This window comes from Phacochoerus africanus, chromosome 8 (assembly GCF_016906955.1).
Source record: "Phacochoerus africanus isolate WHEZ1 chromosome 8, ROS_Pafr_v1, whole genome shotgun sequence".
Classification (NCBI taxonomy): Eukaryota; Metazoa; Chordata; class Mammalia; order Artiodactyla; family Suidae; genus Phacochoerus; species Phacochoerus africanus.
Window position 1 is genome coordinate 19,342,133 of NC_062551.1, and position 121,896 is coordinate 19,464,028.

Here is a 121,896-nt window from a genome sequence, read left to right on the forward strand (position 1 = left end):
GGGCTGTAGTTTCAATACACTTTTGCAATATTGTCAGTAATTTTGATTATAGCCATTCCACGGAGTGTGGGAGGTATTTTATTGTGGTTTTGAAACTGTACATCTCAGATTGGGACTCGAACCTATGGGCCAAGGCTCAAGCCCGGCCAAAGCCCAGATTGGGCTACTGTTTTTTTATTTAAAATCACACCCCTGGTCCCAGGACTCACTGAAGTTCAGGTTCTTTATGTTTTGGGGGCAGAAGAAATTCAGCAAGAGGCAAGGTGATAGGTCAGAAGTAGATTTATTGAGAGATGGACAAAGTGTAGGCTGTCTCAAAAGGCAAGAGAGCAGCCGTGGAAGAAACACACTCCACAGGCAGAGTATGGACCATCTCGGAAGGCAAGACGCAAGTCTCCCACATATGGGGGTGGTGGTAAATTTTTATGGGCTGGGCAATTTCACAGGTAAATGAGAGGGAGGATTATTCCAGTTATTTCTAAGAAAGGGTAAGAGTTTCCAGAATTGGGCCACCCCCGCTTTTTGGCATTTTGTCATTGGCCCAGGCCTGTGGGCGTGTCATTCTGCATCCTAATGTGTTAAGGAAGCTCAAGGTCTACTGGAGGTCAAACAGCCCACCCTCTTGGACCTAGTTTTTTCTAACCAGTTTTGTCATATCCTCATGGACCATGTCATTCTTTGAAGGGTTGTGTCCTGCCCCCTTTCCACCTATTCAGTTTTAATTTGCATTTCACAAAAGGCTAATGATTTGAGCACATTTTCATGTGTTTAGTAACCATTTATATATTTTCTTTGGAGAAATGACCATTCAAATCTTCTCCTCTTTCTTTGTTTAGATTTTTTAAAGATATAGAAAAGCTAGTATCAATTGGTGTAACTCAATCAGTGGATCTGGATAACCTCATCCCACTGTTTCTGACTAGATGTTCTAATTGCCTGATCCATCCAAGCTCATTTGCACATATTTGCATGGTTTACTCTTTATATTGTGCACTATGTTTTCTATGGTTTCCTTGGAGTTTTTTTCCTTGGTAAATGTGACTGTTCAAAAATAGTTTCCCTTTTTTTCTCATCCTGCACATCTATGCCTTTCTAACAGCCTGCATCTGGCTTTATCTGCTCCTAGTCCCCTTCTCTGCCATTGCTGCCTTAGCCCTCACCTGCTTAAAATTGCTTCTGAAGGGTGAGCAGCACATCTCAGGACCCCAGGCTTAGGAAAAGGGGCTGGCTATGGAGAGGTTTCAGTACCATGGAGAGCACCAAGTCAGGGATGGGGTGGGCTGAGGGACTTGCCTCCCTCAAACTCTTCAGCGGATGGTAAAGGAACTACAGTAAAATAAATGGCAATTAAATTTGTATTCTGTGTGTTTCTAACACCAGCTCAGTTTCCATAAGTCAGTTCCCCTTCAGCTTCGTCTGAGGCTGAATTCCCAGTATTCAGTTCACATGCAATAAATGTGATTCAGTCTTCACACCACACAATGATCGTCCCAGAGTGTAGCATACTCAGAAGAATTTCTCCAAAGAAGATTTGCACAGACCAACAAGCACATGAAAAGATGCTTAACATCATTAGTCTCTGGAGAAGTGCAAATTAAAACCACAATGAGATACCTCTTCACACCCACTAGGATGGTTATAATTGCAAACAAAACAGAACGAAGTGAAAACTATCAAGAGTTGGCAAGGATCTAGAGAAATGAAAGCCCTCCTGCACTGGTGGGAATATAAAATGGGACAGCTGCTGTGGAAACGGCTGAACAGTTTTTCTTCAAGAAGTTGAACACAGAATTACTGTATGAGCCAGCAATTCTACTCCCGGGTATCCACCCAAAAGAACTGCAAAAAAGTTTCCAAACAAAAGCTTCTATGTGAAAAATTGTCTCTATTCACAATATCCAAAAAGTGGAAACAACCCAAATGCTCATCAATGGATAAATGTGTAAACAAACGGTGCTACATGCATACAAAGGAATATTAGTCATCTATAGAAAGGGATGAGAAGTTCCTGTTGTGGTGCAGAGAAATGAGTGACTGGTAACCATGAGGACACAGGTGCAATCCCTGGCCTCACTCAGTGGGTTAAGGAGCGCTGCCGTGAGCTGTGGTGTAGGTCGCAGACGTGGCTCAGATGTGGCGTTGCTATGGCTGTGGCGTAGGCTGGCAGCTACAGCTCCGGCTCAGCCCCTAGCCTGGAAATTTCCATATGCTAAGGGTGTGGCCCTAAAAAAGCAAAAAAATAAAAAAATTTTAAAAATTAAAAATAAAAAGGGATGAAATACTTATTCATGCTACAATGTAGATAAAGCTGGAAAATATGCTTAGTGAAAGAAGCCAGACACAGAAGACCAGATGTTATGTATTGCCATTTATATGAAATATCCAGAATGGACAAAACCATACATTAGTGGTTGCCAGGGGCTGGGGGAAGGGTAACTGCTTAATGGGTTCAGGATTTCCTTTTGGGGTGATGCAGATGTTCTGGAACTTGATGGCAAGGATGGTTACCCCCATTGGGGATATATTTAATGCCACTGAACTGCACACTTTAAAGTGGCGAATTTTACAGTGTATGTATTTTGTTACAAAAAAAGATAAACCCATAAAATACTCTGAAGGCTGCTGGCTGGAATCCCTCAGAACCAGCATCGGTCACTCCCCTGCCAGCCCTCTTCTCCTGCACTGAACCCAGGGTCTTTCCTTTGATATTCTGGGTCACCCCTCATACACTGAGAGCCTGATGATCACTGCCTATGGCCTCTCTTCCTGTCAATCAGGCTGGGGACCAGGTGAGGGTGACTTAGCCTGCAAGACCTTGTCTTCCCCTCATCCCGGCCCCTTTTATAGATACTGGCTGAACTATGAGGTCCATCTGGTGGAGACAAGTCCAAAGGATACGGTGAACATGTCTTTTTTGAAAGCTCTTGTTCTGAACATCAGCACCAACATCTCGAAAGACCTGCACTTCTCCCTGGCCGCCTCTCAGGTGAGGGTCCCCATCCCTGCGGGCCGGCTCTGACCCTTCTTTCCTCAGGCACCCTTTGCAGAGAGAGTCAGGGTCTGTGCTTGGTGCCCATTGCCCCTGTCCATTTGGTAGTTCACTGCCCCCTGGCTCATGGGTGCTAGTGGGTTCACCGGATGAAAGCATCCTGGTAGCAGGGTGAGACATTTGGAAGATCACTGAATAATTGAGACTCTGTAGCTTGGATTCTAGCCCTGTGCCTCGCGCCACCTGACTAGGTATCTTCTGGGAAACTCCCCTCCCCTCTCTGCGCCCCGAGTTCTCATCTGTACAATGAGCTCAAAGGCTCCTCCAAGGTCTGGAGTTCCCACGAGCACGTGCACTCAGGGGACACGTTAGAAAGCAGGTAAAGCCACGCTCAGAGGGGCTACAGAGGGCTCACAGGTAGACTTTGGGTTAACACTTGTCTGGATTCCAATCCTGGCTCTGTCCCTTACCAGCTCCGGTGATCTTGGGCAAAATTACCTAACTCCTCCAAGCCTCGGTTTCCCTATATGTAAAATGGGGGTGGTATCACCCACATTCTGAGTTATCAGGATGCTTTTGAGGCAGAACTAGATAGGACCAGGCTGAAGCCCCAGGGGCGCAGTGAGGTCAGAGAATGACCAAAGTATGGTTGGTAAATGCCAGTAAAATTTATTTTAATATTTTGACCATTCTCAGCTTTTACAACATCTGTTGTTGTCGGGCAGGGGTGGATGTCACATTCGGTGTGAACTTTTGTCTCTGTTCTCTCTCTGCCTTCACTGTCTCCCTTCCTGACGGCCTTATGCTTTCTATGTATTCCTGAGTGAGAAGCCAGGCACCGTCACCACAGCCCTACGTGAACGCAGTGGGGGTCAGGACCCTGGCACTAAGCACGTCACAACTGACCTCCATCCTTGCAAACCAAGCTTGTCTGGGTGTTGTCCTTTCACAGCCCACTTTCGACCTGGCAGGTGGTCATGCGGCACCTCGCTGGCTCCATTCGACATACGGGCAAACCGAGTCTCCACCAGGGCTGTGACTTAGCCAGGGGATGACAGCCTGGACAGAGCAGAGCTTAGACTGCGCCCCGCGGTGTCCTGCCTCTCAGAGCTCGTGTCCTCGGGTGCTGCCCCTCCACCTGGCCTGCCTTGGTTTCCCCTCCCAACTGGGGGAGTGGCAGGACCTGTGTCGGGGGCTGGGATCCTTGGGGAAAGACGAGAGTGGCTGGGTCTGTGGTTGCAGATTCCAAGGCAGGCGACGGAGGACGAGCACCAGCACCCCGACCGGGTCCGGCTGCCCAGGAGCCTTTTTGAATCCCTGCAGGGCAGCAAGCCGACCGTCCGCTTGGCCATAACCATCTTGGACATTGGTCCGGGGACGCTCTTCAAGGTGAGGAGAGGCCTGATGGGGACTCAGGGTGGCTCTGAGGTTCGAAGCTCAGTTCGCCAGGCCATGCTTGCCCTCTCCAGGATCGTCACTGTGGGACCCGATGGGGAGGGAGGAGATGATAAACCTCTGGACAACGTCTCTGCGGCAGCCCGCAGTCATCCCACACCCCGGGGTCTAGGGTCTGTGGACCGCAGGCTCACGCTGGTTATACACGTTCCTCTGTTTGGACCCCCCCCCCCAATCAATGCCTTTGGACTTGTATGCGTATCCCAAGTGAGTTATGTCCCCCGTGTGTCCTTGCGCATGCGCAAACGTGCCTCTCCTTTCTTATGCCTGGTACACATGTGATCATGTGTGTGCTGGTGTGACCATGTGATATTTCCCCTTGCAAATGTGTACCAGGTGTGTCCCCAGAGGTGTGTGTCCACTCACACGGGGACATGTGCTTCCCTGAGTGCTGGTGTGTGCAGGTGCTCACCTACCTGTAGGCACCCATTGCCCCCTCTCTCCCGGCTGATCTTCTTTCCAACCCTGTGCTCCTCCAGTTGAGGGGCCAGCAGTGGAGCACCACCAGGTACGTGGCTTTGTGGCCACTGTCAGACCCTCCCTGGTCCAGCCCAAGCAGGGGACTGTGGGGAGCAGCAGGAGGAAAGTCGCCCACAACCTCTTACCCTCTGGCCCCAGACTTGGCCCCAAGGCAAGGGCCACAAACCCTAGAGGCTCCCAGGAAGCCTCCCCAGGGTTGTGCAGCCTGGCCTCCGCCACCCTTCCCCTGTCCCTCCCCAGGGCCCCCAGCTCAGCACGGCTGATGGCAGCAGCGTGTTGAACAACCGCCTGGTGGGCCTCAGTTTGGGTCGCATCCCTGTCACCCAGCTGGCCGAGCCTTTGGAGATCACCTTCTCCCACCAGCACCAGCCTCCTGTGAGTTCCTCACCCAGGCCTGGCACTTCCTGGGGGCAGACAGCGGGGTGGGCACCCTGGGCATGTGGACAGACACGCAGGGGCTCTGCACCCCCTCCTTCCCACCTCCACTCCAGGGGAGGCCTTTAGGACCAGACACCCAATCGTGCCCAGGGACACGTGCCCCCCAGGGACTGCCTTCCCTGCGCTCACAGAGGTGCGCAGGGGACCTGGCAAACTCACATGCACGCACATGCTTTGCACATCCTCCCACAGGACGCTCCCCTCAAGTCACGTGCCCTCAGCCATGTGACCCTTCCCCGACACCCCCACACGCTGACCCAGGACGCATCACATGCGTCCCGTTGCTGTGTGACCACAGGCTGAGCCCCGCGTGTGCGGAGACATGCTGTCCCCTCCCGGTCCTCGCTCGGCTCTCCCTCCCCTCTCCCAACCCCCCCTGCCTCGCCCCTGACGCCCCATCTCTGCTTTTAGAACATGACCCTCAGCTGTGTGTTCTGGGATGTGAACAAAGGTAGGGCCGGGAGGACCTTCCTGGGTAAGATGGGGGCGGGGGCGGGGGAGTGGGGCTCCTCGGGGACAGGACTCCACCTGCAGGCCCCTCCCGCTTTCTTTCCCCCCACCTCCCTTTCCCTGCCCTCCGCTCCCCTCCCCTCCTCCCCAGGGTCCTCAGGAGACTGGTCATCCAAGGGCTGCTCCACAAACCTCGGCGTCAACAGGACCGTCTGCCGCTGTGACCACCTGACCTTCTTCGCCCTGCTGCTGGTAACAGCCCCCTGCCCCGATCCCGGCAATGCCCCCGGGGTCAAGGCTCCTGGCTTGGGGCCCGGGAGGGGCGGTTCTGCTGCTTGGCAGGGGTTGGTGCCTTTGGGGAATGTGGACCTGGCCTCCAACGGATGGGGTCCTCGCTGCGGGCATCACCCACAGAAGCCGATCTTGGACAAGGTCACCGTGAGGGCCCTCACGCGCATCTCCCAGGCTGGCTGTGGTACCTCCATGATCTTCTTGGCCTTCTCCATTGTCCTCTATGCTGTCCTGAGGTCAGTCACTCTCATCCTCACCCCACATCTCTCCCTTGCCCTCAAGGGTGGCATCGGGGCAGGGTAGAAACCAGCAGGATAGTGTGAGTTGTACAGCATTATACGGATACTGTCTCCAAACCTGAGTTTGGTCATCCACGAAATGGGATTGGAGGTTGAACGGTGTCTGGGCTATTTCAGCTGCAAGTGATAGAAACTCAGCTCAAATGGGCTTAAACATAGTCAGGAATGGGCGGTTCTTGTAATGGAAAAACCCAAGATGATCTCACGTCAGGTGTGGTTGGATCCAGGGGCTCAAAAGCTGTCCCCAGGGCTTGGTATCCTCTGCTTCTCCCATCTTCGCTTTCTCCTTTGTCTGTCACATCAGTTAATTTCTCCACACTCAGGGGCCTTGGGGAGCCCCAGCCTTGCTTCATAGCTTCTTAGCCACCTGGACAGCTAACATGCTAAGATAAACCCCAGAAATGAAATCTCTTAAAAAAAAAAAAACTATTTTGAAACAATTATAGACTAATAGGAAGTTGCAAAAATAGTACCTAGTGTCCCATGGTTCCTTCATCCAGCTTTCTCAGTGACATCTTTCTACAACTGTAGCACAATCTAAAATTAGGAAATTGACATTGCTACAGTGCTACTAACAAGAATACAACTTTCACCATTTTTCACATGCATTCATTTGTGTGTGTGTGTGTGTGTGTGTCTACGTGCGTACATACACACAGGACTGGCTAAGTCATTTGTAGGGCCTAGTCCACAATGAAAATATATGGCCCCGTGTTCACAAATTATTAAGAATTTCAAGATGATGACAACAGAGCATTAAAACAAGCATAGGGCCTTCTGAGTGCAGGGCCCTGCAGAGGTCACACACTCGGGAGGCTGAACCTTTGTGTGTGTGTGTGTGTGTGTGTGCACTTTTATCACATGTATACCAAAGTCGACTTTTACCGGCCTTAGACCACGTGCCCATGACTGAACTGGCCACCGTGGTTAAGGGATGGATGACACTGATTGGCCAGGTCAGGTCACGTGCCTGTTTGTGGGTCTGAGCTAAGCCACGGGCCAACCCCTGACCCCAGACTTCACAGCTGAGAGTGAGGAAGTGGTCCCCTCAGGGACACCTGGGGCTGCTCCTGCAGAAGGAAGGTGGCTGCTCCAGAAACAGCAGAGGCTGCTGCAGTCTGGGCCGAGGCCCTCCGGGGCCCTGGTCATGGCTCGCTCCCTGTCTGGGCCCAGCCCCCCTCCTCCACATGCTGGTGCCATTTGGCCCTGGGCTGCAGCCCCCACCAGCCCCACCACCCCGTCTCAGACCCAACCGTGAGTGTGCGTGGTGCCTCCCCGCCCCCATCCCCCAAGCCCCGCCTCCATCCCTAACAAGCTGAGAGTTGGGGTGCCAGGATGAATTGTCACCTGCTCCCAAGAGTGGGGCCTGGCCTCTCAGGTGAGGGGGACATCATCCCTCCTCTCTCCCACCCCACCCCGAGGCAGCCCTGAGCTTCCACCTCTCCAGGAAGGGTCCTCTGGGAACTGATTTGCTAGGAATCCACAGTGGAAACTCCGCAGAGGGAAGTGAGTCCTGGGAAGAAGCCCTGGGCTGGGAGCCTGGAGCCCCTGCCCTGCTCTGTGACTCTGAGTCCCTGTCCCTCTCTGAGCCTCCCCCTCCCCTCACCCCTCATGTTCTAGGCCTCGTGCTTTGGTGCCCTGTCCATTGGACCAATGCCTCCAGGGCCTCCTCCTGCTCCTTGGGCTCAGCCCGAGGGCACAGCCTGGGGAGAGATGGCAATAACTGGAGGATGGAAGTCCCGCCCCACTGCTGGGAAACTTCCAAATAAGCTCGGGGATGAGTGCATTCAGAGACAGCCTTCCCAGAGGGAACACCCAGGGGGATTTTGAAGGTGGAGCAGGGACAAGCATTGAGAGCAGAGGGAAGAGCATAGACAAAGTCTGAGAGGTGCAGAGTGGCAGAAGGCATTCACTCAATTGCAATTTCTGCCATTTGGCTATAGCCCTGAGTCTAGGGGGTGAAGCCAGCCGGATCCAGAACCCCCAGGGCTCAGCGGGTCGTGAAAGGGCTCCTGACTTGAACCGGAGGGTGCTCACACTCTGGCTTCCAGCAGGGGTGGAACAGAGGAGGTTGGATGGAAAAGCCTGGGTGCCCCTTGCAGCCTCTTACTGGCCCTTCTTGCCCCAGGTTCTCTTGGCAGAGGTTCAAGTCTGAAGATGCCCCCAAGATCCACGTGGCCCTGAGCATCAGCTTGTTTCTCCTGAATCTGGCCTTCTTCATCAACGTGGGGCATGGCCTGATGGGGTCCGATGCCGCCTGTTGGGTCCGGGGGGCCATCTTCCACTACTTCCTGCTCTGTGCCTTCACCTGGATGGCCCTGGAAGCCTTCCACCTCTACCTGCTCATCATCAAGGTCTTCAACACCTACTTCGGGCACTACTTCCTGAAGCTGAGCCTCGTGGGCTGGGGTATGTGGCTCTGAAGGGGCAGGAAGGGCACCAGCCTGTAGCAGAGGGGCAGCCCCCCTCTCTGATAGGCTCAGGGGCTGGGGGCTCAGCAGCTGGAGGGGGACTTGAAGGAAGATGTGCCAAGGACGCCGTGCCAAACCTCCTCCCTTTCTCGCCCCCAGGTCTGCCTGCCCTAATCGTCATAGGCACTGGCAGTGCCAACAGCTATGGCCGCTATGCCATCCTCAACAAGGAGAACATCACTGTGCTGGAGCTGTGAGTGGTGGCTGTGGGAGCCTAGGGGATACCAGGGCCCTGGGGGCACAAACCGGGGCCGGAAGGAAGTGGGGGAGCAGAGGGAATCCTGGGAAGACAGATGAGTAGGTCAAGGCTCAGGGTCCTCAGATCCAGCTAGCTCGTGGCCTGGAGGGGAAAACCGAGGCCTGGAGAGAGGAGCTGAGAAGGAGAGAGAACTGGACCAGGAGGCAGGAGGCCTTGCTCCAGCCTGCGTCACCCCCAGCCCATATGGCATCCTTGGGCAAATTTTAAAAGGCATCCCCCCATTCCTCTGACCTATCATGCCAGGTACTCAGCCTGATGCACAGAGAGCGAGCTGAATTTCAGGCCCCGCCTGCCCCCCAGCCAGGGGCCCTTGCGCAGGGCACAACCTGCCCTATATTTTGCAGCAATTCTGGCTCTATGCAGACTCTGCCTCTGAGTTGCTGTCTGACCTTGGGCAAGCTCATCCTCTCTCTGAGCCTCAGTCTCCTCATCTATGCAATGGGGGGGGCCAATCCACATGCTCTTTGGGGTCTTTCACTCCTGCAGTGCAGGGGACAGTGGGGGCTGAGCTGAGCTTGTCCCAGGGCGCCCACCTGAAGCCCATGGCTGTGTGCTAAGAAGATCTAGTGGGCCCTTGGTCCTGTCCCCAGGACCCCAAATGTAGGGGCCCCTGGGGCTGGGCAGGTAACATGAGGGTGTGCAGAGGTCTGGATGGGGACAGCAGCAGACCAGCAATCCCACGCCAGCCTAAGGGCAGCTGATCGCTGTCCCTCAGGAGGGTGTACACAGAACTGCCAGGTGTGTATGACTTTATGAGAAGCAACAATCTGAGTGTTTATGCCAAACCTTCCACTTTTATTTTATTTTATTGCCTTTTTTTTTTTTTTAAAGTGGCCCCATCCATGGCATATGGCAGTTCCCAGGCTAGGGGTTGAATCAGAGCTGCAACTGCCAGCCTACACCACAGCCACAGCAACGCTGGATCCAAGCCATGTCGGCGACCTACACCACAGCTCACGGTAGGGCCAGATCCTTTAACTCACTGAGTGAAGTCAGGGATCAAACCTGCATCCTCACAGGTCCTAGTCAGGTTCTGATCCATGGAGCCATAACAGGAACGCCCAAACGTTCCACTTTTAAAAGTGTGGTCATTAATTCAGTTTTTTTTTTTTTTTTGGTCTTTTTGCCTTTTCTTGAGCCGCTCCCATGACATATGGAGGTTCCTAGGCTAGGGGTCTAATCAGAGCTGTAGGCACAGGCCTACGCCAGAGCCACAGCAACGAAGGATCTGAGCTGTGTCTGTGACCCACACCGCAGCTCACGGCAACGCCAGATCCTTAACACACTGAGAGAGGCCAGGGATCGAACCCGCAACCTCATGGGTCCTAGTCGGATTCGTTAACCACTGTGCCACGATGGGAACTCCATTAATTCAGTTTTTTTACAACATAACGTGGGACAAATGAAACCTGTCTTTGGGATGAAAATGGCGCTTTTGCCCTCATTGGTCTAAAGAGACAGTCGCCTGGAGTCTCGTGGCAGCACTTCCCCCAAGAGAGCGGTGGGTGGGTGGGTGGGGTGGGAGGGGAGATGGCAGGAGCCTGCCCCGGGCTTGCCCTCATGGTACTTCTTCCAGTCCCCATGGCCATCCATGTCCTCCAGGTGCTGGTTCCGTAAGGAGACCGCCCTCTACGTCACCGTCCATGGCTATTTCCTCTTCATCTTCCTCGTCAGCGCCGTGGTCCTGGCCCTGTTGGCCTGGAAGATCTTCACTCTGCCCAGTGGCGTGGTGGGCAAGGAGCGCAGGACGAACTGGAAGAGGGTGCTCACTGTCCTGGGCCTCTCTAGCCTGGTGGGCATGACGTGGGGGCTGGCCATCTTCACGCCCCTCGGCGTGTCCACCATCTATATCTTTGCACTGTTCACCTCTCTGCAAGGTGAGGCTCCTGGGCCGGGGAGGTGATGGGCTGCCTCGGCTGCACCAGAGGGTGTTGGGGGCTTTCAGGAAGCTGGTGGGTGGCAAGAAACAGACGTCTCCTCAGGCTAGCTCAAATCAAGGATGCTGATTTTAAATATCCAGGGCTCCCCCCCAGGAGCCCAGAGCAGGAAGCCCAGCTGAGCTCCTGGGAGCGGGTACCAGGGTCAGGGAAAGCCACTAAGAATGAAGCAGGTACATTCTCCATCTTTTCCTTTGGCATTTCAGGTAGTCTCTCACCTTCTCTTGGTGGAAGTGTCTTCATTCTTCTCTCTCCTGGCCCATTCCTACCCATGACCCCTGACTGGCTGCCCAGTAGTGGCCACCTTATGCCTATGTGCCCTTCCAAGCCCAGGGACCACAGCCTGGTTCAGTCTCTTCCACCTTCTTAGGAGAGTCAAGGATCCGACTGGGCCATCTTGGGTCAGGTGTCCAATCAGCTGTGACTAGGAGGGCAGGGTCATGTGATGTGGTGACCCCGTGATAGAAACAGAGTCTAAGGAGCTGTGAAGGTGGGGAGGAAGTGGTTGGGGAAGGAAATAATTGATAGGTCTGCTCCCTGCCCCCACAGGGTCCTTCCTCTGACACCCAGCAAAGGGACAGCTGCCCAGGGTGCAAGTGGGACACGGTTTCCCTGCCTGTTCCTGTCCTCTTTGCTCCTCACAGTCCCATTTCATAGACACAACTTAAAGAGGCATCACAGCCTGAGTGTGAGGGAAACAGCGGAGAGAGCAATGAAGAGGGTGCACCTTGACTCCCAGTCCTGTCCTGTTCGGAGGAGGCACTAGGAGTCCAGGGGTCCTAGATCCAGCAGGTGCAAGCCCACAAGAACACAGCTGGCTCCCAGTGGCTCAGGAGACATGGCTTCATGGTTGGTAGCACGGGGAATGAGCAGACCTGGCTTCAAATCCCACCTCCATTCACCACCCCAGAGTATCTCTCCGCTCCTCTGAGCCAGTCATCGTGCAGCTCGGATAATTCTCACCCAATGTCATGATAAGTGACTGAGATAATGTGTGCGTATGACACAGCAGGCCCTCCAGAGATGGGATCTGGGTAAACAACAGAAGTCATGATTATTAGGCCATCAGACACTGTCCCCCGATGAAGAATCACGCGTCCACATCTGAAAAGTCCCAGGAGTTAAGGCCTGGGGAAAGATGCCCTTTGAAGTTGGGGATTGTGTCATTATGTTTTCTGAGGTTACCCTGAGAGTTAAGTCTGAACATTTTACTGCACTGAGTTTTTTCAACAGAGTTATTTGGGATTCCTCTCTTCCTCTCAAACAGAGCCCGGTCCACTTCACCTGCCCTTGAACTCTTCTCAGTATTTTTATTGCCGTGCAGGGTTTGGGTTGTGAATTTCTTTTTAAAGACACACAAGCTATTTCGCTTTTCTATCAGTGTCTGTCCTTACTATTCTTTGCACACCTTCCCTCTTCTTCTTGCTGAAGCGCATCCTGGCATAATCCTTTGTAAGAGGCGCAGTGGTGTTTTTTTTGTAGGTCTGAAAATTCCTTCATTTCTGTCTTCTCTTTCTTTTAAGTGACAGATGTGTGTATAGACTTTACTTCAAGGACTCATGTTTGCATTCCCAAAATATCTGTTTGCTTCTTTTTCAGGAGTAGGTTTCATCTTTTTGGCCTGTTTTATTTTATTCCTTCCTGAGCTGCAGTGGAGCTGTTTCTCCTCTGTGCGGCTGGCAGCCCCGGCTCACTGAGGCCCTCTTCTCCCTGGCAGGTGTCTTCATTTTCTGCTGGTTTGTGGTTCTCTACCTCCCAAGCTGGAGCACCATGACCTCATCCTCTGGGACTGCCCGCAACGACCAGGCCCCCATCGTGTCTCAGGAATAGGGGGCTGCTGTGTGGCCGGGCCGGGCAGGCCCCATGCGCTGGACTTGGTTCTGATTCCCTGTGTGACCTCAGGGGCTGGCAGCCTCCCTGCCTCCTTCGGGGCCCTGCACATCGTGACTGGGGAGCAAGGCGATGGGATCCAGGTTGGATGTGGCCTCAGAGGTCCTGTCCAGATACACCTATGGGTCAGAGCGTTCACACATCCATGATGGCAGGAGGCTGAAGTCCCTATAATCCTGAGACTCCTGCCAGCACAGACCAACACCCACCCCCAGTCTTCAGAGCAAAGCGTCCTGTCGCCTTCTGGTCTCAGGAAGGGGCTGAGCCCAAATAAGGAAATCCATCACTGGCCTCTTGAAGGAGCACCCCCCACTGCCACTCCCCTTCCTTCCTCCCCCTTGTCACTGCCCTCCCCCAATTCCACCCCTTGGCTGCCTGTACCTGGTGGGGGGGGTGGACACTCAGCAGGCCGTCATTCCCTCAGCCTGGGGGTAGCTGTGGACTGGAGGTTTCTTCGTGGTGGGGGAGGGGGTCTGGTCCTCCCATCCAGCCCGCTCCTGGTCTTAGCCCCTCTCACCAGGGCCCCCTACCCCTAAGGGGGCTGCCAGCCCTCTGAGCTTTGGGGACACTGCATTTCAAAGGGTACCACTTACTCAGCAGGTAGGATACCTCCAGCAGATGCCCCCAGGCCCTACTCTGACTGTGCTGAAGGTGTCCTGACCTCTGACCTCCTGACTCCCTGGGGTGGAGGGCAAGCGGTCCAGGACGCTGCCTAGCTGAGGGCTCGAGCCAGCACAGGGGGGCTGGGCAGGGCAGACAGAGCATGGGCCTTTCTTCTGGCATCAGCTACTATAGAGCAGGCGGGCCCTTTGACGGCTTCACTCGCTCACCCGTTCAGCCCAGCCCAAGCCTGGCATGTTTCAGGCCCTGAATAAATATGTGTTGATGACCAGATGGATGTGTGACTTTGGCACCAGCCTGATGAGGCCCTGAGCCAGGGGGATGCCTCAGGCCAGACCCAGCTGGGTTTGTCACTTCTAGTGGCTGGCCTGGTAAAGAGACAGAAGGAGTTCCCGCTGTGGCTCAGTGGTAACGAACCGGACTAGTATCCATGAGGTTGCGGGTTCGATCCCTGGCTTCGCTCAGTGGGTTAAGGATCCAGCGTTGCCTTGAGCTGGGGTGTAGGTTGCAGACACAGCTCGGATCTCGTGTTGCTGTGGCTGTGGCGTAGGCCAACAGCTGCAGCTCCGATTTGACCCCTGGCCTGGGAACTTCCATATGCCGCGGGTGTGGCCCTAAAAAATAAAAATAAAAGAGAGAGATAGTAGAGAGAGAGGTAGAGATGTGGGGGTGGGGGTGGGGGAGAGAATTAACAGGTAAATTGACACAAAGAAAACAAAAGGACAGAGAGGAACAGATGCAGGGAGACACCGGCCCCCTGGCCTGGCCCAACAAGAAGGGCAGACACTGGTATCCATGCCCTCGTCCCCTCCTGGGACACCCGCCCTGCGCTCCAGCCCGAACTTCCTACCAGCCCCCACCCCCGGCCCCTTGCCGGGTGCTTTGCAGCCCGTCAAGCACCTTCTGTAGGTGCGAAGTTCCTGTCGTTAGACCCTCCCACAGCCCCTGGCACCAGCCGGCCTCCTCCCCCAGGTTGCCTCGCACTGAATTTCCCCTTCTCCCTCCTCCCACCCATGAAAGGAAGGAAGCTTGGGCCCTTGCACGACCTGCAAGTTGCTTGCAAGTCGCAGTGTTACTGGAAGAGAAATCTTCAAGTGTGCGTGTTACAGCAGTTGAGCCATGTGATCCCTTTTTTGTGGACAACCTTGGTGGTTTGGGGGCTTATCTTCATAGACGTCTGTTTCTCACACTGAAAGACTCAGGGTGAGGAACCTGTCCTCAGAGAGAACGGGGGCTCAAGTGTCTGTAGGGCCTGGGTTCAAACCCTTACTCTGCTGTTTAGGGGCTGTGTGACCCTGGGCCTCTCCCTGCATCTCTCTGAGCCTCCGTCTCTGTCTCAAATGGGGCTGATTGAGTTCTTGCCTCATCCTGAGAGCGCTACGTGAGGCGTTATTTGCTTCCTGAGCAAGTGCCTTGGCTGAAAGGAAACCCGGGTGTCAGGCAAATTGTGAGCCTCTTCAGCCTGTTTATAAATTAGGAGGGTGTGAAACAAAATCTCCCTTTCAGACGTTTTGCACAGCTCAGCTAAGTGGACCAGCCCTTGCAAGGGAGGAGGAAGTGGAGGCCCACAGGGGCCAGAATCACACCTGAGATCACCCTGTAAGCTGGGCCAACAGCAGAGCTGGGGCCTCCCTGGGTTCAAGAATCATCACCTCACCCCTGACCCCCAAGTCTCACGGGAAACGCTGGGTGGTGGCTTTTTCTTGTTTTCCCCCTGCTTTCTCACTAACACATGCTCGGTGGGATATGAGACCCACAAAACCGCAAGCTCCTTATAGCACAGGGAACTCTGTCCAGTCTCTTAGATTAGAACATGATAGTATGGGGAAAAAAAAAAAAAAGAAGAAGGTACAAAGTTCCCTTTGTGGCACAGCGGGTTAAGAATCCGACTAGTGGAGTTCCTGTTGTGGTGCAGCAGAAACGAATCCGACTAGGAACCGTGAGCTTGTGGGTTCGATCCCTGACCTCGCTCAGTGGGTTAAGGATCTGGTGTTGCCGTGAACTGTGGTGTAGGTCGCAGACGTGGCTCAGATCTGGCGTTGCTGGGGCTGTGGTGTAGGCCAGCAGCTATAACTCTGATTCGACCCCTAGCCTGGGAACTTCCACATGCCGTGGAGGCAGCCCTAAAAAGCAAAAAATAAAATTAAAATAAGAAAATAAAGAATCCGACTAGTATCCATGAGGGTGTGGGTTTGACCACTGGCCTCAATCATATAGGTTAAGGACACGGCATTTTTGCAAGCTGCAGCACGGGCCACAGATGCGGCTCAGATCCCACATTGCTGTGGCTGTGGCGTAGGTCGGCAGCGGCAGCTCTTATTTGATGCCTCGCCTGGGAACTTCCATATGCCGAGGGTGCGGCCCTAATAAGAAAATTTAAAAAAGAATATACATATATGTATAACTGGATCACTTTGCCGTATAACAGAAATTGAAGGAACATTGTAAATAAATTATATTTTAATAACAATATTAAAAGAACCACAAGACCCAGATGGGCTGTGTTTCCAGGTGCAGAAGGGGAGAGCACACGGGGGTTGTCCCTGATGGCCAGGATGTCTTTTCCACCTGGTTCTCCACCCCAGGGCCACGCAGGGGCAAAGGGATGGGGTCCCTCATTGCCTGGAGTCACTTCCTAAGTGGCTCCAATTGCCAAGTTGAGCACATACTGAGGCCGGGGGGAAACCGCGACAAAAATACACCCCAAGGTCCAGTATGGATAGATGGGGTTCCCCTGTCACTGAAGAATCACAGCAGCAACCTGGGAGGTGGACAACACCATTGCCAAGACCCCTGAGGTCAGCCTGCCTGGGCCACATGCTTTGCTTTGGACCAATTTCTCACCTACTGAACCTGTAAATCAGGGAAAGGTGGTAGCGGTCCGATCGGGCTGATGATTCAATGAGATACTGGCTAAGAGGGCTGCCCAGTGGCTGGCCCACCCAGGCCAGCATGAATGCGATGAAGTCAGAGCTTGGCCTTGCCTGATATCTTCTCACCTCCTGGGCCGCAATGGTCAGCTGCGTGCTGCAGGAAGGGTGCCCCCACCCCACCCGATGTGGTTCCCTGCCTGGTTCTCTCTGTCCTGCCTCCATGGCTTCAGTCCCAGTAATTTTTTCATTGCAACAAATAGGAAATAGGAAGACCAACTTGTGTGCTTGCACAGAAGTAACTTCATAGCAAAAGATAAAAATCCTTCCCCAAGTGATCTATGAATACAATGTGATTCTAATAAAGATGCTACATGATTTTTTAAAGACTTTCTAAAACTTACTCTAAAATTTATATGAAGGCGTATAGGCCTCAAATAGCTAAGTCATCCTTCATGAAAGAGGGCATAGAAGGAAGAACTGACCTGCAGATATAAAAATATTACGAGGCCATCATGGTCAATTCAACATAGAGTCTGTGCAGGGATAGGCATGGAGACCAGTGGAATAGAACAGAGGGCTCAGTGGCAGGCTCCTGTACACCTGCGGGTCTTGGGGCACAATAAGAGTGACATGGCCAGGAACAAATGGTCTGATGACAGTTTTGGAAAATTAGCTCCTTGTATGGGGAAAAATAGAACAAATCCCTACTTAACTCCTCATACAAATGTGGGCTCCAGGCAGAGTAGAGGTCTAAATGGAACGGTAAAATTATGAAGTTAACATAGGAAAATATTTTCATGGCTTAGGTGCAAGGAAGCACAAACTATCAGACCAAAACTTGATAACTTTAATTATATCAAAATTAAGGTTTTCTGTTTAAGGACGGTCACCACGGGCAACATTAGCCGACCTGTGACAGAACTGGGGGGCTGTATTTGCAGCCTCTGAAACCAGGATTAACCTCTGGAAGTCCTGCAAATCGAAGCAAGACACTTCCTCAATAAAGAAAAATGGACTGAGGTTTTCAAAGATGGAACAAGATGCAGAGTAGCTCACTATTATATAACATTTTTGTTGTTACAGATATGATAGGCATAAATAACCACAAGAGTTTAGATAGTAGTAAAATGCGGTAAAAATAATTAGGAAGGGATGAGTTTTGAGTATTTATTGCCTTTGTTTTTAATATAATCTATTATACATTTTCATAATTTTAATGTTAATAATGGTTGTGTTTGTCAATGGGCTCACAAACAATCCTGAAGTTTCAACAATCAGCTCTCTCAAGCTAGCACAAGCTGGCTCCAGCCCACCACTGGTCAGGGATGTGCCACACTGGGTCTCCTCTTGCCCAGACCTGGGTGGTGATAAAAGACTACATTTCCCAGAAGCCTCCTCTCCCAGGACCTGCCTTGAGCCTGGAAAGCTGTTACCACGGAGACGGCTAACAGACTGGACAGGCTTTCCTCCGAGGGGTGAGACTGGGGGCCAGGGACGGGGGTGGCTGTACCCTGCCTGGCAGGGGGAGGGCGAGGGTGCTGGTGGTAAGGGGGCTTCTTCCACCTGGGGGCTTTCAGCCCCAAAATTTCTGGGGAAGTTTTCAGCATGTGCCCCTGTGTGTGTGTGCGCGCGCGGTAAGGAGGGGGAGATTGCTGCTGAGGAGGGGGATGCAGGGAAGGCCCTGTGGGGTGGGGAGGACCTCTGGGCACAGAGTTGGGGGAACTTTAAGGTAGGACGACCCTCCCCAAACTGCACCATAGCTGACTGATGAGGCAGCCGGGTGGGAGGAGTGAGTATTGTGGGTTCTGGCCCAGGTCCACCTCTGATTACTGTGAACTTGGGCGCGGGGCCCATCTTAGTAGGCACCCCGGTTGCAACCCCCTGCTGCCCACTGACACCTTGAACGTCTCCCCATCCTACTTCTTTCCTTAGCCCACCTCTAACAAACCAGCCCTTCCAGGATTTCCCTCATTTCATTAGGCCCTTAAGTGCATGGGTTTCAGAGCCAGAAATATACAGGTTCAAATCCAGGTCTGCTCCTTCCTAGCTCTGTGACCTTGGGTAGAGCGCTTGCCCTCTCTAGGCCTCACTTTTCTCATCTGCAAAGTGGGAATCTTAGTGTCTGCCCTTGTGACTACGTCTGTCATGGAAAAACTCAGGTTGGTCTCCCACCCGCTGTTGCATCTCCTTCACAACTCACCCAGAACCCTTCCCTGCGGACGCTTCTGCTCACCAAGTGTGTGGAGTTTCCCCCACCAAGTCATCCTCCACCACACCAGCTGGGTGCCTTACGACCCAACTCAGTTCTGCCCCTACTTATGGAGAAAGCGGCAGCTCCCACAGGTTAAGGGCTCGGTCCCGCAAAGGCACGTCCCACCCCAGCTCAGAGGCCAGTTGCAAGCAGTCAGCCCCCGGGTTCCCCACACCTTCTGTCCCTCTTGGCCACAAATAGGAGGCTCCCATGACCCCCTCCTCAGCTTCTATTAATTTGCTAGAGAGGCACACAGAACTCAGAGAAAACCGGTGTTACATTTACCAGTTTATTAAAGGACATGGTAGAGGACACAGATGGACAGCCAGACGAAGAGATAGACGGGGCGGGGTCTCGGAGGGTCCTGAGCTCAGGAGCTTCTGTCCCTGTAGAGTTGGGGTGCATCACCCTCCCGGTACATGGGTGTGTTCACCAAGCTGGATGCCCTCTGAAGCCCGTACTATTGGGTTAGGCCCTTAAGTGCATGGGTTTCAGAGCCAGAAATATACAGGTTCAAACCCAAGAAATGAGACAGGTTTGATCAATTCTTAACTCCATTTCCACTCCTCTCTCCTCTCTGGAAGATGGGGGAAGGGCTGAAAAGTCCAAGCTGCTCATCGTGACGTGGACTTTCTGGTGCTCAGTCCCCAAACAGGAGCCGTCCAGGGGGGCGCCCTGCGTTGCCTCCATAGAAAACAATATATGCCTGGTGTTCTTACCACTTCGGAAACTGCAAGGATTTCCTCTGTGCCAGGAACTGGGGGCAGAAACCAATATATAGCTATTGTCTCACAGGGTCATTGGAGGATAAACGAGATTATCTCTGTAAAACCCTTAGCCTGGTGCCTGGCACACAGTAGGTGTTCAGTAAACTGTAAGTCTTGTAATGGTTAACACCGCCCTTCCGGTTGAAGGCATCTCCTCTGGGCCCAAGAGGCCGACAAATTGATGTGATCACTGGGCTGTGCCACGGGGATGGGGGGCGTGGGAAGGGGTTTGCCCGGAAAGAATCAGGGTCCTGAACAGGCCTGTTAGACACAAGGCCTCAGCTGTGATGTTGCCCGCTTGGAACTTGGGTGGGCCGACCTCCAGCAACAGGGGAGTTTAGCCCCTCCTGAGTCGTAGTCAGCATTGGACAGGAAACATCTGTACCTCCATTGCAGAAGGGGAAAGTAAGGCGTTCCCGTGTGGCTCAGCAGGTTAAGAACCCTACTGGTATCCATGTGGGTGAAGGTTTGACACCTGGTCTCACTCAGTGGGTTAAGGATCCAGCATTGCCGCAAGCTGCACTGAAGTTGGCAGATGTGGCCTGGATCCTGCGTTGCTGTGACTGGGCCATAGGCTGGCAGCTGCGGCTCTGATTCGTCCCCTAGCCTGGGAACTTCCACATGCTGCAGGCATGGCCCTAAAAACACAAACAAAAACCGAAAGGGGCAAGGAGTAGCCCAGGGGCCCAGCAGGAGCTGCTGGAAGAACCAGGTTCCCCATTAGCCACGGCGGCGGTCAGTGACTGGCTTCCCCAAGAGGCCCAGGTGGCCCACGTCGGGGTTGGAGCCCGGTGGTGGGGCCCAGCCTTTTCCTCCTGGTCCTCTGTGCCCTCTCGGTCTTGATTCCACCCCAGGTGGTGATGACAAATCTGGGGAGACCCTGCTCCCCGCCCCCCAGTTCTTACTCCCTCTGCACTTCATCCTCTAGGTTGGCTGGGTTTTCCTCCTCCCCGCCCTGTGTGCTGAGAAGGAATGAGATATTTGAGGCAGGGTCACGGGACAACCTGAGCTGGGGGGCAGAAGGCCGATAGGTCAGCCGGGCTGGAATAAAAGGAACCTGACATTGGCCACTTAGATATGCAGAGGCCGAGTTATCTCACAGAGTGGGGGCAGGGGGGCGGGGCGTCTACAGGTGGCACTCAAGGCCTCCACCGAGCCTCGTGGGACTCGGCTCCCCTATCTCTCCACTCTGCTGCCCTTGGCAGGCAGCCTTGGGTCTCATGTGTGCTCATCCCAGGGTCGCATAAAGCCCTACCTCCTGCTCTATGTCCCAGTCCCCCGGGCAGCAGGGCCCTGCCCTTTAACATGCATCTACGGCCAGAAATGGGTTCACGTCCCAGGGCCACCTCTGGCTGCAAGGGAGGCTGGGACGTTGACCATTTCAAACCAGACACATTGCTGCTCCCAGTAAAATCGGGGTTCTGCTGTATGGCATGGGGGCGACTGGACCTTTGATCCAACTGAGTGACGCTGAGCTCTGTGACTGCAGACAAAACCTCACATAGGCACACATGGCATCTCAGGGTGCCCCCACCCCCCCGCAACAAAGGACCTCCCTCCTGAGAGTCGACACAAGACTTGGCCAGGCTGTGTCACTCCCACCCCACCTTCCCCTTCTGCAGGTGCCTTAGGGGCAGCCCTGTTCCTCCCCTCTCTGTGCTCCAAGTTTGGTGAAATTACCTCTTGTTTTTCTTCCTTTCTATTACAATGATTTTCTTTAAGTCAAGGCACTTACTGGACTTGCATTAAATAGGGGAAGTCATAGTACTACAGAAACCCCTACAGCGTTAGCATCACCTGCCCGAAAGAGAAGGTAACTTTCAATAAACATACGGAAGCAGAGCGATGTTAGTCAGTTTGGGTGACCTGCTCCCACCCTGACAACTGTTCTGTCTGTGACCTACATTGTCTTTGTCTTCAAGGGAAAGTTGTAAATGTCAGAAAGCTCTTACAGGAGTTCCCATCACGGCTCAGTGGTTAACGAATCCGACTAAGAACCATGAGGTTGCGGGTTCGATCCCTGGCCTTGCTCAGTGGGTTAAGGATCTGGCGTTGCTGTGAGCTGTGGTGTAGGTCACAGATGCAGCTCGGATCCTGCATTGCTGTGAGCTGTGGTGTAGGTCACAGATGCAGCTCGGATCCTGCATTGCTGTGAGCTGTGGTGCAGGTTGCAGACGTGGCTCGGATCCCACATTGCTGTGGCTGTGGCGAAGGCCGGCAACTACAGCTCCCATTGGACCCCTAGCCTGGGAACCTCCATATGCCATGGGAGCGGTCCTAGAAAAGGCAAAAAAAAAAAAAAAAAAGGAAAACTCTGACAGATGCGCTGGCACCAAGTGGAGACATTCTCCTTGATGGAAAGAAAGTTCAGAGGACTTGTTTCTTCCCTTCATGATCTAGGCCATCTAAAGCTACAGCCCAGGGACACGGTGGCACTGGTGGCTCCCTCCTAGTCTGAAGTCGGCCATTCCGAGTGCATTTATTCCTCCTGCAGAGACCCCGCCTCCGGCCAGTCAGAGACACCCCAGAATGGAGGTCCTGAAGGAGAAAGTGGAGGAGGAAGAGGCAGCCGAGCGGGAGGAGGCGGCCGAGAGGGCTGAGAGAGGGGAGAAGGCGATGTGGCCGATGGAGGTGCAGAAGGAGGAGAGCACCGTGACGCAGGAGATGCTCAGAGACCTGGAGAGGAAGCTCTCGGAGATCGAGGTCTCCATCCCAGAGAAGCCCTCGTGAGTGCTGGTGGGGGGTGGGGGGCGGGGGGCTTTGGCCCAGCAGCCCTGGCGAGGGTCAGACCAGGGCTGGGCAGAGAGAGAACCAGGCAGAATGGTGGTGCCTGGGTTGGGAGGCAGGACCAGGATGTTGAGGGAGGCGGTTCAGAGTGAGGGCTGTGTTTTCAGACTGTCTGGTCCCAGGCCCTGCTCTGCCCCACCCTAGCTGTGTGACCCTGGGCAAGTCACTCGACCTCTCTGGGCCTCATTTCTCTCATCTGTTTAAATGAGCAGCTGCAAAGAATGACCCTGCCTTCCTCGGTAGCTGTGAGGATTCAGTGAGGAAGGGATAGAGCCAAGGGCAGCTAAGGCGGGTGGGGGGCTCCCTGTGAGCCAGGCCTAGCCTCTCTCGGGCTGACGCTGCCCCTCTTGCTGACACAGGACCTTTACCAAGGACCCTATCGACGTCTCCAAGCTGCCCCTTTCCTACCAAAGCAACACGCTCAAGGAGGAGCACCTGCTGCAGGTGGCAGACAACTTCTCCCGCCAGTACAGCCACCTGTGCCCGGACCGCGTGCCCCTCTTCCTGCACCCCCTGAACGAGTGCAAAGTGCCAGTAAGATGGGGTGGGGAGGCTGGGGGCAGACAGCAGAGGGTGGAGAGAGGTGGGCCAAGCACAGACTACTTCTGGGTTGGAGCTCATCGTTCCAGGGCAGCCTATAAACTCAAATGCCCAGGAGTTCCCACCGTGGCTCAGCGGTAATGAACCTGACTAGTATCCATGAGGATGCGGGTTCAATCCCTGACCTCAATCAGTGGCTTAAGGATCCAGCGTTGCTGTGAGCTGTGGTGTAGTTTGCAGACGTGGCTCAGATCCCGAGTTGCTGTGGCTGTGGTGCAGTCTTCTGGTTGCAGCTCCAATTAGACCCCTAGCCTGGGAATCTCCATATGCCAAGGACGTGGCCCTAAAAAGCAAAAAAAAAAAAAAAAAAAAAAAAAATCCCCCAACAAAACCCTCAAATGTCCAGACGCCACAGCAGGCTCAGTGTGAGTCACCCATGGGGCCTGAGGTGGCTTGGAGCCTCTGTGCCCCACCCAGATGCCCAGTGCAGTCTCCAGCCCCTGAGACCAACTCTGTCCAGGGAAAGGCAGAGAAACAAGGCAAAATGGACCCGGACCTGAGCACGGGCCTCCCTCCTTCCTGCCCCAGGGCCCTGAGTCTCTCTGGGCCTCCGTTTCCCCACCTGTAGCTGGAATGGCAGGGGATGAGTCCAGAGGTTTCTAAACAGTAGCCGGAGGCTGATAAGGACTCACAGGCTGTTTTATTTGGGCCATTGAGTGATATTTTTTTCCTGCACCTGAGGCATATGGAAGTTCCTGGGCCAGGGACCAATTTTGAGCCACAGCTGCAGCAATGCCGGATACTTAACCCACTGTGCAGCAATCAGCTTTCCCCTGTAGCAATCAGCTGGGGCTGCCCCGGGGCTGCCCCTTAGGTGGGGCCATCCTCAAGTCCACAGGAAGACCCCAGAGGCCTTGCCTACTAGCTCCAGGGTGGCAAAGCAAGGGCCCTAGAAGCCCTAGGCCCCCCACACTGGGTGGTGGTCTAGAGCCGGTCAGACCCAGCTCTGCCACTGAGTGGGAACCTGAGCAGGTCAGCTTACCTGGCAGAGCCTCAGTGTCCTCATCTGTCAGTGGGACCTGCCTCCCAGGGTTACTGGGGCACCAGGGAGGCGATGCCGGGATCGGGGGGCGCTCAGCGGGCCCCGATCACATCACCAACACCCGGACCAGCACGGACGGGCTTACTCTAGGTCTGGGCTAGAAGGGCCTTGCCTGAGGCCCAGACAGGCCCAGAGAGCTGACCACCCCCATCCCCCCACCCCACCTCCACCCCCGCTAACCCCCCCGACCCTGGCTCCCTGAGGGTCTCCTCCCAGTTGGAATTCTGCCCTCAGGGCCTGCGGTCTCTTCCTTTGCAGAAGTTTGTGAGCACAACCATCCGGCCCACGCTGATGCCCTACCCAGAGCTCTACAACTGGGACACCTGCGCCCAGTTCGTCTCAGACTTCCTGTCCATGGTGCCCCTGCCCGACCCCCTCAAGCCGGCAAGTGCCCCCTGGGGCTGCGTCCTTAGGCCATGATGCCTGAGATGGGAAGTCAGGCAGGTTGGGAAGAGGATGGGCCAGTCTCAGGTCACAGCCCACGAGTCTGTCTGGGCAGAGTCCCTCGCAGACCCCTGGCTGGGAGGGAGGGTGGGAACGGTTCTAGAGAGAGACAGCCATGTGCCTGAGGTCACACAGCAAGCCTGGTCTCTGGGCCCCTTTGCTTCCTTTGCCTCTTTGTACCATCAAAGTCTTCCTTGAACTTCAGGAGGTGGGGGAGGGGAGAGAAGAGCGGGCCCTGCTGCTCATGGTCCCCGGTCAAGTCTTTGGGCTTCTGACCAGCTCAGTCTCATTAAGAATGGAGGCTGGGGGAGTTCCCGTCATGGCTCAGTGGTTAACGAATCCGACTAGGAACCATGAGGTTGCGGGTTCGACCCCTGCCCTTGCTCAGTGGGTTAAGGATCTGGCGTTGCCGTGAGCTGTGGTGCAGATTGCAGACGAGGCTCGGATACCGCGTTGCTGTGGCTCTGGCGTAGGCCAGCGGCTACAGCTCCGATTCGACCCCTAGCCTGGGAACCTCCATATGCCGCGGGAGTGGCCCAAGAAATGGCAAAAACAAAACAAGACAAACAAACAAAAAGCAATGGAGGCTGGGGACTTCCCACTGTGGCACAGTGGGCTCAGTGACTGCATCTCGGGAGTGCTGGGACGCAGGTTCGATCTCCGGCCTGGCACAGTGGGTTAAGGATCTGGCTTAGGTCACAAGTGTGGCCCAGATCTGACCCCTGGCCTGGGAACTCCATGTGCCAAAGAAGAACAATGACAACAAAAGAATGGAGGGTGGGAGGGAGGAAGGGAGATGGGGACAGTGGAGAACTGAGGAAGAAGAGAAGGATGGAGGTAGAAGGTGAGGGGACATTTGGACTAAAACCCCGATGTTACCAATCGCCATCATCAGACTTGGCCCCTTGGAATTAGGCAAACGTGGGTGGCACTTTCTGGACACAGGTCTGTGGTTTTCACGCCATTCTTAGCAGGCTCCCTAACCTGACAAAGCTGGGGAGCCCTGCTGGGGCCCAGCCCCGCGCTGGCCCTAGTGCCCAGCCCCTGCGGAGGGGGAGGACAGTGGGGGTGGCGGAGTGGCCGTGCTGACCAGCCTGCTCTGGCCAGCCCCCATACCTCTACTCCTCGGCCACGGTGCTCAAGCTCCAGAAGGGAAACTGCTTCGACTTCAGCACACTGCTCTGTTCCATGCTCATCGGCGCGGGCTACGATGCCTACTGCGTCAACGGCTATGGCTCCCAGGACCTGTGCCTCATGGACCTGACTCGGGAGGTGTGCCCGCTCACCATGAAGCCCAAGGAGGTAAGGCTGGGCTCGTGCTGCCCTCGCAAGAAACACCATCCTTGAAGCAGCCTGTCCCTGCGGCTTCGGCCCCGGGTCCATCACCAGGCAGCCCTTCAGCCTCTGTAGAGTTCATATTTCAAACCACTGGTGATTCCTCTGCCCTTGGCATTTTTTTTTTTTCCTTTTAAGGCCACACCTGCAGCATATGGAGGTTCCCAGGCTAGGCAGGGGCTGAATCAGAGCTATAGCTGCCACCTACGCCTACACCACAGGAACGCAGGGTCTGAGCCACATCTGTGACCTATGCAACAGCTTGTAAAAATGCCGGATCCTTAACCCCCTGGGGGAGGCCAGGGATCAAATCTGCATCCTCACAGAGGAAATGTCAGGTCCTTAACCTGCTGAGCCAAAGTAGGAGCTCCTGTCCTTGGCATCTTAACATACACAGACCCAGTCCTCCAAATCGGCTGCCCCTCGCCCCTTGTCGTCAATCACTTCCCCAAACACTTCTGTGTTCCCCACCAGGTACATTTTGTGAATACCACATGGCTGGTATCTTAAGTCAAACGCTCCCAAATGTACCCGATGTGTTTGAGAAAAATCCATCCAGTCATTTTCATATAAGGAAAAAGCAGGCAAATGGGCCAACATTTAGTTCTGCTTTTTTTTTTCTCTCCCAGATAAAAAAGGTCCCTTTAAACAGCACAACAGGTCGCCAACCCTCTAGCGGGCTGTGGTTGTGTTTTATGTAGTTGGCTGAGAGTGCCATAAAGATCCGAAGCTACTGTGGACACAAACACTCCTATTTTTTTTTTTTTTTTGGTCTTTGTGCAATTTCTTGGGCCACTCCTGCAGCATATGGAGGTTCCCAGGCTAGGGGTCGAATCAGAGCTGTAGCCACCGGCCTACGCCAGAGCCACAGCAACGCGGAATCCGAGCCTCGTCTGCAATCTGCACCACAGCTCACGGCAACGCCAGATCCTTAACCCACTGAGCAAGGGCAGGGATTGAACCTGCAACCTCATGGTTCCTAGTCGGATTCGTTAACCACTGAGCCACGACGGGAACTCCCACAAACACTCTTAACTGAATTTAATTGTAGGAATCATAAAAGCATTTCTTGCATTTGGAAAATAGCCATATTATAGGCAGAAAATGTTTTTCCCGAACTGAATTAATTCTAGGACTCTGTGATCAGGCTCCAGCCCCCGTGGGTGTCTGCAGCTCAGGGCAGAAGACCCCGCGGGGACCTGGGGCATCCAGCACAAGGCACATACCTGTGTTACACCTGCCTGAGCACCTGGGGCCCCAGGGAGGGGTGGGGGAGAGCACTCTGGTGGAGAAGGAGGGGGAGGCACCAGGGGAGAGCCCTGTTTTCTCAGGCCCGCCTCGCCAGAAAGATGAAATAAAAGCTTCCTCACTGCTTTTGGCTCCAAAGGCCTGTGAGCTCACACTGGGGCCTCTTACTGCAGCCAAAATTTTAATTATGAAAATGGCATCAATAGCTAACGGATGCTGAGAACCTTCTGGTTTATAAACCACTTTCATGTCCTCCACTTTCCTGGTTCCTCCTCTCAATAGTGCTGTGTGGTGGGGTAATCAGTTCTCTTTTACAGACAACTATGTTAGGATGAAATAGATTTTGTGGCCAAAGTCCAAAAACTAGGGACCAGGGACTGAGACCATCTCTCTGACTCTCCGGGGAGACGTGCTATTTCTCCCTCCTAACTCACAGGCTCCCTTCTGCAGCCTCTGCAGGGTTCTCTCCTGGACATTTTTCCAGCACACATTTGTACGCGCTCGCATGCACGCATGCACACACACGCGTGCGCGCACACACACATGCACATGCAGACGCTGCTCTCCTTCCTTGCTCAGCAAACTCTCACTTCAAGTCACATGTGAAACCCTGCGGTGACAAAATCTGGAAAATCCGACTCCTGAGAATTTGCCCCACTCTCTAGGTCAGATCTGGATGACAGCTAGTCTGGGCCCTGGGGAACGGAGACGGGAAAGGCACATCTCCTGAGCACCTGCCTGAATGGGCGTCTCACGCAGGCATTTTCCTGTCTTCACGTCTCAGGTCAAGTGGGGCAAGGCTCTTCTTCTCCTCACATTTTACAGAAGAGCCCGAAGTTAGGGAAGTGGAAGGGCTTGCCCAGGTTTCAGGTCTGGGGCCGAGGCTCTCCCTGCACTCAGGGCGGGAAGCAGGCTCCAGGGGCCGCTGGCGATTCAGGGCTGCTGATGCTTTTTCTCTGTCTGGTGATAGGCGGTCCAGAAGGAGGAAAAGGCACCACCTAAGAAGTACGCCATCAGACCGCCCAGGGACCTGAGCAGCAGGTTTGAGCAGGAGCAGGAGACGAAGAGGCAGAAGGCGATCCAGGATGAGAAGGAGCAGCGGCTGAGGCAGGAGGAGGAGCGCCTCATGGTGGGTCCCCCGTCCTCAGCCCTCAGCCCTTGAGCTCAGCTCTGGAGGAGGGGCTGCTAGGAATGGGAAACAGACACGGGTCACCGAGGGACGTGCTGGTGGGCCCCCAGGTTCAAATCCCCTCCTCCATCCCTCAACCACCCCCCACCTCTGCTGGGCCACGTGGGAATCCCCAGCTGTGGTCAGCAAGCTGCTCGTGACAGATTTTTAAAGGCAGAGAGCTCAGCTGTCTGGGCAGTTCGTTTTATGCTGCGCAGTTCTGGGGTCCTCCTCATTCCAGCCGCTCAGTGAAGAAACTTACGTACGCTCTGCATCCATCCTCCCAGCCATCCTCCCATCTCCCTTCCATCCATCAGTCCTCCCATCGCTCTTTCCATCCATCCATGTTCCCATCTTTCCTCTGTCCACCCGCACATGCATCATCCCTCTTACCTTCTTTTCCCTCCTCCCTCTTTCCTTCCATATACTATTTATCGAGGGTCTACCAGGGTCCAGGTCGCGGAATGCAACAGTGAACATGGCAGAGTGACCCTTTCCCAGAGGGATGGGGATAAAGAAACCACAGGGTACCTCTATCTTTCTTTGGGTGAAATCTCACCCAGAATCACAGCACAGAAAGCCAGTACACCCCAGATACCCTCGAGCTCCAAAAGGCAAGTTTGTAAACCGCAGCTGGAGCCAGATCCTTGCATTCTATCGGCAAGAAAACAGGCTCAGGAGTTCCCGTCGTGGCGCAGTGGTTAACGAATCCGACTAGGAACCATGAGGTTGGGGTTCGATCCCTGCCGTTGCTCAGTGGGTTAAGGATCGGGCGTTGCTGTGAGCTGTGGTGCAGGTTGCAGACGCGGCTCGGATCCTGCGTTGCTGTGGCTCTGGCGTAGGCCGGGGGCTACAGCTCTGATTAGATTCCCTAGCCTGGGAACCTCCATATGCCGTGAGAGTGGCCCAAGAATGCCAAAAAGACGAGGAAAAAAAAAAAAAGCAAACAGGCTCAGAGGTGGAGGGATGGCCTCAAGGTCACGAAGCCAGCCAGTGGAGCAGTCTGGATCAGAACTCAGCTTTCTGGCCAGTTCCCCAGCCCCAGGGAGACGTCGGGGTCCCTGATGGCCCCCGTCCCATCTATCTGGCTCATGGTCACCCACCTTTCACAGGAGGAGGAGAGTGCAAAGACCGATCCCCTGTATGGCCTGCGGGTGCACTCCTGGGTGCTGGTGCTCTCGGGGAAACGCGAGGTGCCTGAGAGCTTCTTCATTGACCCGTTCACTGCACGCAGCTACGGCAAGGACGATGACCACTTCCTGGGGATCGAGAGCCTCTGGAACCACAAGAACTACTGGGTCAACATGCAGGACTGTTGGAACTGCTGCAAGGTGCTGGACAGGGGCCTGGGCGGGTGTGGCGGGCACAGTCTGTGGGGAGAGCTGGCTACTAGGCCAGGAGGGCTTCAGACTTTCCCTGTAGCTGAGTGCCCAGGGCCCACTCCTTCCCCCATGTGTGACCACTCCAATGGGGTTATCGTCGCTCCTTTGAATTGTATGTACTTAGGAGTTCCCGTCGTGGCGTGGTGGAAATGAATCCGACTAGGAACCTTGAGGTTGCAGGTTTGATCCCTGGCCTCACTCAGTGGGTGAAGGATCTGGTGTTGCCATGAGCTGTAGGTTGAGTGTAGTTTGCAGATGCGGATCAGACCCGCTGTTGCTGTGGCTGTGGTGTAGACTGCCAGATGTAGCTCCAATTCGACCCCTAGCCTGGGAACCTCCATATGCCGAGGGTGCGTCCATAAACTAACCAACAAAACAGCCAAATATTTAAATGGCTGCTTACGACCTAGAGAAGTGGCAGAACGGAGGACCTGATTTAAAGAAATTTAGACATCTGTGCATTTTGTTGAAGCCTAGACCATCAGCTATTAAATCTACAAGCAATTCTTTCCCTCCCTCCCTCTCCTCCATGCTGTCCCCTCCTCTCTCCCCTCACCTCCAGGACTCAGGACGGGGAGGCCAAAACCAGGGCCAGGGGTCACGCTGACATGCCCTGGGGGCAGCTGTTCTTAAGCCTTTGATTTCCCTCTGGGTCTCTGACTCTGGGAGGTTGGAGGGGGGCCACACCACCCAGGAGGTAGATGGGGACTGATACTCCACCTGCTGGGAGTTATCTGGAAGGTGAGCCGAGGCCCAGGCCGGCTGGGATGGAAAGAACAGAGGATCCGGATCACGGAGGAGATTCCTACGTCCCTCTCTTGTGAGCCTGCCCACTTCCCTTCTCACTGGCAAGGGGGTGAATGCTGTGAGAAGGGGCGTTCCCGGGGGGCCTCGTGGTCAGGCTCAGCACTTTCACCGCTGCGGCCGGGGTTCAACCCTGTGTCTAGGAACTGAGATCCCACATCAAGCCACTGCCTGCCGCGGCCGAAACAAAACACCAAAAACCTGTGAGGAGGCCTTTTTTTTTTTCTCAAACCTGCTACTTCCCCTCCTGCAAAATCTCTCTAGCTTATGTTCGCTCTAAGCACTGCCCAGGACACCGCTGCCTCCCTCCACCGCCCAGCCGAGCCCAGGCCAGAGAGTGTCCCAGCCTCGCAGGGACGGACAGGGGAGGGAGTTCCAGCTCCATCCCTGGGGAATGAGGAGGCGGGGTGGCTGGGGCCACATGCTGCACGCCCGCCCCCACCAGGCCCGTCTTGCCCTGGGCATGGCTGCGGGGGGCTGGTGGTGGCCTTGGGGTGCGCTCAACCACCCCCTCCTCCTCAGGACCTAGTCTTTGACCTGGGAGACCCCGTGAAGTGGGAGTACATGCTGTTAGACACCAGCAAGCCTCTCCTGTCCCTGACCGAGGGGGACGACAGCGAGATGAGCGAGATGAACGATGAGGACGACGTGGAAAATCTGGTGAGTCTCTGCCGTGCGGGGGCTGGGGAGGGAGAGGGAGGGGACCCGACCCCCGGTCTCACTTCGGGCCAGCCTGACACGTGCCCCCAGCACGTGTATGTGTGTGGCGCAGATAGACTGCTTCCAGATTCTTCAAAGCAGGAAGGGCCCGGAGCGTGTCCTCACTGTACAGATGGGCAGACGGAGGCCTGGGCCGGTCCCGGGACCTGTCCAGCAACCCCTCCCCAGGTGGGAGGGGAGGGGAGGGCTGGGACCCTGTCCACAAGCCCGGGCGGTCCCAGGGCCAGCCCTCCCTCCCTTCTAGGCCCTTCCTCGTGACCCTCCACACACACTCACAGGCCTCTCCTGTCTGTCCTGTCAGACCTTCCAAAGCTCACGGGCTGGGGCCTCCCCACGTCATCCACAGCCCTTCTCTGCCTTCCTAGTCAGGGGCCGTCCAGGCAGGTCTGCGTAAGGCCCGGCGCACGGAGGTCAGGGGCCCAGAGGCCTTCGCTATGGACTGTGACATCTTGGGCCAACTTCCTCATTGTCGGAAGCTTCAGTTTCATCGTGTGTGTGTGTGTGTGTGTGTGTGTGTGTGTGTGTGTGTGTGTAAAATGGGGGAGGGGGGTCAGCTATATTGGCTCGTAGGTGGCGCCCTCTCCCTGTGTCCTCTCGCTCTTCCCTCTGTGCGTGTGTGTCCTCTTCTTGTAAAGACACGTCATACTGGATTAGCACCCACCCTAATGACCTCTTATTTTTTTTTTTTGCTTTTTAGGGCCGCACCCACAGCATATGGAGGTTCCCAGGCTAGGGGTCCAATCAGAGCTGTAGCTGCCGGCCTATGCCACAGCTCACAGCAACACCGGATCCTTAACCCATTGAGAGAGGCCAGGGATTGAACCTGCGTCCTCATGGATGCTCGTCAGATTCATTTCCACTGCTCCATGACAGGAACTCCTCTAATGACCTCATTTTAACTCAACTACCTCTTTGAAGATCATATCTCCACATACAGTCCCATTTCGGGATACTAGGTATTAGGACACGTCAGCTTTGGGGGAACAGAATTCAGTCCATAGATAGGTAACACTCACAGGGCCCTTTCTAAGTGCCAGTAGGTGCCTAACTTATTTAACTTAGATAAATCTTCACAACTGCCTGCTGAGATGGGTACTAGTATTATGGGCCATGATTAGTACTGTCTCATTTTAGTGATAGGAAGACTAACACACAGGAGGTGAAGGAACTCACCAAGTTACACAGCCAGTAAATGATGGAGCTGGTATTGGAAGCTGGGATTTGAGAGCCTGGCTCCCAAGTCGGGGTTCTCAAAGGCCACTCTGTTCTACGTCCTGGGACTGCTTAAGAGCAAAATGAGCTCACTGGGGAGACGTGCTTGGCCCAGCACAGCAGACCCACCTGAAAATGCTATTGAGTGTTCTCAGCGCCTCCGCCTCAGGAGACCAGAAAGCCTCCTCCCTTGTGCCTAAATTCTGGGCACTAGCGCCCTCTGCTGGCCTCAGAATGTGAGCAGGTTAGAGCTTGGGTGTCAGATTTGAGAGGCGTCTGAGCACTCGGGGCGGGTGGGGGTTGGGGGGGAACTTTTCAACTGGGAAAAATCTTGTCCGTGTTTCTGTGGTTACCTCACTTCAAGACCATTTTTCTAGCCCAGGCCTTATTTTCCATATGGGGAAACTAGGCTCAAACAGAAAAAAAAATCCCCATAAGGGCAGCAAGACAGTCTCAAACCCTGACAGACGGGCATCAATTCATCTTCCCAAGAGATTCGGTTTACAGTTAGAAAACTGAGGCTCCAGTTGAGGGCCTTGCCCGGGAGCCCTAAGCTTGGCATTGGATGGAGGGTGGGGCTTGGGTCCTCCTGACTCCTCTGTGGCTTTGCCTCGTGCCTCTGCTGGTGGCGGGAAGGTGGGGCGTGCAGGGCAGGGGCGTGGCTGTCCTCGCCAGGCACCAGGTGAGTCCAGAAGCTCTTCCCCTTCCTCCGTCTTGGGTCACAGCCGTCAGAACGCTGGCTCCACCCTGGCTTGGCCCTGGGGGTGAGACAGAGGCTCTGACTGTAACTTCTGCTCCAAGACCCAGCCCTGATGGGAGCCTCCCCCCTCCCCGTCCCCCACCTCTCCCAACAGGGCAAAGAGGATGAGGATGAGAGCTTCGACATGCCGCCGGCGTGGGTGGAGCGGATTGAGATCTCCCCCGAAGGTACTGCACCTTCGTGTTCACTGGTTCCTGGTCCTCCGAGGACATCTGCGGCTATAGCCTGGCAGGGGGACACCAGCAGAGGCTGCCTGGGTCCCTCCTTTCCACCCACTACCTCCTGCGGCACCCTCTTCCTTTCTTCCTTCCCAATACGCACACTCGGCCTGCCGCCACCGAGGGCCTGGCCCCAGTCCCAGTCAGCAGGGGGCTCAGTTAACAGGGCCAGGAGGAGGCCCTGTGGCAGGTGACGGAGGACCTAGGTCCAGGCCACGGCTGTCCCCCTCCCTCACCCTACCCTGCCAGGAGGAGGCCATGCCCAGAACCCAGAGGGCACAGGGTAATCGGGACCAAAAAGGGGGCAGGCAAGGAGAGCAGGAGGACGGCCATGCTTGTGCCCCTTGCCCACCTCTGCTGATGCTGAGGCTCCCATCTGAGGGTGCCTGGGCCCACGGGGAAGGCCTAGGCCATCCCAACAGGGTGGGAAGGGCTAGAGAGGGTGTCGTGGAACACCAAGGGGTTGGAGGCTGGGGGCTGGGGGGTGGGGGGTGGGCAGAAAGAGCTTCTGAGCTAAGTCTTTGGGATCAGAAGTCGGCCTAGTAAAGGGGGGGGGGTTTCCGGCCAAGGCCTGGCAATGAGCGTGCCGTGTGGTAGGGCACGGATCCTCTGGTCAGGCTCAAACTGAGATCCCTTCCAGGGCAGGGCCACCCCTGGTGACTCTTCTCTGCCTCCCTGGAGTGGGCTTGGGGGCTGGCAGAGCTGAGCAGACAGCACAGTGGTCAGGGGCTGACGCAGGGGCTGAGCAAGGCCCCCAGTCACTCTGTGTCTGCAGCGTTCGAGACCCGCTGCCCCAACGGGAAGAAGGTGATACAGTACAAGAGGGCGAAGCTGGAGAAGTGGGCCCCGTACGTCAACACCAATGGCCTCGTGAGCCGCCTGACCTCCTACGAGGATTTAGAGTGTAAGGGGGCAGCCCTGGCTGCAGGGAGCAGGAGCACCACCCCCCCCCCCCACCTGCTCTGTGACCTTGGCCATGTCACTGCCCCTCTCTCGCTGTGACCGAGGGCCCACTGGCCTCCGTGTGCTGAGAGTGGTGGGATGGAGCGGGGGGCTGGCCCGGCTGCGTCCAGCACTGATTGCCTCCCCCTGCCCCCAGGTACCAAGATTTTGGAGGTAAAGGAGTGGTTCCAGAACCGGGAGGACATGCTGGAGCTGAGGCACGTAAACAAGATCACGGGCCTGATTATCGACTCCTTCAAGCCAGGTCACCCCCAGGCTCTGCGGGGTACGTGGACCCCACTGCCAGGCCAGCTATGAGCCCGGGGTGGGGCCTCACATGCTCCTTAGAGCAGCCTCCGCGGCAGCTGGCATGGGCTGGGCGGGACCAGTACCTGTGTGTTCTTGGGTGGCGAGCAGCAGAAGTGGCCCCTGCCTCCCTTAGCAAAGCAGATGGATGCGTGGGAGGTCAGGTGAAGCACAGGACCCCCAGGGAAACGGGAGAAGCACTCCTCCAGGGAAGGCAAAGCAGGCCTGCAGCCTGTGCTGTGGTGGGGCACGCACCCCGCAGGGGTGAGGCAGAGGAGGGCAGAAGCATGGAGGTGCAGACACGCCTGCCTCCCCCACCCCCCGAGTCCAGGAGGCTGGGAAGGCAGGTGGGGACATGCGGATTAGCAACCCTATCCAGGAATTCACAAAAGAACAGCATAGGGTCCATATGCATCTAAACACGTGACTGACCTCACTTGGCAGCTGAGATTTAAAAAGGAAGGGAGGGAGGAGTTCCTGTCTTGGCGCAGCGGAAACAAATACGACTAGGAGCCATGAGGTTGTGGATTCGATCCCCGGCCTCGCCCAGTGGGTTAAGGACCTGGCATTGCCGTGAGCTGTGGTGTAGGTCGCAGACACGGCTCGGATCTGGCGTTGCTGTGGCTGTAACATAGGCCGGCAGCTGCAGCCTGGGAACCTCCATATGCTGTGAGTGCAGCCCTAAAAAGACAAAAGACAAAATAATAATAATAATAATAAAAATAAAAAGGAAGGAAGGAAAGAACATCAGTGAGGGACCATCTTACAACCCTTATGTTGGCAAAGATGAAAAAACTGTCCTATCGGCTGTGAGCTAGTGACTCCCTGTCATTGCTGGTGTAACGGCAAATCAGCACAGCTTTTCTGGAGGTTCTGATGGGCAAAATAATAATAGCTTTAATGTATGAAGGCTTTTTGGCCAGCAGTCCTACTGCTGAGAATGTGTCCCGAGCAAATAATAGGCAAGAACCAACAAAATGCATAATGCGGGATGTTCATCCTGGTGCCGTTTATAATAACAAAAAAGTGAGACGCAGCCTCAATACCCAGCACCAGGGCACCGATTACACACCTAATGCTTCAGCCTCGGGGCTGGGCTGGGGTCATCCCGCCCAGAGCACCCTCTGGCTCACCCAGATGTCCCGGCAGTGCACTCGTACACGTCCATGCAGCCGGAGAGGGACCGTGTCATGGAGTTTTATGAAACGGCCCGCGTGGACGGCCTGATCAAGCGGGAGGAGACGGCGAAGACGATGACAGAGTATTACCAAGGCCGGCCTGACTTCCTCTCCTACCGCCATGTCGATTTCGGGCCCAGAGTCAAGAAGACGGCTCTGAACAGCGCGGAGTCAAACCCCCGGCCTGTGGTGGTGAGTAAGCACTGGGGACAGGGGGCCTCTGGTGGCCCAGCGTTACCCATGGAGGGGCAGAGCCTTCACTCTGGGGCGACTTCCTTACCAAGCAACCTTTCCTGTTTTACAAATACCATCCCGGGGCTGTTCCCATGCCAGATGTGCCCTCAGCCACTGGGCCAGGGAGGTCTCATTTCCTTACTGTTATAAAAAATCACACTTATTACTAAACATGTAGAAAAAAGGTAGAAATATCTCAGAATGGTATCTCTCAGATAGTACCACATATTAATAGGTTTGATTTTGGGGTTCCATTGTGGCTCAGCGGGTTAAGAACTCGACTAGTATCCATGAGGACGCAGGTTTGATCCCTGGCCTCATTCAGCGGGTTAAGGATCTGGCGTTACTGTGAGGTGCGGTGTAGGCCAGCAGCTGCAGCTCTGATTTGACCCCTGGCCTGGGAATTTCCATATGACAATGGTGCGGCCCTAAAGAGACAAAAGACAAAAAAAAAAAAAAAAGATTTGGTTTTGAGAGTTCTTTTGTAACTTAATCAAAATGTGTGTGTATGTAGGTAAGTAGGTAGGTAGAATTCCTGCATCACCTTCTTAACATTAAATTGTGCAACTGTTTTTTCTCCATATCATTATAAATTATTTGGCACATGTATTTAATGTCTGAATACCAAAGAAACTCTTTCTAAAAGTACAGGATGTCTCATGATAGTGCAGGCAGCTTGGAGAGGTGGTGAGCGCACCATCTCTGGAGGTAGGCAAGTGGAGTCTTGTGGAGGGAACAAGAGAAGAAATCCAGCCCCGTATAGGGCTGGAGTGGCCAGGCACTGAGAGCCTGGGGCCTTTGAGAGTCATTGTCTAGCTTAGGGGTGTTCCATATGAACCCCCAAAAGGACCTGAGTGGCCTTTGGTCCTGCCCCCGCCCGGCATGCACAGAGATCCCCCTTCCCACCTCCCATCCTATGCACGTCTGGCCTCCCAGAAAATCACAGAGCGCTTCTTCCGAAACCCCGAGAAACCTGCGGACGAGGATGTGGCAGAGCGCGTGTTCATGATCTTGGACGAGCGCATCCAGCTGCGCTACCACTGCCGCGAGGACCACATCACGGCCTCGAAGCGCGAGTTCCTGCGGCGCACGGAGGTAGACAGCAAGGGCAACAAGATCATCATGACGCCCGACATGTGCATCAGCTTCGAGGTGGGCCCGGAGGCCACGGCGGGCAGGGGCAGCTGCGGGTGGAGCGAGGAGAGCGCCCTGGGGACCTCTGTCCTGTCCCAGCGGCTTGGGAGAACTGGGATGGCAAGTCCTGGTTCCCAGCCTGGCAATTCACCTGTGCCCCTTGGGAAAATCAAGAGCTCCCGTCTGCGGTTACTTCTCTTTGCGCTCCTTGGAAAATCGTCCCCCTTTCCCCTAAGACAGACAGCCCAGCAGACCAAGACTGCTCATTGTCCCCACCCCCAGCCCTGGGCGGAGCAGATTCCAGGACCGAGGCTAGAGTAGGTCTCACCACCACCACCACCACCGGGCTGGCTTTCCTGGTTCAAATCCTGCCAACTCGGGCACATTCCTTAGCCCCTCTGACTCTCCAGGTCCTCATCTGTTATTAGCTGTGTTTTATAGCTGAAGAAGCAGGCCCAGGAATTCCCGTCGTGGCTCAGAGGTTAAAGAATCCGACTAGGAACCGCGAGGTTGTGGGTTCGATCCCCGGCCTTGCTCAGTGGGTTAAGGATCTGGAGTTGCTGTGAGCTGTGGTGTAGGTGACAGACGCGGCTTGGATCCCATGATGCTATGGCTGTGGTGTAGGCCGGCAGCTATAGTTCCCATTAGACCCCTAGCCTGGGAAACTCCACATGCCACAGGAGCGGCCCTGGAAATGGCAAAAAGACCAAAAAAAAAAAAAAAAAAGGAAACAGGCCCAGAGAGCCTAAGCCACTGGCTTGAAGTAACCCAGCTGAAAAACGGCAGGGAAGACTTGAACCCAACCGCAGAATTTGTCCACAACCGCAGCCCTGGCTGCTTCGCCATATCACGTGGTGGCTGTTGCAGGTGGAGCCCACGGAGCACACCAAGAAGCTTCTCTACCAGTATGAGGCCATGATGAAGCTCAAGGACGAGGAGAAGTTGTCCAGACATCAGGCCTGGGAGTCGGAACTGGAGGTCGGGGCCTAGTGGGCGGAAGGGAGGCGGCAGGGATGGACGGTGTCTCAACCAGGTCCTCCCCCACTTCCCACTGCAGGTGCTGGAGATCCTGAAGCTCCGGGAGGAGGAGGAGGCGGCGCATGCGCTGACCATCTCCATCTACGACACCAAGCGCAACGAGAAGAGCAAGGAGTATCGGGAGGCCATGGTGAGCCTCGCTCCCTGGCCCAGGCCGCCACAGTGCTGAGAATTCACAAATTCTGCTGGGAAGCCCTTTATAGGGGATGAGGTTAGAGACACCATGGTGACGGCTGAGCTGCCCATTTCCATGGATCTCCCAGCTGGCCCCCACCTCCAGGTTGCAGCTGAGCCATGACCTCTACTGCACGAGGAGAGAATGAAATTTGTGTGCCCACCTCCACCTGGGGCTCCCCTGGAGGTCCAGCTGCGCACAGGGCATTCACATGTCCCCCTCAGGTTGCAGGACCCAGCTTGGTTTTGGAGGCCAGCTTCTAAATCCTCTTCACCCACCTAGTGGAGATTTCTAAAGATAGTTTGAGGTGGGCAAGACAGAGCAGAGCATGATATGTCAAAAGCTTTTCAGATTCCCAGGGGTGGGCGTTGGCCCCCACATCTCTAACTTCACTGGCCCCTGGCTGCCAATGCAGGACAAAAATAAGGCTCCAGAGTGGACCAGGAAAAAGGACTCACTAGCACTTCTTCATCTTTTTTTGCTTTTAAGGGCCTCACCTGTAGCATATGGAGGTTCCCAGGCTAGAGGGTGAATCGAAGCTACAGGTGATGGCCTATGCCACAGCCACAGCCACGCCAGATCTGAGCTGTTGCTGCCACTTACACGACAGCTCACAGAAACACTGGATCCTTAACCCACTGAGCGAGGCCAGGGTTCGAGCCCTTATCCTCATGGATATGTCAGGCTTGTTACCACTGAGCCACAATGGGAACTCTATTACCAGCAGTTTTTTGGTTTTTTTTTTCTTTTTTTTTAAGGACCGCACCCATGGCACATGGAGGTTCCCAGGCTAGGGGTCGAATCGGAGCTGTAGTCACTGACCTACACCACAGCCACAGCAATGCCAGATCCAAGCCATGTCTGTGACCTACAGCACAGCTCACCGCATGCCGGACCCTTAACCCACTGATAAAGGCCAGGGATTGAAACTGGGTCCTCATGGATGCTAATTTCCACTGAGGTTCATTTCCATGGAGCCATGATGGGAACTCCCATCACCAGCATTTCTTGATTTAACATCATTAAAACCACCATTTACTACCTTTATTGAGCAAGCAGCTACTGAGTGTTGGGTACACGCTGGGGCTCAAGTAGAGGCACGTGAATTCACACGAGATACGAGAGTGGCTGTTACCAATAATCGAAGCTCTATGGGATGGAAATCCTGGGAAAGTGGATTGTTATGATCATTGCAAAACAAAAAACAGACAAAAATAATCGCAGCTACAAGAGACAGCACAGGTCCCTCTGAAGCCTCAGTCCCAGAAGCATCAAGCATTTCTGGAGTTGAGGCCGGGGTCCATGTGGGCACATGTTGAAGAGCTGGTCAAGAGGTGTCTGCAGCCCCTGCTGGTCCAGCTGACCATCCCGCCGCCCACCCCGGCAGGAGCGAGTGATGCACGAGGAGCACTTGCGGCAGATGGAGGCCCAGCTGGATTACCTGGCCCCGTTCCTGGCACAGCTCCCACCGGGAGAGAAGCTGACACGCTGGCAGGCTGTGCGCCTCAAGGACGAGTGCCTCAGTGACTTTAAGCAGCGGCTCATTGACAAGGCCAACCTCATCCAAGCCCGGTTCGAGAAGGTGCAGCCAGGGCCTGGGCAGGGGAGGGGACTTTAAACAGAAAAGGGGTCTGGGGCTGCTTGCTCACCACCTCACAGAATCGTGAGGGACTAACCGAGGGGCCACGGTCAGGGCCTGAGGTGGCAAAGACAGAGTTGTCCTTCCTTGCGCTTGTTCACGGGGTGGAAGGGTGAGTAGAGGGATGGGTGAGGGGCAGGAGAGATGGGTGGATAGGTGGACGGAGCAATAAGCCCATTTCTATTGATCAGGTACACACCGTGTAATTCCCATGCATGGTCTCATTTAATCTTCACAAAGAGCTCCACGGTGGGGGCGGGAGAGGACATGAAAATGACATTTTGGGAGTTCCCGTCATGGCTCAGTAGTTAACGAATCCGACTAGGAACCGTGAGGTTGCGGGTTCGATCCCTGCCCTAGCTCAGTGGGTTAAGGGTCCAGCGTTGCCGTGAGCTGTGGTGTAGGCTGCAGACGTGGCTCGGATCCCGCGTTGCTGTGGCTCTGGTGTAGGCCGGTGGCTACAGCTCTGATTAGACCCCTAGCCTGGGAACCTCCATATGCCTCAGGAGCGGCCCAAGAAATGGCAAAAAAAAAAAAAAAGAAAGAAAATGACATTTTGTCGACAAGAAATTGGAAGCTGTGAAAATGTTCCTTGTCCAGAGCCACATGGCTGCCCTTTATTATTATTATTATTTTTGCTTTTTAGGGTTGCATTCTTGGCATATCGAAGTTCCCAGGCTACGGGTTAAATTGGAGCTGTAGCCACTGGCCTACGCCATAGCCACAGCCACACCAGATCTGAGCCATGTCTGTGACCTACACCACAGCTCACGGCAACACCAGACCCTTAACCCACTGAGCGAGGCCAGGGATCGAACCCGAATCCCCATGGATGCTAGTTGGATTCGTTTCTGCAGAGCCACAACGGGAACTCTCTTCTTTCTTTTTTCTTTCTTTTTCTTCTTTTTTCATATGGCTGTCTGACCCCTGCTCAGACCTCTTGGACAGTATATCCCTCTAAACATGACCCCAGTACTTCTCTCCCAAGACATGTTAGGACCCTTGCTTCTGCTCCTCTGGCTTCTGCTGGTCGGGGTAGCGGGGCCCACCCTTGCAGGGCTGCCTGATGACCACTGGCATTTCAGCCTGCAGTCTGGGTAACAGTCGGCCCTCCTGTTCTCTCTTCCCTGTGCCCACAGGAGACCCAGGAGCTGCAGAAGAAGCAGCAGTGGTATCAGGAGAACCAGGTGACCCTGACGCCAGAGGATGAAGACTTGTACTTGAGTTACTGCTCTCAGGCCATGTTCCGAATCCGCATCCTGGAGCAGCGGCTCAATCGGTGAGGAGGTGGGGAGAGCCGAGAGCACCCACTTGTCGGCTGGAGCAACAGCTTTAAACCCCCTCTCATTCCATCCTCTAATTTCAGCCACAAGGAACTGGCCCCACTGAAGTATTTGGCTCTGGAGGAAAAGCTCTACAAGGACCCACGCCTGGTGGAGATACTGAAAGTCTTTGTTTGATGCTCCCCCCTACACACCCCTCCAGTCCTCTGATGCCTGTCCTGAGGCCTTGGTAAAGCTGCCAGAGGAAAAATCCTACCCTCAAGCCTGGCCCTGTGCTCCCTATACCCAACTGAGGACCATCCACTCAGGTACCTGGCCTCACTGCCACACCCCTTCTGCAGCCCTGTCTGTTCCTGCTTCTCATGATTTTCCTATAAATAAACACACTTGTAATTTGCCATTTGTACATCATTTCACAGGCTTCAGCACCAGCCCTATTCTCCTTCCCTTCTTTATCTATGACCTGGGATGGCCTTTGCACGTCCTGCCTTATTTAATACAACAATGCCATCCCACTTCACACAGGGCTTATTAGTGGCTGATAAGAAGAGGAGCTAGGCTTCAGTCCCTTGCAGTCTAGTGTTAAGACCTCAAGTCGTGGGCTTGCCATTTCCACTGTGTGAGTTGGGCCACCCTCAACATGGGGCATGGGGTGGGGGCGGGGAGGTAATGTGTGTGTGTGTACAGGGACCCTAATTTTGCAGACAACAAATTGGAAATTCTGAAAATGTAATCTGTTCAGAGCTGCTTGGCCGTCTCAGTCTTAACCTCTGCTCAAACCTCATGGGACAGGATATCTTTCAAACACGACCACAGTGGCTCCCCTCCCAAGACATTCTGTGACCCCCGCCTCTGATCCTCTGGCTTCTGCAGATAGCGGCCCTTCCCTAGGCCCACCCCACCTACAAGCCCCAAAGGAGGTCGGCTTTTCTCCGATTCCTGGTTGGTGGTCCCGCTAAGGGTGCAGTCCACTCTTCCATTCGTCGAAGCGGCGGCCGTAGGGACAGCCCTGCCCGGCTCCACGACTGACTCGGAGCCGGAATCAGACTCCGTTTCCCTCTAGGATTCCGGTGGGGGGTCCAAGCCGGCATCAGAGCCAGAGAAGAGTGAAAACCCTCAGACAACAGCAACACCGCCTCCCGAGCAAAGTGAAGCAGTAGGAACTACAGCAAAGTGATGACTGAGACCAGGTCCCCGCTTCGCCCCAACCCGAAATGAAAGGATCCCGGCTTCACGCCGCTCTCGATGTCTCCTTCCCATTGGCTATCCGGGAATTGGTTTTCCAATAATGCGGAAGTTGATTGGTCAATCTAGGGCGGTTGCTAAAGCGATTGGTGCAGCCGCCAATGGAAGGCGTCTCGAAGTTCGAGGAAGAGATGAACAGTGGAGGAAGGGGTAAGCCTGAGGCAGAGGCGGAACCAAGGAAACTGCAGCTCGCATTGGTTCACTGAGGCAGAGGGGCGGCTCCTGAACGCTCCTTCCTCGTGATTAGTCCAAGTCAGGAAAAGAGGGCGGGTACTTAGGGAAAGCGGCAGAAGCGCCTTTTCCTACTGGTCAAGTCTGGAGAGAGGCGGATCGCTCGCGGCTGCTGATTGGTGCGGGAGGTGAGGAAGGCGGGGCTCTGAGCCGGAGGTTTTGTTGTGAGGGTCGGTTGTCAAGCAGCAGCCAATCAGGCTAGGGGATGGAGGTAAGTAGGGGTCGCGCTTGGAGCAGAACCTCGGCCTCCGGACCCGCAGCTGCAGGTGGAGTGGGTGAGCGGATGAGAAAGCGAGGGGAAGATGAGCCCTGGACTAGGCCGAGTCAGGCGGGGCCAGACCAGGCTGCGGCGGAGAGGGCTCCGGGCGGAGGGAGGCTGGAGCCTGCTCCCCGCAAGCGAGAGGAGTGGGAGGATTAGGCGAGGCGGAGGGACCAGCCCCAGTTTCGGGAGGGGCGGGACCAGCGTGGAGGCCACAGACGACAACCGGGGAGGCCGGAAGCAGAGCCGGAGGTCTGCAGGAGGAGGGGTTATGAAGGGGAGAGTCAATGAATGGGGATACTGATAGCCGAGGGGAAAGGGTCTGGCGGGGCAGAGGCCAAAACAGGATGTGCTCGCGTGGGAGACACAGGCGGCAGTGAGGAGGAGTGAACGCTGGGGACCCCAGGAGAAAAGGGACAGGGAGGAGATGGTTCATGAAGAGGTTTGGAGGAAGGAGGTAGGAGGCTCCATGAGGTCGCCTTTTAGAGTTGAGGAGTCACACCGACTCATGCCCACCTGGAAGCCTCGTTCGCAGCACTGCCCTTGAGAAGTGCAGGCACCTGCAGTAGTTACCTTGACACAGATTAGATCCCATGGGCCCTCTTTGAGGGTCTCCCTAGAGAAGACTTCAGTACCTATCTCTAGGGTGCCTCGTGAGCCCCTAAACTTAGCCTGTGACTCCACCCCCTTCCCATACGTCAGATGAAACAGTGACTCCCAGAAATCTATGGGAACTGCAGACATGTGGTCTTCCCCGCCCCACTGCGGCTCCTGCACATTAGGCAGCCAGCCTCCTGGAACAGAGCCTCCACCATCATCTGGCCTCTGGGATAGACCTTTTTCCATGTGTTCCAAATCACCTTGCCTGAGGTGCCCTCCATCCAGATCCTCAAACACAATTTGCAGTCGGGCCTTGGCTTTGGTGGGTGTCTGTCTTTATCAAGTGCCCTTGGTGATCCAGGGAGCTGCAGCTCCAGTTTTCCAAACCTAGGGACCCCCTGAATTCCCATTGAGTGTTTGCTAACAAGCCATCACCTCTGTTTGTGTTCCAGCCTAGTGTTGAGCTGAAATGGCTCAAGCCTGATGTTCCATGAACCAGGATACCAACAGGCACGCACGGGCTGCTGCTGTGGATGCTTTAAAACCACAAGGTGGTACAGGCCTGGAAGACCAGACATTCCCTCTGCCTGGATGTGTGGAAACTCCCTGTCAACTTGACTGGCGGATCTGGGGGGGATCCACCCCCACCCACAAGGAAAGCAGTCTGTTTTGTGGGTGCAGCTTTGGGTGCCTGCAAGCTGAAGGATGGCCACCCCTGTGGTCACCAAGACGGCCTGGAAGCTGCGTGAGTGATGTTCTTGTTTTTTTTCTCCCCCCATCACCCTAGTATTACCCTATTAGCCGTTTGTTTCTGGGTGGCCTGAACCCCCAGCCTTGTCTCCTGTTCTTGACGCAGGGGAGACTCCCAGGCTTTGAAGTAAAATAGACCAAGATGCAAATCATGATTTTGGCACTTCTCAGCTGGGTGCTGTTGGCCGGGTGACCTCACCTCTCTGAGGCTCAGTTTCCTGTCTGTACAATGAGATAATCATACCTCCACTCTAGAGTGAGATTCAAGTGAGAAAATGAACATAAGGAAGCACTTAGCAGAATTTCCAGCTAGGCTGGCAGGCAGGATGGGGCAAGAAATCCTGAAAGGTGTTCTCAGTATCTTCTGACATCTCACAAGTCAGGCTCCCTGATCCTCTTGGGATGGGGGTGGAGATGAGAAGGTAGGCAGAGGGATGCCGATGATAGGCTCTCGAATGTACCTGAGCCCAGGAACCACCCACCCCCACTCCTCTATACTGACAGCTCTGAAGTCTTTCATCTTAGGACCTCTTTATACTCTTTTTTTTTTTTGTCTTTTTGCTATTTCTTGGGCCGCTCCCACGGCATATGGAGATTCCCAGGCTAGGGGTTCAATCGGAGCTGTAGCCACCGGCCTACGCCAGAGCCACAGCAACGTGGGATCCGAGCCACGTCTGCAGCCTACACCACAGCTCACGGCAATGCCGGATCGTTAATCCACTGAGCAAGGGCAGGGATTGAACCCACAACCTCATGGTTCCTAGTCAGATTCAGTAATCACTGCGCCACGACGGGAACTCCCTGCACCTCTTTATACTCTTAAAAATTATTGAGGACCGCAAAGAGTTTTTGTGTATAGGAGTTACATCTATCAATGTTTACCATGGTGGAAATAAAACTGAGACTTTTTTTGGCCACACCTGCAGCTGATGGAAGTTCCTGGGCCAGGGATCAAATCTGAGCCACAGCTGCAGCCTATGCCACAGCGGCAGCAATGCCAGATCCTTAACCTACTGCACCACAGTGAGAAATTCAATACGGAGACATTTTAAAGCACAAGGATGCACAAACGTGCCCCTAGTGATGATGCCATCACGTCATGTATCTTCAGGGAAACTCTGCTATGTTCTTGTGAGCAAATGAGAATGTAAAAATCAAGTTCCACCTTAGTTTTATGATCAAAGTTGTTTTGTTCTCTCAGATCCCCTGAAAGGCTCTTGAGGATCCCAGAATTCCCCAGATCGTATTTTGAGAACTGTAGCTCTGCATGTGGGTGCCTCTGCGGGCTGTACCCCACCTGTAATAACTGGATGGCATAGATCTGGTGTCCAGACAGGTCACCTTTTGCTGTAAGCTGCCCTTGGGCTGTTTTCAGAAGCCAGGACAAGGCTTCTCCACTTATTAACTCTGAGAACCTGGGCCTCGGCATCCTCATTTTAAATGACAAGAGGATTGGGCCATTTGCAAACTGTTCCTGAGCCCCTAGGGTCCTGGGAGAATCCTGTTACGGGCTGCCAAGGAGGGTGCACTTTGGACAGAGCAGCTTTGTATTTATTGGGGTTATGTGTCTATACCTTCAACAGCTGGTTTTTTCTGAGAAACCAGGAAAGAACCTGGCAGAGGGAGGGCAAAATAGCTAAGGTCTCTCTGCTGTGGGGCTCAGAGCCTGGGGAAAGCAATAGGCAGGAATGAGATAATCACACCCAGCCATTTCTCCTTTTCTGATTCTAAGCAGAAACAAATGCTTTGAATCAGTGAACTAGATGTGGGGGTGGGGCATGGGGAAGTGCTGTGCCTGAGCCTCCTGTGCAAAGGCCCTGAGGCAGGAAGCTTGGTGCGAGGGAAGGTCTCAAAGGAGGCCATGGGCAGCGACATAGCAGTGAGGAGAATGTGGTGCCCCATAGGCTGGCAAGGTCTTCAGGGATACATGTCCACAGGACCCTGGCCCTTCTGAGGCTTTGGCTTTATCTGAAAGGCAAGAGCAAGCCATCAAAGCATTCAAGTGGGAGGTGATGTGATCAGGCATATTGAGCATCTGCTGACAGTTTCATGTGCACAGCAGTTTCCACAGGTATAAATTGTCTGAAGAATCCAAGGCGGAATGACCCCTTGCTCCTTGTGACTCTAGAATCTGGGGAGGATCAGAAGGTGTCTGGCCAGCATGAGGCCCTGGTGAAGCCTAGTCTTTCACACTTTCCGTTTGAGCATCTGCCAGTGCTCAGTGTCTCTGGCCAGAATGCCATGTTCCCCCAGCAGTGGCTGGGATGTGGGGCCCAGCTTGTGCCACCTGAGCCCGGGCAGCTGGCGTGAGCCTGTGACACAGGGTAGAGCAGCAGCCGTCAGCCTGGCTTGCCAGTAGATGTGGTGAGGATTTTTTATTTGTTGGCATTTAAATTCAGTACCCGGCCCTGGCCGTTGGTGGGTATGGTCCTTCAGGCCAGAAGGGGTCAGTGCCCTGTGCCAAGGCCTCCTCTGCCTGGTGCCTGAGGTGTGCCCACCTCCGCCCTCCCTAGTCCTTCAAGGAGCTCCTTTCAGTCCCCTGGTCAGGCTGCTTGCAGGGAAGTGGTCTGAGCCCTTCTAGGAAAGGGCCCAGCCTCCAAATTCTGCTCGCCCTCAAGTTTGTGGTTCTTCCAGCTGGGTGCTGTCCCGGGAACCATCTGATCAGGCTGTAGAGTGAAGACAGGAACCTAATCACTCTCCTTCCCCACCGTCTCTCGGCGCCAGGCCTAGAGCGGCACCTGGGAAAATGTACATTATGGACGAATGGCTGTCCCCAGGGGTTAGAAGTCCTGAGGTGCAGAGCGGGGTGGCAGTGCTCCCAGGAGGCCCAGGGTGGTGCGGCCCAGCCAGAATTTTCCTTGGGAAGGGTGTGAGCTGGGGTGGGCAGGCAGTCACGCCTCTAGGCGGGTCATGCACAGAGGGCGGCGCGTGCGGGGAGCATCCAGAGAAGAGGAGGGGGCCCCTGGGGCCGGGCACACAGTGCTCAGGTGGAGGGTGGTTTGTGCTTTCTCTGGGCTGGGCAGCCAGTTTGGCCCAGCAGAAGCCCTTGAACAGACAAGTGTCCGCAGCCCGAGCCCCAGAGCACCTAGGCATCTGTGCCACCGTGTCCAGAGGACAGGGGGCTCTGTGGCTGAGGAGCAGACCAGAGAGAGACCCAGCTTTCTCGCCTCCAGGGGCGGGATCCCTGAGGCCCCAGGTCACATTTGGGCCTGCTGCCAGCTCTCATCCTGCAGGGGCTGGGTGCCTGGGGTGTCGTCAGTGGGGTTGAGCCTGGGGCCTGGTCCCCTGGGCAGTACTGACAGCCCCTGTGAGCCATCCCGCCCGACAAGCAGCCTTCCTGGTCCCTGCCTGCTAACCTCCCTGCAGTCTGAGGCCGGCGCCACAGAGACCCCAGGCTGGGTGGAGGCAGGAGGGGCCTCTGCAGGGCCACCCTCTCCCTTGGAGTCATCCCTCGGAGTCACCCAGTCTGGCCTCTCGGCTGCCTGCCTCGGGGCATCAGCGTGTTGGGGTTTTCCCTCGTCTCTGTGAGGAGACCTGTTTCTTCCCTCCATGTTCTCAGGAGGAGCTGCTCGGGCTGTGGCGAGGCCTGGGCTGCCTCTTGGTTCCTTGCCCGTGGTTTGTTCCCTTGGGGCCCTGGTGATGCCCTCTGAGACTTAGGTCTGCAGCCCCCTAGTCCAGGCCACGGGCCCTCGTGGCTGCCCGTGGTGACCTTGCCTCCCATTCTGTCTCGTTGGCCCTCATATCCAGGCCCCCCAGTCGGCTCCCTCCTGCTCCCCTCTCACAGCCCACCCCCCTGAGCCCAGTGCCCGCTCTATGGCCTCAGCCTGCCTAGCAGCCATGGGCACTCAGCCCCCTCACAGCAGCTCCCAGGCCCGTCCTCACTACACCCTCAGCAGCCTGGTGATCCAGGCACTATTATTATCCCCATTTACCCATCGAGGAGCTCAGTGCCTAGAGAGGGTGAGTGACTTGTTTAAGGCCACACAGCCTGCAGTAGCAGAGCTCAGACTAGAACCCGGTCCATAACTCTGAAGCTGTTCTGGCTGAGCTCACCTTGGACAGTTTGTCTGCAGTTGCCTGGTTCTGAAAGTGTGTCCCCCCAAGAGGAAACAGCGAGCAACAGCTGAGAGGCACTTTGGGGGCACATAGGTCAGTATTTTTTATTTTAATAATTGTTTTCATCTTTCTTTTCGTCTCAGAAAAAAATATAATGAACATATTGAACTTGTAATTATGTGGCTATTATTGCCTAAAAGGCAGAGCTAAGTAGAAAGAGCAAGTCATTTTAAAAAATTGAATGTGGTGACTAGTCAGCAGTAGTACCTGTTGATATGTGGAAACAAGGAAAAAAACCCTGAGGTTTAAGGGTGGGAGGAGAATGATGGAAACTGAGAAATAGTCATTTCTATCTCAGACCCCAGCCCCATCTTGTCCCACAGCTCATGAGGGGTGTCTGGCACCAAAGGAGAGCTGCAGGGACTTCGGATGCCAGGGCTGGTGGTGCCCAGCGGGAGGGCAGCCCTCCTCCATGTGGTCTGTCAGGCCTCTGACTGCCTTTTCCCTCTGCCCTTTCCTGTATAGAGGAGATCGTGGCCCACGCCAGCAATGTGTCCTCGCTGGTGCTGGGCAAAGCCTCAGGCCGGCTGCTGGCCACCGGCGGGGATGACTGCCGGGTCAACCTATGGTCTGTCAACAAGCCCAACTGCATCATGGTGAGGCTGGGCCCATGGGGCGGGACGGGGAGCTGTGGGCGGGGCGGGGCGGGGCGGGGCTTCGGGGCAGCTGTGGGCAGGGTTAGGGCTGGGAGTGGGCTGCTTTTCTGGCACCCAGCACCTCAGTCCCTCCCCCAGCCGTCTGCTTAGGAAAGCCCAGGACAGCGCGGCTGGCTGGGACAGTGGCTGGTCCTCAGAAATCGGGGGGTCACCTGGCCACAGGACAGAACTCTAGGGATCCTGTGTGAGAAAGCGAAAAGAAGCCCACAGGCCCAAGTTTGAGCCTCCCCTGCCCACTGGCCCATCCCCCGCGCTGTCAGATTCCTGTGGGGCTATTTGGATTCATTCCCCACCTCCTCCCACGGAAAAGGATTTGAAGGCCCCTGGTTGGAGCTGGTGAGAGAGCTGGTTCTTTCATAGCACTCTCCGCTGTTACACAACTGCACTCAACGCCCAGAACTGTTTTCCAAAATAGGAGAGCATAAGGAGGAAGAAATACAAAAATGAATTACATATGGGTTGATTATCCAAAGACTGTTACAGGTGGTACTTGGTCTGTGACCTTCTAGGTGCTGATACGGATAGGTGTGTGTTAATGAGTGTGTGGACTCGTGCCCTGTGTGTACATGTGCAAACACTCCTATGTGTACACACAAACATATTTGTACGTTTCTGTATTTCCAGAATCCTGTCTTACTCTTCTGTAACCTGTTTTTTTAAAATAACATCCTCATGGGCATTTTCCTGTGTCAACAAATAGCCTCTTGCTACATGATTTTTAACGGCTTCGCGGTGTCCCATTGTGGGGATGCTGGCTCCCAGCAGGGAGGTCACTGCCCGATTTTCTGCTCTGCTCAGAAGGGAACAGCCTCATCTCCCTAAATCTTTGATCAGGTCCGAGATCGTCACACTCAGTCTGTGGGTGTGCGCTTTTGAAAAAGCTTTCAAAACATATTGCTGAATGGCCCTCCAGAAATCAATCGACATTCCCACCCGAGGCCTAGAAGCCTGCCCTCTTGCCCCACAACCTTGCAGCACAGGGTATTATCATTCTTTCGACTCTTGGCCAAGTACAGATAAAGATAAGAGGGGCGGGAGGTGATATTTATTAGTAGAAACTTAATCAGCTCTGTGTCCTTGCGAGATCCAGCGGGCAGCTGAGATCCGACCCGAACCATGGCCAAGGTGAAGGGCAGAACAGCGATCAGGTTAAGAATAGAATCGAGGAGTTCCCGTCGTGGCGCAGTGGTTGACGAATCCGACTAGGAACCATGAGGTTGCGGGTTCGGTCCCTGCTCTTGCTCAGTGGGTTAACGATCCGGCGTTGCCATGAGCTGTGGTGTAGGTTGCAGACGCAGCTCGGATCCCGTGTTGCTGTGGCTCTGGCGTAGGCCGATGGCTACAGCTCCGATTCGACCCCTAGCCTGGGAACCTCCATATGCCGCGGGAGCGGCCCAAAAAAGACAAAAAAAAAAAAAGAATAGAATCGAAATTGTTTCACTTGATTTTTAGGGCTCAAATGTGGCATTTCCCCCCTCCCTCCCAGATGTCAAAGTAACGTACACTGGTTGAAAAAGAACCAACAGAGGTTGACACAAAATGCCCCTAAAGTCACCCCCCATGCTCTCGCCCCCAAAGGAGCCCAGTGAGCAGCATGGGGTCTGGCCTCTAGACTCAGCCGCTTACACCAGGTGGCACCCACAGGCCCCCAGTGGGCCTCATCCCCTGCCTGTCCCCTCACTCGCCTCAGAGCAGGCCTTTTGGTGCCTCAGCCTCACCAAGTTCTTTCTCGCCTCAGGTTTATGCACCTGTATGTGCATATGCACGTGTATTTTTGTGTGTTTTTCACGTATGCGTGAACTCATTTGGCTCAGCATCCAAATGATCCAGGATAAACTCCGTGACCCCCTGTCCCTACCTGGAGACAGCCATGATTCTCAACGCCTCTGGGTCCTTCCAGAATTGTCTTGTGCATTTGCAGGCGCATGCGTATGCCCTGTCCCCTCCTCCTTACTTTATGCAAATGCTGTCATACAGTATATTACTGTCCTGTGTCTTTCCTCACCTTAGAGTGTCACGGAGATTTGTCTTTGTCACATTCGGAGGGCGCCTCATTCACTTCAGTGGCCGAATGGTATCCGTTGCCCGGGTGGCCGTGGATGGCCGCAGGCTTAGCTCACCAGTTGCCTGTCGTGGGCATTTATATTGTGTCCAGTCTCTTGTCAGAAAGGTTCACCGCGGGGAATGACCTTGGGTCCGTGTTGTTTTGTGTGTGTTGAGTGTGCACAGCGTAAGCCTCCAGGGGCTGGTGTGCGGAAATGTGCCTTTCCAAAATGAGGATAGATTTTTGTCCAGTTGCCTTGTGTGGGGTCTGTACCCACTTATCCTCCTGCTGGTCATGCTGGGGAGTCAGACAAGAGGCTCGTAACTGTCTGCCCACTGGGCAGTTCTGCTGAGGAGCAGTTTTCCTCTAGGGTCCGCAGTCCCATGGGCACATGGCCTTAGCAGGTGCTGATGGGCTCACCCCTGTGCGTTGGGTGGCCAGCGCTGGAGGGGGACTGACAGACACTGGATTTCAGATTCCAGCCTCCTCTCCAGAAAGCTGGAAGTGCCAGCACCTCCCAGCCCTCCTCCCTGGGCTCAGCCCTGCCCTGCTCTGTCTGGTGTGAATTGGGTGGGAGTGTGCATGTTTTCCAGCAGGGTCACTCCCAGGGCCTCTGGCTTCCAGAGTCCCTGCCTGAGAACGTGGCTGTGTCCTCCAGTGGGGGCCGCCCCAGGGATCCAGGCGTTCCAGAGGGGCAGGACGTGTGCTGCTGCCCAGGCCTCGGGTGGGCCGGGGTCTCCCCTCCGGAGGGCGGGGCTGGGCAGGGAGTGGAGGTGGGAGCCCAGCCCAGTCCAGTGGGCGATGGTTGGACTTGGGACCAAAGGATCAGCTGCTCCTCTGCAAGGGCCCAGGGCCACTTCTGCAGGTGCCGGTCCTGGCTGGAGCACAGTGGGTGGGCAGTGGGTAGAGCATGACTGGGGTCTGGCCCACTTTTAGTCCCAGCGGCCAAGAGGCTGAGGGAGACAGCCGCTCAGCCCATCAGCTGGGGGAGGCTCCGGGGAGCACAGCCCCCCCTGCTTGACAGGCTCCCAGGGACCCAGGGTTCAGGGCAGCAGCTGGGGGCCTGTCCACGCAGAGTGCTGAAGCTGCCACCCTCTCTCCACAGAGCCTGACGGGTCACACGTCCCCAGTGGAGAGCGTCCGTCTCAACACCCCCGAGGAGCTCATTGTGGCCGGCTCTCAGTCGGGCTCCATCCGTGTCTGGGACCTGGAAGCTGCCAAAAGTAGGTGTCCGCGCTCGCCTTCCCCACACGCAGGCCTGCGGCAGCGCTTGTCCCCGGCTCTCCTGTCCATCCGCTTCCTTCCTGTCCTGACCAGATCGGGTGCTTCTCTCCTGGGGCACTGACCCCGCCCCACCCCGTCCCCATTAACCTGGCAACAGTAACGTGCGTTGCTGTCTGGATGCTGGCACCGAGGGGGCGTCCAGTAGGTGTCTGAGTGATGGACACTCTGGGTGGTGAGCCTCTCTGGATTCAGAACTGGGAAGGACAGCGAGTGCCGCTGGGGACCGTGCAGGACATAGAAACATGTGAGGTGGCTGTGCAGTGAGCTGGGGCCGTGTGCCCTGACCCCGGGGGTCCCCTCTCAGAACAACATGGTTATGCTGCAGCTTCTTCCTTTTCTTTTTTCTTTTTTTTTTCTTTTTGGGGAAGTTCTCAAGCCAGGCATCAGTTATGCTGCACAGCAGTGACAACACTGGATCCTTAACCGCGAGACCACCAGGGAACTCCACTTTCTTTTCTTTTTAAAAACACTTTATAGGGGTTCCTGCTGTGGTGCAGTGAGTTAGGAATCTGACTGCAGTGGCTCAGGTCTCCATGAAGGCACGGTGGTTTAAAGGACCCCTGGTCCAGGAACTTCCGTGTTCCATGGGTGTGGCCATTTAAAAAAAAGAAAAAATAAATAAGAAATAAAAACGCTTTATGCAATAGCTGTGCCTTCCTCCTGCAGAAGAATTGAGCTGTCTCTGAGCTTCCCCTAACTCTGTCGCTCACGACATTTCCTCTCCATCCTCCCTGAATCACCTTTTATTTATTTTAAATTTTTTTCTTTATAGTCGATTTACAATGTCCTGTCAATTTCTGCTGTATAGCAAAGTGACCCAGTCATATATATATACACATTCTTTTCCCCATATTATCTTCCATTATGTTCTGTCACAAGTGATTGGATGTAGTTCCCTGTGTTATGCAGCAGGACCTCATCAACTATCCATTCTCAGTGGAATAGTTTGCATCTGCTAATCCCAACTCCCTGTCCATCCCACTTCCTGCCTCTCCCCTTGGGGAACCACAAGTCTGCTTTCCATGTCTGTGAGTCTGTTTCTGTTCTATAGATAGGTTCATCTGTGCCATATTTTAGATTCTGCATATCAGTGATATCATATGGTATTTGTCTTTCTCTTTCTGACTTACGTTGCTTAGAATGTGAATCTCTAGCTGCATTCATGTTGCTGCAAGTGGCGTTAATTCATTCTTTTTTATGGCTGAGTAGTATTCCATTGTGTACATGTGTCACATCTTAATCCATTTATCTGTCAGTGGACATTTAGGTTGTTTCCATGTCTTGGTGATTGTGAATAGTGCTGTCGTGAACGTAAGGCTGCATGTGTCTTTTCGAATAACAGTTATGTCCAGATATATGTCCAGAAGTGGGATTGCTGGATCATGTGGTAGGTTTTTTTTTTTTTTTGTCTTTTTGCCATTTCTTGGGCCGCTTCCGCGGCATATGGAGGTTCCCAGGCTAGGGGTTGAATCAGAGCCACAGCCCCTGGCCTACGCCAGAGCCACAGCAACGCAGGATCCGAGCCGAGCCGTGTCTGTGACCTACACCACAGCTCACGGCAACACCGGATCGTTAACGCACTGAGCAAGGGCAGGGATCAAACCTGCAACCTCATGGTTCCTAGTCGGCTTTGTTATCCACTGCGCCATGACGGGAACTCCAATGTGGTAGTTTTATATTTAGTTTTCTGAGGAGTTTCCATACTGTTTTCCATAATGGTTGTACCAATGTACACTCCTACCACCAGTTTAGGAGGGTTCCCTTTTCTCCACACTGTCTCCAGCATTTATTTGTAGACGTACTAATGATAGCCATTCTGACTGGTGTGAGGTGGTACCTCATTGTGGTTTTGATTTGCATTTCCCTAATAATTAGTAGTAGCATTTTTTCAGTGTGCCTCTTGACCATCTGTATGTCGTCTTTGGAGAAATGCCTATTCAGGCCTTCTGTCCATTTTTTTTTTTTTTTGTCTTTTTGCTATTTCTTGGGCCGCTCCCGCAGCATATGGAGGTTCCCAGGCCAGGGGTTGAATCGGAGCTGTAGCCACCGGCCTACGCCAGAGCCACAGCAACGTGGGATCCGAGCCGCGTCTGCAACCTACACCACAGCTCACGGCAACGCCGGATCGTTAACCCACTGAGCAAGGGCGGGGACCGAACCCGAAACCTCATGGTTCCTAGTCGGATTCGTTAACCACTGCGCCACGACGGGAACTCCTTCTGTCCATTTTTTGATTGAGTTGTTTGTTTTTCTTTGCTTGTATATTTTGGAGATTAAGCCCTTGTCTGTTTTTTTTTTGTTTTTTTTTTTTTTTTTGCTTTCTAGGGCCACACCTGCTGCATATGGAAGTTCCCAGTTAGGGGTTGAATCAGAGCTTTGGCTTCCAGCCTATGCCACAGCCACAGCAACCACTGAGCAAGGCCAGGGATTGAACCCTCATCCTAATGGATACTGGTCAGATTCGTTACCACTGTGCCACAACGGGAACTCCCAAGCCGTTGTCTGTTGGATCTCTTGCAACTATTTTCTGCCATTCTGCAGGGTTTTTTTTTTTTTTTTTTTGGGCTTTTTAGGGCTGCATGCTCGGCATATGGAGGTTCCCAGGTTAGGGGTCCATTTGGAGCTGTTGCTGCCAGCCACAGCCACGCCAGATCTGAGCTGCGTCTGCAACCTACACCACAGCTCATGGCAATGCTGGATCCTTAACCCACTGAGCAAGGCCAGAGATCGAACCTGCATCCTCATGGATGCTAGTTAGATTCATTTCTGCTGAGCCACGATGGGAACTCCATCTTTTTGGGTTTTTTTTTTTTAATGGTTTCCTTTGCTGTGCAAAAGCTTGTAAGTTTGATTAGGTCCCATTGGTTTATTTTTGTCCAAATCACCTTTTAAATATTCAGGGTTTTTATTATCAGGACCACACTGATATTTTTCAGAGTGGATTGTATGTATTTCTTTTCTTTTTATAACTTTGTTTTCCTGGAATTAATAGTAGTTCTGTCTTTTTCACATCTGCATGTTTTCTGTGTCTCTTTTCCTAATCCATCCCCAAATTCTCTGCCAGAAGAGTAAGCCTCATCCTTTGGTTCCCCCAAACCCATGCCATCATTGAGGTGTCTCTTCTCAGAGCCTCTGTCACCCAGGTCCTAGTGACCTGGGAGCTCCCAGGCCTGCAGCCTAGCTGTCATCCTGGGCCCCTTGTCTCCTCCCCCGGGAACTCTGCTGCGTCAGACCCCCATGTGTCACTTTCCTTGTCCCCCCCTTTTTAAAAATTCACTGAGGAGTTCCCGTCGTGGCGCAGTGGTTAACGAATCCGACTAGGAACCATGAGGTTGCGGGTTCGGTCCCCGCCCTTGCTCAGTGGGTTAACAATCCGGCGTTGCCGTGAGCTGTGGTGTAGGTTGCAGACGCGGCTCGGATCCCACGTTGCTGTGGCTCTGGCGTAGGCCGGTGGCTGCAACTCCGATTCGACCCCTAGCCTGGGAACCTCCATATGCTGCAGGAGCGGCCCAAGAAATAGCAACAACAACAACAACAAAATAAAAAATAATAAAAATAAAAATATAAAAAAAAATTCACTGAATTTTATTATAGTTGTACAACCATCATAACAACCTAATTTTACAATATTTCTATCCCAACCCCCAGCCCATCCCTCCCACCGCAACATGTTCCCTTTGGAAACCATACGTTTTTCAAAGTTTGAGTCAGTTTCTGTTCTGCAAATAAGTTCATTGTAAACTTTTTTTAGATTCCATATATAAGTGATAGCATATGACGATTGTGTCTCACTGTCTGACTAACTTCACTTAGCATATTTTCTAGGTCCATCCATGTTCCTGCAAATGCCATTATTTCATTCCTTTTTATGGCTTAGTAATATTCTCTTGTCTATATGTACCACATTGTCTTTATCCATTCCTCTGTTGATGTACATTTAGGTTGCTTCCCTGTCTTGGCTATGGTATATAGTGCTGCAGTGAACATTGGGGTACCTGTATCTTTTTGAGCCCTGGTTTTCCCCGGGTAGATGTCGAGGAGTGGGATTGCTGAATCAAATGGTAATTCTGTGTTTAGTTTTTTGAGGAATCTCCATACTCTTTTCCATAGTGGTTGTACCAATTTACATTCACCCCAATAGTGTAAGAGGCTTCCCTTTTCTCCACACCCTCTCTAGCATTTATTGTTTGTAGACTTGTTGACAGTGGCCATTCTGGCTGGTGTAAGGCGGTACCTCGTAGTAGTTTTGATTTGCATTTCTCTAATAGGTAGTGATATTGAACATCTTTTCATTTGCTTTTTGACCATCTCTGTGTCTTTGGAGGTTTCTGTTGAGATCTTCTGCCCGTTTTTTGATGGGGTTGTTTGGTTTTTTTGGTATTGAGGGGTTTATATACTTTGGAGATTAATCCCTTGTCAGTCATTTCATTTGTAAATATTTTCTCCTGCTCTATGGGTTGTCTTTTCATTTTGTTTAGGCTTTGCTTTGCTGTGCAAAAACTTTTTAAGTTTAATTAGGTCCCATTTGTTTATTTATTTATTTTTTTGGTTTGTTTTTATTGTCATTACTATAGGAGGTGGATCCGAGAAGATATTACTGTGGTTTATATCATAGAGTGTCAGCCTGTTTTCCTTTAAGAGTTTTGATAGTACTCAGTCTTATATTTAGGTCCATTTTGAGTTTATTTTTGTGTATGGTGTTGGGAAGTATTGTAATTTCATTCTTTGACATGTAGCTGCCTAGTTTTCCCAGCCCTACTTACTGAAGGAACTGTCTTTTCTCCATTGTGTATTCCTTGCTCCTTTGACATAGATTAGTTGACCATAGGTATGTGGGTTTAATTCTAGGCTTTTCGTTGTGTTCCCCTGATCTATATTTCTGTTTTGTGTCAGTACCATACTGTTCTGATGACTGAAACTTGGTAGTATAGTCTGAAGTCAGGGAACCTGATTCCTCCAGCTCCATTTTTCTTTCTCAGGATGGCTTTGACTATTCTGGGTTTTTTGTGCTTCTAAACTTTAAAATAGTTTGTTCTAGTTCTGTGAAAAATGCCTTTAGTAATTCCATAGGGATTGCATTGAATCTGTAGATTGCCTTGGGTAGTATAGTCATTTTGACGTTATTGATTCTTCCAGTCCAAGAGGATGGTGTATATTTCCATCTGTTTATGTCATCTTTGATTTCTTTCATCAGCGTCATAGTTTTCAGAGTACAGGTCTTTTGTCTCTTTAGGTAGGTTTATTCCTAGTTCATTTATTTATTTATTTTTGGATGTGATGGTAAATGGGATTGTTTCCCTAATTTCTTTCTGATCTTTCATTGTTAGTATATGAAAATGCAGTTGATTTCTGTGTATTAATTTTGTATCCTGCAGCTTTAACAAATTCATCTATGAGCTCTAACAGTTTTCTAGTAGCGTCTTTAGAATTTTCTAGGTATATAGTGTCGTGTCATCTACAAACAGTGATAGTTTTACTTCTTCCTTTCCAATTTGCATTCCTTTTCTTCCTTTTTCTTCTCTTTTTGCTGGGGCTAGAACTTCCAAAGCTATGTTAAATAGTAGTGGGAAGAGTGTTCCTGATCTTAGTGGGAATTCTTTCAGCTTTTTTTAGCTGAGGATGATGTTAGCTGTGGGTTTGTCATATATGGCCTTTATTATGTTGAGATAGTTTCCCTTAATGCCCACTTTGTAGAGTGTTTTTATCAGAAATGGGTGTTGGGAGTTCCTGTTGTGGCTCAGCAGGAACAAATCTGACCAGCATCTATGAGGATGAAGGTTCGATCCCTGGCCTAACTCAGTGGGTTAAGGATCTGGCGTTGCCCTGAGCTGTGGTATAGGTCACAGACACAGCTCGGATCCTGCATTGCTGTGGCTGTGTCATAGGCAGCTATAGTTCCTATTTGACCTCTAGCCTGGGAACCTCCAGGTGCCTCGGGTGCAGCCCTAAAAAGACAAGAAAGAAAGAAAAGAAAAAAGAAATGGGTGTTGGATTTTGTCAAAAGCTTTTTCTGCATCTATTGGGGGGATCATGTAGTTTTTATTTTCCAGGTTGTTAATGAGGTATATCACACTGATCGATTTGCAGATATTGAAAAATCCTTGCATCCCTGGGATAAACCCATTTGATCAGGGTGTAAGATCCTTTTAATGTATTGCTGGATTCAGTTTGCTAGTATTTTGTTGAGGATTTTTGCATCCATGTTCATCAGTGATACTGGCCTGTAATTTTCTTTTTTTTGTGTGGTATCTTTCTCTGGTTTTGGTAGCAGGCTGATGGTGGCTTCACAGAATGAGTTTGGGAGTTCCTTCATCTGCAACTTTTTGGAATAGTTTCAGAAGGATAGGTGTTAACTCTTCTATAAATATTTGATAGACTTCGCCTGTGAAGCCATCTGGTCTAGGATTTTGTTTGTTGGAAGTTGTTAAGTCATAGTTTCAATTTCAGTACTTGTGATTGGTCCGTTAATCTTTTCTATTTCTTCTTGGATTAGTCTTTGAAGATTGTATTTTTCTAAGAATTTGTCTATTTCTTCTAGGTTGTCCATTTTATTGGCATATAGTTGCTTGTAGTAATCTCTTAGGATCCTTTGTATTTCTGTGATGTCTGTTGTAACTTCTTTTTCATTTCTAATTTTATTGATTTGAGTTCTCTCTCTTATTTTCTTGATGAGTCTGCCTAAGAGTTTATCAATTTTGTTGATCTTTTCAAAGAACCAGCATTTAGTTCATTGATCTTTTTATGTTTTTCTTCATTTCTATTTCATTTATTTCTGCTCTGATCTTTGCGATTTCAGTCCTTCTGCTAACTTTAGGTTTTGTCTGTTCTTTCCCTAGTTGCTTTAGGTATAAAATTAGGTTGTTTATTTGAGATTTTTCTTGTTTCCAGAGGTAGGCTTGTATTGCTATAAACCTCCCTCTTAGAACTGCTTTTGCTGCATCCCATGGGTTTTGGATTGTTGTATCTTTGTTGTCAGTATGCTTCTAGGTATATTTTAATTTCTTCCTTGATTTTTTCAGTGATCCATTGGTTGTTTAATGGCATGTTGTTTAATCTCCAAGTGTTTGTGTTTTTTGCAGTTTTTTTCTTGTCAATTTCTAGTCTTATAGCATTGTGGTCAGAAAAGATACTTGATATGATTTCAGTTTTCTTAAATTTACCGAGGCTTGATTTGTGGCCCAGAATGTGATCCATCCTAGAGAATGTTCTGTGAGCCCTTGAGAAGAATGTGTATTCAGCTGCTTTTGGATGGAATATTCTATAAATATCTATTAAGTCCATCTGGTCTAATGCATCATTTAAGGCCCATGTTTCCTTGTTGATTTTCTGTCTGGATGATCTGTCCATTGCTGTAAGTGGGGTGTTAAAGTCCCCGGCCTCTGTTGATGTCTCCTTTTAAGGCTATTAGCAGTTGCCTTTCATATTGAGGTGATCCTATGTTGGGTGCATATATAGTTACAATTGTTACATCTTCTTGTTGGATTGAACCTTTGATCATCATGTAATGTCCTCCTTTGTCTCTTAACACATTCTTTAAGGTCTGTTTTGTCTGATAAGAGTATTGGTACTCCAGCTTTCTTTTGATTTCTTTGTATGGAATATTTTCTTCCCTCCTCTCATTCTCAGTTTGTATGTGTCCCAACAAACAAAAGTGGGTCTCTTGAAGACGGCATGTATATGGGTTCTGGGTTTTGAATCCATTCAGCCAGTCTGTGTCTTTTGGTTGGGGCATTGAGTCCATTTATATTTAAGGTAATTATTGATATGGGTGTTTTTATTGCCGTTTTGCTCATTGTTTTTGATTTGTTTTTGTTGGTCTTTTTTCTTGCCGCCTTTTCTTGTTCTCTTCTCTTGTGGTTTGAGGACCCTCTTTAGTGTTGTATTTGAATTGCTTTTTCTTATTTGCGTGTGTAAAACTGTTGTAGATTTTTGGTTTGCAGTTACCATGAAGTTTTGATTTAGAAGTGTGTGTGTGGGAGTTCCTGTCGTAGCGCAGTGGTTAACAAATCCGACTAGGAACCATGAGGTTGCGGGTTCGGTCCCTGCCCTTGCTCAGTGGGTTAACGATCCGGCGTTGCCGTGAGCTGTGGTGTAGGTTGCAGACGTGGCTCGGATCCCGCGTTGCTGTGGCTCTGGCGTAGGCCGGTGGCCACAGCTCCGATTAGACCCCTAGCCTGGGAACCTCCATATGCCACGGGATCGGCCCAAAGAAATAGCAAAAAGACAAAAAAAAAAGAAGAAGTGTGTGTCTAAGTGTACAAGTGCTTTAAGTTGTTGGTCTCTTAATGGCAAGTGCATCTCCAGTATCCTGCCTTTGTGCTTTCCTCACGATTTCTGGTTTGGGGAGCATATTTGTGTGTGCATGATCTGGTGAGCCTTGTTATTTGTAATATTTTTGTTTCTAGTTGTGGCCTTTTTTTTTTTTTCCTACCTAGAGACGTTCCTTTAGTATTTGTCATTAAGCTGGTTTAGTGGTGGTGAATTTTCTCCATTTTTGCTTGTCTGTAAAGCTTTTGAGTTCTCCTTCAATCTGCCCCTTCTCTTCTTCTCCTTGCTATGTAGAGTAATCTTGGTTGGAGTTTCCGTCTTTTGGTTTCCGCCTTTTGATGGGACACACTCTTTCATTGCTTACTGTGAAAGGGCGTGCAGCAGGCACAGTTTTAGAGACCTTCCGTGGCTGAGGATGACTTTATTCTTACCGCCGCCCCCACTCCTTTTTTCATTGAGAGTTTGAGTGTAGAGTTCTAGGTTGGGACTGCTTTTTCCTCTGAATCTTGAAGGTACAGCTCCATTGTGTTTTAGGTTCTAGGGTTGCCGTTGGGAGGTGAGGGTGAGGGCTGTCTCATCCTGGATCCCTCTCGTGGGACCTGCTTCTTTCCTCCTTCTGCCCCCCTCTCGCTCTGTGCAGGCTTGTGGGATCTTGGCCCCGAGTCCTCAGGTTTCACAGCAATGGGCCTTGGAGGGTCTCTTTTCTTCCCTATGCTGGATCCTCGCTGGGATCTTTGTCTCTGAAGTCAATCAAGCTGTCAGGTCTGGGCTGTGTGGGGTGTCCCTCCTTCCCCAGAGTGGGGCTGTCTCTCAGCCTCACTGGCTTTTGCCACATGGCAGTGTGGATGCAGTCTCACCAACTCTACAGATTTTTCAAGAGAAGCTGGAAATCTGGACACTTATATAGAATCCACCCATTTCGGAAAGTGGACAGCTAATTCAACATATTTTTCAGAACACTGTAGGCTGACACTCAGAGGACCAAGTGAAACCTGTTTGCTCACTGCTCCTTGCCAGCCTCTAGTCTGGACCATCCAGCATGCCAGGCAGGAGGCTGTCCGCTACCTGAAAGACAGGAGAGGAACGGTGGCAAGGGTTTTGGCGAGGCTGCCTTTTCCAGAAGAAATGCTCCTCTTCCCTTGGCCAAGACTTAAAGGTCCTTCTGGGCCTCTCCTCCGATGCTTGCTCTCCCTCTGCTGCAGAATGGCGGCCATTGGCCACACATGCCCAGAGGCCAGGTTTATCCTGCTCTTGTGCAGGTGGGCCTCAAGAAAGGACCTCACCTGAGCCTCTTGGGTGATGCTTGTCCACCCAGTGACATTCTGTTCAAGAAACACAGAGCCCAGAACCTCTGAGACTATAAACAGAGGTTGCATGCTTAGCATCTTAGCCCTCTGTCCCACTGCCTGGCCAGACACGGGATCTGTGGCGTGCTTTGCAGGGGCATCGCAGGATGGACCTGAGGGGCCAGGGAGGAGCAAGCCCAGGCTGGCTGGGCTCCAGCTGAGGAAGCAGAAGGGCTCAGGGAGAAGGTGGTTCGCTTCTGGGAAGCTTCTCCCTGGACCCGATCCCCTGGGAGGGCACTGGCCACTGAGGAGCAAGGAAGAAGCCAAAGGCTGTGATTTCGCAGCCATGACTTTCATGCTTGAGGGAAACATGATGAATTCCTTGAGGCGGGCAAAGAATGGAAATGGAAGCCCCCTGGAATTCCTGAGCCGTGGACTCCCTGGGCTAGCTGCTCTCCAAGGAGCCTGTCACACAGCCCAGACCCCACTCCCAGAGAACCTGACTCAGTTGTGGACTGGGCGCAGAATCTGGCTTTCATAAGCTTCCAGGCAGTTCTGATGAAAAGCCAGGTTGGCAGTGTCTCCTTATCTGACAGGTGGGCAAACTGAGGCCCAAGGAGAGCTCTGAGCCTGGTAAAGACTCCGTGGCTGGGGGTGGCAGAACGTGGGACTCAGTCCTGGTGTCAAGCCTCCCATCCAGGAGTTCCCGTTGTGGCTCAGTGGTAATGAACCCAACTAGGATCCATGAGGATGCGGGTTCAATCCGTGGCCTCGCTCAGTGGGTTAAGAGTCCGGTGTTGCCGTGAGCTGTGGTGCAGGTCGCAGGCGTGGCTTGGATCCTGTGTTTCTGTGCCTGTGGCATAGGCCAGAAGCTGTAGCTCCGATTCGACCCCTAGTCTGGGAACCTCCATATGCCATGGGTGTGGCTCTAAAAAGCAAAAAAAAAAAAAAAAAAAAGACTCCAATCCCAGTGCCATCCACTCTGTCTTTTGGGAGGTTCAACAATGGATGAGAAGCTTGCCCTCTGCATCCTTGGCAGGAAGAGCTAAGATCTCAGGTCCACCTCCACCCCCTCCTACCACAGCATGAGTGGAAATGACATGGAAGCAAGTTGGCATCCCATGCGCAGAAGGGCCGCCTCATAGTCACACCAGCTGCCCATTGCTGGAAGGTTGGAAGGGTCAGCTGCAGTGCTAGGAGGGCTTAGAGGTTCCTGTGTAGGGCAGCCAGCCGCTGGAGGTCCCTCCACTCTGTAGCTCCCAGATCCTGTGACCAGGTTTGGCCTTGGGAGGCCTGCCGAGAACCCTCCTGGGACAGAAGAGCCAGGGCAGAAATCACGCCAGAAGAATGTGGTCCTGCCTGCTTTCTACCGCGCAGCCAGAGGGCGAGGGTGGGTCAGCCCAGGATCCCACAGGAGGGTAGCCTGTGCTTTCCAAAGCTGGCCCACGCAGGGGTGGGACCAGCCACATCCTCTCAGGGTGGGGTGAAACTTTGGAAATCTGGCTGAGGGATGCAAAGCAGGTGGGCTGGCAGGGGCAGTGTGAACTGAAGCCGGAGTACCTTCCAGGGCCTGGGCTAGGCAGCATGCGGCCAGAGCCCCCTTCGCCAGCAAGGCAGTGCTGAGCCCCTGATGGCATGTGACAACTCCAGGGAGTAGTGAGGGCAGCCGCCTAGATTCTGGTGCAGTTGAATCTTGTCCTTAAAGCATTATGTCTGGAGTCTGCTTGAATACCTTTTCCAACAGAGAGCTCACTACCTCACAAGGCAGCCTGTTTTACCCTGGCTCAAACCTAAGGATGGCTAGACCGCCTCACCCCTTGGCCCCAGCATTCCTGGGATGATCAGTTTCTTTTGAAGAGTGGAATTATAAATCTTTTTTAAAAGCAAGACACATGGAGTTCCCGTCGTGGCGCAGTGGTTAACGAATCCGACTAGGAACCATGAGGTTGCGGGTTCGGTCCCTGCCCTTGCTCAGTGGGTTAACGATCCGGCGTTGCCGTGAGCTGTGGTGTAGGTTGCAGACGCGGCTCGGATCCCGCGTTGCTGTGGCTCTGGCGTAGGCCGGTGGCTACAGCTCTGATTCAACCCCTAGCCTGGGAACCTCCATATGCCGCGGGAGCGGCCCAAGAAATAGCAACAACAACAACAACAACAACAACAAAATAAAAGCAAGACACATGAGTCCAGAGAAGAGAGGCGAATTTGAGTGGTACCAGAGAATACTCTAAGACAGAAACTGTGAAGTTTGCCTGCAGCCTCCCTCATCCTCCTCCACTCACTGACATCTTACTCAAATACCACCTCTTCCAAAAAGGCCTCCTGGATTTCTCTTTTTAAGCCGCATCTCCCCTGGCTTGGACCTCTCCTGCCTCCCTCTCCTTTGCACCATCTCGAGTGTGGGATGCCTGGCAGACCATAAGCTGCATGTCCATGTTCAAAGGGCCCAAACCGAGTGTAGTGGTTACACTGCCCTGCTGACTTTGGAGCTCCGCTCTCATGAGAGCATCCTGGGTCAAGTCCAAAGGGTCAAGTCCAGAGGCCTAAACTGCGAGGAGTTTGTGGGGAGTTTTCTGGGAGCTTAAGTAGCAGCAGAAATGGCTGTCATCTCTCAGGAGAAAAATAGGGAAATGAGTTGTTAGGGTGGAAGGACTCTGGTTGATTTCGCTCACTATTGGTAAAATCCGGGTCACTTGTGTTTTTCGGTGCAACGAGCACGAGAGCAGGCACAGCCGCCCTTCTCCGCCAGCGCCCTGTTTGCCTCTCACGCCATTGTCTCCGCTCTCCTCCCTGCTAGTCCTGCGCACCCTCATGGGACACAAAGCCAACATCTGCAGCCTGGATTTCCACCCCTACGGCGAGTTCGTGGCCTCAGGTTCCCAGGACACGAACATCAAGGTGAGACATGACTCCATGCCCTGGCTGCCCCGCCGGGCCGGCAGCGGGACGGGGACCGTGTGTCCTGCCCGAGGGGGTGGGCTTTGGCTCTGCAGCGGCGGCATCCATGCCCTCCTGGGGTGAGGGATGTGGAAGCGTGTGCCAGACGTCTCTGCTCGGGATGCCCTGCTTCAGTGAACGGTTTCCAGAGCCCTGTCACTTGGGGGAATAATGACCTGGAGGTGCCCTGAGCTGCCTTCGGACCCAGGCCCCAGCACGGAGCTTGGCTAGGCATCGCCAGCCCAGCCTTGGCGGGGACCCGTTCTGACTCCGCCCCCTCTGCCCCTACCCCCGCAGCTCTGGGACATCAGAAGGAAAGGCTGTGTCTTCCGCTACCGGGTAAGCACCCTCTGTCAGGCACTCCCCAAGCACCTTGCAGGCGTGGAGCCTGGGCTGGAGGGGCCTGCTGTTCAGCGTGGGTGAGGACGTGCATCTGGAGCAGAGCAGGAGGGCAGAGCTGAGTTTCCCCATCTCTGCTCCACCGTTTGCAGGCTGGGAGCAGGTGTCCTTAAGTGAAGGGGGTTCCTGTTTGTGAGTTTGGAGGCATTGAGTTTAATGAGTTTTGGAGGTTTTTAGACCCTTTCACATTTAGAGGAGGCATTTAACTCTCCCAAAAAGACACATTGCTTCCCAAACTCTTAAGACCACACAGTCTTTTTTTTTTTATAGCTGATTTACAGTGTTCTGTCAGTATCTGCTGTACAGCCAAGTGACCCAGTTATACGCTCTTTTTCTCACATTATCCTCCATCGTGTTCCATCACAAGTGATGAGATATATTTCCCTGTGCTGTACAGCAGAATCTCATTGCTTATCCACTCCCAACGCTATAGTTGGCATCTACTAACCCTAAACTCCCAGTCCATCCCACTCCCTCCCCTTGGCAACCACAAGTCTGTTGTCCATGTCCACAGGTTTCTTTTCTGTGGAGAGGTTCATTTGTACCATGTATTCGATTCCAGATAGAAGTGATATCATAGAGTATTTGTCTTTCTCTTTCTGACTTATTTCACTCAGTATGAGAGTCTCTAATTCCATCCGTGTTGCTGCAATAGCATTTATTTTGTTCTGTTTTATGGCTGAGTAATATTTCATTATATATACATACTGCATCTTCTTAATCATTTTATCTGTCAGTGGACATTTAGGTTGTTTCCATGTCTTAGCTGTTGTGAGTAGTGCTGCAGTGAACATAGGGTGCATGTATCTTTTTTGTTTGTTTTTGCTTTTTAGGGCCCCATATGTGGCATAGGGAAGTTCCCAGGCTAGGGGTTGAATCAGAGCCGCAGCATCCAGGCTACAGCACAGCCACAGCAACGCAGGATCCAAGCTGCGTCTGTGACCTACACCACAGCTCACGGCACTGCTGGATCCTTAACCCACTGAGTGAGGCCAGGGAGCAAACCCACATCCTCGTGGATGCTAGTCGGATTCGTTACCACTGAGGCACAACGAGAACTCCAGCATGTATCTTTTTGAATGAAAGTTTTGTCTGGATAGATGCCCAGGAGTGGGATTGCTGGATCATGTGGTAGTTCTATATTGAGTTTCCTGAGGAACCTCCCTGCTGTTTTGCACAGTGGTTGTACCAACTTACATTCCCCCCAACAGTATAGGAGGGCTCCCTCTTCTCCACACCCTCTCCAGCATTTGTTGTGTATAGATTTACTAATGATGGCCATTCTGACCAGTGTGAAGTGGTACCTCATCGTTTTGATTGACATTCCTCCAGTAACTAGTGATGTTGAATATGTTTTCATGTGCCTGAGGGCCATCTGTATGCCTTTTTTGGAGAAATGTTTATTCGGCTCTTCTGCCCATTTTTCAATTGGGTTGTTTCTTTTTTTTGCTGTTGAGTTGTGTATTTTGGAGATGAAGCCCTTGTCCATTGCATTGTTGAAACTAGTTTTTTCCCATTCCGTAGGTTGTCTGGTTTTTTTTGTTTGATTGGTTTTTTTATGGTTTCTTTTGCTGTGCAAAAGCTTGTAAGTTTGATTAGGTCCCATTGGTTTATTTTTTATTTTATTTCTGTTGCCTGGGGAGACTGACCTAAGAAAACATTTGCATGGCTGACGTCAGAGAATGTTGTGCCTGTGTTTCTCTTCTAGGAGTTTTCTGGTATCTTGTCTTATGTTTAAGTCTAAGCTGTTTTGAGTGTATTTTTGTGCATGGTATGAGGGTGTTTTCTGGTTTCACTGCTGTACATGCAGCTGTCCCCTTTTCCCAGCACCACTGGCTGGATCCTTAACCCACTGAGCAGGGCCAGGGATCGAACCCACCTCCTCATAGATACTAGTCAGGTTTGTTACCACTGAGACCCAATGACAACTCCATTTCATATTCTTGCTTCTTTTGTCGACGATTAATTGGCTGTGGTTGTCTGGGTTTATTTCTGGGCCCTCTGTTCTGTTCCGCTGGTCTGGATGTCTGTGGTTGTACCAGCACCCCACTGTCTGATATCCTGGAGTGTCTGCAGGACTGGGAGTCTTTGACCACATTTGGAGCAGTGTCCTGTGACATCTGCCGCGGTGGCTGTCCGTCCCCTCCTTGCCTGCTCCCCGGAAGCACTGTTTGTGGGGGGCGAGGGGGTGGGGATGGGGAGGGAAGCCCCTAGGGTGCGCCTGCTCTGTCCTCTCCTCAGGGGCACAGCCAGGCTGTGCGGTGTCTCCGGTTCAGCCCCGACGGGAAGTGGTTGGCATCGGCTGCAGATGACCACACAGTGAAGGTAGCTCCTGGCCCGACTTGGGCCCGGGGCTGGGGGCTGGGGGCTGCCAATCACACCAGGGTTTGGTCCTCTTCCCCCACCCATCAGCTCACACATCCCAAGCCTGTCCAGACCGGGGGGTGGTTTGGGGATTGAGTGCTTGGGCGGGGAGAGTCAGGGAGAGGGCAGCCGAGGGCTGGGGCTGGTCCTTACGTCCATGCCGCCCTGCCCCAGCTCTGGGACCTGACTGCTGGCAAGATGATGTCTGAGTTCCCTGGCCACACGGGGCCTGTCAACGTGGTGGAGTTCCACCCCAACGAGTACCTCCTGGCTTCTGGCAGCTCGGACAGGTGAGGGGAGGAGTGGGGCCCATCGCCCGAGACTGTTGTCCTTCACCTCTCTGTCCTGCACGTATACCTGTCCCCAGGATGTCTCCGGCCCAGGGTGTCATGTGCCTGATGATCCTATGTAGACTGAATTGACCGCCAGCCAGAATGGGACCTGGGTCGCCTCCCTCCCCCACTCTGATTTCCCGGACCCAGTGTCCTGGGCCTTCACGGCCCGTTTGGATCCAAGGCCGGTGTTCACTTCCCATGTGCCAAATCCCCTCCCACGGCCTGCACAGGGCCAGCCCTGGCCCCTGGCATTGCTCTTAGTGGCCCTGACCTGGGCGGTCAGGTCCTGAGAGAAGTGGGCTTCCCTGCACAGCCTGACCTCCTTTGCAGGACCATCCGCTTCTGGGATCTGGAGAAATTCCAGGTGGTGAGCTGCATCGAAGGGGAGCCGGGGCCTGTCAGGTACGCGGGCAGCTGGGGGTGGGCCCAGGCCCCCTCCTGGGCAGCGGGATATGGCGGTGGGTGGGCCCTTCCCATCTCTGCTTCTGCTCCCTCGGGGCCTGGGCTCCCTGAAGCTCCCCCAGATTTCTTTTGACCCATGGCCCCCTCTCGCCTGGGCTAGGAGTGTCCTCTTCAACCCCGATGGCTGCTGCCTGTACAGCGGCTGCCAGGACTCCCTGCGTGTCTACGGCTGGGAGCCCGAGCGCTGCTTTGACGTGGTCCTCGTCAACTGGGGCAAGGTGGCCGACCTGGCCATCTGCAACGACCAGCTGGTGAGAGAGCCGTCGCCCACCCGCCTGCCTCCACCTCTGGCCCCCAACTCCCGCTCAGCCCTGCGGGGATCCCGCCCACCGTCCCCCAGCCGCTGCCGCCAAGGGTCCCACCCCAGCTCTGCCGCTTCCTGCAGATAGGTGTGGCCTTCTCCCAGAGCAACGTCTCCTCTTACGTGGTGGACCTGACGCGGGTCACCAGGACAGGCACGGTGGCCCAGGACCCCGTGCAGGACAGCCGGCCCCTGGCGCAGCAGCCGCCCCACCCCAGTGCCCCACTTCGGCGCATCTATGAGCGGCCCGGCACAGCCTGCAGCAAGCCTCAGAGGTGGGGTGCTCGGGGCCTTGGAGGGCGCCGGGGGCACAGGAGTGGGCCCCCAGCCCTGGCCTCACCCGGGCTGCCACCTCCTCTGGGCTTCCCCGCTCCCCAGGGTGAAGCAGAACTCGGAGAGCGAGCGCCGCAGCCCCAGCAGCGAGGACGACCGGGACGAGCGCGAGTCTCGGGCCGAGATCCAGAACACCGAGGATTACAACGAGATCTTCCAGCCCAAGAACAGCATCAGTGAGGCCCGGGCCCTCCCGCCCCTGCCCTCCGAGCCCCAGCGTCCCCATCTGTCCCTGGAAGCAGACAGCCCTTTCCAGGGGTGGCGTCCATGTTGCTCTGCTCCCTTAGCATTAATTCCTAACCCACGCCTGGGCCTGGGCTCTGTTCCCAGGTCCTCTAGGCCCCAGCAGCGGCCCAGCAGCCACTCAGTACCCTGCTTGCCCTGAGCAAAGGCAGGCCCACTGGGCCAAGTAGGTGGGGAGGGGCGAACTTGAGGGTTCGGGTCCCGGGCCATCCCGTGGGGTCTCAGACAGCAGCCCCGGGCTGGCCACTGTGAGTCCCCAGCCACCTTCGCCTCTGCAGGTCGGACACCACCCCGAAGAAGTGAGCCCTTCCCAGCACCCCCGGAGGACGGTGAGTGGGGGGCAGAGCCTGGCCTCCCAGAGTCCCCAGCTGAGAGCCCGCAGCCTCCGTCTCAGCGCAGCCTTTCCAGCCTCTCTCCCCCTGGATCTTTATCCTCCCTTCGCCCAGAAGCACCCACTGTGTGCCGGGCTTGCACTAGGCTCCGGTGCTTGAGCAGGCAGGCAGGTGCTCCAGTCAGGAGCCCAGTGAGGAGCAGGCGGTAGACGGCCACGTGGGGGAAAGAGCGGGTGTGGGGAGGAGCTGCAAGGCCTGTGAGGCTCCAAGGAGGCAGCACACCAGGCAGGCCTGAGGGCCAGATGAGGGGACAGAAGGGAAGGGCCTCCAGTGGGAGGGAGCCCCAAGGAGGGCCTGAGCCTGGGGGGCCGGCAGCAGGCGGCCAGGCCCTGGGTGGGGGTCTGGGTTTGGCTGCTGGAGCATTTGAGCAGGGAGCAAACCTGATCTGCTTTGAGCTTGGAGAAGGTGGGGTGGGCGCCCTGATCCTCAGCCCCTCGGCCCCTCGGCCCCTCGGCCCCTCCCCGGCTTTCTCCTCAAGGGGCCATCCTCGTTCCCGCAGGCTTGGGGCCCGAGAGGCCGCTCCCTCCCACTCTCCCTCCGCGCTCTCCACACACTCCTCTCCGGGGGAGGTGATGGGTTCCCCCCCCCCCCCCGGAGCTCCCTGGGCCCCATCCACACACAGGGCCTGGTGCCTGCTTTTTGCCAAACTGGAGGTTGAGTGGGTGGAAGGGAGAGGACAGGCCCAGCCCCTCCCCCGGGCCTCCCGCAGTCACAGGTGCCACCCAGAGTCCCACCCCGAGCGCTGGCCTCTTCCCGCCGGTGCCTTCTCCCAGCCCAACCTGACCCAGTGATCTTTTCCTTCTGCCTCTAGACATGGCCACAGCCAAGGAGGCAGCAAAGCCCAGCCCAGCCACAGACGTGCAGTTCCCGGTGCCAAATGTATGTCCCAGCGGCACTGGCGTGGTGTGGGTTTCAGAGGGGGGCTGGAGTCCTGAGCCAGGGTTGAGGCGGCCGTGCCGGGGCGGGGGCAGAGGGGGAGGCCTCAGGCTGGCCGCCTGCTGAGCTCCTGACCTCTCCAGCTCGAGGTCCTGCCCGGGCCCCCCACTGTCGTCACTTCCACCCCCGCACCCAAGGCCGAGCCTGCCATCATCCCTGCCACCCGGAATGAGCCCATCGGGCTGAAGGCCTCCGACTTCCTGCCCGTGAGTGGGGGCCCAGACACTGAGGGCAGCTGGAGGCCTGAGGGGCGAGGGCAGAACTTGGCTGCCAGCATCCGTGCACCCATCCCGCAGGCCGTGAAGATCCCCCAGCAGGTGGAGCTGCTTGACGAGGATGCCATGTCCCAGATCCGCAAAGGCCACGACACCATGTGTGTCGTGCTCACCAGCCGCCACAAGAACCTGGATACTGTGTGGGCCGCGTGGACCACAGGCGACATCAAGGCAAGTGCCACCTCTGCTGGGTTTTGGCTGCGCTGAGAAAGAGGGCTGCCTGTGGGGAGGGGGGCAGTGAGGGCCAGATGGCCCCTCTCACCACGCTGTGCAGTCTTGCTAACACCCCCCCCCATTAACCCCATCACCACGCCACCCCCAGGCCACTGTCCCCAGTCCCCTCTGATGGGTGCTCTGTTTGCACAGACATCGGTGGACTCCGCCGTGGCCATCAATGACCTGTCGGTGGTAGTGGACCTCCTCAACATTGTCAACCAGAAGGCGTAAGTGGCCGTGGTGGGGTGCGGAGGGGTGTGGGCGGCGTGGGCAGGACCGGCGCTGAGGGCCCATGTCCCCGGCCCTCTCCCCAGCTCCCTGTGGAAGCTGGACCTGTGCACCACCATCCTGCCGCAGATCGAGAAGCTTCTGAAGAGCAAGTATGAGAGGTACACATGGGGAAGCAGCACCTGCCTCACAGCAGGGAAGAGGGGGGACCACGGCAGAAACCCCAGGGCCAGCGACGTGGCTGGGCAGCTTTGCTTTCCCCTCCCGGTTGGAGAGGCCAGAATGACGTCAAGCCCCTGCTCCTGTGTGTACCTTGCCCGCTGTTATCTTTTTGTGACTCCATCCATCTCTCTGAAGCTACGTCCAGACGGGCTGCACCTCCCTGAAGCTGATCCTGAAGCGGTTTCTGCCCCTGATAACTGACATGCTGGCGGCCCCGCCCTCCGTGGGTGTGGACATCAGCCGGGAGGAGAGGTGAGGGGCCAGGCAGTGGGGGTGCGGCTGCGGTGCCCTGCCGGTGAGGCCCCCTAGGCCTGGGGGCTCAGCCTGCTTGGTGACGGCCCCACTGAAACCGCTTATAGAGAAGGTTATTGGGCCTGGGACGGTGGCTTGGGCAGGGTAGCCAGAGCCTGGCTTCCTCTGAGGCCTGGCTCTGCCCTAAGCCCTGGCCCAGCCTCAGTGGGTCCTGTGTGATGAGCCTCAGCCTTGCTCTGGGAGGAGGAGCGGGAGGGATTAGTACAGGAAAGGCCCTGGCCTTGGGTGGGATCCAGTGCCGGTGCTGCACGTCAAGTACTGCCCTTCTGCCCACAGGCTGCACAAGTGCCGGCTCTGCTACAAGCAGCTCAAGAGCATCAGCGGCTTTGTTAAAAGCAAGTCAAGCTTGAGCGGCCGCCATGGCAGTGCCTTCCGGGAGCTGCACCTGCTCATGGCCAGTTTGGACTGAGGAGCCCAGAGGGTGGGGGCACGGGCAGACCTCAGGCCTGGCCTCGGCCCCTGCTCCTGTTCCCTGTGTGCCCACCGGCCCATGAGCCTCTGCTCGGCCCCCACTGCTGCCCTGCGGCCATCCTGGAGGCGGCGCTGGCCCACTGGCCACCTCCACAGCCCTGACCTCTGAGACAGCTTCTCTCCAGGAGCAGGTGTCCAGCTTTGCCCAACTTCTGCTTCATGGGGCAGCAAACTGAGCCCTGAGGCTGCTGCTGTAATTTATGAAGGTGAATCTTATTAAATTTGTAACTTGCCCTGCTTTCCTCATTGGGAGTCCTCTGGTTACAGTTGCCAGGCTGTCCTGAGACCACCCCTTCAGGCCGTGTGCCAGGCAGTGTGGCCAGCAGGGGGCAGCAGCGTGATGGGCCGGTGGGAAGGGACAAAGTCAGATTTCCTCTGGGGTGAAGCGGCAGGGAACAGCAACTCCCTCTTCAAGGCTTAGAGAAACAGGTGAGGAGAGGGCTCACCAGCCCAGCTCCTCTGTCTCAGCCACCCCTCCCTGCTGTCCTGTGCAGCCTCCAAGGCCAGCCAGCAGCTGTCCACTGCAGGGCGCCCGGCCCCTGGCCTTGCAGGTGTGGCCACCGCTAGGTGGGCCTGGAGCCCTCCACTCTCCCGCCTCCTTGTAGGAGGGCTGTGAACAGCCTTCACTCCCCGCAGGAACCCCCGGTGCTGGCTACCCAGAACAGCTCCCCTGGCCCAGGGGGTCATCCCTGCTCCTGCGACTGCAAGTTCAGCCCAGTCGGCGGGAGGACCCCACTGAGCGCTGGTGCGTTCCCGCAAGGCTGGAACCAGGTGCAGGCCAGCACAGCCCCCGTGGTGGGAAGCGGGGTGGTGCTGCACTGATGGGTGGGGTGCCATAGGCAGTGGCGGGGGGGCGGTGGTGGCATTCACCTGTGGCCAGTTCACCTAAGGCGCCAAGACTGAGGCAGAGGGCAGGCCGTGGAGTGGGGTCCGTCCTGGCTGGGGCTGTGGAAGCTCTTCAAACGCTTGTGTTTCCCATCTGCTCCATAAAAGGGAGGTGACAGCACTGCTGACCGGGGTCACGATAAGGGCAACCAGGCTAGGGAGGCCGCTGGCTCCTCCCACTCGTGCAGGTGGAGGACACGGGAGCTGGGCTTCTGGACAGCTCAGGAGGGCTGTGGGTGCGCAGCCTGCACGGGCCAATGCCCTGCTCTGTGATCCCACCAGGGGCTCACGAAACCAACTCTCTCAAACAATACTTGTGTAAAAACGTTATTTTAATAAGTAAAAATGGCTAAGCTTCCAAAAGTTTTTAAATAGAATGGCAGGAGGCCAGTAAGCAAGGAGACGGCCTGGTGCCAGGCTGATGAGGGGAAGCAGCAACATCCCTGCCCACGGGCCTCCTGCCAGCTGTAAATACAGCCCAGCCCACGGCAAGGGCCGGGCCGCTGTGTGCACCCCAACACTCTGCACACACCCAGGGAGACCTCAACTCCCTGGGAGCGGAGACGAGTGGGACGGGGCCGCCCACCAGCCGCCCAGTTCCCACCGTTCCCTGCCTTCTGGGGGCTCCCCAGCCCACCCACCAGGGAGGGCCCTGCAGGCTGGGGAGGGGGCTGGGCCAGCCTGGGTGAGGGCCCACCCTCCCACACCTGCCCAGCCGCCCCACGAGGGCCCACTTGGTGGGCCTGGGCCTCCCCTTCCAGCCAGTGCCCTTTGCGCCCAGAGCCACAGGGGAAAGACACCGTTTCCTTCTGAACATGTTTCTCATTGCTGAAGGGAGTTGGGGCAAAAGAGGAGCCTCCACTCTGGCCTCTGCCTCCCGGGCTCTCAGCACTGCAGCAGGAGCAGGCCAGCCGGGCATCAGCCCAGTCCCTGGTCCGGCAGGGTGGACGTGTCCATCACACAGGCAGCGGCCTGCACTTCCCTGCAGGAGGAGAGGGGCGCGTTAGGCCCGGATCAGCAGCCTCTGTCCCAGAGCGGGAGGAAGCCGGGCAGAAGCACACAGATAGCAGGCAGCGACGACAGACCCCGCCCGGAGCAGCCAGCTTCCCGGCCCAGCCCTGCACCCGAGGCGGCCAGGCAGGCGGGTGGGCAGGCAGCCCTGGGCTGCGGCCCCACACTCACCTGGAGACTCTGCAGCCCCAGCCGTCAGGCTGAAATCAAAGCAACAGGCGTCTCACTGGTAGGCTTGCTGTGGGCCAAGACCCCCCAGGACCCTGCTGCCCTCTTCTCCCTTTGGCCCCAAACACTTGCCAGGCCCTTCTGTGAGTGGGCTAGGCGGGGGGTAGGGGTGGGGTGGGGGGGGGTGTGTGTGCAGGGCCCTGGATTCCGGTGCTGGGGACAGGCCCGCTCATTTGAGACAGGCGAGCCCTGGCCTTTTCCCCCCGGCCCCCGGGAGTTGAGGCCTGCCTTGGAGGGTATGTCCTGCATGAGCCCAGCCGCAGAGAAGTGGAGAACGGTCCTGGGCCTCAGGTCAGCAGCCCGGGGCTGGGCTCCTTTCACACTACTCCTTCTCCAAGGGGCCCCTCTGTTTCCCATCTGTAAAGTGGACCGAGCACTGTCGGCCCTGAGTACTTCCCAGGGCCAGGGAAGGTTGTGAAACAGGTTCTGGAGAAAGTTTATAAACTCAAAAAAAGAGTGGGAGAAAAGGCCCATTCAGATCGGGGCAGCCCAATGGCCGTGAGCAACCCGCCTACCCCTATAGACTCACCGGAGGGCTGCAGCTTTCTCCTGATGGAGCCTGGGCGGCTAGTGGTCCCAGAGCCGGGAGCCGAATGGGCTCGTGCTGAGGGCTGTGGCGTCTGGCAAGCCGGCTCCCACTGGGGAGAGAAGGGCAGGTGGGTGGGGCCTGCTGCCCTGGGTCACCCCCTCCCCCACGTTTCCCCTCCCCAGCCACCTGAAGCTGCTTCCTCATCTGCAGGATGGGCTTGATGATGATACAGTAACCATGGGGACAGGAGGGTAAGAATTGTGAGATAATAGACATAAAGTAAACTAGTTACTATTGAGCACTTGGGTGCCCGCCTGCACCCCACCCACCTCCAACCAGCTGATGCCCCTACAGGTACCTCTGAGGCCAGGAAGAAACACCTGGCCTAAAGAGGCTGCTGACTTTGGGCTCAAGTTCAGGCCACTCCCTCAGGCATCTTCGCCTCCTCATCACTCCAGGCTGACCTCCCCTCCCTGCCCTCCCTCCTGCCCACAAGCGAGCAGGAAGTCTGACCCGCTGGCGGCCGGAGGCAGGCCTGCAATGGTCCCCGTACCTCTAGATGCTCCTGGCTGGACCAGGACCCGAGCTCTGCCCTGCGGGACCCGGGGCCCAGCTCCACGGAGCGCACCCTCTCAGCAAACTTGAGGGAGTAGAGCGTCTCACTGGTGTTCTTCTCCACGGGGGACACCTAGGGGACACAAGAGCTCACTCCCCACCCTGCCAGCTGGCTGCCCTCACAGAACTGGGAGGGGTACCAAAGGGAGCTCACAAGCAGGGGGCTCTAGAAGGTTCCCCAGAGAAAACTGAGAGGGAGGGGAGCCGGAAGGGCAACCGAGGGTGGTGTGTACAAGCACTGGGGGGAGGGGCACATGTCACAGACTAGGGAGCTGCTGCTAAGAGGCCCTTCCCTGCGCCCTTGGCGGTTACAGGCCACAGGGGAAGGGGGTGTGGCCCTGCTCTTGGAGCCAGCGGAACCCCTAACACGCTGGTGGCCACCTGAGGCCCTCACCTGCACCACCATGAGGGTCTTGCTGTCCCCGCTGAGCGAGTCCTGCAGCAGGTAGGTGAGCTTGGAGTTGCGAAAGGGCACGTGGCCCTGGCGGGAGCGCAGGGCAGCAATGACGTCCCCCAGGGCCGACAGCGACTTGTTGATGTGCTGCGCCTCCCGCAGGCGGCTGCCCTCCGCCCCCGACTTGCCCACGCGCTCCGAGCCGGCCAGGTCCACCAGGTTCAGCTTCCCTGCGGGGGGGGCACCGGGCAGGTCACGGCCGCCCCAGGACGAGGGGCGGGGGTGCTCGGGCCGGGCGGCCGCGGCCTTCACTCACCGGTGGTCCGGAGGCCGGTGCTGCAGTCCACGCCGCGCACCGTCACGATGAGCAGAGCGTGCGAGCGCGAGCTGTGCTCGTTCAGGTTGGTGAACTCCGTGGTGCGGTTAGTGTGGCCGAACTCGAACACCTGGGCCGAGGGCGAAGCGGGCAAGAGGCCCAGGGGTGGCCGTCAGGTACCCGGGCGAGGGGGCGTCACCCTCAGCCTGCATCCCGCCACCAGCCTGTCCTGGGGACAGTGGCGCGGAAACTCACCTTGTTGATGTCCTCCACGCTCTGCACCTGGAACTCCGTCAGCCCTGGCACGTACAGCTGCCCGCTGCCGTCGGGGCACAGCCGGATCTCCAATTTCTCCTGGGGCTCCTGCCCCAGCAGGTCCCTGAGGGCACGAAGGACGGTCACACCCTCTTTCCAGTCTTCTGCCGGCACTGCCCCCACCCCCAGCCTGGAATGTTCTCCAACCATCACACTATGCAAAGCTTTCCCAGACGGTCCTTGGGCTAAGCCCCGCCCTCTCCCCCCAGGGCACTCAGTCCACTGAAAGGCAGAGAGATGTCAGAATGTTCCCCCAAAGTCTTTTGGTGGTGCTCCTCCTGCCCCCACAATGCACTGAGCCCCTGGGGGGGCAGGTCTCCCCAAGGCTCCACTCACACTTTTTTTTTTTTAGGGCATACGGAGGTTCCCAGGCAAGGGGTCTGATCGAATTGGAGCTGCATCTGCTGGGCTACGCCACAGCCACAGCCAGGCAGGATCCCAGCCGTGTCTGCAACCTACACCACAGCTCACGGCAACTCTGGATCTTTGACCCACTGAGTCAGGCCAGGGACTGAACCCTCAACCTCATGGTTCCTAGTCACATTTGTTTCTGCTGCACCACGACAGGAACTCCCCCACTCGCACTTGACACCCACCACCTGGTACAGCCCGCAGGTAGGGTGCAGACAATCGGAGGGGAAAAGGAGTGCCTGGGTCTGAGAGTGCCAGGGGGCCTCAGAGCCCTCCTCCCTCCTGCCTGCGAGGTGCTCAGAACCTGGTCCCTGGGGCAGAGTCACGACAGGCAGCTCCAGACTCTCTTCTTCAGGGAGCCCCCACCTCGCAGCCCTGAGGACCAAAAGCTGCCCAGGAGGGCCTGCGCTCCTGCTAAAGGCCCCCGCCCGAGGGCCCCTCACCTGAGGACCTCGTTGTAGATCTCGGCAGCGCTGACCGTGATGGTGTACTCCCAGTCGGACGCCTTCTCCTGCACCTCGGCGAAGAGCAGCTGCAGGGCCCGCTGGTTGATGCCTGGGTTCTCAGGGGTCCCCTGGGGGCGGAATCAAGGCCCCAGTGAGCCAGGCCTCTTCCCCGCCACGAGGGCTGCCCCATACAGATGCTCACGTGGTGTGCGGGGCCCCCACCTGCTCTGGCTACCCCTCACAGGCCAGCCTCCCTGACCGAAGCTCCCATCTGCATGCAGATCTGCCCCCCAAAACGGCCTCCACCAGCTACAAGCAACTTCATCTCCTTGGGTCTCAGTTTCCACACCTTTGAAATGGCCCCACCTGCCAGGATTGGACCTGAGACTTAAAGCAGAGCCCTGGGTGAAGCTCCTGTCCTGGGCCTGCACACAGGGGCTGCTGATGTGTACCTGGCCCTGGTGTCACCCGGGAGGAGACATTGGCAATGTATGATGTTCCTGCCACTGCCTGGGGGGTGGGGAAGGGTCTCAAGGTCAGGGAGGCCATGAGCTAGACTCTGTGGGTGGTGCAGCGGAGGCACAGACAGAGTTGGCAAGTGACCTGAGGCCGGATGGCCTGGCTGGCCTTTCAGGAAAGAAATCTGGACTCCTTCCCTGAACCTCCCACCCTCCCCAGCCCCCACTTCCACTTCTGCCACTGGGGCCTCCTCGCCAGGCCTCAGTACCTCCAAGCACCCTCCAACCTGCTGTTCCCTAGGCCTGGAGGGCTCTTCTCCGCACTCCTGGGACTGGCTTAGGTGTCTGCTCCAAAGTCACTTCTTCAGGGAGGAGGCTTCTCTTCCCCCTGAAGGTCTGATCCCTCCCTCACTGTTGGTTCCTCATACCTGGATCAATATTTCTCCCTGGCACCTGACAGCACACCCCTTGCTTTGCTGTGTGCACTGCTGGCTCCCACTGGCAGGATGGCTCTGTGGGGGGCAGGCACTCTGTGGTTACCACTGTGCCCTGGCTCCAGGCACGGTGCCTGATGCACATCTGCCTCAGCAGGGAGGGCTGGGAGGATGGGTGCCCCTGGTGGTTACCTCAGCTCTAAGCACCCAAGGAGTTCCCACTGCGGCTCAGCTCAAACAAATCCAGCTGGTATTCACGAGGATGCAGGTTCGATCCCTGGCCTTGCTCAGTGGGTTAAGGATCCAGCATTGCTGGGAGCTGTGGTGTAGGTCACAGACATGGCTTGGATCTGGCGTGGCTGTGGCTGTGGCCAGCAGCAACAGCTCCAATTCACCCCCTAGCCTGGGAACCTCCATATGCCACAGGTGTGGCCATAAAAAGCAAAAAAAAAACAAAAAACCCCAAAACCCAAAAACTCCAAGCACCCAAGACAGAGCGGGAGCCTAGGAGCTGCGCCCCCCCCCCCCAATCTGGCTTGGCCTGCCCCTCGCTAACCAGTCTCATCAATCCCAGAATTGAGGGAAAAGAAGGTCTGGATTGGAGGAGAAGGGACCACCACAGCAGTCCCCCCAGAGGATGTTAAAGCCTGGGCCAGCAGGGCCCTCTTAACGTCTTTGTTGGGACACCAGCCCACCTCCCCTACCAGGAGAATCCCACAGCAGCACTACCCCCCAGGAGCCAGGGAAATGCTAACAAACCAAAGACATCGCTGGGGCCTGCTTTCCACTTCTATCTATGGTCAGAGTCTTCCTCCTCTCAACACCCCCATCCCCAGCCACACCCCACGGAGGGGGGCGTGGCGCAGGTGCGGAGCTGAGGCCCTGGGAGCAGCAGGTAAGACCTGGGTGCCCAGGACAGCTTCACTGGCTGGTCTCCCCCAACTGCCAGGATCTCCTGGGGGACAGAGATGCACCCTCCTTCATGCTGACACGCCAGAGCCGCCACATGGAGCGCCATACAGCAGCAGCCCAATAAATGTGTTTGAGTGAAATCAAGCCAGTCCTGAGAGACGCCCGCAGCGATCTGCCCTGGACTCTGAGCCCAGGCCAAGACCCCTCTGAGGCCAGAGGCTATTGCCAGCACACCTCCCCCGCCCCGATACCCACTGGGACCATGTTGGGCTTGTGCCTCACGGCTAACAGGGTAACGTGGGGCCCTGCTCCAAGGTGGCCATGAAGACCAAGTGAGGCACAACATGGTGGCAGTGGGGGGGGGGGTCTTCACTCTGAACCCCTGCCCCATGCAGTGGGCACCCACCTCCATCGTGTACGTCTTGCCAGCCCCCGTCTGGCCATAGGCGAAGATGCAGACGTTGAAGCCGTCGATGCAGGAGGTGATCAGGGCCTGCACCTCCTGGAACACCTGGGGTGGGGGGACATGCGGTGGTGGGCGTGGGGCTGCCAGGACCAAGGGCCCCTACCAGCAACTTCCTCATGACCCCCGCCCCCTGTGCTTCAGCAACCCCACAGCACATACTATTGTGGGCAACCAGCTCACTCTGGAGGAATCCATGACTACTAGGCCACTGATGCCGGCATCAGTGGGCGGTCTCACTGATGAATGACTGAAGGGACTGCCCACCAGATTCGGATGCAGGGGCCGCCCCGCCCGGGAGCTCAGGAGACCTCCCCAGCTTCTCTCCTCCCAAGATGGGTCAGCAAATGATGGTAGAGCCCGGTACCGCCACGAGCCTGCCTGCCAGCCCACAACAAAGGACAGGGGCAAAGATAAACCCTGCAAGGGGATGGCAAGGCATGGGCAGGACTGGCCTCCCCAGGCTGGCCCTGGCAGAGATGAGAACACATGGCTCACACAGGCTGAGCGCTCCTCACTGAGGCCTGAGGGGCAGCGTGGGACTCCCTAGGGAGACCCTTTGGCACTGACACAGGAGGTGCTCCTGACTGGAGAGGGCCTGCCTCTCGGCAAAGCCCGGGTCTCGTGGATGGGCGGAGCCATGTTGAGTGGGACGGACTATGGGAGGGGCCCCCAAAGTGGGTGTGGCCGAATATGGGTGGGGACCACGTGGGTGGGAGGGGCCATGAGAGTGGGTGTGGTTATGCAGGTGGGCGGGGCCATATGAGTGTCATAGGTTATGTATGGCTCTCTCCTTAAGCAGAGGCTTCTGAAGTCTTCACTTTTATCTTCCCACTCTCTCCTCCAGAGGTGAGGAGAAGGGGAGTGTGCGGTCCCGGCTTCTCCTTCCTGTCTCCCCTCTCTTACGCTTCTTTTTGCCCAGCCCCCACCACCTCTCCCTCTGCAGGTGGGGTGACTATCTCCCCCTCCCTCCACTGCTCTGTCTCTCCCCGCCGCACGGCCACACTCACGTCCTGCTGTGAGGCCCGCGGGGAGAAGACCTTGTCCAGCTCGAAGGAGACAGGTTTTCCTTTGTGCAGCAAATGAATGATGGAGTCATCGTCGGGATCAAAGGTCACGGCATTGGTCGCCTCGGGTCCTTCCCCATCCTCTTTGGTGACTGGCCGGACACGGGCAATCACCCGGATGTTCCCTGGATTGGGTGGGGGAAGAGAGAGGGGTACAGGCCAGGTCGAGACCAGACTGCCTCTACACTGGTGCCCACCGCTGTCCAGAGCAGGCTAGGGGTTCAGGAGCTCCCGGCCTTCTAAGCAAGGCCCCACTAGGGCAAAGTGGCCCACAAAGCTGTTATCAGTCACTCACACTACAGTATGAATTCATTTATCAATACATTTTCTGGCTGAGCAAACCAGTTGAGGGTAGGAGCCTCACTTTGGGGCCATGGAAGGAAGGTCGGTTGTGGGGCTCAGACATTGCACCCAGTGTGGGTGGGATACAAAACGGACACTCTTTACACACCTGGACCTCAGTTTCCTTGTATACACAACAAGGAGCTTGGTCTATCACTCTAGAAAGGCACTGTGAATGCCAGGACAGGGCCTGTGCATCAGATGGGCAGACAAGGTAGAAGGTGGACAACTGGCACTACACTGAATGGGCATAGGCAACAGGGCAGGCACCGGGGTGTTTGAGGCACAGATCTGACCGTGTCACCCCCTTGCTAGGGTGAGATCCCAGAGCTACTGGAATGAAAATTCCACACAACAGCCAGCATGGCCCACCTTCCCTTCACCTCTCCACTCCAGCTCCCAGTCCAGGTCTCAGCCTTAGCTTGGCCTCCTCCTGGAAGCACCCCTCCCCCCAACACTCCCAACTGTCAGATATTCAGGGGCTCTCAGCCGCCCTCCCCAGCCTGGGTAAAGGGGCAGTGAGGGGGTTCCCTGGGTATTAATGATCACTGTGTGCTCCCGCAACTGAAGTGAGCACCATGAGGTCAGGGATGGGTTCTGCGGGCCCAGAGCACATCCTCAGGGTCTGGAATAGCACCTGGCCCTGAGCAGGTGCACCCTTGACCTCTGTGCAGTGAATGGGTGGCATCTCAAGCTTGACCAGGCCCTAGGTCAGAACAAGGGGCATTCCAGCACCCCCCCACACCCAGTACATCAATACTCCAGCGCTCAGCCACCCGGTAGCCTGCCAAGGGCCCTGGGGCAAAGGCTTCAGAGGTGGACAGGTCCGAGGTGGACCATTCGCTAGCCATGCCGTTTTGAGAAAATTCCCTGTGATGTCCCTGTGCCAGTTTCCTTGTGTACAAAGAGGGAATCACAAAAGCTCCTCAGGGATGCTCCAAGGAGTGGTGCTGGGGGCCATGGGGAAGGGTCACCTCCACTGATCATCTTGGAGGCAGGTCAGGGACCCCTGCACTAGGTCCCCCCTTGCCCACCCAGCAGTCACCTTTCAGCCGCACCAGCTCATTGTGGCACTTCTTGCGCAGCTGCAGCTCCCGGCGGTACTTGCGCAGCAGCTCCTGGTTGTTGCTGTTGACCTCCTCGATGGCCTGGCCGATCTGGTGGGGGATGCGCAGCGCCGTCAGGGGGCTGGCTCAGGGGTTTGGCCCCACCAGCTTCACCTGCCTGATAGGCTGCTCACTGCCTCCCACCCCGGGCTGAGTACTTGACATGTGCTGTCACACAGCACATTTCCCCAATTTCCCAATAACCCCTTGGGTAGGTAGTGCTTCCAGGCCCATTTTACAGAGGAAGAAACTGAGCCCCAGAAAGGCTAAGCCAATCTCAAGGTTGCTGTGCGGATGATGGGCAAAGAGCTGGGACTCAGCCCTCAACCTCACTCCACAGCACCAGCACTCGACTACGTGATTCGGCAGGACCCAAATCCCAGCTGTCCCCTCAGGATCTGGAGGACAGGAAGCAACTGGCTCAATGTCTTCGAGCCTCAATTTTCTCATCTGTCAAATGGGGATAACATCTAACTCATGGGTCTATAGGCGCTGGAAGGTAAAGATCTATCTCCAAGTTACATTTCACAGGGAAAAGAAACAAGATGCCGACCACACGTTCACCTGTACACACATGTATACACATACACACACGTCTACCTGTTCCCCTTTGCTGAGTGAAAAGAAAGTGCATATATACATATGCCTATGTCAGTAGTTTTCATCAGGCTCAGAACACCTTTCAGGGAAAATGCTGGGAGACAGGTGTCCTTTGGGGAGCAGGCTGGGTGGCAGAGAAAGGCCTTTCCCCTTTCCGTCTGATACCCTTCTGTGGGGGCTGTACTTTCAACAAGTCCGTGTATTACTGACATAATTTTTTAAAGGAGAACTATTTTCAATTCCCAAAATATATCAGTCTCTCTACCCCACAGAGCTGTCATACACATTCAAGGAGCTGACGGCTATAAAAGGCTCAGCACGTAGGAGGCACTTAAGAGACATTGGCTATTCTCATACTGCACAAGAACAGCTTGAGAAAATTAAGTCTAACAGATGTAAGACTATATGTAGCATACTTGAGATATAAAGATATGCATAGCACGTATGGGATACAGAGATACATGTGACAGGTTTGGTTCAAAGAGTCATGACAAGACAAATACCCAAAGACCTATGCCCCAACCAGGTTGCTGTTTTTTTGTGTGTTTTGTTTTTTCAATGGCCACGTCTGCAACATATGGAAGTTCCTAGGCCTGCGATTGAGTCCCAGCTGCACCTGTGACCTACTGCCACTGTTCTGGGCACCACAGGATCCTTCAACCTTTAACCCACTGTATGCCGGGCAGGGAATGGAACCTGAACCTCCACAGTGACCAGAGCTGATGGATTGGATTGGATGGTTGGATTCTTGCTTTTTTTTTTTTTTTTTTTTTTTTTTTTGCTTTTTAGGGCCACACCGGTGCCATATAGAGGTTTCCAGGCTAGGGGTCGAATCCGAGCTACAGTTGCTGGTCTCAGCCACGTCTGCAACCTACACCACAGCTCACAGCAATGCCAGATCCTTAACCCACTGAGTGAGGCCAGGAATCTAACCAGCATCCTCATAGATCCTAGTTGGATTCATTTCTCCTGAGCCACCACAGGAACTCCTGCAGCTGGATCCTTAACCCACTGAGCCACAGCAGGAACGCCTAGACTGTTTCAAATGGTCTGAGGATGTGCAGAGGGGAGCTACTGCCTGGGGCTTCTCTAAGTTTGGAAGGGAGCACTGGGTGGATGCTGCGTCCCACCAGGGGCTCCAGAGCCTCTCTTGGCCCCACCACCACAGCCCCCACTCACCTCGGCCTTGACGCTCTTGAGCGCCTCCTGCAGCAGCAGTGGGAAGCCGCGTACCTGGCGCTTCAGTCCATTGTAGTCGTTGGTCAGGGTCCGTAGTGCTGGCTGCAATGTCAGCAGGTTGGTCCGGACACCTATGGGGATACGAGGGGTGTGCGGCAGACAGGGCGAAGGGCCGTGGTGTGGGACTGGCTAAGGTGCCGCCGACCGGCTCACCTGCCAGATTCTCGTGCACGGCCTTCATCTCCACCTGGGCTCTGGCAAAGGCCTCCTCGATGGCCCGGTTCTTGTCCTCCTCCAGGGACTGCAACTCCTCCAGCATCTGCCCATGCGCCCGCTCCAGCTCCGACTCGTACATGGCAATCTGAGGCCAGGGTGGGAAGCTCAGTGCTGCCAGCCCAGGAAGGGAGGAAGCACCACCCCTCACACACAGACATGCACACACAGGTGGGGCAGGGTGGCATCTCACCCAGAAGGGGCTGGGCGCTCCATGCAGCTAGTTCCTGACCTAGCCCAGCATCACCTGGGTCCCAGCCCGTAACAGATCAGGCCCCAGGACAGTAAGGCAGAGCATTTGTTATATATATATTTTTTTAATTTTTTTTTTTTTTTTTTTTGGCCACCCAGCAGCATATGGGCAGGCCAGGGATCAGATCTGAGCCACAGTTGTGACCTAAGCTGCAGCTGCCACAATGCCGCTACTTAACCCACTGTGCCGGCTGGGGATTGAACCTATGTCCCAACACTCTCAATACACCACCGAGCCTGTTGAGACACAGCGGGAACTCCATTTGTTATGAAACTGACTAGAGCACCCTTCTAAGAGTGTGTGACAGGCCCTGAGCGAATCTTGTGATTAGGTCAAGCCCCACTGGGAGGTGGGTTCCATGATCAGATCATTTTGTAGATATGGAAACAAAAACCTGCCCTTGGGCACAAAGCCAGCAGGGAAAGGAGGGACTGAATCTTGGGTGTGTCAGACCCCAAGTGCTGGGCTGCTGCACTGCGCCGAAGGCCAGCCTGTGGCAATGGGTGGGGCACACACATGCTGCCCAGATAGACCAGTGCCCCCTTGCACGTGCCACACACCTGTGCCCGGAGCTGTGCAGTCAGCTGATGCGAGCTCTGCAGCTGCTGTTCCATCTCCTTCAGCACCTGCCTCTGCATGGCCACCTGCTCCTGCAGGTGCTGGTTCCGGGCCTGGGACTCATTGAGGGCCTGCTTGGTCTTGGACGACTCCACCTCCACTGTCTTGATGACATACTGTGAGGGGAGGGAGGGACAGGTGCATGGAGGTGAGTGGGTGCCTTGACCTCACCCTGGGCCCCTGAGGGGAACTTCAGGAACATCTGATCAACAGCACGCAGAAATAAACTAGAGCAGCCACGAGGTCTTAACTCTCCAGAGTGCTGCAAGGGCCTCCTGGAATCTGCTCACCTTCATGAGCCCACCACGAGCCTGGCTATGGCCCAAGACTGGGCACAGAACAGTCAAGAAGGGCAAAGACAAGGGCAAATCTAGTGATGCATGGTGTCCGTGGCTGTCACACAGCAGGCATCTCAAGCATCAGTTGCTGGATGCCTACATGGGCCTGGCCCTGGACCAAAGCAGGAGAAGGCACAAGGCTGACTGCAGACCTGGAAGGATTCCTTCAACCACTCGCACCTGCTTTTTCTCCAAGACAAGTCCCTCCAACATCTGGCCCATCCAAGACTCCAGGGACCATAGCCGAGGTGGATTCAGGCCCCCAGCTCACCTTGATGGGTGGCGACTGGGCCCGCAGACTGGCGATGGTCTCATGGCTGTCGCGCAGGCGCCGGCTGAGCCGCTCCTCCTCCTGTGCCTTCTCGGCCAGGCAGTCCTTCAGCCGCAGCTCCACCTCAGCCAGCCGGTCGGTCTTCTGCTGCACCTCCAGGTTCAACTCCGAAAGCATGCCTTTGTTCTCTGCCACCTCCAGCTGGAGCTGGGACAGCTTGTCACGGAGCTGGGCACTCTCCTGCAGGCAGACGGCCGGGAGGCACGGGGGCCAGGACGGGTATGAGACCAGCGGGCAGGAGTCAGCGTGAGGAACTGGGGTGACTGCTGGGAATCGAGCCCCCTAGGGCCACCCTGGTCCTGGGCCCACCTGGCTGTGCTCGCAGCCCTCACAGGGGGCTGCCGGCCTGGCCCGCAGCTCCTGCAGCTCTGCCTCGCAGCGCCTCATCTCCTGCCTCAGTCGCTCATTCTCCACCATCAGCAGGTCCCGGTGCTTCTCCAAATCGGTGCCTCCCTGCAGAGAGACCGAGCCGAGGGGGGGTATGTGTCAAGGGCAGATGTGGTGGCAGGGGGAGGATGGAGTGGGGAGGCTGAGTGGGCAGGCGAAAGGGGAGAGGTGGGGACAGAGAAAGGAGAAAAGAGAAAGAAAGGCCAGTGATGGGAGAAGGGAGAAGGGGCCCCATGGGAGACAAAGATAAAGACAGGAGAAAGAAAGAGATGGAGCCGGTGGTGAAGCAGGAACTGCTCCCAGCGGCGCCCCACCCCTGCCATTCTATTTTCCTGCGTGTGAAAGTAACAAGGAAAGTCACATTTATACACAGAGTTCACACTCCTGCTTTACGTCAGCAAATGAGAATTAACCTCCCTCCCCTTGTGGGTCACACGACCTCGTGGGCTCAGCATACACGGAGCCCTCCCAATCCCGCCGGGTCCCCATTAGGATGGCGCCGTCCAGCTCACCAGCTCTGATCGAAGGCGGTTCACTTCCTGGGCCTGGCTTATGAGCTTCTCCTTCAGGTGTTCGACCTGCCAGCACAAAGCGGGGGCACGATGAGCCTGGCTCCTCTCCTCCAGCCCACGCCCAGGCCTGGCGCCCAACCCCACGGCCCCAGCCCTCCCTGATGTGTTCAAGCATCAGGCTGCACACGAACTACAGGTGCAAGGCACCTGGTTGGGTTCTGACAGCTCTCAGCACCCGCGCCCATCCCAGGACCAGCCAGCCTGGGCTCTCCGGAGAGTCTGGGGAGCAACTGCAGCAGAGGTGACCCCTGGGCCCATGCCAGGGTGACTCACTGGCAGTCTCAGGAGGCTGACCCTCAGGGCACCCACCTTGCCCAGGCCCGTACCTACTTCTGTATTTGTAACTTTATATTCTTTTTTCTTAAAAGGACCTCCAAATGATATAAACTCTAGGCACCAAAAAAACCTGGACCAGTCATTGACCAGCTCCTAGAATTTTCCATGTTGAGTGGTTCCTGGTGAGTTTGTCTATGGAGATGGGCCTGCCAGTGACCAGGGCACACCCAGGGCCTGTGCCCACCCCAGCTCCCAGTCTGCCTTCCTGGAGAGCTGTGGCTCATGGAGTCTGTCAGCCAGAGAAGGGGTGTGCACCCCTCCAGGAGGCAAAGGTGCCCTGGCTCGGCTGGAGCGCAGGGCAGAGAAACCAGCCTGAGACAGCAGGATCCCGTGACAGCTGGCTGCCCTCCCTGCAGCCCTAGACCCTGGTTCCACATTGGCCCACCTCCAGGGACCTCTCCCCGGAAATAACCCCAAATGTGGACCAAGACTTTGGCACCAGTGTTCACGGGAGCATGTTTAGGTTTTTTTTTTTAGTTGTAGAACATTCTGTGATGATCACATGTATGTTGGGAAAGAGACAGTGAGAGTCAGACTCACTCCATGGAGGGTAAGGAGGTACGATTTACATAAGCAGCCTCAAAACATTGGGTTCTTATTACTAAACATCAGGAGAGAAACCCACAGCCTACAGGGGCCACCAGCCAGGTAAGGCAGGTGACAAGCAGTGCAGGACTAGACATCAAGATCCACCTGAAGGAGGCAGCAGACTACAGCTGGTGAGGAGGACGGGGTGAGCAGGAAACAAAGGCTCAGCATCGCCAAATTTCTGATCTTTCAAGAGAAGTCAGGAGTTCCCGTTGTGGTGCAGTGGTAACAAACCCAACTAGTATCCGTGAGGATGTGGGTTTGATCCCTGGCCCTGCTCAAGTGGGTTAAAGATCTGGCATTGCTGTGGCTGCGGTGTAGGCTGGCAGCTACAGCTCCGATTCGACCCCTCGCCTGGGAACGTCCACATACCACAAGTACGGCCTGAAAAAAGAAAAGATTAAAAAGAGGGGGGCGGGATTTTCTGACTAGTGTCCACAAGGACGCAGGTTCGATCCCTGGCCTTGCTCAGTGGGTTAAGGATTGGCATTGACGTGAACTGTGATGTAGGTTGCAGACGTGGCTTGGATCCTGCATTGCTGTGGCTGTGGCATAGGCCAGCAGCTACAGCTCTGATTTGAGCCCTAGCCTGGGAACCTCCATATGCCATGGGTGCAGCCATAAAAAGTTTAAAAAAAAAAAAAAGAGAGAGAGAGAAAGAGAGGGAGGAGTTCCCGTTGTGGCTCAGCGGTTAACGAACCTGACTAACATCCATGAGAACGCAGGTTCGATCCCTGGCCTTGCTCAGTGGGTTAAGGATCTGGCGTTGCTGTGGCTGTGGTGTAGGCCGGTTCCAATTTGACCCCTAGCCTGGGAACCTCCATATGCCGCCAGTGTGGGCCTAAAAAAAAAACAAAAGAAGAGAGAGAGAGAAGCCAGACATTGGGGTTCCCACAGCATGTGTGCACTGTCTGTGGCTGTGATGTCATCACGAGTCTGTGGGCATCACGAGCTTGCAGCCTACCGCCTCCCAGGGCTGGTGAAGGCAGATGAACAACAGTCAGCCTCTGCTTCTCTGAGCAAAGCCGGGGGTGGAAGTGGCTCCACCCTACCTCCAAGGGAAAGGCCAGTGATGCCAGCTCACTCAGAGCTGGGGAGGCGGGTTTCAAGACACAAGACCCAGAGGGGCAACCAAGACCCCACCTGGCAGTCCAAGGCCTCCTTGTGGACAAGCAGGTGACCCCAAGGACTGCACATGAGAATGTCACCTCTGTCACCTCCACCAGCACATTCCCTGCTAGCAATGTGCTGGACGTGGACCAAGCCAGGCAGCAAACCTCATGCCAGGTCTCTGCCCACTCCAACACCCTCTTCGGTTAAGAGCCTGGTACATGGGGTGCTCAGGTCCTTCGCCCCAGAGGGGAGTGAGGGACAGTTTGAAGAGGGCAGCCTCTCATTCCTGTGTCATGAAATTGGGAATAACTTGAATGCCCAACATGAGGGGAACAGCTAAGTGCATTACGGTACATGCGCTCATAGACTATTATGTAGTCACCACACGTAGGTTTATCAGGAGTTTTCAATGATACGGGAAAAGGCTCCTCAACACCTTAAGTCAAAACAATCCAAAAACTGCCTACGCAATACAAAAAAGTAGAGGCCTCTGGACTGTACAATTGTGGGACAAGTTCTCTGCACTTTCAGAAATTTTGGGGCCTTAAAGAATATGTATTCCTCCTGCACCGCGCCCCCCGCCCCTGAACAGGTAGGGTCTAGCTCCTTTTGAAAGATAGGGGTCCCCTGCCTCCCTTCCCTGCCTCAGAAGTCACCCGGGGAAGATCCACCTGCACCGAGCGGGTGCGCCGGACGGGCTGCTTCCTCAGCCCGGGGCTGGGGGTGCTCTGTCCCCACCGCCACCACCACCGCACTCAGACTCGATGCAGCCGGAGTGGGGTTTTCCAGTGTTTCCTTGGGGGTCAGGATGCCTGCCTGCCGCCTGCCTGCGGCCCAGTGCCTCTTCTCTTCTTACATCACAATCGGAACTCTGGGTGCTCCTGGTCTCTGGAATCTCAGAGCAGCACCCCAAAAGGTGGCAAACGGGGCAGGCTCGGGGCTGGGGGGATGAGGAATAGGCCGTGAAAGACCCCTTTTGTCAGAGATGCTGGACACTCAGTCATCTCCCGGCTTGTCTCAGGCAGTGGGGGACACCCGTCACTGCGGTAGGGGGCGGCCGTGCCCTGGCCAGCGGCTCCATCCAGGGCTAGGAAACAAGGATGTGTGCCACCCAGGACGGGACCCTTGCTCCCCACCCAGAGGGGTCGACACTGGGAGGCTTGCAGGGAAAAGGGGGGGGCAAAGGAGACAGACCACAGACGGGAGGCAGGCTCAGAGCAGAGAGGGGGAGCTGAGGGGCAACCCGACCAGAAAGCAGGGCTTTCCATGCGAGGGAGCCCCTGTGGGCACCCCTTCCCCAGCACAGCCCTGAGGCAGCCAAGGTGCTTGCTTCTCACCAGCTCCGCGGGAGGTGACAGCACACCTAGACCCTCGATGGGCACTTGAAGTAATAGCGAGAGGACCACACACACTCCCAAGTGCAAAGAGCCAGGCCCAGGGGGAAGCAGGCTCCTGACAGGCTGCAGTGACGGCCCCCAGGACAGCACGAGGTCAACCCGGGCTGGGTTTGTGCACCAGCCCTCCCCAGGCTCCTGGTCAGCCAGGGAAACTGAGCCTCGGGCATGGTGCTGGGGGGCTCCAGGGGAGAGGGAGCTGGGCCTCTGTGCTGACCTGACACAAACCCAGAGCTACATCTCCCGACAGAAGGAGCTCAGCAGCACAGGCTGGGGGCCGCCGGCGTAGCCTGTGTCTGCCCAGCTGCCTCCTCTCGACGCAGACAACCTGCTGATTATCTCCCCACCTCCCGCCAGGCTGGGCCTCCATCATCAGCTGTCCTCTGGGAGTGAGGGCTCTCCCAGCTGCAAGACCAAGGCGCTGCTGGGCCGGGGAAGCTGAGGGCCTGGGATCCAGAAGGCCCCAAGCAAACAGCCCAGAGATCCCAGGGGCAGCCCAGGAAGCACCCCATCCTGTCCCCAACACATGCCCGCTCCTGGGAGACCTGGTTCCTGGCCACCTCCACGTGTGACCACTGGCTACGGCCATCCGGCCCTGCCTCCACCACTACGTCGCCACATCTGAAGGGACACTGGGGACGTGGATTCTCAGGCCAGAAAGTCCAGGTTTCTCACACACACATCACCCCGTCTGCCGGACAGCCTTGGATGGGTCTCGATCCCACCACGGCTCTCCACGGCCCTAGCTTCCTCCAGGACATCTTGCAGATGAAGTGAGATTAAATGAAATAATCTCCCTGTAAAGGGCTTAGGACGGGGCCCAGCATGTAGTAAGTTCTATGATTAAAATGAACATCCAAGAAGGCAGGGATAATTGTCTGCTGGGTGATGATGTACTCCCGGTGCCTGGAACAGCACCTGGCACATAGTAGGTAATCAGTAAGCACACGTAGAAAGAGTGCTCAATGCGGGGAGTGCCCGTCGTGGCTCAGTAGTTAATGAATCTGACTAGGAACCATGAGGTTATGGGTTTGATCCCTGGACCTTGTTCAGTGGGTTAAGGATCCGGCGTTGCCGTGAGCTGTGGTGTAGGTTGCAGACGCGGCTCGGATACCGCGTTGCTGTGGCTCTGGCGTAGGCTGGTAGCTACAGCTCCGATTCGACTCCTAGCCTGGGAAGCTTCATATGCCATGGGAGCGGCCCTAGAAATGTCAAAAAAAAAAAAAAATAATAAGAGTGCTCAATGCATGGGGGCGGGGAGAAGCAGCGACTATGGGTGGGTGAGTCGTAAGGCAGGGCGTGGGCAGCAGAGGTGGTGGAGGCTGAGGGCGCCGAAGGAGGCTCACTTATGCCCAAGGCGTGGAGGCCGCTGCTCCAGGGGCAAGAGGGGAGAGGGGAGCCTGAGGCCACCAGGACGTGGTCTGGGGCTGTTGTTTCCAAGGTCAAGGAGGGTCATCCAGACTAGTCACAGCCTTCCTAGGTCACTAGACCAAGACCAGTGGCCTTGATGCTCCGGGTCAGCTGGGGGCCCCAGCACTGAGGACTCTGACCTGAGTGCTCCCACCGGGAGCATGGTGTGCTCCCAGGAAATAGAAACATCTCCATGTGACAGATCGTGGGGATGCCTGAAAAGACTCCCCAAGCCCTTGCAAGCCCAGGTCCCAACAGGGATGACGGCAGCTCTGTCTACGAATTCAGCTTTACCAGTGGGCTGGGGGGGGGGGGCTTCATAAGATCATCGCTTTGAAGGCCACAGTCCTGTGCGATACATCCTATTAGTGTCCCCGTTTTACAGGAAGAAAAACTGAAGTTCCAAGATATTAAGCCTTGGTTAAGCAAACTGTTCAAGGTCACCTGACCACTAAGTGGTGGACTGGAACACTTGCAGAGCCCTCAATCTTTTTTTTTTTTTTTGCTTTTTAGGGCCGCACTCGTGGCATATAGAGGTTCCCAAGCCAGGGGTCGAATCGGAGCTACAGCAGCCAGCCTACACCACAGCCAGAGCAACACCAGATCCAAGCTGCGTGTGCAACCTACACCACAGCTCTCAGCAATGCCGGATCTTTAAGGAGCAAGGCCAGGGATCAGACCCACATCCTCATGGATCCTAGTAGGGTTCATTAACCACTGAGCCACGGCAGGAACTAGAGCCCTGAGTCTTAACCCCTAGGTTACACAGCCTTCCAGGAAGAGCCACATGGGAAAGCTAGTTGCGTTCAGAAGGTGAGTGTGGACAGGCTGGGGACAAGGAGGCACCAGGAAAAGGAGGTGGCGAGAACCCCACAGCAGGCTTTTCTTCGAGCAGCAACATACGGAAGATCAGGAAGGTGAATCTGTCTCGAACCACAGTGAGGCTGACAGGAGAACAGAACGCACAGAAATGACACCTCACGAGGCACAGCACTTTACAGTTTCCCATTTGTTTTTCTGTCCAGTCTCAGAATCGATCTGCCCAATAGCCAGGAAGCGACAGAGATAGTAAATGAAGGCTCAGAGAAGAAGCGACTCACAGCAGCTGCACAGCTCACATGATTCCACAGCCAAAGCTCTTCCCAGTAAGGATGATGGTGGTAGCACGACCAACACTGGGTCATCTCACCAGGCACGGTTATTAGGTCCATTTTACAGGTGAGGAAACTGAGGCGCAGAGTGGTAGTTAACCAGCCCCAGGTCACACAGCTACCTGAGTCGTGCCAAAGTCAGGATTCGAACCCAACTCCAGGCCCAGGTGGTTGGCCATAGATCCCCAGGGTTAGACTCTCCAAAGAGTGGCTCGGAGACCTCGAGCTTCACATGTATCTCCTGAGAAGACCTTCTCAGAAGAGGGCTGGCAGTCAGAAATTTCAGGAATAAAACATGAGCAACGACCAGGAACCATTCTAAATTCTCCAAATCATCCAGAGGAGGAGGGGCTGGGGGGCCAGGGACACCTGGAGAGCTGGGGCTCAGAGACACCAAAAGGGCTGAGATGCTTGACCTCCAACTTCCCCTCTAGAAAGCAAGTCAATTTTGTTTTGTTGTTAAACAACAAAAAGATTTCTTAAAATTTTGTTTGAAGTCACAGAAGGCCACATATGGTTATTTCATTTATATAAAATGTTCAGAAAAGGTAAATTCATATGAACAGAAAGCAGAGTAGTGGTTGCCAGGGGCTGGGGGTGGAGGGGAAACTGGGGAGAGATCTGATAGGACTTCGTAGGTTGATAAAAGTATGATTAGACAGTGGTGATGGCCACATACCATCTTAATGTACTTAAGATTGTAAGTTGTACACCTTAAAGGCGTGAATTTTATGGCAGGTGCAATATCTCTCCGTCAAGTTCTTTTTTTTTCTTTTTGTCTTTTTGCCTTTTCTAGGGCTATACCTGCAGCATGTGGAGGTTCCCAGGCTATGGGTTGAATTGGAGCTACGGCTGCCAGCCTACACCACAGCCATAGCAATGCGGGATCCAAGCTGCTTCTGTGACCTACACCACAGCTCACGGCAACGCCGGATCCTTAACCCAATGAACAAGGCCAGGGATCGAACCCGAAACCCCATGGTTCCTAGTTGGATTCGTTAACCACTGAGCCACGACGGCAACTCCTCAGTCAATTTCCTTAAAAAAACCAAACGTGATTCAAAAGTGAAGTGCCTGGACAATCCAAACCACAGAGGGTCAGGCAAGGAAGAGCTCACCACAGGCCAGACCTGCAGAGGCCAGACCACGGAGGTCCAGACACAGCCGCACAGGGCAGCGCTTCATGCCACGTTCCGGCTGCACCAGCCTTAGTTCCCCCGATGCCCATCTTGCTCCTCCTGCCACAGTCTCTTTGCACGGACTGTTCCCTCAGCTCAGGAAGCAGGCATTTCCTCTGCCCTGTGCCAGACCTCAACTCCAGCGCTGCTTTCTCAGGGAGCCTAACCCTGATGTCCCCTGAGAGGTCCTGATCTCCCTGACAAAGGCCCCTGGCACAAGCCCTCATTGCACTCCAAGCTTTAACTAGGTGCAGGTAACAAATGTCTGTCCTCCCCCAGACTGCAGTCTCCACAGGCCAGGGCACGCCTGTCCACCTGGGCACCCCCTGCTCAGCTGGCGCCTGTTCGTACCAGGCACTCAGCAGACACCTGAAGCAAGAAGGCAGGCAGATAGTGCAGGAGGCAGCAGTGAAACGAAGCCAGGGTCAGATGCCCTGAGGCGGCGGCCCACCCAGCTCAGCAAAGGACAGCGGTCAGAACTAATAGTTTGCTCTCTTTTTTTTTTTTGCTTTTTAGGGCCACGTCCATGGCATATGGAGGTTCCCAGGCTAGGGGTGAAATCCGAGCTGTAGTCCATGGCCTATGTCACAGTCACAGCCAGATCTGAGCCACATCTGCGACCTACACCACAGCTCACGGCAATGCCAGATCCTTAACCCACTGAGCAAGGCCAGGGATCGAACCTGCGTCCTCATGGATACTAGTCGGATTCGTTTCCACTGAGCCATGATGGGAACTCCAGGACAGAGAGTTCTTGAGCACACTCATATAATCTGGAAAAATGCTGCATATGAAAATAATCTGCTACCCCTGGAACTGAGGACAAGTCACGGTATTCAGGGCTGTTCCCTCAGGGAGCAGGTCCATGTGCTGGGTAATCACAGAGAAAGAGCAGGGCCTCACCCGAAGACAGAGACGGCAGAGCTTTCCACGGGGAGCCCCGGGCCAAGAGCTCGGGGATGGGCTCCAGGGACGTGGGGAAGTGGGGAGGGCCAGACACAGGCACGAGACAGACGCCGACAATTACAGGGGGGAGCTGAGCCCCAGGCAAGGGGCCTTGGGGCCCAGGCGGCGGAGAAAGGAGAGAATGAGTTTGCCCCGCGTGCGGTGGAAGGCCAGGGCTCAGCCCACAGGGACTGTGGGGTCCCCAGGGTCCTCCTAGCTGGCATAAACCTCGGGCTTTCCCTTCTCTCACTTGTACACCCGCCAGCCTCTCACTTCTTGCCAGTGTCCTGTGGGGTGACCCCTGCAATGAGCTTTGTCCACCTGGCTGGCCCAGCCCGGGCACCTCGGAAGATGAGGGGGACTCAGAGCAGGGACAGCCCTGCGCCTTCCTATTCCACTCACGTCTACACATGCTGCCTGGCACTTCTCGAGTCCTGGCCCCTGGGAACCACGAGGAATGAGGCAGAGGGATGGCCAGGAAGGAAGGCGCAGGCCTCTGATTCTCACCACCTCGCCCTCTTGTGCATTCCCACGCCAGGAGAGGGGGCTCCATCTGTCCATTATGCCAGTGGCCTGGTGGTGCCCTGGGCAATGCCCTCTGACCTGCTCCTCGGTGGGCAGTGGCCTCTGCCCGTCCCATCCTCCCCAGGTACCTGGTTCTGCAGCTGGGTGGATGTGGCTTGCTGATCACTGTCTCGGACAGCCAGCCTCTCCCGTAGGGCCACCAGCTCCTCCTGCAGCTGGGCTTTCTCCTCCTGCAGCTGGGACATGGCCTCCACCATCCTATGCACCATGGGGGCCGCACCCGGCGGCCCTGACAGGCTTGAGCACCTCCCGCTGCCAAAGAGCCGCCCACCTATGAGCAAAGTAGCGGCCGATCAGCAGGGCAGCAGGGGTCCCGGCCTGGCCAAGGAGACGGGGCCCATCACGGCAGGGCGGCCCATGGGGACGGGGAGGGGATACAAGCAGAGAGGCCAAGGGAGTTGGGCAGGGGCTGGGGGTGGCAGCAGCATGGGTTTGCTGGGGGCTAGAATTGCCTGGACCAGAACTTAGGAAAGCAACTTCCACCCCCAAAGCCTGTGCTCTGGGTCTGATGGGTGATACCCTCTCCTTACCCAGCCTGCAAGCACTGGCAGCTGAGAAAGACATGTCTCTGGCAACGGCTGTTTTCTCCCCAGAAAACACTATCCTTCAGGGAATATGAGATCTTTAAGCCCCAAACACTCTCCAGAGTACAGAAGACAGGCTGGAGCTCCCCGGCCTGGCCCCTGCCTTCTGCAGGGAGTGCTCACTTGCACACAGAGAGGGAGCACACGGAGGTGAGCATGTGCAGGGGGCACACAGATCAGGACACGGGGACAGATGCACATGGGCAAGAACAGTCAGGGGTGCTCCCGGGTGGACCCCCGTGCTCGCTGGGACAAAGCACAGGGACGGCACAGGCACAAGGAAGAGAGAAATAGCAGGCTGGGCAGGGCCTCAGCCTGAGTCCTCCTCCTCCCACAGCCTTCCACGGTCCTTTCACCAGGAACGGGAGTGACACAGACGGATGGACAGAAGGACAGAGATATAGAAGCAAGGCCTGTGACCTGCTAAAGGGGCCTGGGAGGCTTGTCACAGCTTGCTTTGGTGGCACCGAGGATGGCCACAGCCTTGCAGGTGACAGGTCGCAAGGAGGAGGGGTAGCAGGGCAGCGGAAAGGCTGGAAGGGCAGGGAGCTGCCCCTCCGCTCAGGAAGCCCAATCCGGGCCCTGGCCAATGCCCAAAGCAGGACCTGGTGTCCAAGAGTGAAGCATGAAAAGTGGCATCTGTTGGCTGTGAGCCGCCACCTGACCTCAGAACACCCTGGCATCTGGGTTCCCTACAACTAGGTCCCTGACTGGCCGGGACTGGGGTGGGGGTGGGGAATCCCAGACTCTGGGAATGAAGGCACACACACCTAAAGTCACACAACCCAGGGCTTCCCATCAATGGCTCAGCGGAAACTAATCTGACTAGTATTCATGAGGACACAGGTTCGATCCCTGGCCTCGCTCAGTGGGTTAAGGATCCAGCATTGCCGTGAGCTGTGGTGTAGGCCGGCAGCTGTAGCTCCGATTTGACCTCTAGCCTGGGAACCTCCGTATGCCACGAGTGCGGCCCTAAAAAGATAAAAAAATAAAAAATAAGTTAAAAAAACATAAAGTCACACATGCCAGCTTCCACCCACAGGGAGACAGCAAGTGTGCTCCCGGAGACAGCAGAGAAGCCAAAACAGCAGCTTGACTTTCAGACTTGGCTGTTGTGGGAGTGCACACGGAGCTGACTCCAGGCTGGTCAGGACATCTCAGCACCGGCCCGGGAGAAGCTGCCTCCACTCTGAAGGGAGCAGGCCCAGCACACACACGCTGCCTTCTCTCTTCCTCCCAGCCCCGAGGGATGGCTGCCTCAAGGCCCTCTCTAGGAACAGGGGCCATCCCTGGTTGGCTAGGGGCCCTGGCCGTGCGGCCTGCATGTGACCCAGCATGCATGTCACACAGAGTTGGCCAAGCTTCTGCTGTCTGTTCTAGAGAGAGCGAGGGCAGACGGATGCTTCCAGGCCCGCACACGGGGCTGCCATGGGCAGCATGTGACCAGCACAGCCCTCTGCCCTTTGCAGGCAGCCGTGGTGTGGCAGGAAATGCTCTGGACTCCAGGTCCAAGAGCTGGTTCTGCCACTTCCGAGACCCGTGGGAGGGCCCCTCCAGAGTTTTCCTTTGTGAAATGGGGACAGCGGTCTTTGTCCAAAGAGGCAACCTTGGGCAAGAGCCTGGAACCCAAGGGGGATGGGCAGGTGTGAGTGTCACCCATCAGGACACGGAAGAGCCCTTCTTGCCTGGGACACTGCTCATCTCACCCTCAGAGCCCACAGCCAGGGGAGCCCACCCCCACCTCGGCACAGTGCCCCTGGGCCAGGAAGCCAAAAGAGCACTGGCTGGGGGAGAAAGGACTGGAAGAAGCTGAGGGAGGTCAGCAGACTAGGGAGAGGTGAGATCAAAGGGGTTCATAAGGGCAGGGACCTGGGGGGAACCTTAGCACTGTCACAGGAGATTGGCTGCCAGGGTGTGTTTTCAGAAGAGAGTGTGTTTCAGAGACCCTGCCTGGGCACTGCCAAGGACATGCAGACGCAGGGGGGTCCAGTCCTGGCCCCACTGACAAGAACCAGATCTCTGCAATGGCTGGATGATGCCCCCGCTTCCAAGGCCTGTCTGTCCACACCCCGGCCAGACCCCAACACCCGCCCTGAATGAGGGCCAGGCCCTGACAGGTGAAAGCAACTCTGGAACAACCGCAGAGAAGGGAGTGACTCCATCTGCGCAAGTTCAGACACACAAATCAACTTCTGGAGGGAGAAGGAGGGAAACAGGAGCAGCTCCCCCCACCCCCCACCACCCCACTCTCAGCCCTTCCCTGGGGCCCCCCACTGAGGATGCCCCTTCCCATAACTGCTGGACTCAGGCTTCTGGCTGGGGATCCCACAAAGGGGGCCCACAGAATCTTCCAGAACCTTATGGGAGAAGAGTAGAGCCACCAGCTCCTCTTTCCTGGCCTCGAGGCAGCAGAGTGAAGCTCTGTCCTAGGGCTTCTGGGCCCCGGATGGACCCACGGATACAAGAGGGGGGAATCGGGCCTCGCTCAGCAGGTGGTGGCGTCTCTGAGGCTACCACCCTCGCCCTGCTTTTGCCGGGCGCTGGGGCAAAGACAAAAAGCAGGGAAATTCAACCCCAGCCCATGCTGGCCAAAGCTGCTTATCACCGGGTGGCGTCCAGTGGCGCTGGGAAGGAGAGTGTCCCTGGAGTGGGGACGGGCAGGCTGGGGTCTCTGAGTCCCAGGCGAGGAGGACACTGTGTGCAGACGAGAGCCTCCCCTCCGGCACCAGCTCTAGGAGCCGGGGCTGATCCAGGTCGCGGGCAGACTTCCTTTACCTGTTTTCTCTACATTCATGGCGCCACCAGCTTCCTGGGCCTCCCGGTCCCGCTTGGGGGCCGGCACCTGCCTCTTCGGGAGTTTCTCTTCTTTCATCCCCTGACTCTTGCTCTCGCACCCCTTGTCCTGCAGGGCCTGCTGCCAAGACATAATCAGAATCCTCACGTGAAGGGGACTGCAGTGGCGAGGGGACCCCCCTCGAGCCTAAGGATGGGGTGCTCCTGGAGCTGGTGAGGACCCCAGACTCCATCCCTCACCGTGGGTGGATGGGGACCACAAGGCCCAGCATCTGAAAGAAAACATGACCAGATCTCACAGCGAGAGGGGGGCAGCGTGTTCTCCTGGCCCCGGTCGGCAGCCAGCCCTCCCCACCAGCAAAGAAGGTTCTGGGGCACCTAGAAATCTTCAGGTGAAGCCCACACGGCCAACCCGTGAGGCCCGAGTCTCCAGGGCCGTGGCCGGCTCACTTTCGGTGCACAGTCCCGCCACCCACAGGCCCCCGCAGCCCCACCAGGCACACGGCAACACCCCCAGTGATGTCAGCTGCCCCCACCTTCAAGATGCCACTAGCCTGGGACTGCCACGGTAGTGGCAGAGGGCACACAGGTCCACACGAGCAGGGAAGGCTGTGGCCCACCCCCTGGCATGGCTGAGACCACAGACCTTGTCTCCTGGTCAAGGAAGAACCAAGGCAAAGACGACTGAGATTGAACAGACTAGTAAACTGGTGGGGTGGGAGGTGGAGGGGCAGAAAGAGTCGTTCATGCAGAGAAAAATCACTTGCAACTCACACGGAAAGACGCCTCAGGCAAGCAGCAGAACCCTATGTAAAGTGTGATCCTATTGAAGGATGATGGAAATAAAAGAAGTCTTTGCCCCCCAAAATCTGGCGGAAATATACATGGGTTTCCTGAGAGGTCGGGTGAGGTACAGGGGCTATGAGGAGAAACACACATCATGTAAACTTTGGGGGGGAATAAAAAGAAACTTAACTGAGAGAAAGTGGGAAGAAGGGAAAGGCTTTATGTTTCAGGTGGAACCTTTGTGCATCTGCATTTTTAACTCTGTAAGCATCCAGGGTGTTCTGTTTTGTTAGCTTTGATAACAGAAGCTCTGGGGGAAGAGAGATTACAGACACTGTGTGTGTGTGTGTGTCTTTGTGCCCAGCGTATTCAAAACAAAAAGAACAAATACTATGTTTAAAAAAGGATCAAAGCCCACAGTCCAGAAAGGCCTGGGTGTGAAGCCTGCCTCAGGTGAGCTTTATGACCCTGGGCAAGTTACTTCCCGTCTCTGAAGCTTCATGTACCCATTCTTAAGACAGAAACCCCACTTTCCTTTTGAGAAGGGAGGGTGGTGAGCACGTCTCTTGAATTGAGGAAAATTCCCGCCGACTTAATTTTGTCTCCACCCTTGGACCAACTGCCACAGCAGCACGAGCAGCCTTGTCATTGGTGGCGGCGACGGCAGCAGCTGGAAGTTTCCATTTGCTGTCCAGAGCAAAGGTTACACTATTTCTGGCCTGTTGGCCAAGCCGCAGGAAGAGCAGACAGGCCCCCAGGGGGTTGGGAATTTCGGCAGCCTCCTAAGAAAACATCTCAGGTTTTAACTGCTTGAGAGGCTGGCAGGGGTGGTCACCAAGCCCACCGGGTCGCCACATTGCGCCTGAGTCCCTACTTCAGCCTCACATCCCAGGCCTCGAAGCCCCTGGCCACATAATGAGCTTCGTCGGGCCCCGAAGGACATGAATGTGGAAGCTGGTTGCTGGCGGGAGCTTCTTAGATCCTCAGCAGATCTGCTGACCCTAAGACTCAGCGGCAACCACAACCTAACACCCATAATCAAAATTCAAGAACAGAGCCACCGCCCAACTCAAGGCTGCCGGTTTCTAACCACCTCCCGATTTAACTACCAATGGCTTAGGGCAGATAAAAAATGGGCTCTCCAGTTTCTTTAACCGCTCCAGCACCAGACCTGCTTTTCTCGCGGAACTTAGAGATAAAAGAAGGGCCATTCGGGTTGGTTTCCAGATAAAACCACACGAGAAGGGCTGAGAAACACCCCGAAGCCCAAGATTGTCCCTGAAGCCATACACAGGGTCCATGTTCAGATCAGGGCTTGGGGCCACAGGAGGGAGGATGTGCTCGAAGGGCACATATTTCCCATGCCCCAGCCTGCCCTCCTTTTGCACACAGAGGGGGACCCTCTCATGCAGTCTTTTTTTTTGGGGGGGGGGGGAGCATCGCCCTCCGATAACCCTGGTCCTTCACCCTCTGCCACTACGTCAACGGCCCTTGCCCGGTTTGCACATATATTTGTGATCACTTGATAACTCCTGGCCTCTGCGAGACTGTCACGTCTATCCCGCTTCTTTGCTGTGTACCAGCACCTAGCACAGAGTAGGCACTTCATACATATCGTAACAAATGCATTCGTTTAAAAAGGTGCCTGTGCTGTACTGAAATGGCTCACAGCTCTAGCCGCATGAATGCATAGCTATTTGTTTAAGGAGCTCGTTGCTATCAGAAATAATACAGAAGATCAGTTAGAGAAAACCTACAGTGGAATATTATACAGCAGTTGAAAAGGATAAAAGTAGTTCTCTACATATTGACAGACATGAAGAAATCACCAAAATTTACTGTTGAGGAAGAAAGCTAGTAACAGAATAGAAGATTTAAAAAAAAAGAGAAAAAGAATAAAAGGCTTATAATCAAGTGGTTGTGTAGGAAAGATAAATAAACATCAAGCTCTTTTCGGGGGTGGGGACCGCAGTCACAGCATAGGGAGGTTCCCAGGCTAGGGGTCGAGTCAGAGCTACAGCTGCTGGCCCACGCCACAGCCACAGAAACAGGGGAGCTGAGCTGCACCTGCGACCTACATACACCACAGCTCATGGCAACACAGGGTCCTGGACCCACTGAGTGAGGCCGGGGATCGAACCCTGGTCCTCGAGGATACTAGTTGGGTTCATTTCTGCTGTGCCACAATGGGAACTCCAAAACCAAACTCTTAGTAGTGGATTTCTGAAAGATACAGGACTAAAGGAGGCATTCAGTTTCTAAATATTACATCCCAGCCCTGTGTGACTCCTTTATACCCTATAAAGCCAGTCACATTTAGGAGTTTGGATCCCAGCTTGCTGTGTTACCAGTAGCAAGTTACTTAACCTCTCTGAGCCCCCTTTACTTCATCCATAAAACTCCCGTAAAACACGAACTGCGTCTTGGACTGATGTGCCTCTGATGGAGTCGGTGTTCAATAAAGAGTAGCTACTCTTATTGCTGTCATGACGGACTAGCTCTACCACCAAATACTACACGTATAGATGTAAAGTTTGTCTTTTGAACGTCACCTAATAATTGACTTGCTGCGAAAATGGCAAGAGAAAAGAATCCAAGTTTTGCCAGAGTCCTCCATCTAGCTTTAGATTTTCACTTGAAACCAGCAAATCTAAGTATTGCCCCATGGACTCCTATGCCCCAGAGACAACAAAGAGCCCCCCTAAAAACCTGCCTGTCTTCCTAACACCTTCTCCATGAAGGCCCCGCATTTCCCACTTTAATGCTTCAGCCAGGGTGCGGCTGGAAAGCTGCTGTCATCTCCCGTGAGATTTCCTCCAAGATAAGCTAATAAAGCAACCTGCCCCATCGACGCAGGCTCAGGGCAGATGCGCTGTAAGCAGCTGGGCCGAGAAGCACAAGGCAGGTCCCCAGCTCTCCCTCAGTGCTTCCCTCTGCCCAAGCTCAGAGGGCCAAGCGTGAGCCCTGGTGTTTCTGCCGGCTTCTGCCAGGGCTTACCTGCAGGGTCAGGTAGAGCCTGTGGGGGCTCCCGGGGCCAGCCCAGTCCACGCTGACGGCTCGGCACTGAGCTAGGGCTGGGCGAGCTGCACTTCGGATGCTGGAGTCCTCTTCGGTGCTGCCAGCAGGGGTGTCTTTGCCACGCCCTGTCCCAGGACAGAGGAAGGAGACAGGTGAGAGAGACGCTTGACACTGGCTGGAGCCGCCTGGCTGGGGACCGACCACTGGCCAGGGCCACAGCTGAGCTCCACTTTCACACAACACGGGGCCGGCCTGGGCGAGGCCGGGAGGGACTCATACGCCCTCCTGTGCCTGCCCTACTAGGAGGGGAGGCCTGGCACCAGGCAGGAGCTGCACTCCTTCCTAAGCCCAAATCGCCCCAGGATCCTCTGCAAGAGGTCACCCAAGACCCCTCCCTCCACAGTGGCCTCTGGGGCTGGCACCGGCCCATGAGCACCCTCTGCAGATGGTAGCAGAAGGAAGCTGACACACCCGGGCTGCGCTAATCTTCACAGGAGGTGCACCCTGGGGCCCCGGCTTCATTCCCAAGACTGCCTCTAGGTGGCAAGTTCTCCCCAGGCTTCAGAAAGACCCACCCCCAAGCTGCGTGGCCTCAGCCCCTCGGCCTCCAGAAGCTCATTCAGGATCAGCTAAAGTGCATCCCGTAGAGCCTCTAAGCCACCTGGATGGAGGGGAGAGTTGGATGGGGGCGACAGCAACACACCCTCCACCTCCCCCAACCCTCCACCACAGCCTGTGGGGCCAGATGGGGTGGGAGAGGGGACTGGCCTCACGGGGCAAGCTGCAGAGCCACCACCCTGGGGTGTAATCACATCCTGAATGCCAGCATGGGGCCGAGTGCTTTCCGGGCCTTATTGCCCTCCTTGAGCCTCAGTTTCCCTGTCAAGACAATGGGCATAAGGAACCAACCTCACAGTCCTGTGGCGAGGGTGACACACGTAAAGTGCTCACCCAGAAAGCGGCCACCCATTCAGGTTGACAGCTCCTCCCAACAACTCTGAGAGGCAGGAACCAGAGGCCCAGAAGGGTCAACACGCAGGGGCATAGGGAGCCAGTGTTCCAGTGCCCTCTGTGTGCCTGCCCTTCTCAAGGCAGCAATAAGAGATGGGTGGGGGTAGAGGGGCCCGGGGGACCACACAGGCTGAGACTCTGCCGGGTGGTGGGCACCCTGCTTAGCATTTCACACTCAGGATCTCACTGGACCTTTGTCTTCAATTCTAAAAGTGGCTAGAAGTCTGTATGGTCCTATAATCCTCATAATACTCAGTTAACAGACTACTCTGCACACACATAAGGCCGGAAGCAGCTATAGAAAATGTTCAGGGACAAGCTTATAGGCGACTTTTGTTTTCTTTTTTATACTTTTCTGTGTTTTGGCTTTTTGTTTTTAGTTCTCTGAGAGCACTTGCTTTTGTTTTTTTCACCTCCTTTCTTTTTCTTCTTTCTTTCTTTTCTTTGCTTAAACCAGAAAAGCACTACTACTCATTCATAGTACATTTTTAATCCTTTGGACAACCTTGTTGGGTAAGGACCATCCACAGCCCCTTCCAGACCACTGGGGCTACCTGACCCCAAAGCCCAAGCTTTTCCCGGAGGCCTCCAGGGTCATCCCAGCCTCACTGTCCCCTGCAGAGAGACTCTGGAGGGCAACATTCTGGCTGCCGCCAATGGCACAAGTGTGGTGGCAAAGAGGGACCGGAGTTTGCTGTGTGTCCTCTCGGGACCTCTGTTCTCCCCTGTCTGCACCAAGGGGACCTGATGGCCCTGGAGGGACTCTGCTAGCTCAGACAGCTGGCCAATCTAACCCTTCTCCCCATAGCCCAGGAACAGACAGACACTAACCCCTAAGGGTATCTTGCCTGAAGACCCCTCTCCACCCAAACTTCCAGAAAGACCTGCCCAAGCGGAGGTTGGCAGACAGGGGGCAGCTCTCCAGACTTGATGATCCAGCCTCTACTCGGAATCAGAGGAGCTGCCCACTTCTGGATGGCACCAAGGGACATGACCCAGAAAGAAGAGCTGGGTTGACAGCTCCCCCAGGGGCCAGCCAGGGCCCAGACTCGGGACTCCCTCACGGCCCACCTGCTGTCTGGCCGCCTTGGGTGGCACCTAAAAGGAATGCATGGCACCCACCCCCTGCCAGGCCACTGTTCTGGAGCAGCCTGGGTCCACGGCTCCGCCATCCGCAGGCGAGCCCTGGCGGAATCAAGTGTCAGCGCCGCGACGGGGCCGGGGCGGCACTTTACCTACCTTGTTTACCAGCCGCGGGCAGAAACCAGAGCAAGACCACGAGTGCTCTGCCGGGGGACGGGTAACCTGGCCGGGCCAGGCAGCTCGTGGCTGTTGGGCGGCGTTCTCCCCACTGCTCCGAAGTCTGCGTTAACGTTTAACTCCGCGTCCCCCGCCTGTCTTTACAGACAGGGTGCTGGGCAGGAGCGCCCCGCGAAATTGACGCCCTGACTCCACTCCCGGCGCGCGGGCTGCGGGTACCCTGTAATTACCTGACAGCTCTGACTGAGCCTAGGAACTTGCAAGAAACCCCAGTCTCATCGCCGGTATCTGGAGGAAGGAAGGGAAGTAAAGAGGCATTTTAAAAATGCGGACTCACCAGTTCTCAACCTCCCCGGGCCGGTGTGTGGGAAAGGGCGGGCGGCCGGGCTGGCTGGGGCGGGGCGAGCCATCCCCGGCTCGGGCTCCCCGGCCCGGCCCACTCGCCACAGGCCGCGCAGCGAGGGCGTGGCTCCCAGGTTCCACGTCCTGCGAGTCGGGACCATGGCCCGGCGGGGCTCAGCAGCCTCCTCCGGGCGCCTGGCAGCCTGTGGAGAGAGCAAGAAAGGGAGACTGAAGCCCACTGGCTGGCACCACCCCCACCCCTAGCAGATCGGAGCCCACCATCCGAAAGGCTCTGCGGAACTGGGCCACCTGTCACTCAGAACCCCAACTCCAACGTCCCCCAAGGATCCTCTGGGTTCCCCGGGTGAAACAGGACCTATCACCATCTCAGGGTGCTCCTTACAGGGAAGGGAGGCTCAGAAGTGGGCAAGAAGCCCATCAGGTGTGTCTGCATCACAACACGGAGACCCCGCATCTTAGCCCTTTCACTGAGCCTGGCAGCATGAAACAGGTCACAGCCCCACAAAGAGGAAGCTCCCGTCAACAGCATCTCCAAAAATCCATTCAAAAGGGGATCTGCCTGTGGCCAGTGATGCAAATTCAGTGTCACTGAGAACTTATATATGTGTGTGTGTGTGTGTGTGCGTGCAAATTTCTTTTAAAATCAGCTCATTCGTGTGTTCAACTGGCCCTCACTCTGTACCTACAACTGATGGAAACCAAGCCAGGAGTTGCGATCAAAAGATTCATTCATTCTTCATTTAATAATTATTTATCCAGTACCTGCTGTGTGCCAGGCACCTGCCAGGGGTCCTCTTTGATCAGGAGAGACATGGCCTCAAAGCTCCCTGTCAGGAGGGAGGTAAACACTTCAAGGAACCTTCAGAATCAGAACAGGATGCAGGGAGGCACCAGGTGGTATGGGAGAACGGGGTGGGGTAGGGAACACTGGTCTGGGTAGAAAGCCCCATAGAGCCCTTATGAACTGAGCAAGTGAACAGAACACACTTCATTTACTGCACAAGTCTTTATTGAGCACTTATTGTGTGCCAAGCACCTTGGAGGGCATTTAAGGCGACATCAAGCTATAGTCCCAGATTCAGACAATAAGTGATGCCATACCCAGAAGAAGCCAAGTCAGCTCCAAAAGGCAATGTGGAGTTAGCCTTTTTTTTTTTTTTTTTTGGCCGCCCCAGAGGATATGGAGTTCCCAGGACAGCGATCAGATCCAAGTTGCAGCTGCGACATTGGGAACAGCTACTTTTGTTTTTAAATAGAGCTGGAGGCACCCAAGGACCTCCTGATGGCTCCAGGGCATAGACCACTTTCCCCATCTCTCACTGCACAGACTGCTCTCTACCAGGCAGTCAAGATCCCCATTTAAATGTTGTCCACCTCCCTGGACCCTCTATGGCTCCCTAGGGTGGGGCTCACAGCACCCAGCCTGGAGCAGCAGTTCCATCCACCTCCAAGGGAATGAATGCTCTGATATGAAGGCACCCAGAAGTTCCAACCGAAGCTTGGAAGAGGGCTGGTGATGGAGACACAGAGCTCAGAGGCTAACAGGGGTCACCGTGCCACAGGGAAGGATGCAATCGTCAAAGGTGGTACCAGACAAGAGGCAACCAGGGAGGGTGGAGCTCACTCTGGGTGGGAAGAAAAGATGGAGGAGGAGGTGATAGAGGCATCAGGCAGGTGCAGAGCCCTCAGAGGTGACCGAAGAGTGAATGGAAGGACAGGATGGTCAGTTCCTAGGGAACCATGCCAAGGAGAGGTCAAACTGGAAGAAAGCCCCTGGGGGCTCTGTAAGGGAGAAGGTCAGTGGAGCAGGGCGGAGGGCAGACCCAAGGGATGGGCAGGAGCTAGCAGAAGCTGCCACTTCCTCCTCTTAGGGAAGCTGGCTGGATGGGAAGGCCAGGATGTGGTATTTAGAATAAGAGATTTCCACATGCTGGGTGGATAGAGGGACAGAAATGACTAAAGCAGCAGCAAGAGGCCAACGAAGTCAGAGAGCAGGGATAGGTGGCCCGAAGATCTGGTGAGTGAAGTTCGCAGAGCTGAGCCCCGGGAAGAATGCCAGGCTCCTGGTTAGGGTGTCGTAGTCTCTGCCTTCCCTGACCGAGGAAGACACCTTGGAGGAAGCTCCTGGGCACCGTCTCCCTGGGAGGTGGGCAGGACTGCTGGCCAAAGGTCAGGGCAGAGGCAGCTCCACTGAGGAAATGGAGAAGGACCAGCGTGGAGGGGAAGGAACTGGGAGGAGCAGACAGCTGTCCCCTTCTCCAGGCTGCTGGGCATAGAGCTGGACCCACGAGCAGCCCTGAGGACCAGCTGCCCCACGGGCGAGGGGGGAGCAAGACAGGCTGCACCTGCATGCGGAGCCTTGGGGAAGGTGAGCTAGTGAAGGGCCCTGAAGGTCAATTCCACGGTTGAGGGAGAAGACTTTCAAAGAGATCAGCGAAGTCGGAGGGGCAGGGACCCAAGGAGACAGTATTTCGCAGCTTTCAGGAAGGGAAATTGGGAGGCAGTCAGGAAGATACCACCAAGAACGAGGAAGGGTGTGTGCAAGTTCCTGAAGAGGAAAAAGCAGCTGAATTTAGCAGCCTGGGGGGGAGGGGGGTGAAGGTCAAAAGTATCAAAGACTTTACAACAGCCCAAGGCTGGAGACTCAAAAGCCTAGGTCCTGGGCAGGGGGATGGGGGCCAACAAGGAGTGTGGTTATGACCAAAAGCTGGTTTTGAACCGGGCTGTGCGACTTACTAGATGTGCCACCCTGGGAAAATTATTTTGTCTCTGTGCCTCATTATCTCCATCTGCGAAATGGGGAGAATGCTACTTTATAGGATTGGTGTAAAGTTTAGACAATTCCTATGTACAATGTTCAGAAGCATATCGGCGTCTATAGGGAACCCCCCCAATTTTATTTTTCAGTGGCCTCTATCCAGTGGTGGGTGAATGCCAGAGGGGCTGGCTGCGGGCGAGGGGCATCTGCCTCTATGGGTTTAGGCCAGGGTGGTAGAGCTGCAGCGTCCTCCCCCACCCCCCCGCCCCAAGACCAGGGATAGTGCAATGACTGGGGGACAGACTTGTGACACCTGCCCAAAGACTGCTGCCAGGAAGGCCTAGTCTCCCTGGGAGAGCGGGCAGAAGGTCAGGGAGGTTGGACAGGGGCTGGACCTCCTCTGCGCACAGTCACGCGTCCTAGGTTTTACAGATCAACCCAGATTTCGAAACCTCTGCTCCCTGGTACCCAAGAGGACAGCAGAACTCATTGCCCCACACCCTAAAGTCCAGTCACAGCAAATACAGGACTCCGTTCTGAGACTGCATTCCTTGCCAATGACTCTCTGGCCAAGGAGAAGGCTACTTTTACCAAGGGCAAGGGGGATAGCTTGGGCCTGCGGAGGTGCTCACTCAGCCTCAGGCAGACAGAAAGCCAGGGAAGGTGACAGACCAGGGGTAATCATGACCCCTAACCTTGAGACATATGGGGGGGGGGCGGTACTTGAGAATTTAAATGCAGCTTCCTCTTTAAAATCTGCCAGGACCAGGCCCTTTGCTGCGCCAGAGTTCTGCTCTAACTCACAACAGGGGGTAGAAGGAGGTGGCTTCTGGCTGGCCCTCCCTGCTGGGACCCCTCCTCACCAGGTAGCTGCTGTCAAAGGCTCAATTTCCCCCTCTGCCCAGGAGGCCATCGGCCCAGGCGCTCCTTCCTAAGCTCGGGCCCACCCCACCCGGCCAGGGCCCCGGGGGTGGGGGAAGCAAACTGCCCAGGGGCTTACGAGATGGGAGGGCCGGAAACGGCAGCCTTCAGGGGAGCCCTGCGGATGCCAGGGACCTCTGCCAGGGGAGGGGGCGGCGCTGACCGGCACGTAGTTCCCCAGTAGTGTCCGGCTTCCCTGGCCATTGAAATCAGATAGGTGGCCCCGAGGCTGTTCCGATCCCAGGGGACATGCCGCCCGCTTCCCCTGCTCGGCTCAGGCTGGACGGTGCAGGGGGCAGCGAGGGGAGAGGGTAGCAAAGGGGTGGATCGCCGGGGCCCGGCCTCCCCGTGCCCCCCAGCGGGGCGGGGCAGGGGGATCCCAGACGCGGCACCCGAAACGACTGGTCAGGCGGACCCCGAGAGCCCAGCTCGCCCCCTGCCCGCCCAAGCCCCGGACTCACCGGCCTAGCGGAGGCAGGATCCCGGTGTCGCCGCAGTGCCCGGGGCTCGGCCCGGCCCGGCCCGCTGGCGGGAGGCTGCTCCACGCCGCTGCCTCCTCGGCCCGCCCCGCTCCAGCCCCTCCCGCACACTTTCCACAGGAAATGATTAACCCGAGGCCGCGGCGCGTTCCCATGGCAACCGGCTCCGACCCTGGGGGTGGGGGGGCGGCGCGCGCTCGCTCCTGCACACACACACACACTCACACGCGGGACCGCCCACTTCGACAGACCCTCCCGCTGGGTCTCCCCAAGACCCCCCCCCCCCCGCCCGCACATGCCTGTGCACACATGCGTGCTCATCCGGGCGCACATACACCGACCTACGTGCTCACATATGCACGGCACTCACATATATTTGCACACATGCTCTAGGGAGTCTACATGAAGGCACTCACATTCTCACACACATTCGCTCATTTCAACATGCATGCTTTTGCACTTACACTCAGACGCACCTCCTCACTTTCACACGCACTGCACTAGTTACTGCTCACACACACACTTCTCACAAGTGCTCCCTTGCTGCCCTTCGCATGCTCTTACAAACTCCAGTACACGTTTACTTGACTTCATAGCACACACACTCTTACATATTCTAGCTAGTACCTATGCACACTTGCACATTCTCACACACTCACGTTACCCCATGCTTTCTCACAAATGCTGTACACACTCCTTAGGATACACACCCACTTGCACACATGCATGTTTTCACATGATGGCCAACTCTTTCTCACACTACAGCCTACGCGTGCTTTTAAACCCCGGGACACACTTTCACATATGCTCTAGTTAGCACACGCATAGTGTCACACGTTAGCACAGGCATTTTTCACGTACATCATCTTGCTAGCTCTAAAAGGAGTACACAGGCCAGGTTGCCTCCCAGCCAGAGCACCACCTGCTGTCCCCCACCCTCCTTACCCCTTCCACAGCCCCCTTTCCAGAGCAGAGATGTTTGAGATTCTTTAAGGTAAAATATTCCTTTAAGCTCCCGTGAAAACATGTACAGAATGTAACCGCTCTGGAGCAAGCAGCAGCTCCCACTGCAGCCCCGGAAGCCCCCTCCCCCCCATAGAATGCCCCAGAAGAAGCCTGGGGGAGGCCAGGGAGCCGACCAGCCAAGGAGAGACAGCTGACCCGGAGGAGCCACTCTGTTCTTTGTCTCCCAAACAGAGGCAGCATTTACTCCAGAGTCAGCAGCAATATTCCCCCTCCAGGGTGCGGAAGGAGGAGAGAGGAAAGAAACTCAGAAGCCAGCCCAGTGCAGGCTGATGGTTCCGAAGATAATCCGAGGGGGGTGCGCATGCTGCCCCTTCCTGCTTAACTGGGGAGGGGCCAGGAGAGGACTGGAGGAGCCCGTGCAGCTCCAGATGGGTTCTGTCTCCTACTGCTGGGCAGGCGCTGGGCTAGTGGTCAAGAATCTCAACCAGAGACAGAGCCAAGGTTCTGGGCCTCAGATTGTTCTGGATGCCAGACGAGGCCAGACCAGGACACTCACAATCCCTCTAATAAAAGTGAGCTCCAGGGAATTCTGGTTGTGGCTCAGTGGTAACGAACCTGACTAGTATCCATGAGGATGCGGGCTCCATCCCCAGCCTCCCTCAGCGGGTTAAGGATCCAGCCTTGCGGTGTCTGTGGTGTAGGTCGGCAGCTGCAGCTCCGATTGGACCTCTAGCAGGACCTCCATATGCCGCAGGTGCGGCCCTAAAAAGAACAAAAACTGGGCTCCAGCGTTCTATTTTCTCACTGAGATGCCCCAGCAAAGGCGCAATAGAGGGGTCAGCTCACTCTCCAGGAATGGCTCCCTGGAGAGTTAGATTTCTAGCCAAGAACCCTGGAGAAGCCTCCCAATGGGTGAGCAAGCCATCATTTGAGAGCTCTCTTCTCTGAATTCCCCTGCCAGCCTCCAGACAGCAGGGATCAGGAGGATAGGAGGGCTGGAGGACCGCAGATTTTTTCTAGATTCCTGACCAAGTATCTTCCTTTGTTATCCGACTGGGGAGGGGTGCGGTGGGGGTGTCTGTCTTTAAAGTCCTGATATAGAACCGGAAGCCTTGTCTTAATTGTAGCTGGTACATTGACATGAACCGCAGGTTCTTTCTGACAAAGCCGAAGCCAGATTTCTAAATTAATAATAACATTTATTGTTCTTTTTCTCTGATTACTGAAGTAATAGATGTTCATTGTAACCATAATCCCACCCACTAGAGATAAATGCTGCCAACATTTTAGTACAGTCTTTTTTTTTTTTTCTCTCCATGCACATAATAGCTACCATTTATCCACAGCTAACACTGTGCCAGGCGCTGCGCTGAGCGCTTTAAAAACAAGATCCTGTTTAACCCCAAACACCCTATGAGGAGAGTACTGTCATAGCCCCCATTTTCAGGAGGGAAAACTGAGCCTCCTAAAGTTCATTCACAAACCTCGTGGGTGTTAGAGCCGAGATATGAACCCAATAGTTTGTGTATGTGTGTCTATGTGTGTGTGTGTATATATATATATATATATATACACACACATACACATATACACAAACTTGTATGTATACACACACACATACAGACACACACCATATAGTATTATACACACACACACATACATACATGCAATAGCTTATAAAGTTCAAAGCACCAGTGAAGGAGAAAGAAAATTGAGACATTTAAGGAAGCATTTTCTGAATTCTAGCAAAACTCTGACTTGAAATGCAAAGGCAAATTGCTTCATGATTGTTGGAATTTAGAGATTGCACCATGCCAGGAATTACATACCGATGACTTCAAGGTCATCTCTAACCCAGAAACTTCACTGATGGTTTGACAGGGAGGCTGCCAACTCTCCCTGGCCACACAGAAGGTGAAGCCTTTGCCAGAAACCTGGCCACCCAACGCTGAGGTGCTGAACCTATGAGGACTCTTGGGTTCAGCCTTTGACCTTGACCTCCTGCCTACCTTCTGGCAGAGGCATAGGTGTCTCAGGGAGACCCACAAAAATGCAGCGGGCGGAACACTGCGGATCTCTGTCCACATCTGTTCCATCTCCTAGACAGTGGGGAAGAGCGTCATTTTTGTTCAAAGAGCTTGAAACCCCTTAACTCTCAGGCATCCATCGGAGAGAAAGCTAAGGGCCAGAGAGTTCTGCCCAGAGGGCAGCAAAGAGGGGGCGATGACAAGCCAGATCGTGTTTAATCTCATTCTTGTAGCAACCCAGGGGAAGGCATGCATACGACTTACATGATTTTTGAGTTTTAATGACCCCAGTTGAGACTCCAGGCCTTTGCAGTGCTCTTCGCCCTGCTCAGAAGGCCTCTCTCCTCACCCGACTCCCTCCACCCACCTTTACCTGGCCGGCTCCTGCCTGTCTTTCAAGTCTTTCAAGCGTAGAGGTCACCTCAGGGATACTAGTCAGGTTCTTAACCCACTGAGCCACAATGGGAACTCCAAAGACCACCTTCTTTGACCCTCCCAGGGACACGGTCCCCTGACTGCTCACCTCCCCACCACCGGATTGTAAAGGCCTCTCCTGTCTATACCATCATCACCTCCTTGAGGGCATCACCTCTCCGTCTACACCATCACCACCCTTTCCTGACTCAATCACAAGGAACCTCTGCCAGAGACTCAGATCCTACAGGCACTAGATTCCTGGCCTCATGTCAGCTGTCCCTGAATAAATAACTAGCTCATGTACCATTCGGAAGGGAAGAACAGGATGCATCAGGCACATCCAAACAAACTTTCTTCCCATGTAAACTAATAATTCTTTTTTTTTTTTTTAAACAGAAGAGAAAATTGAGACACTGATGGAGGTTAGTAAAGCAAACAGTGACTGAGTTTGCATCTCTCTTTTTTTTTTTTTTGGTCTTTTTAGGTAGCACCTGTGGCATATGGAGGTTCCCAGGCTCGGGGTTGGATCAGAGCTGTATCTGCCGGCCTACACCACAGCTATGGCAACACCAGATCAGAGCCGCATCCATGACCCACACCACAGTTTGTGGCAACACTGGATCCTTAACCCACTGAGTGAGGTCAGGGATCGAACCTGGCATCCTCATGGATCCCAGTCAAGTTCTTTACCTGCTGAGACACAACAGGAACTCCGCTAATGATAAATCTTATCAAAAGGAAGACAAGAATCCTCAAGGAGTTATTTCAATGTGGTCAGCAAGGAACACCCTACAGCTGTGAAAAGTGTGCAACCGCGCACCATCCCAGGTAACAAATAGCTTTCTGAAGTCAGAGGCTATCTCCTGGATTGAGTCATAGAGGAAGGAATCCTGACTCAATTAGCTGCTGTTTTGAAGCCACATGTTTCCAGCCCTGGAACAGCCGCCAGGGACGGTGCAGAAGGAGCTGGGCGGATCCTGGGAGGGGATGGGCAGGGCCCTGCACCCAGCTCTGAAAGCCTGCATTTGACTCCTCACCAGCAACAGGACGTGGCCCCTTGTCCTCTGAGCAAATTGGGGGCACGGCGGCGCTCGGCTCACACCTGCCAGCTCTGAGGAAGCCACGCTCCTGCTCAGTGGCAGGAGGGGGTAGGGTCTTGGACTGCTGGACTGTAAACCCCTCTCTTCCTGTGCTAGAGACCCAGCTCCTCCAGTGCCTGCTAGACATTTGAGCAAATGGTGGTAGCTTTCTGTCTCCTCTCTCCTTCCTGCTCCCTCTGTGCCCTCCCCGTCACCGTCCAGGGGTACCTTCCTCCGAAAAGCTGCATTAACAGGAGACACCGTTTTCCCATTTCCAAAGGTTGATGCAAGGAACCGAGGCAACCCTTCCCTCCATCAAACCGCCTGGGTCCACGATCTATAGAGGGTGACTGCCTTTCTGCACGCGCCAGGGAGGCTGGACTCGGCAGAGCTTCCTGGCTCTCAGGTGAGGGGAACCTGAAACTTCTGAACAACCTGAGGAAGAATGTGGTAGAAATACCCCCTCTGAGCATTCCAGGGTGGAAACCAAACAGAGCGTGCGCGTGTGTGTGTGTATGTGTGTGTGTGTGTGTGGTGGGGGCGGGGGGGGGGGTGTTATCATTCCCAGTAGTCTAAAAAATGAGAGGAATGCCAGCACTGGGGAGATAGGTACTTAGGCATCAGGTAATAAAGGGACTGAGGAAGGGCGTCTGTGGGAGAGCCCTGCCCCCCCCCCCCCCCCCCCCCGAGTCAGCTCTTCCCTCATGCGATCTAGACGCCTGGGCTCCCTCTCCCAGAAGCTCCCTCCCTGGCTTCTCATCTTGCTCCTAAATCATTCTTTCTCCTTGTTCTAAGCCAACACATGCATTATTAACATCATTCCCAGTTTTTTTTCAACTTCCCCATTCATTCTCCCCCATATGCTGCAAATTCTAGGTAGCTGGCGGTGGGGGCGGGGAGGGGGGTTGACTTCAATTTTTTCCTACTGCACAAATGTAGTAGAAATCAAGAGAGGAAATGTCCCCCGATCCCCACCTCCCCCGCCCCAACACACTCACACACACAGATCCCACCACCCTTAGCTTATGGTCAGTGGCCCAGATTTTCATTCTAGTACTTGACTTCAAATAGACATTATTTCTGTATTAAGGGGTGATCGGATAGAGCAATGGTTAAAACTGGGTTTGGGGGTCAGGTGGTCATGGGTTTGAATCTGGGCCCAGTCCCTTCCTCTGTGCCTCGGTTTCCTCCTATGGCAATGGAAACAGCTCTACAACCTAACTCATTGGGTTGTGGTGAGAAGTAAATAAGAACCAACATGTTACACCCCAAACCCAGCATCTGGCACAACAGCTGTGGTTATCATGGAAGGCAGGCCGTGGATACGGTTTCTACTCTGCCTTTTTCTCACTTTAAATCACATAGTAAACATTTTCCAAGACACTTTTTCCTACTTCAGGCCTGCTCTTTTTTGTTTTTTTGTTTGTTTGTTTTTGTCTTTTTGCCATTTCTTGGGCCGCTCCTGCAGCATATGGAGGTTCCCAGGCTAGGGGTCCATTTGGAGCTGCAGCTGCTGGCCTACACCAGAGCCACAGCAACACGGGATCCGAGCCGCGTCTGCAACCTACACCACAGCTCACAGCAACGCCAGATCCTTAACCCACTGAGCAAGGGCAGGGATGGAACCCACAAGCTCATGGTTCCTAGTCGGATTCGTTAACCACTGAGCCACGACAGGAACTGCAGGCCTGCTCTTTTTTTGAACTGCAGTCCCTGGACTGAGGATGAGACCCAGGTGCCATTCAGTACTGGGGTCACGGTGTCTGAGACACATTGAGCACTCTGTAAAATTGACTGAAAAGGGAGTTCCCACCGTGGCTCAGCAGGTTAAGAACCCAACTAGTATCCATGAGGATGTGGCTTTGATCCCTGGCCTTGCTCAGTGGGTTAAGGATCCAGCATTGCCACAAGCTGTGGCATAGGTCCCAGATGGCTCAGATCAAGGGTTGCTGTGGCTGTGGTGTAGGCAGGCAGCTGTAGCTCTGATTCAGCCATTAGCCTGGGAACATCCATATGCCGCAGGCGTGGCCCTAAAAAGCAAAAAAATTTTTTAGAACAACTGGGAATTCCCATCGCGGCTCAGTGGTAAGGAACCTGGCTAGTATCCATGAGGATGCAGGTTCAAACCCTGGCCTAGATCACTGGGTTAAGGATGTCATTGCCTTGAGCTATGCTGTAGGTCACAGACACAGCTCATATCCCAAGTTGTTGTGGCTATAGTGTAGACCGGCAGCTGCAGCTCCGATTTGACCCCTAGCCTGGGAACCCCCATATGCTGCAGGTGCAGCCCCGAAAAGTGTGTGCGCGCGCGTGCACACACACACACAAAGACTGAAAGAAAGAAACATTTTAAATGACTACCTAATATTCCTCTAAATGGCTCTGCAGGGACTGAGCTGACCATTCCATGGGATCAGATAGGAGAGTACCTGCCATTCTTTTCACGTTTATGAATAGCATTGCTTCCTTATCTCCCCACATGCAGCCTGTTCATTCCCTGGGGAAAGGGTGGGAGACGGGGGAGAAGGAGGTTGTTAATTTCATAAAAATCTGAATAAAGAGTCTGAGCATTTTTTTTTAACACTTTCTAAACAAGTTACCAGATTGCCATCAGAAGGGCTGCACCAAATTTACACTTTACACTGTCGTTGGCAGCATTTTTGACGAGAACTACTTTTTTGCACTAATTTACAGTTTTTCCCTTAGATCTGGAATTCTCGCCCGGGCTGATTCCCCCATGAGGCAAGACATGAGGCTTATAAAAAGACGTCTGAGCGATGGCTGTCAAGGGAGGGGAGTGTCTGGCTCCTTTGCTGTGTTTCTGTCTGCTGGGCTGGGCCGGGCTAGGAGCACTGAGTCAGCATGCCCCCTCCCTGCCTGCTCCTCGAGCCCCCAGACACCTTTCCTGGGGGGTTCTGGAACATCCCCAAACCCTAGAAGATTCTGTTCAGGTGGCCATCAGCAATATGAAGCCGAGTCCCTGCTCTGACACCAGCCTGCAACTTCATTCTGGCTTCTTGCAGTAAGTCAGCCACGCCTGGACAGAAAAATACTGTCAAGAGACCCTGGCATCTGCAATCAGCTTTCCGTTCCTGGGGGGCGGGAAGGGGTGCACCCAAGTAAGGGAAGCTGTGTGTTCCCAGAGGCACAGCCACGGGACCCGATCACCCTGCCCGCCTCCTGGCACTGCCAGCATGGCTCACCCAGGTTGTGCGGCAGCCCTGTGATCGCTGCCCTGGACTCCAGGCCTCCTCCTCTGGGGGTGGCCCTTGTTTGCAAACAGCCACGGGAAGTTTTGACGCTGCTAATTAACCAGACTCCCACGGCTCTGGGTTGTTAGTCATCATGACAAGTCTCAACCTTCCGCACGCCCTGCGACATCACCAGCTCCCAGGTGATGGGGAAGAAGTGACCAGGAGCTTAGTCGTTTCAGTTACTTCTGCTGTCATCATCACAGGGGACGGGGAGGACCGCCACCCAGCCCAATCAAGCAGAACATGCGGGGCCTGGAATGCAGGGTCGGAATTTGATCTAAATTCGAGTTAGCCCGCTTCTGCAGAGGGATTGCTCTGTGCCAAGCACCGGGCTAAACTCTTTCCCTGCAGGATTGCCTTGGGTTTTACCTAATCCTTACAACAAGGGTGGCGGGCGTGACAATTCTCATTTTACAGATGGGGAAGCTAGGGTGCTGTTTTGAGTGGCCAGGCAGGGAATGCATAGGGGGCAGCTGCAGGAAGGTGGGGACCCCAGGCCAGGAGCTGTGTTCCTAACCACGGCGTGACCTGGGCATTTGTCTTCCCCTCTCTGGGCCTCCTGTTCCTTCCCTGGGTAAGCAAGGAGGGTGGGCTGGTGACCTTTGCAGCACTAACGCCACGAGGGAGGGTGTGGGCCAGTTGGAAGGGATGGGGGTGTGATTGTGAGGTTCTGCACCCTGAGCTTCTGGTCCAAGGGAGGGGTGATTGCAGCTCCGGACCTGGGGCTGTGGCTTCATTATGTATAGCCGCTTCACGAATGAACGAATGAATGCCAGCAGAAGAAAGGAGAGGAGTGGTTGCCAGGGGCTGGGATGGGGCTGGGGGTGGGGCAGGGGTGGGGAGTGACTGCTAATGGAGTTTATGGAGTTTCTTTTGAGGGCGCCAAAACATTCTAAAATTAGATGATGGGATGGTTGCATGATTCTGCAAAAAAAAATTGCCATAACCATGGAATTGTACACTTTAAATGGGCAAATTTTATGGTATGGTGATTATATTACAGTACAGCTGTTTAAGAGAAACAGGAAGGAGGGAAGGGAGAAAAGAGGGTAGGAAGGAAGGAAAGGAAACGGGGAGGGAGGGGGACGGCACAGAGGCTGGGCCAGAGGTGCCTTTGAGATTTGCCTCCTGGGAGTGGGGCCCTGACACCCAGCAACTCCCCTGTCACCCTTCCTCCAAGCACCCAGAGCCTGGGAAAGGTATGTGTCAGGACACCCAAAAGGCAGGTGATGGCTCCGGGTTCCAATGAGAAATGACGGGAGCTTCTGACCTCCTCAGAGGCCGAAGGAGCCATGAAACAAAGAGCAGGTGCAGGCTTGGAGGTACTGGGGGGCGGGGGGATGGCAAGAAGGATGGAGGTCAAAGCGGGGGCGGTCAAGGAGGAGACCCTGAGAGTCAAGGTGAGGGGTAGCTCTGATGGCGAGGCCCAGGAAACAGAGAGTCTGGGCTGGCTACGGCCTCTCTCTGTTGCCTGGAAACATCGTGGCACCTCAGAAAGTGTGCAACAGAGGTGCCTCCCACTCCTGCAGGTGCCTCAAACTGGTACAGTCATATTCTGCCTGGCACCAGTGGGGTTGCAGATAGAGGCAGCCGTCCCAGAAGCAAATCCACCCAGACTGGACCCTGAGCCCAGTGCACAGGTGCAGGGGACCCAGAATGAGGGCAAAATTGGCCAATGAGAGTCGGGAGCTCCTTCCATTTGTGCTCTTAGGGCAACTTCCTGCTGCAAGAAGGGACTCCCAGAGGGTCTCCGAGGCACAGCTTCCCCATCTGCATCTCCAAAGGCAGACAACCCAGAAAGCACCTCCCGCAGACGAACCTCGCCCATCGGTGCAGGCACAGCCTGGTCACATCCACAGCCTGGTCACATCCACCTCTTCAGGCGTGTGGCCCAGCCGTTAAGGGAACAAAGGAAGCTACGTCTTGGAGACTCTGAGAGTCCTAGCCCTGGGGTCGAACCCGCATCCCTGGCAGCCAGGCTGGCAGTGGCTGAGAGGATAGACCCTGACCCTGGGTCTTATTCCTCTGGCCCCTGGCTGCACATGCTGCTCTTGGCCCCTCAATGTGACCCCAGGCCGGCTGCTCCGGAGTCCAGGCCTCGAATCCCTGCCCCATACAACCTCTCCAGGGTACAGTTAGTCGGGTCCCTGTCACTCCATGTCAGTCCTCAGCTCACGTTCAAAGCTCTTGAACATCTGCCCGCAGCCCAGGCTTCTCCCCCACTGCTCTGCCCAAGGTTCCCTCCTTCTGGTCCCTGAGGGCACCGTGTGTCCACTGCCTCTTTCTGCACGTGCTGTTACCTCCTGGATGACAGTCTATTCGCCTAGTGAAGCCCAGGAGAAAAATCACCTCCTCTGTGAGGCCCTCCTGGCACTGCCCAGTCAGAATGCACCAGGACCACTTCTCTCTCCCTTGGCTCACACTCCGCACACTGAATTGGACTTTGTGGGGCACGTATCTGTCTCCTCCGTTACTCTGGAGCTCTCTGATTCAGGCCGCCATGCTGTGTGACCTTGGGAAGAACACTCAACCTCTCTGAGCCTCGGTGCCCCCCTGAATGGCTGCCCTAATACGAGTTGTTATTATTACGGGTAATACTGACTGTGCACTTACTATATGCCAGGCCCTACGTGCTAAGTACTTTCTGTGCAAGATCTCACTTAATCCTTACAGCACCTTAGGAGGTAGGGGGTATTATTATCACTTGTTTTTGTTTTGTTTGTCTTTTTTTTCTTTTCTAGGGCTGCATCCATGGCATATGGAGGTTCCCAGGCTAGAGATCCAATCGGAGCTGCAGCCGCCGGCCTACACCACAGCCACAGCCACACAGGATCTGAGTGGCATCTGTGACCTACACCACAGCTCATGGTAATGCCGGATCCTCAACCCACTGAGCGAGGCCAGGGATCGAACCCACAACCCCATGGTTCCTAGTCAGATTCGTTAACCACTGAGCCATGACGGGAACTCCTATCACTTGTTATTGAGGAAGAAGCTTTTGTTAGGACTACCACTATTCTCATCATTGCTATTCTTTCTTCCGCCACAAATCCTAGCGCACAGCGGATACTCAAATCCTGTTTGTTCAAGGCTAGCGGAGATGAAAATAGGAAGGGACTTGGATAGGAAAATAGTTCCAGAAACAGCCCTGCACACTCCCCAGAATGCTCAGGCCTAGCCCTGTCCTGACTGGGACAGTACCATCTCTGGAGCCTGACACTGGCAGACACTTGGGAGACCTGGGGTGGCCTGCTTTGGCTTCTCCCATCAGCTCCATCTTTACCCACAGACGCAGACTTTGTCCAAACCAGCCCTGCAGTGCTCAGAGCCCCCCAGCAAACAGGCCTCCTGGGAAAATGGTGAGTGAGGCTCTGGGGGTCCCGAGTGGCTAGCTGGGGGGGCAGAATTTGTACATATTTGTAACCAGAATAGCTTCGGGGTTGGCTTTGCCAACTTGAGGCCAAAGGTGCATAGCGCCCTGAGTCTCCATGCTTCCAAATCCAGCTGCCCCAATATTTTCTGGGAACACCTCCCCCCACCCCCCACCCCAGGGGCAAACATTTCCTGGAAGCCCCCTGGGCTGCTTGCAGAGTTCTTTGCCCATCACGGCCACTGGCCAATCTGGGACCAGGGTGTCCTTCAAGACCCATGCAGATACCCGAGTCCCCATCACCAGGGAGTCTGGAGGTGCCCTAAAACAGGTGCTGCCCCCGATGGTGGAAACATAGGCTCTGCCAGGGCAAGTGAGGACCATGTCCCTGAGAACCAGTCCATTCAGGGCCTGAGGGGAGGGGAGAAATGTCTACTGTCCTGGTGATGCCCAGCCATGGCTTGTCTCATGGCCAAGTTGCCTGGTGGCATCATGGTGTTCCTCTGGCAGGTCACCAACACCTCCAAGACCCCAGGCTCTTTTCCTGGCACGTGGGCACACACGGAGTCCTTGGCACCTGGATTAAGTCTATGCCCTGTGGTGAGCCCTGCCCAAGCAGACCCAGTGTCCATTCATACAATGGATTCAGCTGGGCTGCCCCTGCCCAACAGATGGGCTTTTATAGCCTTGAACTTTAGCTGGGGTCGTCAAGAGTCCTGTCCCCTCCCCTCCCCCTCGAGGCTTCCTCACCCTTGATGTAAATTAGCGGATATAAAGAAGAGAGGATGCGGTCAGACCCTCCCATCATTCCACCTGCTACTCACGGTCATTCAACAAATGTGCCCCGCGCAGGCGAGTCGAGGGAAGGAGGGCGCCCCCACTTCTGATAGCCCCTCAAGTCCTTGAAACATAGCCATTTGGTGAGAAAACCAAGGCCCTCCAAGATCAGAGGTCAGTCCAAGGAAAGTGCCAGAACCAGGTAGGCCGAAACCTCTCCTCTCCACTGCCCACCCTTCCCTGATACCCAGACTCCAGCCTGTGACACTGCTGGCCCCAAACCCAGAAGCTGTGACAGGCGCCCAAGGAAGACGGGAAGTGGAATCAGATCTATTCCTGAGGGTCTGAAGGACCCCAGAGGCCTGTGTCTCCCCATCTTCCCGCTGACAAAGGCCTCGGAAGACCGGCCTCCGGTGGCTGACCAGTAGGTGAGGGTTCTGCCGGCCACAAGGGAAACTCTGGGCCCAGAGCTGCCAAAGTGAGTTGCTGCTGGCATCCCTCAACCACACCTTACAAAACCATGACGCCCTGTAGAGTGCCAGCCGGCTGCCTGCGTGTTGGAGGGACG

General features: G+C 55.1%; 4 protein-coding genes and 1 long non-coding RNA gene across 20 annotated transcripts in view; 4 read left to right on the forward strand and 1 right to left on the reverse strand.

The window, feature by feature from the left end:
• Positions 1-13,027, forward strand: part of ADGRG3 (adhesion G protein-coupled receptor G3) — a 23,880-nt gene extending 10,853 nt beyond the window's left edge. For 3 of the 4 annotated variants that reach the window (XM_047791913.1, XM_047791916.1, XM_047791917.1), the window contains 10 exons: positions 2,848-2,986; positions 4,232-4,378; positions 5,165-5,299; positions 5,774-5,813; positions 5,964-6,064; positions 6,227-6,339; positions 8,531-8,811; positions 8,973-9,066; positions 10,735-11,009; positions 12,787-13,027. In XM_047791913.1, coding sequence (XP_047647869.1) covers positions 2,848-2,986; positions 4,232-4,378; positions 5,165-5,299; positions 5,774-5,813; positions 5,964-6,064; positions 6,227-6,339; positions 8,531-8,811; positions 8,973-9,066; positions 10,735-11,009; positions 12,787-12,899 — 1,438 coding nt within the window. In that variant the 3' untranslated portion in view covers positions 12,900-13,027. The remainder of the gene's footprint in view (positions 1-2,847; positions 2,987-4,231; positions 4,379-5,164; positions 5,300-5,773; positions 5,814-5,963; positions 6,065-6,226; positions 6,340-8,530; positions 8,812-8,972; positions 9,067-10,734; positions 11,010-12,786) is intronic. The other variant, XM_047791914.1, reaches the window with a different exon arrangement.
• Positions 13,028-17,885: 4,858 nt separating this feature from the next.
• Positions 17,886-41,517, forward strand: DRC7 (dynein regulatory complex subunit 7). Of its 2 annotated transcripts, XM_047792650.1 has the most exons (19): positions 17,886-17,928; positions 21,966-22,197; positions 22,618-22,792; positions 24,159-24,284; positions 25,452-25,646; positions 27,898-28,056; positions 29,208-29,236; positions 29,330-29,426; positions 30,804-30,941; positions 33,068-33,140; positions 33,967-34,095; positions 34,291-34,419; positions 35,589-35,809; positions 36,788-37,003; positions 37,853-37,963; positions 38,043-38,153; positions 39,586-39,780; positions 40,977-41,116; positions 41,204-41,517. In XM_047792650.1, exons 2-19 carry the CDS (start codon positions 22,001-22,003, stop codon positions 41,295-41,297), a joined length of 2,535 nt encoding a protein of 844 aa, XP_047648606.1. In that variant the 5' UTR covers positions 17,886-17,928; positions 21,966-22,000; the 3' UTR covers positions 41,298-41,517. The 2 variants fall into 2 exon arrangements, with proteins under 2 accessions (XP_047648606.1, XP_047648605.1); XM_047792649.1 differs by having other exon boundaries at positions 29,208-29,426.
• Positions 41,518-42,740: 1,223 nt separating this feature from the next.
• On the forward strand, positions 42,741-72,515 carry KATNB1 (katanin regulatory subunit B1). Of its 4 annotated transcripts, none has more exons than XM_047791563.1 (20): positions 42,741-42,807; positions 43,908-44,200; positions 48,787-48,917; positions 52,127-52,244; positions 64,654-64,754; positions 65,091-65,132; positions 67,434-67,517; positions 67,731-67,846; positions 68,222-68,293; positions 68,454-68,604; positions 68,739-68,929; positions 69,033-69,163; positions 69,509-69,559; positions 70,434-70,501; positions 70,642-70,764; positions 70,855-71,004; positions 71,200-71,276; positions 71,364-71,438; positions 71,635-71,751; positions 72,088-72,515. In XM_047791563.1, exons 2-20 carry the CDS (start codon positions 44,161-44,163, stop codon positions 72,218-72,220), a joined length of 1,971 nt encoding a protein of 656 aa, XP_047647519.1. In that variant the 5' UTR covers positions 42,741-42,807; positions 43,908-44,160; the 3' UTR covers positions 72,221-72,515. The 4 variants fall into 4 exon arrangements, with proteins under 4 accessions (XP_047647519.1, XP_047647517.1, XP_047647518.1 ...); XM_047791561.1 differs by having other exon boundaries at positions 42,776-42,862; XM_047791562.1 differs by having other exon boundaries at positions 42,801-42,871.
• Positions 72,516-73,966: 1,451 nt separating this feature from the next.
• KIFC3 (kinesin family member C3) lies at positions 73,967-114,172 on the reverse strand. Of its 9 annotated transcripts, none has more exons than XM_047790213.1 (21): positions 109,421-109,535; positions 105,255-105,462; positions 102,626-102,771; positions 98,825-98,963; positions 95,534-95,736; positions 86,706-86,771; positions 86,116-86,259; positions 85,747-85,986; positions 85,080-85,253; positions 84,207-84,354; positions 83,994-84,124; positions 82,154-82,265; positions 80,710-80,891; positions 79,643-79,747; positions 77,430-77,560; positions 76,516-76,639; positions 76,261-76,390; positions 75,945-76,174; positions 75,489-75,623; positions 74,936-75,044; positions 73,967-74,149 (listed from the first exon to the last, which is right to left on the reverse strand). In XM_047790213.1, exons 2-21 carry the CDS (start codon positions 105,418-105,420, stop codon positions 74,124-74,126), a joined length of 2,841 nt encoding a protein of 946 aa, XP_047646169.1. In that variant the 5' UTR covers positions 105,421-105,462; positions 109,421-109,535; the 3' UTR covers positions 73,967-74,123. The 9 variants fall into 9 exon arrangements, with proteins under 9 accessions (XP_047646169.1, XP_047646163.1, XP_047646167.1 ...); XM_047790207.1 differs by lacking the exon at positions 109,421-109,535 and adding an exon at positions 74,350-74,378; XM_047790211.1 differs by lacking the exons at positions 95,534-95,736; positions 98,825-98,963 and adding an exon at positions 74,350-74,378 and having other exon boundaries at positions 109,421-109,556.
• Positions 113,884-116,715, forward strand: LOC125132658 (uncharacterized). The gene is made up of 3 exons (XR_007136299.1): positions 113,884-113,996; positions 114,208-114,333; positions 116,634-116,715. It is a non-coding gene; the product is annotated as an uncharacterized LOC125132658 (long non-coding RNA).
• The last annotated feature ends 5,181 nt before the right edge of the window (positions 116,716-121,896 follow it).

What these genes read in the sequence shown, in the direction of transcription:
- DRC7 (XM_047792649.1), top strand. Translation starts at nt 22,001, where the DNA reads ATGGAGGTCCTGAAGGAGAAAGTGGAGGAGGAAGAGGCAGCCGAGCGG. An exon ending in ACTGTTGGAACTGCTGCAAG is followed by an intron (nt 29,427 to 30,803) that starts GTGCTGGACAGG and finishes CCTCCTCCTCAG; the next exon opens with GACCTAGTCTTTGACCTGGG. An exon ending in CCTGGGAGTCGGAACTGGAG is followed by an intron (nt 37,964 to 38,042) that starts GTCGGGGCCTAG and finishes TTCCCACTGCAG; the next exon opens with GTGCTGGAGATCCTGAAGCT.
- KATNB1 (XM_047791563.1), top strand. Translation starts at nt 44,161, where the DNA reads ATGGCCACCCCTGTGGTCACCAAGACGGCCTGGAAGCTGC. An exon ending in ACAAGCCCAACTGCATCATG is followed by an intron (nt 48,918 to 52,126) that starts GTGAGGCTGGGC and finishes CTCTCTCCACAG; the next exon opens with AGCCTGACGGGTCACACGTC. An exon ending in CTGAAGAGCAAGTATGAGAG is followed by an intron (nt 71,439 to 71,634) that starts GTACACATGGGG and finishes ATCTCTCTGAAG; the next exon opens with CTACGTCCAGACGGGCTGCA.
- KIFC3 (XM_047790213.1), bottom strand. Translation starts at nt 105,420, where the DNA reads ATGGTCCCGACTCGCAGGACGTGGAACCTGGGAGCCACGCCCTCGCTG. An exon ending in AGGGCTGCGAGCACAGCCAG is followed by an intron (nt 85,987 to 86,115) that starts GTGGGCCCAGGA and finishes GTCTGCCTGCAG; the next exon opens with GAGAGTGCCCAGCTCCGTGA. An exon ending in CACCGGCCTCCGGACCACCG is followed by an intron (nt 76,175 to 76,260) that starts GTGAGTGAAGGC and finishes CCCCCCCCGCAG; the next exon opens with GGAAGCTGAACCTGGTGGAC.